The following is a 140,537-nucleotide window of genomic DNA, read 5'->3' on the forward strand; positions in this document are numbered from 1 at the left end:
GGATGACCCAAGGGAACTAAAACAAACAAATGATCTCATTGAGAGGCAGAAGCACGACAGAAAGGTTTGAGCTACATCAATTGGTGTATGTTCCCTCAATGTATCTCACCAATCTGGGTGAGAAGGTCTGTGGGTGCTTGGGGCTGTGAGGAGAAAGAAGCATGCAACAGGTCCACAGTGTCCAGGTTTTGATGCAGTGGGGGGCTTGACTGAGAGCCAGGGGTCTGCTCTGCAAACTGGGCCAATTAAATACCAATTTGATCCTACACTAATGGATGTTGAAAGAGCCACACTCCTGGCATGTGACTCCATTGATATTAATTCATCAAGGATGAGCTTGGCTTGGATGATACCTCAGATGAGAAGTATTTTGTCAAAATACAATATGCTGACAAGTTCCTGATCTTCAGTGGAACTGACAAAGATTCAGATTTAGAACTCATTGGAAAGCTAAAACAATGTTTTGGCATTTATAATGGTATTTGTAAATGTCTTCTTAACACTTGAGTTATGTTATTTTACTCTACAAAGCTACTATTCCACTGATTCATTTTTTCTTTGTTTGTTCTATTTTAAAGTAGAACATTCTCAAGAAATCCAGAACTCAAAGCCAATTAATCTGCTTTGCTCAACCCTGGTACAGCAATGTTTATTTTGAAATTAATCTTTTAACAACCTTTTCAATTACAAAATAATGAAAGAAAGACAATTCTTATCCTGCATTAGTTATTGTATTACAGGTAAGCCCTTTTAAGCAGTAAATTCCTCATGATATTAAAGCTGGATTCTTGGATTTTTACCTGACTTCTCTGCTTTGTTACCAACCTTCTGCTCAGTATAGTACATCAGTTTTCCCTTTGAAGAGAACATCCCCTCTTTAGTGGTATTCTAGTCACAACAGTCAGGTATTTCAGACTGTGAAGGGAAGGTCAAAAATTAAAAAGGAATATAGTTCTACTCATGCCAAGGGGATAGTAACACAGCAATCAAGGCCTCTTTGGAAATGAAATTAGAATAGCACAGAAAGCAATTATTTCAGTGCAGATATGCTCTCAGCTAGGTTTCTCACCTTTCTGTAGTCACACAACTTTTGCTGAAAAATTATACCTGGGACATTTGGACTGTCATTAACCAATAGTTCAGACTCAACATTAAGAAGAAGTGCTACTCTTCAAAGAGATTATCTAAATTGTCCATTTCATTTCTTACAGGCACATGCAACTTTGTCCTGCTTAAAGTTACATCCTCACTACAGCATTAGGCTCAGTTCTTATTGGGTTTTGCTCCACCAGATTTCATCATCCACAGAGATGGTTCAGAAATACTGTGAGTTTTGCTCCAGGACATTCATGGCTCCATGTAGTCAGTCAGCAGGGGATGCAATGTCTTGCTTGTCCAGATACACATCTGCTGCTTCAGGCCTGGAAAATCTGTTCATGCTTCCAGCCAGAAGTCTCCAGAGGATTAAGTAGCCTCCAGCAAAACTCTTCTGCAATAGTGTTGAAATAAAAAATGTTAACATGTCCAAAACACTGATTAAACCCAAATTAATTCTGAAGCAGTTATGGCAGCCCTTCTGTGCATATGAAACTGCTGAACCAGCGACTGTGCAATATCTGTTCAGGGACAAAGTAAAAGCAGAACAAGAAATCCAAGGTCTGCTTGGGGTGTGTTTCAGAGAGCTTGTCTGCTGCTAACTCCTAAGCAGCAAGTCCTTCAGTGCACTCTGCTGCCAGTGTAACCTCTGCCAGCTCAGTGGGACAAGAACAGATCCACTATCAGCACCCAGAGTTGATCATCTTGACATAAATTCAGTTTCAGAGAGGTCTCAGCCCACCTGGGACTCTTACTAGATCTGTTAGGGGCTCATGAAGTCCTTCACCAACACCTTGAGTGAGCACAGGTTGGTTCAGGACAGGAAGTCCTGCAGCACCTACAGCACACCTGAAGAGTGGCAGATTAGAGTGGAGCAGCAGAGTGCTGCTGAAACCCTGTAATCCTCACAACCACAGGTTAGAGACCTTCCTGGCAGCTCTGGTTCCTGGACCACTACTACTACCACCACCCTCTCATTTAGGTCTCCATGTCACATGGGTAATGTGGGGGCTCTGTGGCATTTAGGACATGCTGCATTCAACATTGCACAATTTAAGGCACATTTCCAGGAAATTCAGCAGTGGAATTTTCTTGTTCTTCCTTTCACTACTAATGTACCTGTAGAAGCCCTTCCTGTTGCTCTTCCCGTCATCACCAGCTATCAGCTCAAGCCCAGTTTTGGTTTTCTTAATCCCATCCTGTGTAGTTCTGCACTGCTCCTTGATTGCCTGTCCCTGCTTCCCCCTATTATGTGTTTTCTTTTTATGCATGAGTCAGTAGTTCTCTGTACACCCTGGCCTCATGCACTGCTTTCTTAAGCTCCTGCATGACAGTAGGGATCATGCCCAGTCTTTGAGGAGATGGCCCTTGAAGATCATCCACCCTAAACGTCCCTTTACTCTTCCCAGCAATATCCCATGACAAGCTGCTTGCTAGTTTCCTGAGCAAGCCAAAGTCTGGTGTTCTGAGGGTCATTTTTCTGCTACTCACCTATCTCTGCTTTCTCATAGTCTTAAATTCTACCACTTCTTGATCTCTCCAAGGCTGCCATTGACCATCACAACCCCAACCATTACTTCTTTGTTTGTGAGTAGCAAATCAATCAGAACATTCCCTTCTCAGCATGGCCAGCACCTGTGCCAAGAAATCATCCCTGACCCACTCCAGAAATCTGGATTTCTTGACCTACTGTGTTTCCTGCTCACCAGATTTTAGATCAGGCAGTAAATCTTACAAAAGCTAGAGCATGAGACAGTGAGACTTCTTCCACTAGAGAGAGAAGGCTTCATCTGTTTTGTGTTCTTGGCCAGCTGATCTGTAGCAAATGCTGACCACGATGTTCCCAGTGCTGGCTTCCCTCTGCTCCATAGCAGAATTCCATGTATCTGGGCTGCTCCTCTCTGTGCAGAGCATAACTGCCTTTCACATCTCACCCTCCTCCTTCTAAAATATTCCCCCATCACAGCACTTCAGCTGTCAGAGCTCTGGCAGTGCCTAAGTACAAAGGAGCAATGGGTGGTCAGTACCCTGCCTGTCCAGGTCTGCAATACTGTGAATACTGTGTCTCCCATTCCAATCAATATGGAGATCCAGGCACCGTCTCAATGTGACTTGCTGAAACACCTAAATTAGATGGTGCACCTTCATCTCTTGATTATTACTCTGAAAAATTATAATAATAGCCTTGGGGCAAGGCTTTAATCCACATCCCCACACATCCCATTATAGTTACAAACACGTCATGCATACTCAGTCAGGTTCAGCAGAAAGAAATACTATTCTTTTCCAATGTATTAAAGACAGATGAACAATGGAAGGCCTCTCAAAGATCTAGTTTCCATTTCCTTCACAAAGTCAAGGACTTCCCTGCTTGCCCAGATGCAGTCATGGCTGATGTGCTTTTGTTGGCTTCAGATAGGAGAGAAAAAAGGAAGGAACCAACAGAAGGGAACCCATCTGAGGTCAGACCTCGTCAGGACCAGCAGACTTGGGAATTTATGTCCAGAAGTGAATTGTTTGTGTTTGTTTCTGCTGTATTCAAGGAAAGGGGAAAACACTGTTTATTCTTCTGCAAATAACAAGATCACAGGCAGAAATACACTACATTTACACGAGCATTGCCTTTTCCAAATAGAAAGGCTGTGACAGGCAATGGCATACTTACAGCCTGTTTCTTGAGCCTTAGTATGATCTCTTTCACATAGAAGAATAATTAGTAAAAGAGCACCTTGAAATTCTTCAAATTGCAGTTTGGTTTCTTTCCTTCAAGCTGTAAAAATCTCACTGCAGATATTTACAATTCAGTTTGAGCCACAGAAGGTGCAGCTAATTTGTGTTTTGTCCTTCCAGTGCAGTTTCTTTAAAAAATGAAGGTCTTAGTCCCAGCCAGCACAGGAGCACACATCACCAACATTTGGAAGCAGGAAAATCCAGAAAGGAAATCCAGATTTTAAGGAAATCCAGACTGACAATCTCTCTTCCTGCAGCAAATCACTTGCCTGATCCAGTTTCCAGTTTGACTGCTGCTCTTTCCCGCAGTACACCTGCAGGAAAAAAGCAATACAAGCAAACACACCCATTCCCAGGTGAGGAGCAAGTGAGGTGATGGTGCAGCTGTGTCTGTACAAAGGAGCTGCTAATGGTCCTCCTTGAGTGAGGATGGTTGGTTGGTTGGTTGGTTGGTTGGTTGGTTGGTTGGTGCAGTTCTGTCTTTGAGAGGGTAAGGGAGACAAACCACAGGATAAACAGGAGCAGTAAGAAGCACCTTTGTCAAAGACTGCTTTGTCCATCTGTGTGGGGAACTAAATGCATGAGCTAAACAATATTTCCCCCCCTGGTGGGGAGGAAACACTAGTGGGATCAGGAAACACGGTGGCATCTTTGCTGCAGCACCCAGTGAGTCCCCATTTTTAAGGACAAAAGCCACATTCCTTAACACCTATAGAAGTGTTCATTCACTGGTCTCACTAGAGCTTAGCACCACTAAAATGTCTCTATGATTACAAGCAAAAATGGACAAAAACTGTTATTTGCTGATGAAATGCTGGTTTTAGTCTGCACAGAAGAAAAATGTGCTGTTCAGAGTACCTTGGCATTCCATGTATATCAGGTACTGGCCCCTAACAGGACAAGAAGAACAGTCTGAACCAGACAGACTGGAGACAGGGAACCTGCAGGACATCCAGGTCTTGCCATGCTGGCTCACAAAGAACCTGCTGAGCACAGTGGGTGCTGCCTTCATAGGCTGCTGCTCCAAACCCACCTGCAATACAAGTAAAATGGATGTGAGCTCACTTCACTTTTTTCATACCTCAAGACACCCAAATACTCATGATGGTCATTCAAAATCCAGCTGCCTTCCCTTGCTACACTGCCCCCTTTCTCACAGCTGCTAAGTCTGAAACTCTCAAGGACAGAGTTTCCTTAATTAATCATCAGGCAGAAATTTTTTTCTTTCTTTTCTCTGTCTCTTTTTCCATTTCTGAGTTGCGATGTCTCCTGCCAACGTTCATCTTGGAATGAATTTCTACAACAGAGCCATACAACTTCTGAAAATAGATACTTACGCTGGAGAGCCTGACACACCCTATATGGAGCCTGTGAGTGGCAGAACCATAATCAAAAAAGATTCAAGACACTAGGCCATGCTAGCAGCATTCAATTAGGCTCTGAGCAAAGCAGCCCTAAGAGAAGAAAGTAAATGGGAACTCTGTAAATGCCCCCAGGCTCTTTTCATCACTCAGAGGCATTCCAGTTTGTTCTCTTTAGGGTGACCCTAGCACAGGAGAGTTATTCCAATACAGCTGGTACATTCAGAACTCCTTGAAAAATAAAAATTCTCGGAAGTAGCCAACTGTTGTGATTTCCTGGTATGAAACTGCGTGTAAAACCTATGGGGGAAAGAAGCCAGTAGTCATATGATATGTCTGAGCTCTGCCTATCATTAGCAAGGGTGGGTTTTTCAGGATAAAATTCTCCTGGGCCAAATAACAGGAGAGTGATAAATAAAGCTTGTCAACTGTCCTTTCTGACTCACTCTCTCCTGCTCAAGGGTGACTCACTGTCATGTGTGAAAGGCTGCCAGGTCCTCCTTACATGCTGAAACAAGCATGGGTTCTGTGTTAGACACACATAACCTCAGAAAAAGCAGACACTTGCTGCTGAGAAGGCAGCCCTGGAAAGGACTCTGCTGACTAAAGGACCTGAACTTCAAGGTATTTCTCAACCCTTTCTGAAAAGTTCAAGGTTGTTGTTAGATTACCACAGAAAACTTAGGTGCAAAGCCATGGCTGAGGACTTGGCTGGTGAGTGCAGTGTTTAAACCATGGCTTGCTAGGACCATGAAGGCTTACCAGGTAACTCCTGTGGAGTTCTAGGTGCAGACAGAAGTAACTGAGACCCTGCCTGGTCTAGAGCTGCCTTTTGCCCAAGGAAAATGGCATGAAAAAAGCAGTCCCTTGTTGCTCACTATTTCATGGGGCTGCTCCCTCGAGGAGCCTGTGAACCTGCAGAGGGGCAAACAAAGCACGTTGAACATCATCTCTGAGTGTGAGTACTCACTGAGTGTTCCTGAGCAGCGCCAGCAGCTGCTCACTGCTCCCTCCTCTCTGCACTGACAAGGACCTCGCAGGTAAGTGGCTGTGCACAAAAAGCTTGTTTGCACCCAGGAGCTCTGCTGCCTACGTGAGTGTGTGCTCCACCCTTTGGTCTCCTCCTGTCATCCCGGGCCCACACCGGCCAAGTGCGCAACTCTGTGAAATCTCTGCCCCAGGCACTAATAACAAATCCCAGTTATTAGCACATACCACAGTCTGCATTGCCCTGCAGACAGGTGCCAAAGGACACCTTGCCCTTGTAGCCTTTTGAAGGCTCCATGCACTGTCTGTCGCCGTGCCGTGACAAAGCAAGGCGCCTTTGCAAGGACAAGCCTGCTGGGATGTCAACCCACGGGTCACAGAGAGCCCTGTCCTGCAGCTAGAGGGACACAGCTGCACCCGTCCTTTGGCACACAGAGGATTCCTCATGCAGGAGCTGACAGGTTTCTCCCAGGACTAAGAGGGGAAGATGTTCCATAGCCTTCCTCAGCACCAGGTATTGGCCAAGATCTTTCTGCACCATGGAGGGAAACCGTGCTGCCACAGGGCAGCGATAGCACAGCTGCCTCCTGCGTGTCCCGCCAGGTGTGCACCTTCCAGGAGTCACCCATGCAGCTGGGAAAGACACTCACACGTGCTTTGACCCAGAAAATCTGCAGCTAAAGCCCCTTCTTAAGGTCTCACTGTTGGAGCATTGGATGCTGAGAATTTTAAACTTTCTGTGCTGAAGGGCACAGACCCACAAGAAAATACTATATTTGATCTGAAGCTGTGGAGAAGGCTTCCAAAATTGATTGATAGCACTGGGATTATGGGTGTGTAGTTTGATTGGAAGTGTGTAATACCACTGGGTTGAAGACTTAGAGTTTAAGGTTTTAGAATATAGCAATATTCATGGGGCAAGATGGAGGTTTTAGGGCAGTGGTTGTTCTTCTTTACCTTCTGGTTGTTCTTCTTTACCTTCTGGTTGTTCTTCTTTACCTTCTTTTTCCTTCTTCATGGCTGGTATTTTGTAAATGGATAGAAAAGTCTGCATTGCAGACTTCGAGTGATCAGTTATTGGCTTAAAAGTGAAAATAATTTAGGTGTCATTTCTTAATTGGATAGTTTAGCATTAAAAGACCTTGTAACAAGAGACAGCCATTTTGTAGCTTGTTAGTAGAAAGCTGTAAAACTCACAACTTGTAATATAGATAAGAAGTAATAAACACCTAAGCCTAAATGCGAAATATCATCTTGAGAGCTTCAATCCTGACTCAACAGAGGAAGAAAAAAGAAGCCAAAAACTGGCATCACACCACCATTTTTCAGATCATGTGATCACTAACCTGTCTGCCTGGAGGGAAGGTATAACCTAGAAATGTTAATTTTGAATAGAATCACAGAATGGTTTGGGTTGAAAGGGACCTTAAAGATCATCTAGCTCCAACTCCCCTGCCAAGGACAGGGACACCTTGCACTAGACCAGATTGCTCAGAGAATAAAGAGTGTACCACCATTTATATGATGAAGATGTAGACTCCACACACAATTCAAAATATATCTTTTATATTTATTCTTCTCTGGGAGAAGGTTTCCATCCCCTAAAATTTCTAAGAGGTTATATTTAAATATTTGTGCTGCATACCACAACGGATGTCTAATGAAAAGCTTAAAGAGAAGCTGCAGGCCACAACAGCCTCATCCAATGGTAAAAGAACTCATCTGACACATGGAAAACAAGCCTAGGCCACAATGCTACTTAGGCATTTAATATCACATGTGCCAGTCTAAGTGAGAAGACTAAGTATTAGCTGTGAACCTGCACTCCCAGTGTCTGTCTCAGTCAGGCAGTGCTGGGCCATCCCACAGAAGCAATCCAGTCCCTGGGCTATTGGTTACTCCAGAAGAAGTACATTTCTCATCATAATGGTGCTGCACATTTTCATGCTTTTAAAAACTGAACCACACATTGCAAGGGTAAAATAATTGTATTCTTCTTATCCAGCATTCGTCTATTTTACTGAAAAACTTCCAAACTGGCACTGATGTGTCAAATTTATTTTCTTAGCAATGATGAAATATTACACTTGTGGTTTTCTTCCACTGTTTAATAATCCATTATTTTTCCACTGATTTTTATCCGCTATTACCAAGTCAGGATTTCACCCTAAATTTTCCTTGCTAAAATTTCCATGCTAACATTTTAATATTTGGAGGTACAGATAGTTTTCTACGTGAAATAGTGATAATTAAGGTTAATTCTATCGAGGAAAAAAGGAAATTAAAAAAAAAAGTAAACACAATATAATAGAGATTCTGGAATAGCTTCCTTCAGAAGCAAAATTTCACCAGTTTTTTGGCTCTGCTAAGTCATGTCTCCTGGTTGTTTTGCTAACTCTTTAGAAAAACAGGGTTGGCATTGAAATCAATAATCATATTCATCTGCAGGTGTCAAAGCAGTTGTCAAAATCAACCAGGAACGTAATCTTCTCAAAAATGGCCCGACAAAGGCATAAAGATGAAGGGCCAGGAATTACAGCCTAGATCTCCAGTCACCCAGCCCAGTCTCCTGTGTGTCAAACTCCCCCAGCTCTGACAAATGAGTGGGGCATCTTAAGCTGCAATTTCAAAGTGATTTACTGAGCAGAGTGAAACCATGTCTGGCCCACAGACACCACAGCTGCTCTGACTGCAGCCACCTTCTGCCACTGCTCTCTGGAGCACAGTGCTGCCATTGCTCAGCCTTCTTCTGTGGCTTCTCAGGGGGGCAAACTGAAGTCATCTGTCAAGGCAGAGGAACCACTCGTCCTTGTTCTTGTTCTTCTCCTCCACTGTCCCATGGGGTGTGTGCATCCAGGATTTTAACTTGCCACAGTGAGCTCCAGTGATGCTGCCCTGTTAGAAAAAATCGTGTTCATCTGCTTGACACAATGAAGAAAAGAAAAACAGGAGGATTGGAAAAACAGGGATTGGTTTGTAATGTTTCCTAGGAAAACCAGCAAAGAACCTTGCCTCCTTTAGCAGAGAATGCCTGCTCTGCCCCAGGGGAAAACAAATAACCATGCTTGTACCCTCAGCACCTTGAAAACCCCTTGTGTTCCTGTCTGGAGTGAGCATGCACACAGCAGGGATTGCAGACATCCCAGTGAAGCTCCCTGAGAGTTTGGTTCCTTTGCATACCAATTACATGACTCTGTGTGTAATGCATAAAGCCAGGATGCTCGGGATGCACCTGATGATCCCAGAGCATGCACAGAACAATTACAGGAGCGTGTGCAGCAAATTTCACACTCTCAAGAAATACCAGACTCACTGGTCATGTGCTGGAGACTTGTCCAAAGGTTTTCCATGTGCAGTGCTGTAGCATTCATGAAGGCAATTCTTAATTTCTCATTTCCAGCCAAAAGAGGAGTTAAGTCTTAAAGGGAGCTTTCTATACAGAGCAAAACTGATTTACTGATAACTCAGTAGTCCTGAGTTATTGCATTTAAAAGTACTGCAGTGATACTGCTGTTAACCACAGCTGGATGGGAAATGGAATTCCTCTCCTGTGGCATACCCAGGCTTGAAATATTTTGTGTTTATCATGAATCAGGAGAAAAGGTTCTGTTTCTATTACCATCAAAACTGTATGTTTAAAGTACAGTGTAGTAACAAAATTACTTTTTTGCAATAAAGTATATCAGTAATTTCTGATCAGAACCCCATTAAAAACTAAAAGTGAAGAAGACTGAAGAAGTTGGAATGAATCATGAGCAAGGAAACAAACCCCATTTTGATTTTCAGAAGTTTTGATTCATTTCTGCTTAAGCTTATATTAAGGCATATTTCCTTGCCACAGAAAATTTATGATTTTTAAACAAGCACTACAGTTGGTGGTAGGTGTTTTGCCATCGGATACCCACGAGAACAATCTCTGCAAGCTTCAGGCTCTCTCAAGTCTCTCAGAACCTACTCTCCTGCTTCTCCTGTGCAGACCAAATCCTCAGTCCAGTGGCCCGTCTCCCACTGAGAAAGATTTAGGTTTTATCCTTCCTTATAGCACTACCAAATCCACGCATGGACCAGTGAAGATTTGAAAGCACTGGTTTTTTAAAGGTATGCAGACAGATGAAGCTAGAAACAGAGTGAGCTCAGATGGATTCCACCTTGCTCAACTCTGACCAGTTTGGCATAATCTTGGCTACTCTAACCTAAGATCAAGACTCAATATCCCTCAATAATCAATGGAAAGAGACTGATGGGATGAGTCACTCTGTGGGGGTTCCTATCACACACATCTCTCTCAAGAGGCAACAATTCACCCTCTGGCTGAGCTTCTTTACTCCACAGTGGCTGTTGAGGCAGCTGAAGGCATGGTCTGACTGGACAGAGAGTGTTTAGGCAGCTGCAGGCAGACAAAGTGATCCCCACCCTGAATGACAGCATTATTATCAGAGAAAATATCACTACCAAACACCAGCTCATTGCATCTCGCCTCCAAGTGTCTGCTTGCTGATTTAAAAAAAAAAAACCAAAATCTGGCTTTTCATTCCTATGTAACATTTGTCATCTCTGGCATAAACTGAATCAATTCCCTATGAATCTGATCTCTACCAAGTCTGTTCTTGAAAAGATGGCATCACTGGGACTGCTGGGTATCCTTGGAACTAAACCCACAGTTCCACTCTTTCAAGGAAAAGCTTCCCAGCTTACCAAGTACAAAGTATAATTTGGGCCCAGATATTCTGGACTGATTTTGCTGAAGCCCTGCTACATGGCAGGTCTCACAAATGGCTGCTGGAGCTGTATGTGGCAGGCCAGAGGAGCTTATTGGCACCTAGAAATGTCACCAAGGGCAGTGGAAATGAAAGACTGTAAAATTTCTTACCTACAGAGATGAAACAATGAGGCCAATGATGAGAAGAAATCCGTAGAGCAGACGTCCCAGAGGGACCTCAGGCTGTGGTGGGAACTGTCTGGAGTCCAAGAGCCATCAAGGGACTGAAACTCCCCAGCTTAGGGCTCCAAGGGGAAAAGGTTTGGGCTGAAGGGAAAAAGATGGTATTTTACAGGGACACCTAGGCCCTGGAGGTCAAATTTTATTCTATGCACTCGGCCCTACAAATAAACTACTGGGGGAACCAAAAACAGAAGGGAACATTTAGGTGTATGTGCAAGGGAGGGACACACTCTGGGCTGACACTCAGTCACACTCTCTGTTTATCTTTGTGACTTTTTTGCCTCAAAGAAGCTCCCATCTTTTTGCAATGATGTTTTTCTCCTAAGGCAGCAAACAAGAGCACAAAATTAATAGCAGCAGTCGTCCTTTCAGTTCTCTGAACAGAGCATTGAATATGACTCATGGGGCTATGCCAAGGTGGCATTCCACCAGGGCAATAAAGTTGTTGCTGGTAAATCCTCATTAGCAGCACGCGGAGTCCCACTGTCCAGGAGAAAGACAGGACTTCTGCGTTGCCTCAGAAGAAGAAAATGCAAAATATTGTATGGCTGAGTTAATTAAATCTGACAGAGAACAAAGCTGGTTGTGATGAGCAGACGAGGCTCCCCTGCTATGCTATCTAGACTGAGCTCTCTGCACGGGCCCCTCAAAAGTGGTCAGTGCTGATCTAACCCAGTTCCCACTGAAGTCAATAAAAAACCTCTTCCTGACATCACTGGAAGAGCAGCAAGCAGAGTTATTGGGGGCACAAAGCCAGGACAACGCTGAGACAATAAACTTGAAAACCAGGAAGGAGGTGCCTGATGTATCTCCAAGAAGAAATGTAAAACATGCCCAAGAACAACAAAGGGCCTTTGTTAAAGAAGCAGCAGTTTGCCCAGTGGGCACCAAAGAGATGCTGTTGCCACCCTCTCGAGCCCAAGATGGTCACACAAAGCCAAGTGACCGTCCCTCGTGGAAGTGGCCATTGGGCAGAGGGTGATGCACACATCCCAGTAGCCACTCTTCTCCTGGAGATGGCACAACTCACCCTCATGGGAATGCAGAGACGTTTTCCCTGCTAACCTACAGGTCCTGCCAGCTGCACAGGAAAGCCTGTCTCCACATCAGCTCATCAGCTCCTGATGTGTCCCTTACCTTCCTGATAACATCAAGTGGTCCAGACCTTGATCCCCAGCTACCATTGCCCCAAAAATATCAGTGCAGAGCAGTCCATGAAGATAGCACCTTTCAGTCCTTTAGCTCTGTTTACCATCCCTGGACTTCTATTTACTGATTTTTTGATCAAGAAAACCACCTATCTCCATACCTGGTTCCCATCAGTCACAATCCTGCTGATGTTTCACATATATACAAGGAAAAAGAGGCTTGACTCTGCATGCACAGCATGGCCCTTTGCCAAAGAAAACTCCCAAAACAACTCCAGTGATTTGGGTTCCTTATGGGTCTGGTAAAGAACAGCATTCTGTCTTCAGAGTACCAGAGAAGAGAAACCTAAAGTGACCCCAGGTACTTAAACCTAAATATGAAACCCAGATTCTCCTTTTAACATTATACAGCTCGTGTGGTGTCTGGGAACTAAGATCCTAGGTAAGCAGAGAAATGTAGAAGCCAGGAAGAGAAAACACCACTAATAATTAGAGACAAGGAAGGCCAGGGGTCTTCACCTTTCTTTCTCCCAGTTCTTTCTTCCCTGAGGTGAGGCACTGAGTGAAGTAAAGTTTCCTAAAATAAGTATTGAACTAGAAGGCACCTCCCATGTCTAGGGCACAGTTGCTAATTAGGAAAAATACAAAAAAGGTCAGGAAAACATCCTGGAGCAACAAGCTTCAGGACAGGACTTGTAAGAAATTTGAAGGAGTGAGTAAAAAGCATCATGGCTTCCAGTAACAAAACAATATTTATTCTAGAATTGACACAGCAATATTGATTTCTCAGAGCTGTGAAATGGGATTTGGTGAGTTCATGCATAAAAGAAAGAGAAGCACAGCCCTGTTTGCCCCATTGATGCAGCTTTGGGAACACTCTGTATTGTTCCCATCGTGACAAATGCCCATAAGGAAACTGGCACTACAGAAATGTTGCACAATCCTCATCACTTAAAAGGAGAAAGCCAGACACACCTATTCCTTCCTTAGCATTGGAGGCACAAAAGGACTAATGCTAACACATACAAATAACAGGTCTGCAGGAACTCTCAAATTCCAGTCTGGAATAGTGTCAAGATGGGATTTTATTGCTGCATTTTACAAATCATGTGAATGTTTAAGCTGAAGATGATCTCCACCTGAGCATCCCTTTTTACAATTTCAAGGAGAACACTTCTGTGAAACATCAATAATTTCATGTGAACACATTTGGCAGATCTGGCAGAAAAAGCAATTTACTAACATAGTATAAGGTTTCATTAAAATGTTGCTATGGTGAATTGGAACGAAGAGCATCAGCTTCAACACCACCATGAACCCACAGCTGGGTTATAAGGAAATACAGCAAAACTGGGGCTGATACACCATCAAGATGGTCTCAGCTTTTTAGTCTAAACATTTTTCATGTTAAAAAAATAAGTCATCAAAAGTAACCTTCCCCATAGTTTCCATTTCATCCAAACCCATGTGTGCTCAAAAAATTCCTAACCATCTTATAATTAAGAGTGTTAACCAGTTCTGTCCTTTAGCTCCTGTACTTGGCTGTTCATATAATGGTCTGGGAGGATCCAGATAACATTTAAGGCTGGAATGAGTCAGCCTGGAAAAGATTATGTTTATATAATTGCAGCATGGTATGGGAAGTGCCCTATATTATAACAGGCTCAGCATTAGCCTAACTCTGAAGGCAGCTGTAGTCAGCCACCCTGTATGAGTAACTCAGTGAGCCCTCTCCTCACACAGCACCTGCCTTACATCATGAGGGCTTTAAAACACAGCTCTTTTCCAGCCTGTGTCTTTCCACAGCCTGGACACCAATATCCCAACCCAGCCTCCAGCCCCCACTGGGATGGAAAAACTCGAGAACATGGTTTCACTCTCATGCTGGTGGTTTTCCACCACTAGATCTCTTGCTTGTCTCAATCCCCCTTTTCACCAGGCAACAGGAGTGGCTGAGGAGAGAGCAGAGCTGCCTGTTTTACCCAGCTGCATCCAGCTCTTAAATCCAGGTTATTGCAATAAGTTCCTCCAACTGATTCTGATAAGCACAGACATCAGGGCCACCCAATAAGTAATGAAATGCTGTTGTGACCCTCCCTGTCCAACCAGAGAGGAAGCTGAGTCTGCTCATCAGGATTTGGAAGCAAGAATTTGGCAGAGAAGGCTGCTCCCCCAGTGCCTGGTGAAGAGCTGCTGTGTCAGGATCCAGGGGAAACACTTTTTTATTCTGTGTCCAGCACCTTTTGGTATGGGACACACTATAATGGAAGCCCTGTTGGGCTTTGACTCCATCCTTTCATGGGTTACCTTCTCTTCTTGATTACAAAAAAAACAGGTTCCCCCACCCAGCCAGGAGCAAGGCTGCCTGGAGCAGTGCTGCAGGAAGGCAGGTGCATGTTCGTGACTCCTCTGGGGGACTGGCAGCAGTTTCACACCAGCTGACTGAAAGTTTTCATGAAACTACTCTGAAAGGATCCCAAGGGACTGGAGTGCTGTGTGGGGACTGCTCCTTTGTATTGCCAGGGAAAGGAAACACTGTGTGAGGGCATGCATGGCTGAGGAAAGAGTCCCTAACACTAGTACAGTGTATGATCTCCCTGTCATTACATTTTCCTTCCATTAACCATTTTTTGTGGTGTTTAGTGGCTGGCCAGGGTTAAACCACACCACGCTCATCACCTGTTAAAAATCCCCTTTCTCTTGTCCTCATCATTCCCTTGGCTTCTCTGCCTTTTCAAACACCCTCTCATCCTCTTCTGCCTTCTGGTTCTTTCTTAAATCTCACTATCAGTTTGTCTCCCTTTCAGCCCATGGCTGGGACCATCACTGCTGAAGCCTGGTTGGTCTCCACCACTCTGAAATAGCCATGCACCACCTTCCCCACTTAGAGGGGAGATCCTACCCTTCTAATGCCCAAGCTCAGCCCCCTCTTACATCTCCTCCCTGCACTTGCTGCCCTTCAGGTACATTGTCTCCCTCCCTTGCTAGACTTGTCTTTATGCTATCTCAGACGTGGCAGAAGAGAAAATTTATGCAGGCATAAATGGCAACCAGCAGGCACCCAATGATTTGCTTCCAAGATTAAGTGGAAGAGGCAGGGGTACGATTCAGGGCTGCTCTGATTTTTGCCCTGCTGACTTTCATGTTGAGTCCATTAAAGTTTTCTGCTCCATGCACTTCTGAATACCAGGGCTACATCTCTCCAGTCTGGTATCCAGAGCTCTGCTGCAATCCATTGCGGCCAAATCAGTTGTCAGCAGCTCACCAGAAACACTTGTGGAATTGGTTATCAGATGAGACTATTGCAGGAAGATCAGGACACTTCTCTGTCTCATGATCCCATAGGTCTCTGTGACTCTTTGGCTCACAAGACATTTATTGTCCTGGGCGTTCACTTGTGTCATACAACAGAGACCGTGACCCCTGACAGGGTCCCCAGAAGGGACTGGCTTGCTTTGTACTGAGCATGTGGTGCTGCTGTGAGGATGAGGATACAGCACACCTTGGCAAGGTGGGCCCTGGACACCCCTAACTTCACCAACACATCCTCTCTAAAATATCACAGTCCTTTTTAAAACAAAAAGACGAAATATTTTCAGGGAAGAGGCTCTGGACAATAGGGATGCAGAAAGAGTGACTGTTCCTGAGGAGTTAGTGTGGATTTTAGGCACCCAAACCAAGGTGCTGGCTGACACCAGCATGAAGGGATCCCTCTGGAGCACGGCTCAGATGCTTCCAGAGCAGCTGGGCAGTGCTGCTGGGGCCACAGCGCCCAGACAGTCTTTCCTGCCCCACAGAACACATGAGCTGCAGCCAGGCTGCTGTCTTTGATCCTGCAGAGCTCAGGAGCCCTTCCTGCAGGCGGCACGGCAGCCCTGGGGGCAGGGATCCCCGGGCCGGCTCTGTCAGGCCGCCCCGAGCTGCGGGCCTGGCCCTCCCGAGTCACCACTTACTGCTCTTCAAACAGGCCCGCAGCCTTCGGGACCGCCTCCAAACAGCACCGGCACACGCTGCAAGCCTGTATTTTAAACCAATTCACATCAAACACTGAGGAAATTCCAAAGCAAAGAGCTTTCTGTTTCCTCTGCTTCCCCTGTAATCCGCCCGCCTGTCTGCCAGTTCCTGGGAGTGCTGCTGGCCTAAAAGCTTCAGAGTAGGTTAAATCTGCCCTTCCTTGATGGGCTCCAGCTCTAAAGCTTCCTACCCAACCCTTCCTTAATAAATTGAAACAATTACTCTGGGCTTCTCGAGGATAATTGCTAATAAAAATCAGCAGATTTCCCCCAAAAGACTTAAAAGGGTTGGAAGCAGAACCAGAAACTAAAGGAGAAAGAAAATGCAGGACAGAAATAATAGCCCTTGTTCCATTCATGTCTCATCCACTGCTGGTGAGTTTTTGTTCTTAGAGTCACATATTTCAGAGATGAATCCTCCCAAGCTGTCTCCAGTGGGGAAATGCCTCATGTTCACTGCTTTGGAAAACTGGTTAGTTGTTTTTAATGCTATTTTACAAGATCTTCCTGAAACTAGAAAAAAAACCCAAAAACAAACATGAATTCATGCTTGGATTTCCAAAGAATCAGCAGGGCATCAACAAAGGATGAAGTCACAAGAAGCAGAAGATGTCCAGACTCATCCTGACTTTCTCTGACAGGACCCCCTTCAATACTTTGTTTTCCAAAGACAGTTTAATGCACAGAAGCAATGAATTCTGAAGCCTGGATGGTCGTAGGGCTCCCTTGAGGAATTGTGGATGCTGATACTTCTACAAGTATCAGTGGTTTAGGTTCAAGACAGCTGAGAAGCTATTCAGACCATCAAGTCTGGCTCATTATGGACAAAATTAGACCCTCAGATGAGTTAAGCCTCTCAAATAGGCAGCCCAAAGGCAGGAACCCCCAAACACACCTACGAGGAGCAGGAATGGCCAGCTTTGTTTTCTGTCTTGTTAGGTTATCTCACTGGGCCTGCAAGAAGAGCTGCTGGAGGACTGCACAGCGCTGGATGTGCCTGTCCTAGGCTGATAAATGGCTAGGTGGGTCACCAAGCCCTGTCTCCAAGTAATCTGTCTGTTGGTTTAACTGGGAGCAAATTACAGGCAACACTAAGGAGGAACCTGAAGTGGCATTGGCATGTCTTGCCTCCAGTCTGTCTCTCCTTGTGGCGCATTGCCAGCACTACACAGGGAAGCAAAAGAGCCTCTGAAATTAAATTATATCTTGGAGGAAGGGGGAGGAGTTTTCTCCCTGAGCAGGCCACTAGCAGCAGCCCTGAGCATGGGATTTATGTGGGATAGATACAGGAAAACAAATGACTATGCAATCTTCTTTCACATTTGCCCAAATACATCAGCATATCACAAACCCAAGGATTCTTATCACAAGTGTAACTTTATGTCATTCCAATTCAGTTCTGTAGTTATGAAATCGCTTTCGCAAGCTCTCAGAACTCCACCTTCAGAAACAAAGTCGTTTTCTGGCTTGTCCCCACTACTTTCTAGTGGAAGATCATTCCAGAATTTTACAATGGGGAAGGACAGTCCTTGGCACATTTGATTTGAAATATAGCACATATAAGTTTGTAATTAGACTGTGTGGACAAGAAGAAATCGGAGGTCTTGAATAGTTAAAGAAGATGTAATACCAGAAAGCTCTTCACAGCATGACTAACATCCACCTGCTTCTCCAATTCAACTAAGACACTAAAATAATTAAGGTTGAACTTCAACATTAAATAGAACCTAAAATCGCCTTTTGTAATTTTATTTTCCTTACTGGTATTTATAATTCAATAGATCAATATCCTGAATTCCTGCTTCTGCATGATGAGTGCATATTCTTTAATCTTCTCTTAACACTTCATTCAGATAATCCTAATAAGCAAGCACTTCCCTTCAGGGATGGTAATGAGTCTAAATAAAGCCCTGTTGTAGAGAAGGACAGTACTCAGTGTATGTTTCCCACCAATAGGCAGGACTCACTTTGAGAGCACTGCATGGCACAATGCACTGAAAAGTCTCGTCTGGCAGGGTTTATCCAGTAGCTTATTGCTGATCCCCACTAACCAGAGGTCCCTTGATCCAGGAAACACAACCCCATATTGCAATAGGTCTGAACTCTCTAACAAGTGTTAAACAAAGTGTTTCAGTCTCTTGCTGCATTTGCCACACCAGTCAATGACAGAGTGAGGTCTCCTGACCCATGGCGTGGCCTCCTTGTCCTTTACCAGCCAAGAGCAAGGAAATCTTTTTGTGAACTGCAGCCCAGAGCACCTCAGCTTAGTCTATGGCCTTTGTGCACTGAACTGTGCTGATGGTTTTCTTTATTTGTAAATTGTTCCTTGGGCAATGAAATAAATATCTGTAAATCTATGGATGTAGAACAAATCAATTCCTTAGGGACACCAATCCTCCAACACTCTATCCTTCAATCCAGATAAATCTGCCTGCCTTTATATCAAGGCTTCATGAACTGTGAAGCAGGTAATCATTAAGTGCTTTAAGAGAATGGGGAACCAATTTCAGAAACTATTAGACTCCAGAAAATCACAGAAGTTTGATAAAATCACAGCTTGTAATTCTGCAGTGCTTTCTCCCAAGGCACATAACCCTCTAACACAGCATCTCCTGATCTGTTCCTCTGACATCCCACTTCCACTCTGCAAGGCAGCAAATGTGGTCACACACCCTAACTTGGGAACTGCTTTCCTAGCACTTATTCCTCATGCTGTAACATGTTTCTAGCACCTAAGAGTCATCAGAACCTGCTTTGCAAAGTATTTAGAAATGAAGTCTTAAAGCAATGTCACCCACAGCACAAATTAACTCACAGCAGACTCAGTTGTGACTATTTGCTGCTCTGTTTTGCAGGCAGAAATACCTGGATGCTAATGTTAATCCTGAGAAAGGGCATTAAGGGGTGACCATTTGGTCCAGGGGGCTCACACAGATTTAACATCAGTGGTAGTAGAAATTATTTATTCAAATCACCTTGTGGACCCAGATTATTTGCTGGCCCCATTGCAGCAGGACCGGACCCTGCCACCACCCTGAGCAGGAGATTTTGGTGATGCTGTGGCACATGGACAACAGAGCTCACCACTCAGGGAAGGGCTGAGACAAAGAAGGGTTCAAACTCTGACAGAAAATCTGCCTCTCCCCAGGCAGAGGAGCCTATGCCCTGGAGAGCACAGAGGACAGGGAGATGGGAGACGTAAAATATGAGAACGAGGGGTTTTTTTAGTATCCCATATATCCAATATAGCAAGCAGCTCCTGCTCACAAGCAGAATCCCACTGCTTCTTACCCAAAAGACTGATCTATGGTTCCAGATTTGCTGAGGCAAGCTCTGTGTACTTATACCCCTAATGTACTCACAAAATCAAGGATCTGCATTCCTTTTCCAGGTAATTCCAGGGCAATTTTTCCCAGGTGAAAAGGTAGGTAGAAGAGCAGGGCCATGAGGAACTCATCTAGTTTCTCATTCCTAAGTAGAAGGTGGAATGGTCACTGTGAAGTTTCCAGATCTGCAGATAGAGACACCACCAGACCATTATGAGAAAGAACAAAGTCTCTGCTCAAGGGCTGCATTATACCAAATATTAGCAAAATGGCTGAGCCCTACTGGTAGCAAGCACTCCACCCCACACTAAGACTTTGAAGATTTTTAGAGAACTACTGACATGCTGAAGAGTGGATTGAACTGGGTATTACCAGAGCAATTTCCAAGAAACATATTTATTTTTTGCACTTCACTTTCCTTTAGGTAACAGGATAGAAAGCTTCCAAGCAGGTGATAGAATTATTTCTTTGCACGTGTTCAAGACAACATGAATTCAGTATTGTTTTCCACTGAACCGCACAGCTGAGAGATTTTAAACCTTTGATATTTCCCATTCTGCTTCTCAATCAGAAAAGCAGTCCCTCCACATCCAGCTACACACAAAATTATTGAAAGAAACTCTACATGACATACCTTATACCAGCTACAAAAGGTAATGTGATGTGAGTCATTCACTTCTTTCAAAAGCAGAGCAGCATCTGAAAACATACAGAGGAGAAAAACAGTATTTCCTTAAAAAATTGCTAGTGTCAGCAGAAACAGCTTTCTAAGTTGTAGAGGCAATGCCTTGCTGATGTGAAATACCTGCAGTTACTCACATTTTACATCATCCCACGTCACATATTCATGTTGTGCTCACTTGGACAGCCTATGCAATTTTCCTCCTTTGTCAGCCAGCCTTCTGTCAGGGAGCATGGCACTGCAATCCTCTTGGAAGATGCTGGTGGTTGACCAATATATAACATTCAAGGACACAGTGCTCATTCCAGTCTGGGAATATTGTCTGCCTGGCCCATGTTCTCTTCATTGCACTCAGTTTCAGAGGGACAAGCAGTGAAATGTGCTTGGCAGGTATCCTGAACTAACTTTCAGCTGTTAGAGCTACAAATCAGGCTGGGGATGTTGAGAGAAACAGGACATTTCACCTCTAAGGTTGCATCTGAAGTTGCTCTTTTAGTTGCTAATATAATAAGTTGCAACTGTATTATATAGATCAAAGAGGTTTTAAGTAATGGATGAAAGTCAGCTATACCATGTTGGGAATTTATAAAATTAATAACAATAATAATAATTTAATCTTTGAAGTGCCTTACACAGGTGAATTAATTACCTCACAATACTCTTTGGAGTAGATGAGAATTATTACCTCATTGTGAGCGATCTGGAAACAGCAACAAAGATGCTGAATGACTTTACCAAAGTCAGACCAGGCTGAGCCTGAGCTAGCATTCAACACCAGGCATGTCTGGCTCTGTTTTTGTGTTCAGACCACTCATCCACCCTGTTGAAATGACAACTGGCTTCCTGCTTCATGTGCTTTGTTCAGACATGATCCTCAGACAATGGGTGAAAATATTCCCACCCAGATGATCTTGTTTCTTTTTGAGCTAGGCTAGTCCAATTGAAATACCTCTTTAATGTCTTAACATGCATTTCCTGAAAGAGAGCATTTTTTCCTTCCTTGAGGTTTTCTTCAGCTGCTAGATTGGAGCTGAAATACAGAGTATGAGCATGCAGCAGTATGATTTTAAATTACTAGCAGCAGTACGAAGAGGTCAACATCCCAGAACATTAAGTTTTTGAACATTAAGATTAAGATTTTGACCTCTAGCTGACACTAAGAAAATATTTGGGTTGTGGTGAGGCCATTGTGAGATGTTGCTTTCAAGAATACAGAAGCAAAGAACAAAGAGGCTTCTGGGGGCTCTCTTGCTCTGCCCCCTGCCCCACATGCCCTGTGACACATAAACCCTTCCAGAACTGTCTCAAGTGGCTTTAGGAAGATTTCAGATGCAAACTGTCCCATTCCAGAGCTCTTCCTTGGGATCACTGAGGGAAGCTCAGGCAGAGGTCACCACAGAGCCCACACCTCTCCCTGGAGAGCTGCTGGCAGAGTCAGCAGCGTTCCCAACCCCAGTGGAGAAGGTGGCTGAAGCTGCTGAGTGAGACACAGCCCATGAAAGGTGTCTGCTGTGGCTGTGTGACCAGCACAGAGGGGAGCAGCCTGGCTCCAGCCAGACAAAAGCTTGGAAAATGCCCAGCAGGGCAGGAGGCAGCAGCATGGGTGACCCACTGCTGCCACGCTCCACTGGCTGAGAAAAGAGCAGGGGGGGATAGTTTGGGTGCTTTTAGGTTTTGGGGGTTTTTTTCCTGCTAATGGTTTAAAAGGCCTGATAATGCCCTAATCCATATCTGCCACAGACATTCAAAGCAGAGTTAGGTGCAGTTTTTCTCCTGCAGAGTTGTGGTTTCCCTAAAGGTCTGCAGTCCCCCAGTGCCCACCATTGCAGAGTCACACACGCACAGGGAACGTCACTCCATGGGCCTCCACCTGGGGACACCTGGGGTGGCATTTGGCCCTCACATCCAGCACGGCTTCCCCAGGGCGTGGGACACGTTTCTGACCCACAACACACAATTTTATCTGTCCCCCTGTAGTTCAGCTTGAAAGATGTATGGAGTAAATATGTATTTCTCCTTTACCCCATTAACATGATGCAAGAATTTGTCCTGCAGTTGATCTTGGGTAAAAAAAATACTAGACTGAATTCACTTGGAACTGCTGTATTTATCAAGGCCTAAAGCTGCATAATTTGAAACCAAGCATCATTATTTTACCTTCCAGTTTCAAGGGTGTTGGTATCAGCTTTTCAGTACCACACACCTCAAGTCAGTCTTACCCTCTGCAAGAGTGCATGTCATAAATCTGTGCTCAAGTTCTCAGACCAACCAAGTATTTATAATGCAAATTCTCTGCATATTGGGCACTTTCCATCAGTCTTAAGCCTGCTTTTCCCCCAGATAGTGTTCATGTGTGAGTTATTCCAACAGAAGTTCCCAAAGGTTGCCAGTGTAAGAAAGAAAAATGTGTGTTTGTTCTTTTTCTGTCTTTCGGGTTAGGAATAAGTAATGGGAAATTTGCTAAAGGAATCAGTTCCTTGATTGCCAGTGAATCTGAAAAGACTGAGAAATCGAATTAAACCAGACATTAAATAGCACATTGCTTTTGGGGTTTTTAATAATATTTATGTAATTGTAGAATCTAAGTATCAGAAGAAAAGAAACCTTTGCTAAAAGATGGCATATATTATGCATGCTCCTGATATTTTGAGAAATTTAAATAAACACCAGATAGACTGCTCAGGGAACACTGGACAAAACTACTAGTAACAGCATTTTACAGCATATGTACATTTTTAAGAATTCCAAACAAAAATATCCCCTGGAAATAAATGAGGTTTATTACTACTTTCTTAATTAACAAGAGAGACTTGCAAACCCTTAACTATTATTTGCAGGTCACTTTTAAAGCAAAATGAGTCTTATTGTTGAAATCCCTCTGCCTACAAATTTAAACCAAGTGAAACTTTAAGCTTTCCTGTGACTTTTTGCCAGGTACTGTTCAGCCAGGCAGCCACAAGGCTCTCAGAGATTCTTACTCAATCTAATTTGGTAGCAGAGGCTGGATATGGGACAACAGAATAATTTCAAGTCAGCAGCCCACAGCCCATGCAGTGGTTAGACCACAGAGATGAATATGAGGAAATCATGGCTCTAATCCTTTGACAAAAAGTGGTTATTTCAGCTTGCCTCTTCTAGTCTTCAGTTGCAGCTTTCTAATAGTGTTTTGCCACTCTCGGATGAAAAGGCCCACGCAAATGCTGTACCTTTATGTTACACACAAGGGATTATGAGCCATGAAAGAAAAATAGGAAAGGTGGTAATCCAGCATAGCAAGACCTACCAGCACACCACAGGAAGGAGAAAATTCCACCCTGTGTCTTCAAAATGCATCCCAGCTGCTCCTCACTAATGCAAATGGCTGAATGACTGTCCCAGCCCTGTGCTGGGGCAGCAGGACAGGTCCTGCCCTCCCGTGGGGGCTCCTGTGGCCCCTGGGTCTGCTGCAGAGGCAAACATGAACAGCAGCAGCAGGATGGGGAGGCTCACAGATGGCTCAGTGCTGCCAGGACACCGACAGGAGTGAAGGGGTGACACTGCTTATGGCAGTGACCATCTGCTGTCCCCTAGGAGCTGCAGATCCCAGCATGTACCCTCCTCCCCTGCAGCCTGCTCTGGGCACCAGGACTCATGGCCAATGCACTCTGCTCCTCCCAGCTCTGCCAAGCAGCTTCCCTGGGCAGCATTTTAGTCCAAACAGGGAAATGAGTTTTTTCCATTTGATAACATCTCCACAGCCACTTATTTATGCTCATTGTGGCATTGATGGTCAGGGGCTGCAGAAATTTTCCTGGTTTTCCCAGGACTGGCAGCAGTCAGGGCAGCCGGTCCTTCTGTTATGGGCAGTGACAGCACTCTGAATGTTAAACACACTTTAGCTTTCGCCTTTACAAGATTTCAAACTATATCAGGTCACAAATATGTGGCACAACCTAGGTCCTTATGTGAGCAGTCAGCTCAAGATTTGGAAGCTGCACCTGGAAATAATTCCCATATACTAAGGCAGGTCACTTTAGGGCATGATTTTGAGGTTTAGAATCTTTGGGATATCGTGAAACATTTGGTTTTTCAAGCAAAGAATCTCTCACACATCATTCACAGTGGGTCAGTGTTGTATATAACTGGTATTGCTTAGTTCACACCCAAAATTGGTACAAGTTATGCTGACAAAAGCACTTTTTGCCAATAGAAATCAAGTCTCCATCAAGGGTTCACATTACAGCTAAACCAGCCTAAGAGCCAGTTGTTAATGGAGAAGCATTCTTGATCCCATCAAAATTTTCCCATCGTTTACCTGTGTGATGATTCTTTATCTTTGACCCCACAGCAAAAGTAGTCATCCAGCAAAAATAAATGAGAAGCTTTCTGTTGAGTTAGCATTTTATATCAGTTCATGGTGGAGTCAGACAAGGGCCAGTGGAGATACAGGTAAATACAAGGGGACAAGGGAAGGATCACACCTTGCAACAGACCAGGTCAGCTACAACCTAAGAAAATGTTGCTGCACTACTGTATACTTTGAAAGGATGAAAATACCTGATCTAAGACTTCTAGACAGGTCAGGTCAGTAAGACACAAGGAACATTTTCTGTGCTTCCACCTCTTAAAAATGGCATCAATCAATTTTGCAGTAGTTGCTAACTAGGGAAGATAGTCCTGAAAGGACTGGTGTTCATGACCACGTGGAAGAACAAATGGACTACACAATGTGGGGAAAGAAAATTTCCATAAAGCAACCTGTCCCTAACTTCCCTTACTTCCAAAGCCTTTCAAACACTGCATCTTTTCTCTTCTGGGTACTATTTACAGGCATAGCCATGCAAACAGAATCAGCCCATGGATAGGTAAGCAAGGATCTCAAAACAGCCTGAAAATTCCTCTCTGGCTCTGCTCTCTGCAGCCATCTCGTTCCCTTTTTTTATACAATTGCATTGTGTATGTTGTGTTTCCAGTTGCTATTGCCGGCTGCCAAGTGCATGTCTATGACTTGGCAGCCAAGTTACATATTTAAGAGGATGAGAGAAGCAGGTTTGGGAACAGCCTCAGATCTCATCCGTGGCAGGCAGGCAGCACTGTAGAAACAGGCTCGGGGAAAAAGAGAATGTATGGAACTGATGGCTCCTTGGCTCATTTTTAGAGAGCAGGGTGTCATCAGCCTCAGGAGACCACTGGCCCATCTTGACTCCAGTAAAAGTTGTGTTAAAAGAATTGGCAAAAGTAAGGGATGTGTTGCAGAGACCCAGGTTTGAAGTGCAGGTGACGGGGAAGAGAAACCTTCCTCTGTAATGGAAATCTGCTTTGAACACTCCATGAAAAGCATAACACTAAGCTCTCTGAAAAAACTTGACATTTTCAGTGGAAGATGCCATAATAGACACATGGCTTTTGGCTTTTGCTGATTTACCACCTTCTTCCTTGTGGGAATTATACACATCTGAGGGATAAAAAATAAACAGATAATGTGAAGCAATCTAGATGTGATGGTGATGAGTTCCACAGGCAGCAACCTAAGCAACAATTCTCCTTCAGAGCTGGGGCTGAACAACACACAGTAAATAAGGTGTATGTTGAATCAGAAACTACTACCTTCTTAAAGCTTACACTGCCCATTGTGTGCACTGACTGAGGCAGGTGCCCTGCAGAAGAAAAAAAAATTTAAAAACCTGTTAGTGCATAATTAAAAACTGGGTTATGAGGCAGAAGCACAAAGAAAGCAAGCAACAAGCTTGCTCCAATTGTCATAATTCTGAACAACTGACCTTGAACCCTTAATAGGCTTCTTTTAGTGTTGTTTCTTGTGGTGTTTGTGTGTCCATGAGCATCCCAGTAGCTGAGAACACTCAACAGTATGTATATGTACCCATTCTTTAGGTATATCTAATGTTTAATTTGGATATCACACCCAGAAAGTAAACAAATGCATAAACTCAACAAAAATATCACTGACTCACCATCCAGTCATCCACCTCTTCTCTGCCTCTTTATTCTTGCTGTGTCAAGCCTCTGTCTCCCATACCCACTGTATTAATTTCCTCCACTTTTCCCAGGGGCTGTTAAATGTCAGCCCTGGTTTCTCTGGGAATACTAGACTCCGTGTGTGCATTACTGTTTGTATTGGACACACAAGCACAGATTTCAATTTCACAGTAGCTAATACTGTCCATGACTACACCATTTACCTGCCAAGTGCTCTGCCTACTCATTAAAAACAGGATCATGCTGTGTGAATGGAATAAATACTGTCCCTTGGGCAAAATACCATGACCATTGGTGCAGGTTTTCACTTCAGTTTTGTGCCACATGGAAGCTCCTAATTCCCTGTTTTCGGCAATTTGAGCAGTGCATTCCTTGGATAACCCAAAGCAGTTTTGTAGCTGCAGTGTAACTTCTGGAGAGGAACCAGAAGTTCCTCACATCCAGCAGCAGCCATGCCCCAGAACCAGAGCCCTCACAGCCACATCCACAGCTCCAGCCTGGCTGAAGTGCTGACAGGCAAAGGCAGAAGCAGGTCCTGAATCTACACCAAAGGTCTGAGGGAACTCAGGAGGCAGCGACTGCCTGGCACCACTTACAGTCTGATTTTGGAAAGCCAGAAAAACCAGCTGCACATTCTTCTAGTGAGCTCCTCGTGCCATTACTCCCCCTGCATGGTTTTATCAGATGAGGTTATTGAACAGGAGCAGTTGTCAGCCCTTTTCACACAGCCTTGCGCCCCCAACAATCAACCTTTTGTTATTAAAGTGCCCCTGACAGAAAGGAAGGAGTATTAAAAGGTACCTCAAACTCAAAAGGTATTTTCAAAACTTTGATTTTGATTCTGTATTCTGAGGTGTTCAGAAATCTACAGACCTTACAAAAAAATTTCATAGCCTAATTTCTAGTTCTTCTTAGATATAATAACCATCTCCCTGCTACAGAAATAGGGGGGGGAAAAGGTAAAAACTTAATATAGAAATGCTATAGGCAAGATCTTTCTATTTAATTCTATGAGCTCCGAAGGAAATTTGAAGGAAATTATGGCAGACAATCTGGCACTTAGTTTTTCATGGATTACAGACACTTTTTACATTACCAAAATTTTAAAATTAGTTATCTTCCACCTGTAGTGCTGGGGGTAGGACTAAGGACTAGCTACCATCAAATGTCTTTAACCAGGCTGTGTTGGAACATTTGCAAACACAAATGCAAATGAATGAGGTCTTCAGCAGGGAAATAAGGAGTCTTCCAATTGAGCAATGTGGTTTTGAAAGAAATATGTGTACATTTTTAGATACAGCCTGGCAAAAGAAATTCTGCTTTCATCCATGACATGTGATTTTTGCTAGACTGTCAGTGCAACTGTGCAGCAGCTCTTACAAGGATTGACAGAAAGTATTTAATGATGCTTGGCAATGAATATAGAAAGGCAACCAAGACCTTCTAAACCCATAGAGGTTTCTATAGAGTGCTGCCAAAGTACACTGCCACTTATGGAAGTAGTTTTGTCTCTTTAATCCTAGTCAAGATAGATTTTTAACTGCTGACCTGAAAATTATTTGGAACAGTGGCATTTTTAACTGCTCCAGCAGGTAAGATACAGGTGCTGTCAACTGCTGCCTAAGCATGGGCAAGAACAACCTCACACTGCTCAGTCCGGGATGCAACAGAAATCTGTCAACTTTTCAGAGGCCAACACACAAAAAACAATTCCTGAATGGTGGGAGAGAATATTTCAGCAGTGGAAAAGGGACAAAAAATTCCTGTACTCTTGATTTTCTTTAAGATTACAAAAAAAATGTGCTGGCTCTTAGAGGGAAATTTCTCCCCTCTCTGAAATTCCTGTCTGGTGCTGTTATTGGGATGACAAGGTGAGCCAGCTTGTCTCTGTCTCCACCCTCCTGATGCAGGAGAGAGTAAAGGCAAATGGGTCATGCAAGGGTGGATCAGGGGGTTTTAATAGTGCCGTTTCATATGTGGAAGTGAAATATGTTGTTGCATCTGGAAATGCTGGCCTGCCCAACTCTATAATCACCAGGCTGCTGCAAGCAGGATCTGTTCCAGAGGCAGGTCTGTGCTATAGGCTTCTGCCTGCATAAATACGTGGAAGAGAGCGGCGGAGAGATGTGATACCTGACCCACATAGGTGTGCTAAAGAGGCTTTACTAGCATAACTTGTTTCGCTCTGGGGTAGGGAGGGGTGGTAACTTTCCTGTGATGAACAGCTACAGAACGTAATTTTGCTGCTGTAAGAGCATCCACATGCTTTGCTGCTTTAACACCCCAGGACTCCCCAGTGCCAAGGTGCAGCGCACCTGACGGAGCAGAGATTAGACCACCACTTCCTAAGGGACACAGAAAGGGAAACTCATGCCAGGCACAGGGCCAAGGAGGAGAAATGAGGAACACCTTTGAGATAAGTCGAGTTCAAAATGCTGTTACCCTGCACTGCACTGACAAGACTGAAAAAAGGAACTTTAAGTATGCGTGCTGGGTGTAAGCCCGTATTTTTTAATGTGATGCTTCACATGTAATGTAAGTGCCAAGACTGAAATGTGAATTTCCTGAATATTTTTTCTCTTTCTTCCTGTTCCTCATACATATCTGCAGGAGTGGCTCACAATGGGGAAGACAAAATTTATGGTGCACTACTGAGATCCTTCATCTCCTACCTTGGCTGCACCCCACAGAGCCCCAAACCTTCAAGGAGAACCCAAATGACAGGCAACTCCTAAGAGAAATGCTCCCCAGCCTGCAGGGCTCCACGCAGTGCCTCCCGAGAGATAAAAGGCAGGCTGCCGGGATGTATTCATTCCTGCCTTGAAGATGGTATCACAAGGGATGAGCAGGGCTGCAGCCTGCCTGTGTGCACAGCTTCAAACACACAAACACATCTTCAAACGCAGGCGGCCGGGCCGGGCTGACTCACCCGGCCGGCTGGGTGGACACAGCCTGTCCAAGCACGTCCCAGCTGCCCTCACACAGCTCCCTTGTCCTCAGCTCCCTCCCAGGGCTCTCACAATGTATTTTAGTAATGCTTTCAACTTGGGTCTTTTTTTGGCTCTTTCCCCTGCAAAGTTACAGTGGGGGATTGCAGGGCGACCTGCGCCGAACGCAAGGAGGCACGGCTTGGCTTGAGGGGTTTAATTTGGGTGATTAAATTCTCCAGCATTAATGCCATGGGTGTTCCTCTATTTGAAATAACGCCATCCAAACTCAATCAGAAAAATATATGGAGCCATCAAAAGTTAATACAGGAGTTGCACAAGCATTAGGAAGTTACAAGCACTTTACGTTCTCCCTAATGGGCTTTGTCTTTCTTGCACAGCTTTGCTGGAGCGTGGCAAGGTTCAGAAAGCCAGCCCAGGATTTTGACAGGAGCAGCTGGCTTTCCTGTGAGTCAGGACCATGCACAGGATGAGAGACGCTGAGAGCAAAAGCAATGAAACTGCAGATTTTAGACAAGATTACTTTCCTGGCTTTGCCAAATTAATTTCAAATGTGCAACTGCTCCCCAGAAGGACATGGACACACCAAATGCACCTAATTGCAAATGAGGAGCAGCATTTGGGAAACTGACTTTATTTCTTTAAGAAATAAGGGAAGGGAGGGGGAATAGAGACCCACCGGAGTCAGGGGGAAGTTTCCACTAACAGGATCAGAGTTCACTCTACAGTCAGTACAACATACTGAAAATCAACATGAAGTTTTTCTCTCTTTTATAAACTAAGTGAATGAATGCAAAGAATCTAGCTCTGAGCTCTTCAAGTTTTCTGCTTCTTGCATTCTAGGGGCTTGTTCACATATTTGAAAGGCTACTTTGTACCTCAAGACTATAAATCTTTTCCCAAGCATGTAAGTCAGCACAAGTTTCCAATCCTTTACCTACCCCACACACAGCATGAGGTGTGGGGATGTAAAAGGAGTGGGGTGGAAAAAACACCTCTTTTGTAGGAAAAAAAATTACAACTCCCAGTGTTAACCTCTTGTTGTCCTCAGCCACTTTCACCATCAGATGGAGACCCCACATCCCTGGTCTCTTTACCCTGACAGCCCCACAGCTGGGACAAGCACAGAGCAGCAGTGGCTGAGGTGAGAGGAAGGACAGAAAACAGCACAGGCGTGGGACAAACTGTCTGCTGTGTGCATTTAGCTACATTAGCTCTGCAAGACACTTAAATAACAAAAAATTGTGTTTAATAACTGGGAAGCGACGCTGAGGAATGCAAACCAAGGGCTGAAAAGTAAAGGAAACTATGTGGCAAGGGCAATTACCAGTTGGTTAATAGAAAAAAAAATAGTTCAACCTGCATTTACAATGGAAATGGGTGCTACCTATTCCCTACTGTCATCCCATAGTAGTGGGATTTTGGTTAAGAAGAGTTTATCTGACAAAGTATTACAGTTTACAGCAACAGCTTTCATTTGCAGATAATCTAGTGTCATTCATAAACATATTACCTATTCATTCCTAGGGGTAAAATAAAATTAAAAATCACAGTACCTTCTCATTCCCAGGGGCCCTTTCTGTGTTACAGCCTGGAAATCAAGAGGCAGTGTACCTGGAAACAGGCAGGAAAGTGCTGTGTAGCTGAACACCAAGAGCCTGACTGCTGCCTTTGGAGAGGTCACTGAAACCCTCAGCAGGTCCTGAAGTTGCTGCAATCGACTTCTCCAATCTCACTGCGATGGCACTGACATTTACCTGCAAACTGCTCCATAAACCTGAAGTGGTTTTGAGTAATTTGCAACATTGGCTATCAAACAAGCTTTTTACAAGCCTCACATTCCCCCCTGTGATGACTGCAATCATTTTCTGCATCCAGCAAAGAGAAAGCTTTCCAGGGCACTCACTGACTGTGGCTGAGAGAAATGCATGTAGTAAACCAGACTGTTACATCTCTGCTGGTTATTAAATACTGAACAACTTTATTGTTGCTTCCCTTCTTCACACAAAAAACTTTTTACAGACTTTTTAAAAAAATATACATCACTTATAATCTTAAGGAATCAGTCCTAAAAGTTGTCTGCAGTGGGGAGAGCTGGCAGGGCAGCACCCACCACGGTTCCCAAGACACCAACGCTGCTGACATCCAAACAAGCAACAAACCAAAACACGGCAGCCGATTCCCTTCAGCTGCCCACTGCTCTGCAGTTTTTTCCCTTAAAGGACAAGCCAGTCCGAAATGTGCGTGCCATCAGGCTGCTGCAGGAGAGCTCATTAACTCCCAGTGCCTGCACTCCCAACGCTGCCTGCCAGCTTTTTTGCTTTCTTATACAAATGAAAAGCTCTGCAGACAGTTTGCAGCAAAGCCAGACGAGTTTAACTACTACAGATTTTGCCTATTCTATTAAGTTCAGCATTCCAGCTCCTTACTCAGCACTCCCAGCTCTACTTTTGATTGTCTAAAGAGAAGAAAAAACACACAGTAAAGTACTGAAAGCTCAGCGTGCACACAAACAACCCAAGAATAACTCAGCACACTTTAGAGCTGCCCACAAGCCGGTCTCTATTTTACCGAGCCCACCACCTGCCAAGCAGGACTATTTCTGTTGTCCCCGTTTCCCCGCTGTTCTCTCCCAGCCACACGCACACGATGCATTCCCAAAACTGCAGCCCCAGACACCGGTTGCGGTTAAGAGCAGGTCCTGCCCCACAACAGCACCGGCACACAATTCCAGGGAATTTTTCCCTGCTGTGAAAATCCCAGGAGCCACGCTCCCACTGCCCCTGCCAGGCGACTGGGGGGGTGGAACACCAGGACACCCCCTCCCCAGCACCCACTCCATGCTGAGCTCCCCTCAGGAAGGCCCCACGCTCTCTCCCATTGCCTCTCTAGGGACATCAGCCACCCCTCCAGAGCCCAACACCCCCCTGCTCCACGGCTGCCACCACCCAGAGGCACAGACACCACCACAAAGGTATTCCTCACCCCCCCAACCCACTACTGCCCTTTCACGGGGAGGAGAAAGAAGATAGATTTATGCTTTTAAAACATTTTATTTATTACCAAAATTTCCAGAAGCCAAATTTGGCAATTTTTTTTTTTCATTTTCTGTAAAGGTTTTCATGCATAACTTGAAACTTTGTCAACTGCAACAGTCAAGTGGTTACTTTAGAAGAAACAGAGACAAACATCCAGAATACAAACAGCTGTATCTGAATTAACAACATTTGTCTATTACTAACCTTATAAAGCAGGACGTGCCTTCCCTCTTATCAAAACCAAGCTGACAGATCTGCCTTTATACACACCCAACAGAATAAACTCTGTTATCGGCAAGGACGTTTTCCTTAAACGTTAGAAAAAAAAAAACAAAGCAAAGAATGGAGTGACTGTCCATAAACCAGTCTGTATTTCAGTCCTCTTTAATCTACTTCTTCAATGGTGGGGCCACCAGAGCCACCAGCCCCAGCCCCTCCATCTCCCCGGTACAATTTTGTGACGATCGGGTTGCAGAGTTTCTCCAGCTCTTTCTGCTTGTGCTCATACTCTTCCTTCTCAGCCATCTGGTTGCGGTCGAGCCAAGACACCACCTCCTTGCACTTGTCGAGCACTTTCTGCTTGTCCTGGTCACTGATCTTTCCCTTCAGTTTATCGTCCTCCACTGTCTGCTTCATGTTGTAAGTGTAGGACTCGAGGGAGTTCTTAGCTGCCACCCGATCCCGGTTAGCTTCATCCTCTGCTTTGTACTTCTCTGCTTCTTGCACCATTCGGTCAATGTCGTCCTTGCTGAGGCGACCCTTGTCGTTGGTGATGGTGATCTTGTTCTCCTTACCCGTGCTCTTGTCCACGGCACTGACGTTCAGGATACCGTTGGCATCGATGTCAAAAGTGACCTCGATCTGGGGGACTCCCCTGGGTGCTGGGGGGATGCCTGTGAGGTCAAACTTGCCCAGCAAGTTGTTATCCCTTGTCATAGCCCTCTCACCCTCGTACACCTGGACCAGCACGCTGCTCTGGTTGTCCGAGTAGGTGGTGAAGGTCTGAGTTTGTTTGGTGGGGATGGTGGTGTTGCGCTTGATGAGAGCAGTCATCACTCCTCCAGCCGTCTCGATGCCCAGGGACAGAGGGGTGACATCCAACAGCAGCAGATCCTGCACGTTCTCAGACTTGTCTCCCATGAGGATAGCTGCTTGTACAGCAGCTCCGTAAGCCACAGCCTCATCGGGGTTGATGCTCTTGTTGAGCTCTTTGCCATTGAAGAAATCCTGTAGCAGCTTCTGGATCTTGGGGATGCGGGTAGAGCCACCCACCAGCACGATCTCCTGGATCTGGCCCTTGTCGAGCTTGGCATCACGCAGAGCCTTCTCCACCGGCTCCAGGGTGCCCCGGAAAAGGTCAGCATTGAGCTCCTCAAAACGGGCACGGGTAATGGAGGTGTAGAAGTCAATGCCCTCAAAGAGAGAGTCAATCTCAATGCTGGCCTGCGTGGAGGAGCTGAGGGTGCGCTTTGCCCTCTCACAAGCCGTGCGCAGCCGCCTCACCGCTCGCTTGTTGCCAGCAATGTCACGCTTGTGCTTGCGCTTGAATTCTTCCACAAAGTGGTTCACCATGCGGTTGTCAAAGTCCTCCCCACCCAAATGGGTGTCACCAGCCGTGGACTTTACCTCAAAAATCCCATCCTCGATGGTAAGGATGGAGACATCGAAAGTGCCCCCTCCCAGGTCAAAGATGAGCACGTTCTTCTCTCCAGCCCGGGTTCCTTTCTTGTCCAGGCCGTAAGCGATAGCGGCTGCAGTGGGCTCGTTGATGATACGCATCACGTTGAGGCCTGTGATGGTGCCGGCATCCTTGGTGGCCTGGCGCTGGGAGTCATTGAAGTACGCGGGCACTGTGATGACAGCATTCTGCACCTTGCACCCCAGATAGGCCTCGGCAATCTCCTTCATCTTGGTGAGCACCATGGAGCTGATCTCCTCCGGGAAGAAGGTCTTCATCTCCCCCTTGTACTCCACCTGCACCTTGGGCTTGCCTCCCTCGTTCACCACACGGAAAGGCCAATGCTTCATGTCTGACTGCACCGTGGGGTCATCATACTTGCGGCCGATGAGGCGCTTGGCATCAAAGATGGTGTTGGTGGGGTTCATTGCTACCTGGTTCTTGGCAGCATCCCCGATGAGCCGCTCCGTATCGGTGAACGCCACATAGCTGGGTGTGGTGCGGTTACCCTGATCATTGGCGATGATCTCCACCTTGCCGTGCTGGAAGACACCCACGCAGGAGTACGTGGTGCCCAGGTCGATGCCGATCGCCGGCCCCTTGGCAGACATGGTGTCGGCTGTTTGTGGTGCTGTTCGCCCGTGTCCACCCCGCCCGCTCCAGCTGCCGCCGCGGCGCGATATGCCCAGCTCGCGCCGCCGCCGCCCGTTTTATACCCGCCGCCGCCGCTTCTGGAAGCTGCCAGAACCCTGACGGCCAATCCGGACGCGCCTCCAACAGTCGTTTGGCCAATCGCCCCCGCGAGCCGCCGGGGAGTACCCGCCCCCAAAGCTCTGGCCAATCAGAACCGCGAGCGCCTACCCGCCAGCCCGCCCCACGAGGGCCGCGATTCTTCCGGGTTTTTCTCGTGCGCCACAGCGCTCAGCCAATCCGCGCCCGTGCTGTCCACTCGCCCCGCCCCCGCCGCGAACCTCAGCTAGAAAGTTCCAGCTGACATGACGTTATGCCGGGGATTGACAGCAGCGCTGTCCAATGGCAGGCCGGGGCGGGCCGGCGGGGTGGGGCTGTGCGGTCGCTACGGGACGGTCGCGCGCTCCGCCCGCGCGGACCCGCGGGGTGTGTGTGTGAGGGGGCGGGGGGGGGTTGTGGGTTCGCGGCCGCCCGCGCCGTGCGGTGTTTGTAATTCCTGAGCGCTCAGCCCGGCACTGGGGAATTTGCCCTTATTTGGTCGCAGGGCGGTAGAAATTTCGCCCTCCCTCCCTCCGTGACACAGACACACACCTCCCTTCAGCGTCCTGTCAGGGCGGAACGGCCGCCACCCGACCCCCGCGCTGTCATGGCGGAGCGCCTCCCCTCACGGCTCCGCGCCCTCCCGCTGAGGGAAAGTGCCTGAGGGAAAGTCCCGCCGAGCCCGTGCTTAGCCTTATTTCGCCCGAACTTGGCCGGCTGACAGCACCCCCGCCCCGTGTCTGTGCCGGGACCCAAACTCGGGGATGGCACCGGGTTCTCGTCCTGTCCCCCCTCAGAACTGAGGGAATGGCACCGCGCTGTGCCCTCGAGCTCAGGCAGTGGCACCGCGGGGGCTCCGGGGCCCTGTTGCTGCCTGTCCCTGCGTGGTGACCGTTCTTGAACCGCCTCCACATTCTTGTCTGTTGTGCTAATGTGAGATGTCGTCACGCCTACGTTTAGCAAAAGCTATGGAGCTATTAACTCGGAGGGAGGAAAGTGCTTTGATGAAAATATATTAAACATTAAAATCCGCTGTGGTTTCTCCAAATTATGCCTCTGTACTCTGAGACAAACACTTCAAAATATTTCAGTTCTAGTAAGGAGAGCAAAACACCATCCTGAGAAATTTTTTTATACAGTCATAGTAAGTAGCTCCTTTTCAGCTCCTTTAAAAGTGCTGCTAAAAGTTTGCTACCCACAGACATCAGGAGTTGTGTGAGAGAAGGATTAACGTCACTGTATATTTAAATCCTCTTTCATTAGTTTTGTCCCCAGCCTTCAGCAGTTTGCTGTACCCGGCCTCATAGAAAACATGTTACAGCTTTTCCCAGAGTGATTTGTATTCACACAATTATTATAGGCACTGTAACTCCTGCTCAAAAACATCCTTGTTTCCATTAGTGTATTTTTCAAAGCCTTTTTTACAAGACATGAGAGCTCCACCTCTTCTGTGCATTATGTGTGTAGTTTTGTGATGGAAGAGCCTGGATTTCTGTCCATACATATTCTACGTGCTTAAATAACTATTAGTCTTCCATGGATCCTGGTCTGTTTTGGTTTGGGTTTTTTGGTTGGTTGGGTTTTGGGGTTTTTTTGGGGGGGTTTTTTTGTGTGTTTTTTTTGTTTTTTTCACAGGGGTTCTGACCTTGGAGCAATCCAAAAGAAGTCACTGGAAAATGGGAACCGTCAGCTGTCTCTGCCTACAGGAGCTGCTCTGTATATCCTGTGTGCATATTTCTTTGATGGGAAGGGTGTCGGTTTCTCTTGTAGTTAGACCAGTGGCTGATTCATCACTGAACCATCTCTTCCTGTAATTCACTGCCACTTCATTCAGTTGATTGTATTATGTGGGACAGGGAGAAGTGCCAGAGCAATACAAGAGAGGTGGATAATAAATTCTGTTTCAGCTGAAAAGTTGATGTTGTTTATTATTTGTATCCTTCTGAGGACTGCCCCTTAGGAACACTAATAATGCACAAGAAACCTGTTTTAATAGCTGCAGTAAAAACTCAGACTCTCTTATTCCAGAGTAAAAAGAAGACTCCTGCCTCAAAAACATATTTATAGAAACACTAGATGGAGAGAACAAGTGGAGTAGGAAATAACACAATATTGATTAAGACAATAAACAGTCTTTGCAGCAAAATTAATCTGATGTCTCATTTAACTATAGCTGTAATCGAACAAGATTTATCCAATTTAGAAATTTCATTTATTTGGCCCAAAGCTTTTAACTATATGTTTTATCAGCCCAGGCACAAAAGACATACAACTGCTCCAGACAAAACTTGTTTGGCCCAATAATTAGTGTGGCCCTGATATGGTTGTGCTGGTAACCTGCTAAAGAGGTGTTTGCATTGACTGGATTACTGCTCACCCTGAGAGTACTCTCTCAGTCCTGTTTATTTCATCATTTGAGCTGTTTTGCTGTAGTAAATCTGGAGAAAAGATCTTGGAGGAACACATGAGCACACCATTTTAATGCTGCTGGTGTAAAGAGACATCCTAAGGATAAATCCCAAGGTCTCTGGACTGAGGCTGTTTAGCCTGTTGCAGAAGTATTTCTTTTCCAGCTGGGCACACAGGTGCTGTTTTCTTCTGTACAATGGCATGTCTAGGTCCCAGCTGCTTTTTAACTTTCATTCCTATTCAGTCAGAAGTTCACAGGATGTTCTTGCCATCACCTCTTACTGATGTCCTTAGAGAAAGTCCAGTCTAACGAGAGGGAGCAACCTCCAAAACCTCATTAGACGTATTCTCTCTTCTCAGCAGAGCTATTACCAACCTGCTTTTTGTCAGCAGTTTGGGAACCAACTCATCCATGTAGTCATCCTCCCATATGGGAAGAGCCACATGATTCCCTTTTATGTTGCTTCATATGCAATCATGGCACAGGTGAGCCAAACCAACTGGTTCAGAAATTAAAGAGTGAGCTTTATGGGGAGGACTTCAGCACAAGTCTGATTTTCCCTTTAACAAAACATTTGCTGTTATTCCCTCATCCTATGTAAGCCATATTTTCACAGCAACTTCCAGAGCAGCAATTTGGCACCTCTGGCAGTGGCAGGGCTCTTTCTGATCCATTTATTTGTGTTTAGGATTGATTATGTACCCATGTTTCCTGTTCAGCAGTGTTATGTAATACGCTGTAGGCTATTCTCCATTACACCACCCAGCCAGAAATGAAGATGATATTTACATTTCTTCAGTGAAGCAAGAACTCAGTATCTGGAGCAGAACTGAGAAGCCAACCCTTATCTTTATCATGATAAAAGGAAGATTTTTTTTTTTTCCCCACGTGTTTTATAAGGCAATGGAGTATAAAAATAGGACTGAACCCAAGTTACAGTTCAATCAGACATCAGCCACTTGGATCATTAAGATAGAGTTGAAATGCAATGAATGATTTTTTCAGGTTTGGCTGTCAGAAGACCTTAGACTTTAAATTCTGGTATCCATTTCCCTAATACCCATTTCCCTTGTAAAACTATCCTAAAAATTGCATAGATCAGATTGTATAGGTGAGAATGGATTATTTCACAATACAGCAATCAGCTCAGAAAAGTGTAAGCAACTGCTATTCTAAGATCTAGTAATACTTTGTCACAATTCCTTTTCACCACTGAAATTCTTCATCTTGTTTATATTTGTAAACGTACATCTGGTACTTGGAATTCAGACAAAAACTACCAGCATATAAAATGACAAGATTCTTCTAACAAGGTGTTGCATTAAAAATCATAGTGTATGTGGGGGGAACTGTGTAACTTCTTTGTATTTATATACCTCCAGGTTTTGTGCACAGCTGCTCCTTGGTAATTTAAAGGTCAGCCACAAGACATCATCTTACTTATATAAGTGATCCTTTGTTTTTGTGAATAACAAATAAAGTTCTGCAAATTTGTATAACGTGTTTTTTGGCAAATTACACAAATGCGTGATCAGTACTATGGAAATAGTCAGAACAGCAGAATATAGGGCACTGTAATTTCATACTGCCAAACCAGGAGTTCAAAACTCGTGAGTCAGAGCTCCTGAAATTATAAACCTAGTGGCTTTCTTCACCTTCTGGTTTTTTCATTTTTACCATATGTTCAGATTACACTTTTAGGATTTTCCATGTAATCTTCAGGTCTATTTTTTTTTAATAAATAAAATAGCTCATTACACCATCTCACAACTGAAATCAGGCTGCCTCAGATTGATTAGACTCAATAAAATCATGGAAGTTGTCAACACTGATTAAGCTAATGCTTGATGCTTCAAGGAGTAATTATTTTATAATTAAGTGGGTTTTAAGCACATTTATTTACATAGACTTCTGACAGTTTGCTAAGGCATGATTAAAAGCTGAAGTTAGTATCACTAGTGCTAACCAGATAAACTGGTGTGCTGTGCATTTTAGGCAGGGAGTTCTTTATTCCTTTAACTGCAGCCTCCTTTCCTTGCAGCCACTACCAGCTCTACTGAGTCCTGACTTTAAAGCAAAACTTTGTCCAGCAAACACAGAATCAGATCAGAAAAGGACCTCATCAGGTCATTTAGTCCCATTTTGTGTTTAACCAAGATTTCCTTTCTTGCAAGTTAAGGCAATTATTTTTATTCATATTGACTCTGGATATGAGAAACAGTTGTGCCATTTTTCTTTGCAACCCGATTTTTATATGAAAATCATTGTGTTTTCCCTCCACCATCTCTTCTGTAAAATGATTTAAAATTACCCAACCTGTACTCAGAAGCAAAGTCTTCTTGGTTTCCAGACATTCACTGCTTTCTCCTGGATTCTCTGCCTGCACCTTGTATCTTAGTTTTCAAGTGCTATGCTCAAAACTAGAGATGTTACCAGCTCTTGCCTTGGTGGTTCTGAAGAAGCAGATGACACTCCAGTTTCTACATTTCAGTTTTTACCTCTATTTGCAACAATATGATGTTGCACATTAATTCTCAGAATATGATCCAAAATAATGCATCAATTCTTCTCAATTGAAAATGAAAGGGTAGATTTTGTTTAGATATGAGGAAGAAATCCTTTACTGTGAGGATGAGTGAGACCCTGGCACAGGTTTCCCAGAGCAGCTGTGGCTGCCCCATCCCTTTCAAGGCCAGGTTGGATGGGGATTTGAGCTACCTGGCCTGGTGAAAGATGTCCCTGCTCACGGCAGGGCACTGGAATGAGATGGTCCCTTCCAACCCAAACCATCCTAGGATTCTATGAAATTAAGCAGCTGTTCCTTTACTTGCATAGCTAATGGTTCCAGCTTGCACTTGTTGCTATTAAATATCTTTTCAGATCCCATCTGCACCTTGCCAGGATTATTCTGAATTCTAATCTTATCTGTCAATGTTCCTGAACTCTGCTTGGTCTTGTTTGAAGATATTAAAAGGGTACTCTATACAGTCCAGGGGATAAATAAATGAAAACAGAGAATTTTATCTAGAACTGCTTTGATGGGGTTAAACAATATCCTGCAATTATTGGCAGTAACTGTAAAGCTGGAAAATTATGCTAAGTCTTAAACTAGATAAATGGTGTACTGTAAACACAGGCAAAGACCAATACTTCTTACTCAGAGATCAGTATGTGATTAATCTCTCAGATTTACTGATATGCTTAGTGTGAACAATTTTTAAAATAATTGAATGGTAGCATGATATGAATTCCTCTTGTTTTCTAATTTCTATGATTATTTGATAATTATTCATCTCTGTTTTCCCTCTTGTCATTAGCAGGTGAATTGGAAAAACACAGGAGCCGATGAAGCAGGTGGTACCTTCACCCTGTTGCCAGGACTGTTACCAACTCAGGTATAAGATGGAATTAAATCAGAATAATAAGCAGATTTGTAAGAGTATTTTATTAAAGATAATGTTGCAAAGCACAGAATAAGCTTTAAAGATGATGATAACTAACCTGGAATGTCTTTACTGATACTCTACATAGACTGGAAGTAATTGCTAAGTTACAGAACAGTCACAGCCTGTTCTAGATGTCCTACACTTTGTATACTGTTGAAGGCAATGCTATAAATGTATTCCCTTCTCTCCTCTGCTTTGTGGTGGTCCTGCTCTTAAAGTCCTTCATGTTTTCTATAGAAAGGACATCCCATTTGCTCTTAGGTATCTTGTGCCTCCTCCCTGCAGAGTCCCCAGTGGTATCTGGCTTTGCCCAGATATTCACCATCCTCCCCTTTACTCCATACAGCCCCCAGGACTGAGGTGTCAGCATCCCAGTGCTGCACTGGGGGCTTTTAAAATACCTACATTAATGTTTGAGGTGTTATGTGTTAATAGAGCTGATACCTTCAACATCTAGATGCTGAAACATTGGGGGCTACGTAATTAAGCAACCACATTCAAAGATATCTGAACATCTTTTCTTGCATTTGTATAGTAACTTTATAAACTCAGAAAGAGTAAAGCAAGCACAGACACATGCCCTATACAAGCTGCAATACAGACAATATTGTACACACTTTGTAACAACAGTAATGAAAATGATGCCAATTATAAATAAAACTATAGACAGACTCTTCTTGAGATAACAGTTATAGTGAACCATGAAACATCCTTTTATAATAATGAGTAGAATTAGTAAAATATGTAACTACAGCAGAATATAATCAGCATGTTTAGTCTGCTCACATGTCTTAATTTGATCCACTGTTGTCTGAGGGAAGCAAAAGAAATTGATATTTTTATAATTCATGCTTCCTAATTTGGAACATTTACTGCCTTATTAGTTTTTTAGTTAGAGCTTTTCCCTTCCCCCCATTAATTTAGCTGGAGACATTACTATTCCTAAAATGTTCAAATATGAACATGAATGTCTGATTCTCTTCTTCCAGCCAGCTTTTGCAAGGCTTAGCTCCAGAACAAGAAGCACCCCGTTCCCTGTGAAGATTATTTTACATTTACTCATCTCCTTGTTGGTAAAAAATTGTCACAATTCTTTTTAAAAGAACAGAGCACCATTTCTTTACTCTCCACATACAAGCACTGTGCTCCATGGAAGGTCCTCTTCAGCTTGCAAATGATGATCATGGCAGCAGGGGGAAATCATGTAGCTGGATCTCTCTCACCATCCTGTCCTTTCTCAGGGACCCTCTGTCCTCAGTTTTTAAGATTTTTTTTTCACCTCTTACTCTTTTTTTTTTTAACACTTGATAGTTTAGCATTGTGCATGAGTATACACTTGTAATGTTTGAACTAAAAAATCTACAGTTTTTAACAACAACTCTAAGAAGCCGCATTTCAGAAAAGGAGCACTCCAGCATGTGGATAGAAATTTTGCAAATTCATTTCATTGCAGCCCTTAACACCTGGCATCTGCCTCTTTTGGCTGTCTGCTCCATGAAAGACTTCAAATTTGTTTCTTACAGCTGCAAGTAATAGTCACAAGGAAGTGAGATTTATGATACATAGAAGAGTCCAAAACAACTTTTACTGCATGTTCTAATTTGACTGCTTTGGTGCCTTTTGCGACTGCTGCAGTATGTCAAAAAAGCAAAGGTGGTGCCAATTCAGATCTGGCACACGAGGTTCTGAGTTTTTATGAAATCTTTTGCCGATCAGTTCTTCCTCATGTCTTCTCCAAATCTGGTTCTCTCAGTTGTTCAGAAGCTTAGAAGTCCCTATTTCACTACTGCCATGCAGAAAAGAAATGCAAGAAAAATATTAAAAGTCAGAAGCCCGCACTGCAGTACTGTATTTGCTAGCATGATGTGGTCCCTCCCACCTCACCATGTGTGGTTTTGCTCTAAATACCCATCCTTCAGTTATATTCAGAGCACCCACCACAGTCAGGAACTCTTTTAAAAAGCCATACATTTCCTTCAACCCCTACCCCACCAGAACACAACCTTAAACAATGTTGTCATCTTGTTTCAGAAACTTTTTCTTCTTTTTCCTTTGCCTTCTGTTTTCAAAACAGCTACAGATTTGCTGAAGAAAAGCTTCACTTCCCAAACCTCCCAGAAGTAAGTTTTCATACTGTATGTGTTACTTTCCAGCAGTGGTTTATGGCTTGGCTTAGTGGATGCTCAAAAAATTGCACAAGTATGATTTCCCCTCAGCCACTCACAGCTTGGAACACCCCCACTCTGGAATACTTCTTACTGCTTCATATTTGACCGTATTTTTGGTTGTGGTTTTTTTTATCTTGCCTAAGTCAGAGGTAACTGTTATGTATTTACTTGACACACACACCCTCATACACACCCCAAATTCTTATTTTAGGTTAAATGCAGATAAATTACATAAATATTTACAATTTCTGGAAGTCTCTTTCAACCACACTAGTTCATGACAAATATGAGCACCATTCTGTCCAAGAGGAACAATCAAGAAACTGGAAATGCATGGTTGTAACTTTTGAGAACAATCCTCAGGGTTGTTGGGTTGTTTTTTTTTTTTTTTGCACACTGACTTCTTTCTCTGGATATGTGAATCACATAGCACAAAGTATATGATTGTGACACTTCTGGATAACTTACACTTGGCTGTTTCTATGAGACTGTGGCAGTGCTGGCCCAAGTGGTTGTGTCTACACTGCAGAGGCTGCACATGAAGCCAGGTTTAGCAGCTCTTTGCATTACTTACCTGCCAAAGCATCCTCGAGGCCAGCTCAGGGCTGAATTTCCTGGCACACCTTGGAGAGGAAAGCCTCGAGTGATGCTCCACACCTCGGTGTGCACCGTGGCCAGGCCCTCACTCACTGCATGTGCCAGCCCAGGCGTGTCTGGTATTTTATCTGCCCTCGGTGCCATGTCACATACTTAAGGTGGGCAAAAAGGCCAGCTGGGACAAAAGGTTTTTGTTTTGTGCCATGAGGGCAAAGTGAACAGGGGAAACATGTCTTGGGCAAACTGCTACCTTCAAAGTACTGCTGGTTCTAGCAGCAAGGCCATATGTCTGCCTACCACATCCTTAAAATCTTGAAGGGGAATTCACTGGACCAGAGCTGTTATTGCAAAGTAACTCTTACACGACTAGCTCAGAAGTCAGGAAGTACCTTTCTTTTTTTTTTGTAAACTAGCAAAGGAGGAGAAAAAGGTGTTCTAACTACAGTATGCATGTGAGCACTGTTTTTCCCCAGGTGACATCAGTGTTTGCCATTGCTGTTCATTACCATTACCATGCTGGCCTGCACTTTGCAGTCCAAAATCTCTGTCATTTCCAAATCGCGGACAACTCTCACGCACGACTGAGCTTCATTCCACCACCTCCCTGAAATACATGGTGTGGGACCACCTCTGAGTGCGGGAAGGTGGGCTGCCCGTGCCTGTTAAATCACATTTTTCCGATGAGACAGCAGGAACTCTGCTAACCAGGGCCAGCTGCGGTGGGGTGGGTGCAGCACACACGGAGGGAGCTGCCGGCACTGCCGAGAGCCTGCAGCCCACAGGAAGGGAGATCAGAGATAAAACGCTGTGCCCTCCTCGCAGCTAAAATCGCCCAGCTGCCCTAAGCACAGAACTGGCTGGGGATGCACAGCCGCGGGGGGATCTGCTTCGCCCTCCTCCCAGCATTCCAGCCCTGGGAACAGGGACAGGCGCGCTCCCTGCAAGCCACGAGATGGCGCTGGGAGCCCCATCCCCGCATCCCGAGACTCTGCAGAATTCCAGCCCTTCCCGAGCTTACAGAGGATGCGGCTCCTTCCACTTCATCAAAGTCAGAGGAAGTCTGTGATTAGCTGGATGTTTACAAATAAAAGGAGGATCTGGAGACAGATCAAAGATGGCTCTCCAGATTTGGCTCGATACCAGGTTCCTGCGCTAACAGCATCTGCATGGGTTCCACTCTCATGTTCAGTGGCTGAACTTGGTCTATCTCATCATGCATTAATAATGCTTTTTCAAGGCTTAGTGCATTTATTAGAAGTCTGAAGATTCAGCCAGCTAAGGACCTGAAGAAACAAAACAACAACACGCCTCAGCTAAGAAGATCTTCCAGGCTCCATCTAAGAGAAGCACCCACTGGGTTCTTCCTCACCCCGCTTCCTGCAATGTAAAGGGAACCAAGAAGCAAAGATAAGCACTGCTCCAAAATCCAAAGGATGTAGTACTTCAGACTTAGTAAACAGGAGCAGTAGCTCCTCTAGCATTCTCTAACAATCTAAGTAGCTTGGATGGTCCAATCACACCATATATATATGCTTTTCACTGAGGAGACTGTAGTTCATCCAGGATCTCAGTGACCTTGTCACAGCCCAAAGGACCAGGGAGAGAAGTAGATGGGAGACAAAAGATGTGGCATGTGAAATACACTGAGTTAATGTATATCTGTTCTAAGTAACATCTTTGTTTTGACTCTGTGTAACAAACCAACACAGCTTGTGAGGTCTGTAAGACCACAGACTATTCCTTCTCTCATAGCAGTGCTCTGTTTGAAGTTGGTATTTCTATTTGGGGTCTAAGCCACACTGAACTTGATCAAATAAACATTCTCCAAAGGAAACTGCCTTTGAACTATTTAACTCTTTGCACAACAAACTAAAGCTGAAAGAACCGTGACAATTACTGTAAAATTTCTTGTGTCTTGACTTTCCCTGTTTTTAAGTTCCTGTACATCAGGACCTCTGTCTTTTCTGGCAGAACTGACCGTGTCAGCAATGGCCAGTAAAATCTAAGTGAAACACAATCCATCTGAAAGCAGACTAGGTGTGGCTAACCCTCAGACTTCCAGGCACGCAGAGTATTAAGTGTCATATTTTACAGCATATGTAAGTGTACACAACTTCTATTTAATTCACCTGATAACAATGTAGCTCAGACATCTGAGCTCTCTCCTGGGCTGTGGGACATATTAAGACAATTTCTTCATCAGTTCCAAGAGATCCTACCCTATACTTCTTCTTCCTAAACTATTACTGTATCTGTCCTTTTCCCAAAGGAGGGATACTTTAGATTTTGTCTCTTAAAATGTTTCTGATTTGTTCTAAGTAATTCAATAACCAATGGCTAGAAACCAGAACCTCAGTAACTTGGAAGCTGGGACTCTACCAGTAGGTACCAGTAGGAAACCCACAGGCAGGGCAGAAACCAGAGCACCATCTTTAGCATCCTAAATAAAAGCCCTAACAACAACTTGTGTAAGAGGAGTGTAACCGATACCAGAAGTCTGGTGTATCTGCTGCCAAAACCAAAAGCAATTTATGGTATTCAGCAAACTCTATTTTTAGCCAGCTTATCTGCATTTCCACAAACTTTCATGGTCTTTGGGGCTTTTTGCCATGGAGAGAAGGACAATATGTTATTTTTCTCTTTAATTTTCTGGGGAGTCAGAAGCAGAAGTCCCTCTGGTGACCACCCGCAATGTAGTGGGATGGTTACCTAAAAAGGAGAGAACAGGTATTACTGAGTGGTGTAGGTTCGACTGAACATGTGAGAACTATTAAAGAAAGCAACTTCTTAGCCCTAATCACTGCTTTAAAACAGGAAGAAAGCAAATCTTCCTTTTCAAAAAACAGAGGGCAAATAAAAGAGCCAAAAGGATGCATTTCTAAAATAGCCAGGGAGAGGTCATCAGGGGAGATGGGGAAAGAGAGAGGGGGAAAGACTGATTTTTGCATCTTTTGTGTTGGCAACGCAGCTGCTGCAGAGACCTTGGCAATTGCTGACACTGGTGGCACTTTGCCTGACAAGACAAATTGAGAAACTAAGGATTTACAACAGACCTGATTTCCAGTGAATTTCCTACAATCTACACAGCTTCTAGGATTTAGAGGCCTATAAGGGATGCACTCATTCCCTGTCAGGAGTCTGGGGATGTCTACAGAACTATAAGACATATTTATCTGAAGTCACATCTTATTTGCAAACAAAAAAAAGTACACCCCAAAATCTCACTGATGCAAATCACATGTGAGTTTGAGTGAAAACAATAAATGCAGCAGAACTTTGTCAGAGAGGGAAGTTCTTGAACCATTTCTTTTTTTTTTCCTCCCACCGGAAATTCTACATGCAGCATTGTTTTTGTGGTTGTAGCTGCAGGAAGATTTACTATGTTTTTTTGTATGCCAGGAGGCACAGGAAAGGATTAAACCTTTTCATTTTCTTGCAAAAGAATCAAAGATCCTGACCACGTCTGAACCTCAAGGTTTCTGGGGTGAGGTGTGCCATACTGGCCACACAAAAGAGACAGTCAAAGCCTGGCCTTGGCCCATCTGAGGATTTCTCATCTCACAGTTCTGTTATGTTCCCTTTAGTATATTAATATGAAACTTTAGAAATGTGTTTCCAACCACTCTTGCTCAGGGAATCTGCGTGAATTACTGAAAACCGTTTCTCTAAAAGCACAATGAACAACATTGTTTTCTCATGTCTTAAATTAATAAAAAAATCCCCACCCTTCAAGATATTTGAGAGTAAAAATAACCCAAATAAAGATCTGATAGCTTTTCTCCTATGAAGCTGGCACTGGCCATTCAAGTACATGAAAAGGAACATGGGCTGTTTGTTTCAGGGCTGAATATTTATAGTCATGATGAAGTGATTCCTGAGTCATGAGCACTACTGCCCTGTTACAAATTAAGATTTGTCTTTCTGCATTAAAAAAATAAAATCACAATTAATTCCAGAATTGTGGAAGTGACTGTAAAAGTAGCAAAAGACACTTGATTTATAAAATGTGTCCTGATTTCTGGCATCTTTCCCCTACAAAATCTCAGCCTACTCACACGTCTCAAGAATACACCGCAGAGCAATATTTTAGGAGGTTTTTTTGAAGTTGGAAGAAAATACAGAAAAGTGGTTTATAGCTGAGGACTACAGAAATGTCAGCCTTTGAAAACATGTTCCTAATTTCTAGCCTTCAGCAGACTTTATAAAGTCAAATTAGTCATGCTTCATCTTGTAGGTCTTTAAATCTGCGGCAAGCATCAAACCAGCTGAGAATTAGGGAAGTCAGAAGATTTGATTTTTAACCCTCTGAGATTGAGAAGCCCTTAAAACTCAGAAGCACACAGGGATAGTAACAGATACTGCCAGCATCAGCTTCACTTACACATGGAATTACCCTGAGCTTTCAGCATTAGACCAATATGAGATGACTGTCTCCCTTTACTGAGAAATGCAGTGAGGGGCACAGGAGCTCCACAGCTGCATCTGGGCCCACAGCTGGAGGGCAGGAAGGCCACAGGAAGGTGGGAGCCATTCCTGGTGTTTGGCCAGACAAGGGGCCCAGCTCATTCCTGGCCTCGGGCCAGGCCAACCACACAAACCCAGTGGTGCAGAGCACTACCCAGTCTGCTTCAAGAAACACTAAGAAAGCTCCAGAGCATATTTGTGGGATGAGCTGAATGCAGGAAGGTTTCCAGTTCTCACGAAGAGGGCAGATAGCAGAGATGTGTCTCATTCGTAAGAGGTTGGACTGCCTTTTTCCTTATCAGGAAATAGGAGATGACTGTAAGAGTTCAGCTTCCCTGAGGATGCTTGGGGGAGACAGAGACCAAGTTAAATTTGGGACATGCTCTGGGTTCTGGTACAGCTCGCTGAAGCAAAGGAGCCCCCTCCCAGCACTCACTCCTCCTCTCGTGCCACCCCTTCTATTGTGCTTGCACAAGATCTGACACAGAGATGGAGAGGGAAGCGCAGCAGGGAACTGATCCAGCCAAAAACCAGCCCCACAGGGAATAGAAAAAAGCCTGCTGTTTGATTCAGTGCATTGTGCAGCTCCATAGGTATGTGCTCTTTGACAATGGAGAGGGTGGCACACAGGGGAGAGGAGAGCTGAAACTAATGGGGAGAAGTAAAGGGCTGCCAGGGCTCAAGGTGGCACAGCCTCCAGGAGCAAATTCATGTCCTCACCAATAGCTCCGAGACTCCTGATGGTTTAGCACTAGAGTATTCAAATACAATCGTGTAGTCAAACTGTTCACTTTTATAACAATGTATTTTTAATACATTCTCCAGGGCAATATATTTTCTGTCTACAGCTTTGAATAAAAAATTCGCTGAATTATATGTTTTATACCAACTGAAAGTATTACATAGAGAAATCCCCTAATTAAAGCATAAATTCTTAGAATTCCATGATACTCTATTTATTGAAATCAAGATTTCTCCACAGACCTGTTGGCTACAAATATCATTATACACAAATGTAAATACTCTTTGAACTAACAAGTCAGAAGGAAACATTTACAAGTATATATATATATCAACATTTTAAACATCTCCTCTGAAACTGAATAAGAAGCTCAATAGCTTTTGTGATATTTTAAAGCTCACACCGGGTCTTCATGAATTCCCTCTTTTTAACTTTCAGTAAATCTTGAAAGCTAAGAGCTAGGCTGGCCACTTATAAATTCTCAGGATTGCAGCCCATAGCACTGCCAAAATGGGAAAAACAAGAGAACACAGAGAGGTCCTCCAAAAATAAGAACAGCAAATCACTTAAAAATATAACTTATGGCATCCAGCAAATCTTTTTCTTTCTGGCTACGCCTTGTGCAATTGCTTACACCTCCAGTTTTAAAGATCCTTAAGTGTTTTCACATGCTAGTATTCACTAAGGAGATGGAAAGGAACAATGTTATGGCAACAGAAAAGCACAAATTAGAGGAAAAGAACTCTTAAATAAAGTATTTTTGCTTCCCCTTCATGATCTTTCAAGTAACAGCAAAACTTCTAGGATAACTGCTGTTGATTTTTTTTTTTCATGTCTGTTCCGTCTCCACATTAAATCATTTTTATATGGTAGGAGCACTGAAACACCATCATTTCACTCTCCTGCAGATGTTGTCCCATTCTGGGGAGAACATTCAGGAGTGGCCAGCCCCAGGCTGCCTCAGCACCCAGACCTTCTCCCCTTTCACAGCAGCCAAATTCCTCCTGTCACTCCCGGCCTTTTCTCTAACAGTCCCATACTGTTCCCCTGCACGCTTTTACATGTCATCTCAAATACTCATCTATTTAAATACCCATCTACTTGCAAGCCTGGCTGACTTGTTTACATTCTCCTATACTCCCCTTGATCACTTCTCAGGCTACTTCAGTCATTCTGGGTTTTTTCTGCCTACATGTACATAGATCCACTTTTAAGCTTCCCTGCAGTGCAATTCATGCACTTTGTGAGCCTTAACATGGACTTTCATATATGTGAACTCCAAGGCACTGGGTTTTGTTTCCCTAGAACAGGAAAAAACATCAATTCAAGTTCAGTTGGAAAGGTTTAACAAACTTTACTTTGAAAGGCTACTACAACAACACAGCTTATAATTGAAAAACAGAGGTATTCAGGGTGTTTATAAAGTTAGATAGTACACATAAATACCATCATTCCCAGTTTCTCCATTTAACTTCTGCAGCTGACAGGTCTACTTGCACTAGGAAGTCACATTTTTTTAAGAAAAATTCTTGGGTCAAGTTCAGACCAATAGGCTGTAAACAAGGGCTCCTGATCCTGAGCAGGAGGCTCTATAAATCAGCCTCAGCCCTTCACCGAATTCAGGAGTGATCCCTTACATGGCAGAGGTCACCTCCTGCCTTTCAGCCAGGTCTTTAATCGGGGCTGTGCTGTGTCCCCGCAGCGCAGCGGGGCCGGCCGTGCTTGGTACGCACCCGGCCTTGGTGAGCTCATGGCTCAGGCCCACAGCTCCCCAGCCAAGCTGAGTCATCCTTGGTCTCACAGCCGGCACATTTCATCCACTCCTCCAGCCACCCCTCCGTGCCACCTTTGGGGTTTGCTTCCCACTGCACCGCTCTAACCCTGCCTGCCTGCCTTTGCCACTCCCTCCCACTCAGGATCTCTTCTCCCATTCTGTCTTCCCACTCCTCCAGTGGCACGAGACCCTCCTGCCAGCTCCCCCAGTGCACTCCAGTTCTCCTTCACTTCCCTTGACTGCTTTTCCCAATCCAGCTGAAACTGTGAGGGATAACCTGCATGTCAGAGAATCACTGTGTGCAGCGTATGAAGCCCCCAGCTCTGGAGTGCTGGAGTATTCATGTATTCACGCCTGTGCTCTTTTGGCTCCAGTGCTGTTGAGGACTCAGTTGACTTCAGCATCGTACAAGAAAACAAAGGACTGAGCAGCTAAAGCAAAACACTAAAAGCCCACTAAACTGTGCCCAAAGCAGCTGGTGCCTCAGAGCAGCTGCTGGCTCAGGACCAAGGGCTGGTGGGGGAGCCTTCTCCATCACTGCAGAAATGCACACGTCTGCCAACCAAGAGAAATCCTAATGCACATTTGAAACTGAATAAATGCAAGGCAACTCACACTACGTTTAATAGTTGCAGATTCTAAATTGTATATTCACTCCTCTGAATAGTCTGAAATTAAAACTCGATAGTCTTCATCATCCCCAAGAAACTAGGAATGAAACTCAACTCTGACAGAAACAAGCAGATGAAATCCCTGGACTAGACTGTCAACTCTTGGCTCCTATTCTCAACCCCACCACTGGCACATGAGGTGATAGAACATTTCAGCTGGAAGGGACCTGCAATGATCATCTAATCCAGCTGCCTTAATTGCTGATCTAAATTACTTTCCTCCCTCCGTAGCTCAGTGGAAAATAGTATTACTGCCCTCTTTGATAAAGTGAGATCTGCTGGGAGAAAGTGCAACTAGGTTTTATTTTTTAATTGTTTTCTCCACAATTACGTATCAGGATCCTTTTCTCCAAAATTATGTATTAGGATCCTTTCTTCCACCCCATCACAAATCACACTTAACAAACATTTAGACAGCTGGTGCCTAAGAGTCAAAGCCAGTTGCTCTCTCAAAGGCCAAAGTGCCTCACTGAATTGGTGTCAGCTGGTACTTAGTAGGATTTTTAAATTCAATTAAATTAAGAGACAAGCTGCACAGATTAGGGCTCTGCTAGAATCAGAAAGAAATCTTAAAAGGCATAAAATATCTTTACATTTATTAAGCAAACTTTGCAGTCTGGTTATATTCATGTTGAAAAACAGAACATAGATAAAGTATCATGAAAACAAGAAGCAAAAAAAACCTCAAGGTCCCAAGCAATGGGACTATCTCCACACTCACCCTGCTTTTAACTTTCCAACACAAGCAGCAAGACACAGTTCACAGCTAGGCTGAAAATGCAGTGTTCAGTGCACACGGCCATACTGCATTCCTAGCAACCCACCACAGCCACTCCTTCTTTGTACGTTAGGATAAGCAGCTTAAACATACCCACAGAGGTACAGACAGTGAAAGAAAGGCCAACATCAGCAGAACAGCTCTGCTAGGACTTCCCGTCTGGAAAATGCTGGAAAATGCTGGAACCCCTCGGTTATCCCAAGTCATTAATTCCCTTCCCCCTTGTGCACAGCAGCCCGAGCCTGCGAGGGTTAACTGAGCCTATGTGCTCTCACCCCTGGGAAGCACCTTCCAACAAAGCCAAGAAGCAGGGGACCAGCACAGCCAGCTCTGCCCCTGCAGCAGAGCCAGAGCCCAAAGGATTATTTCTTGGCATTGTTGGTTTGTGTTTGGGTTTTTTTTTTTTCATTTTGAAAATTAATTTGGGGATTACGAACAATTATGCTCTTGCACATTAATCGCTGGAATCTAAAATTTTCACATGAAGAAACAACACATGGAAATATTAAAGCACTCATCTTACGGACATGGATCCGAGAACTGTTTAATAGCAGTCAGTGAAGGGGTAACATTGTGCTTTTAATCTACAGTTTAAAAATAATGATTTGTATATCTACGTAGTAAAACAATAAAATTAAGAACAGAAACTGGTATTAGGAAACAGTGAAAATGTAATAATTAAACACATGATGCTTTTCAAAGCTTTATACTTAATGAGCCTAAACAGACACCTATGGTTAGGAGGGTCTTAAAAAAATAATAAAAAAGAGACTTATTTTCAATTTTTTTTTCCTTTTCAAATTTTTTTACTATACTTATGCTTTGCTTTGGTGTTCTCTCTGCTGCCAACTTAATGCTTTAACAGTATGTTTATGCTTATGTTCTTTTCAAATGCTTGGCATTATAGTGAGATCTCATATCTTTCCTCAAATTAAATTTTGCTCCACATACTCCACATGTATACAGATGAACATCCCTGTGCTGCTCCAGTTGCTCATTATTTGGGAATATCTGAAAGCAGACCTGGCATATAGTCTCTCCAGCTGATAAGTGAGATATCATATGCCGTACATGGTCATGTTTTCGGAAGTTTCCTTGATCACAAATGGAACAGACATACCTGGCCATGCCTTTGTGCATATCATTGTGGAGCCGCAACTGGCGCTCTCTTAAGAACTGCTTCCCACATGTCTGACAAACAAACTGTTTTTCCTTGGTATGAACGGTATAGTGTTCCCGCAAGTGGCAACGCTGATAAAATCCTTTCCCGCAAAGGTTGCAGAAATGCTTACGCCTGTGATCCCTCTCGTTCTCTTCCAACATGGAGTTCTTGAACAGATCTTGCTCCAGGCAGTTTGACATATGTTCAACCACTAGGTTTTCAGTATCAAAACGCTGGCCGCAATTAGGGCATCGGAAAGGACAGGCAGAATGCTTGTATAACTGGTTTTTCTGAAGGCTGTTCATTTGGAAGTGACTGTCCCTGAAGTCCTCTAGCATCTCTGCAAACATCATGTCCCTTATTTCTGACTGCTCCTCGGGGTTTTCTTCCAAGTCCATTTTCTCCTCAGAATTTCTGATCCCGTTCATGGTCAGATCCTGGGGTTCTCCACAGGTCTGTGCATGATCCTGTAGCTGCTTGCCTTTGACCAGTATTTGACCACACTTGCCACAAGCACATATATTTTCTATGTGTTTGGATAAATAATGAGAGGACAGATCTTCCTCAGTGATTGTTAGCCCACAAAGTTCACATGGAGCATTCTCCACATCTTCCTGCACTGAAGAAGCTTTGCTGTTAAGGTGCCGTGGACTTTTCAAACACTTTCTTTCATCCTCATCCATGGATAAACGAGGCTTTAGAGTCTTACGAGCATTTCTCTTCTCTCTCATCTCTTCCTCAACGTAGTATCTGTAAAGCGGCTCTTCCTGTTCATCATCTAGGTCGTCATTGTCAGAAGACTCATTGCAGTCTTTATCTGCCACCTTGATAATATTAAAATCCTTCAGCTCATCCGTAGGATTGTCCTCTGGCTCCACCTTGATGATAATCCTCTTCCTCTCAGAGGCTCTACTTCCTTCTTCACCTGATGTCTCAGAGGCAACAGTGCTGCTTTTTCTGCTCGTGATGTTTGACACGGGAGACGACGAATCGTCCGCAGCATGGTTCGAGTCCCCCTTGTACTTTTCTGTTTGTGTGGAGATCATTTTAGAAGTAGAGTTCTTTTCACTAAAGTCTATTTTCTCAGCACTGTAGTACCTAGCACTTTGGTAGGAATGCCTGTTGGTGCATGTTAACACGTGCTCATCCAGTAGCTTTTCACAGCTAAAACTAAACCCGCAGCTGTCGCAGGTGAAGCTCCTTCCAAACCGGCGCGAGTGCGACACGCGCTCTTTCGTGTGAGAGAATTTGGACGTGGTGGTTTTTTTGCAGACATCAAACAGTTGCTCGGGGAAGCTGTTGAGGTGCAAAGGTTCTTCCTCAGGCTCTTTGTTATGGGATGTATTTACCGTTGAACTTGGTGGCTCCATGCCCCACCTGTTTGCTTCGCTGCCATTTCTAGCAAGTGCGTCTTCATACATTCTCACACCAAATATCATTTTATTAGTCTGCGTGCTAGAAGCAGGAGATGAACACTTTAAACTATTTGAGTCTGTGTCCTGTATATCTTCTAGACACTCAGGTACATTATATAGCTGTAAATAGTTCATGGCCACTTTAAATTGCTCGAAATTGGCAGGGGCTGTCATAATTTTTCCTAAATACATGAACTGTAAAATAAGATCAAAGCATTCAGCGCTAATCTTCATGTTGCTTAGATTCAGCTGGGCTGTAGTGTTTTGATGGTTCATAAAAAACATCCTAAAATAGGCGCTGCAGGCAGCAAGGACTGCTTTATGTGCTTGAAAATAAATATCATCGATAGCGATGCAGCAGTCGCACAGAAAGCCCCACTCTCTTTGCTTGTTTAGCTGCTGAAGGACATAGTTGCTATGGCTGGTTTTTGCCATCTTGTACTTCGATTACAGCCCTGCATAAAGAAAAAGGTATTTGTTAAATCACGAGCACAAAACCCAAAGCCTACTTAAACGTAGGAAGGAACTGCCATCTCTTTTCTCTCTAGATCTTCCCATTCTGCCAGTCTGCAGTACAGTTTCCTGTCTGGAGATCTCTGCTGGTAACTACTTACGAATATTGATGCCAGTGAAAGCATCCATAATTCCATGTGCTTACCACTAGACTTACAAGACTAGTAAACTAATAAACATAACCAGCACACATGTCAATCAGAGCTGCTAGAATATAAATTAGCAAATATATCTCCAAGTCCTACAGCCAAGGTTTTCAGATATGAATTCTGAATGCAGAACTTCAAAAACTTCACAGGGTAGACTTCTGTAAGATGGCCCCAGGACAACACCTATACAAGGTAAGCTGGCTGTCAGAAACCACTCTTCAGTCTCAACTTGCCTTTTTACCTGTCAGTCCAACGGGCACATGATGCAACACACACTGGAAACCAGGCCAGGCTCAAACTGGTCTTTCCCTCCCCATTAAAGGAAATTAAGATACAACAGAGCACCCACACAAGCTACTCCACACATTTTGCTCTTTGTGGCAGCTGAGGGACTATCTCAACCTTCTCTGCAAGGCGTCCTGCAAACCAGGAACTGCAAACTCAAACGCCTTCTCAGAAGCAGAGGGCAGCCCGGCTGCGGTGGCACGTCCCACGTTCGAGCCCAGAGCTGCAGATGGTGACCAGGCGAGCTGCGTGACAGCCACAGGGACTGCAGAGGCAGGAAGTGGTGCACGCCGTGCCTCCAACTGCTCTCTAAACCACTCGTTCAGAGAGCTGAAATGTAACCAAAACACGTAGATGGGAAAGCGGACAAAGAAAAACTCAGCAATGGAGAACTGAGAGAGCCGGCAAACCAGAGGTGGAGCCGCGGTGAAATGAAGCCCCGGCTAAGACTGGACAGAAAGGTCTGCCAGTGCTGAGGGCTGCTCTATGTGAAAGGACTAACTCGCCCTCAGGGGAAAAGAGGAATAAAATGTCATGGTTTATGTTAACAAAAATATCCAGAAGAAATGCAGTGTATACAGGAGCTGTGTGTTTGATTAAAGACAAACTTCACCAAGTGTGGCCAGTGCCTAGTCACGACTCACTTTGGAAAACCTTTACTGATACACAAAAGCTATTCTAACTGCACAGGCTGAGGGGGTCAGGAACCAGAAGAGGGTACAGAGAACACCCTAACTGAAATGAAAAACGTGAAGCAGTAATGAGGATTCTTAACATTTTGAAAGGTTATTGCAAACAATACAAATAACTGTATGAGGTTTGTGCAAATAAAGTCCAGGCTAGCAAATAATATATACTAAAGGGCATTTTATGACTCAATGAAATGCATGGATTGATTTGCTACCACTCTTTCAACTGCCCAAAATTTAAACACAACACACACACAAATGCTCCATTTTTCTTCTCCTTTTCCTAACAGCTTATATCTCCTAGGGGGAAAAATGGTAGAGAAATTAAATTCCACAATTAGTGTTGAATTCACAAGTCATAGGCGTTGCCTGGGTTGTTAAGCAGCAAACCTAGAATTAAGTCCCCCTTCTTCATTCCACAAAGGACTGCCACAGCAGAAAGGCTCCCAAGTTCTCGAGAAAAGAACATGCTCACCCCACCCAGCAATACTCTCTACTGCCAACTCACACAGCAGTTCCTATGGATCACCCCCAGAACAAGATCTTGTCTGGCAACAGGAACCTTGAGATTTGGGTTGAACTACACTGACAACGAGCATCTGAATGGCAGCTGCTCCTCTCCTCTCAACCCCACCCTCCACACCCAGAACTTCAGGGTAGCACCCAGCCATAATTCTCAGATTGGTTTGGCCAGTGATGTCCACTGCAGAAATGCAACTCGTTGAATTGAATTAATTTCTCTTTTTTTACTAACTTGTAAGGCAGTGGCTTTGAAAGTATGAGAACCTCTGAAGCAACTCCACATCTTTTCAACAGAAACTGATTATTGTCTGTGTCACTGGGTGATTTCAGAGTTTCTGTGAAGAAAGCAAAGCTCTTGACATCAGTAATAATAAAAGTGCACTTCATATTCTTCCAAGTGGTAACGTGTTTTGCATTTGAGGCAATTCATTAGATGCTTAAATGTTACTCAATCTATTGTATTAAGAATGGCAGCTGCATAATGATAAAGAATTAACTTCCACATTCTAAAAGTGAAAACCAATGAGAAAATGAGATGATGCTGTCTAAGGCACCACTGGCCTCTTGGTGTGAGCCGCCAACACGACAAGAAAAGGCTCAGGACAGCTCATGTTAACTTCCCCATCCTCATAAAGTGGCATGTTCAAAACGTTTTATTAAATTGTGGTTTTTCTACACTAGATATACTCCACTGTGTCCTCCAATAGAAAAACAGCAATACAAACAGCAAGCCTGTACAAAAGAGGTGGTCACAAACTATCTACATGCACCTGCAGATGGTGTCGTTTCCAGATGGTGGGAACGAGTGACAGCACACAAACTCACCTTTTTCAAATCGTCTTCTTTGAAAATGGTAAAAGCTATTTCTCCTTTTGACAGATGAAGTCCTGCAAAGCTTTCAGCATGTGGATCCTGACGTGCAACAATGACCCACTGGCAATGCCACCACGCAGGGAAAAAAGGGTGGAGCATGAGGCTGCTCGGGCAGGGTGGCAAGGTTTCGGATTTGACATGTACTTGGTCTCTACCACAGCAGTACTACATGTAGGTATTAAAACAGAGTGCATGAGGTTATTTATGTTAATGACAGCCCTAGCATCCTCCCTCTAGATGTTGTATTAACCTGCTGGATGTAACTTCCCACCACAAGAGCCTGTGTCGGGCTATTTAAAACTTCGACACATTTCAACCAGCAACAGAAAAACTTTCCTTCTGAAACCTTGGACTGATTACTTTTTTTCCCTCCTCCACAGAAAGCCTCAGCCAAAACGGTTCCAAAAATGAGGCTAAGAAAAAGATTTCATGTATGCAGATTATTATTTTTTCATTTAGAAATTAAAAGTTTCTCTTCCAAAGTCTTTGAGGAGACACTTTATGTGGGAGAAAGCATTATATCTTAGATATGTTGTCACAATATAAAAATCTGCCTGAATTTGGCCAAACTATATGCTTCAAGAGGAGAAGATAGAAATTATCAGTTTATTCACACTTAAGACTTTTGTTAGTTATTGAAACTTCAGATTACAGCCTCGCTAAGCACATTTCATCTTCTTGCAGCTGCTTAGTAAACAGAGGCCTGCCTGAGACATCCTCAGTGAAATCCCCTTTTGCACAGAGCTCTGCCATGGTTTTAAACTACAAAAGGGTTGATTCAGATAGAGGGAAGAAATTTTTTATTATGAGGGTGTTAAAGACACTGGCAGAGGTTGCCCAGAGAGGTGGTGGCTGCCCCAAACCTGGAAACACTCAAGGCCAGGCTGGATTGGGCTCTGAGCATCCTGATTTTGTTGATATCCCTGCTCACTGCAGGGGGGGTTGGACTAGATGGCATTTAAAGATCCCTTCCAATCCAAACCATTCCATGATCCCATGTGCCACCTCCACAATGTCACAGCTGATAGCAAAGCCTCCACAGCACAACTCACCACGGGGTCTCAGCTTCCCTTGTGGTAGCTGATGGAGAAGATGCCCAGCTCTGGCTGAGGGAGAGCCAGAGCCAGGAGGGGATGTAGGGAAAACACAGGGAGATTGGGAAATGTGAGGAGGATGTGATGGAAACCCGCTGGAAATCTGGAGAGAAGAAAAGGGCAGGCAGGGAGCACAGTGCTGAGCCAAGAGAAGGGCACTGGGATTAGGAAGCAGCAGTGGGAATTAAAAGTGGATGCAATGAGGGTCGAAACAGTGGAGGGAAGAAGCCACGTGGGCAAGGGGCTGGGAAGAGCCAGGCTGCAGGGCCAAGGGCAGAAGGGGTAAAAACCACAGACAGGCTCTTCCTGGGGGATGGGTGGAAAACAATTGCAGCATTGATGCCTTCAGAGCAGGAATTGCACCCCAAATTCCCAGTCTTGCCATTAACAAGCACGACAGGCTTGCTGACAAACACCTTCCCAACAAGGGCAAGCTCCCAGAAAATGGTATTTTATCATTACTTTGTTACTTTAATTGTAAAAATGGCAGCAATCTGCATTTATCAGTTGTGGGTGGATCAGTACTGCAAACTATTTTTGAAGTTTGCTTTAGGAAAAAAAAAGGTTATTAGAATGAAAACTGGTCTTTTTACAGAAAATTCAAGGTATACACATATATATGTATATAGCAAAGTATGTTCTTCCATCCCTCTTACCAACATTTCTGTTACTCAGCACATCCTCTGGATCTGTCCAGGCCTGGATCTGAGCAGTACAAGACAAGATCCCTGCTCATTTGGCCAAGCACTTGGAGGATGTGAAGTGAATGAGAAGTGGGGGACAAACAGGAGGATCTCACAGCAATGACCACTGCTTGGAGAACATTATCCCACTGCTGTCAATGCCAGGACAAGTAATTTCAACCTTTCCGTTTTGGTTTTTTTAATTAGCCTGGCTTGCATTTTTTGGATGTCCAATTTATTCACACAGGTAAACACCACTGGTGGCAACTGAGGCCAGTGGGAGCTATCCTCTGTATGTATTAAACAGCAAATATCTTGGAAAAGTAAAGCTCCATACAGGTGAGTTTGTCAATCCAAAGCTTTTAATTATTTCTGATCCTCTTTTTCAAAGACAGGAGAATCACCAGCCACTTGCCCAGTGGACTAGCACACTTTGTGCAGCATCCAAATCCTGGAGGCACCAACCTCACAAGTCCACAAGGAAGCCAAGTGACTCCATCTTCAGCAGTGATTGATTTGTCTGGTAAATGCAGCAAAGGCCATGTTGTAAGCAACCCTGAATGATGCAGAAGTGTTCTGAAAAAATGTACTAGAAAAGCATCTGATATGAAAATAAAAACTGAAGGTATTTGACTTGGGTATTTTCACTCTGATTTTCAAGCTCCAAGTCTCCATATGCATTTTATTTCCCTAGTAAATATTTATTTCCACACAGCCAAACTCTGATTCAAGCTACTTGTCTGCCACCAGTCTTTTCTTTTGAAGCACCACTTAGATACTACTCAGATGTGACCATGAACAAGGTTAAATTGCACTACTACACTAACCAATTATGTTGTTTTTAAGTCTGCTAACAAGAAAAAATAGCTATTTACTACAGCTCCACGCCATCATTTCCTCACACTCGAAAGTTTTCTGAGATGTTTTAAAACAAAAGAAGTTTAAAAAGTCCTCAAGCAAAGAAGTAGTGAAGTTCTTTTGCTAACTTCTCTGTCTTTAAAACAGACATACCACAAGGTTCAGAATTCAGGAGCCTTTCGGCTCCTAAAATTAGTAGGTGGTTTTCAAAACCCAGCATTTCCACTGCTGAGCAGGCAAAAACACAGCACTTACATGCTTAGTTACTGGCTCCTTTTCTTTGGAAACGAAGAACAGGCTGGACCAAAGTGTAATAAATGAGTGGAGAATTTGGTGCTATTAGAAAATGAGACTGGAAAACCTCAAGCAAACAACGCCCAGCTACCCAAAAAACAAGCACACGAGGATCAGAAAGCAAATCTCCCATCGCCGTCTGTCTCCATACCCCACCCTGGTGTGGGTTCCCAAGAACTCTTCCCCCTAATTTTGCCACTGTGGGTCAGATCTACCAAAAAGCCTGGATTCCTAAATGACAGCATTGACATGCTGCAGAAAATCCTATAGAACATGCATAAATGCTCCACACAACACCCAAGAAGTTTTTGTGTTCTGCTACTGCACTGACCACAGAGCTGTCGACAGGCTACACCTTTTACCTGGATATACTCAATAGGAAGCCACAGAGATTGCTCTGGGTGCCTCAGTTTACACAAACACTGAAAAAACAGCAAAGAACTTGGGGCCAGGTGACAACCATCCACCTCAACAGCGAGTATGCATCAGTTTGCATTTTAAGCATAGCCTTGATCATAAATTAAAACAGCTATGGGAATTCCATGTACTGCCAGGGAAAATGTAATTAAGCTCCATTATTCAGGCTAAAGGTATAATTTATCCTCCTCCCCCAGCCCTTCCAATCGCCTGCCTTTCAGGCATGTCAGCTGGGAAGATGATTCCAGTGAGGCAGATACTCATCTTCAGACACATCCCGATGGCCGAATCAACTCATTTTAAACAGACTCCTGAGCAATGTACAGGAACAAGTTTCATGGCATTTGGGCTAGATTTGAACCAGGGGAAGGGAAGATGCTCCAAAGCCTCCAGCATGAGCTGTCAGAGCTCCTGGATGCCCCGTTCTCCTCTGCTCAGCCAGCAGTTCTCTGCTGATTCAGCATCCATGCCCACAAATGAGAAACAGACGTCAAATTTTAGTAAGTTATGCTTCTCAACTGCTAGCTGAAAATTAGTTAAGATACACTACATGGTCTTAGGTCAGAACACTCCTCGAAAGACAAGGAATACAGCTTGACAGAAAAAAATAAGAAAACTGAGTTTGTGCTAAAGCCCCATTTCAACTTCAAACAACTTCAGATCTAAGGAGCAGAAGTCCTAGAGAGACCTTATGCAGTCCTTTAAAGTAACTTGCTAGCCACAAAGGTTGACTCTAGAAAGTCACAGTTATCTTTTATCTGGCACCTTTACAGTTGTCAGGCAACACGGTAATGATATGTTTAAAAGAAACAATTAGTGGGGAAAAAAACTATGACACCCAATTTATGCTTTGCAGCAGAAAGATGAGCCTTTTCATCTCAGCTCTCTTGAGTTACACCAACTTTCAACTTCTGGAGGCATCTTGGTGGTTTAACCACGTCTTGAGACCCTCAAATGAAGTCACAGGTGCCTCCCAGGAAAGGATCCTTGGCTAAATACAGGTTGCACTTCAGTGTAACAAGTTGCTGGATGCACATGAATGAAGCACAGTAACTTGTGGCACACAGATCAGACTACAGGTTTTTTTGACTCTTCCTGGTCTTAAATATTTCACATTTTACTTTCAGCATACTAAAAATAAAAACAAGGCTACTAGGGTCTCCATCCAATTAAACAGGTCTAATGGGGAGGGGAGAAAATGCAACAGCCAGTGAATTCTGGAGTTTTGCAATGACACTGTGCGCACAAATTAAAAATTACCAGACCAATCTGAGGATATAAACGGTCCTCATGCAAATTATGTCAGCTGTTGTGCCCACACACTGTGTCCACAGCAGAACTCTTTGGGTGAGGGTGTTTACCATACCCCTCCATTCCCTTGGGAATGGTGTTTAGCATTCCCAAGCAAAGGCAGGGCTGAATAACTCAACTGCTGGAGAACCACTGCCCAAACTGAAAAATGAACACATGGCTTCTCACTCGACATGTGTGTAGGTCCAGAACAGCTCTAGTAAGAGGCCCAGCTGTAACAACTAAGAGAAAGGACACCAGGCTTTTATCAGGAAACTTTCACTATCTCAGTTCTGAGCAGCTATTCTATTTCCATCCAGCAGGTAAATAGCTATTGCGGCTTTGTCCATCCTGGATTTTCAGGGCTCTCCACTGTCAGCAAGAACAGAAATCTGTGAAAGAAGCAGCCACTGACATTCAAGTAAGAAAGCATCTAAAACCCCAAATCCCTGGCTGGCATGAGCACTCTCAATGTAATCGCTGCTAATTCCTGTGCCAGTGACAACAGTGGTTGAGTCTGATGAAGACTTGTGCAAGCAGAGCTGAAGCATCTGTTAACTCTGTGATCTTATTCCACACAAAACTTTCTGGCTACTATGAAGAAGTGGCTTCCATTACTTCTCTGAGCTTCCCACACAGCACCAACCCCACATCTTCATTACCTGCATCCCACCCCCTCAGTGGGTGCTGGTTCCCTGCTACCTCAAACATCAGCAGAGCGCAGCTAATACTACTTGTTACTCCTTAGGTTTTCTGGCCAGTCATCCAAAAATCTCTCCACAATCTTGTCAACTCGCTTTGCTGCTGCTGCTGCCTAAGAAAAATCTCTGCAACCGCTCGCGTTTGGCCGGTTTTCCCCACGGCCATATGGTCCCCACGCCTCTCCTGCCTCTCCTCCGCTCGCCATGAAAGCTTAACTTGTAATTCGGCAAAAACGAGAAGCCCGCATCCCCCTGCTCACGGCTGCTCTGTGGGTTTTTCCAAGAGCTGTAATGAGGAATGTTAAACAAACACCTTTAATTAAAGGAATGTTTGTTTAGTGTAATTAAATGCCTAAGGAACACCGCACTGTTGCAACCCCGGATAGTTTTGCAGTGCGTGCTGTACTTTGCGATACTCGAGTGCGAGGGAAATAATGCAAGTGACAACCTGGCAGTAAACACCCAAATATTAAGCAGCGTCCAAGCCATGCTACCCGTTTAGCAACGCCTACGTGTCAGGAGGAACCGGCACTCCTGTATCAGCTGAAACAGGGGGTTAACTTGAGAAACTGAGTCACAAAAAATCCTGAAAAATAGAGAGAAAAAAAAAACCCAGCCCCAAACTCACAGCGTTTTCAGTCCCATTTCCTCTACTCTCTTCAACTACCTTTCTATGCGAGCAGAAAAGAGGAGTCCTTTGAAGAACGAGACTTTCGACACCGCTCCCACAGCGGCACAGGGCTTGTTTTTTATGTGACAAAAGTATTCCCCTTCCTTTCCAGCCGCCTCCACGGCCAACCAGCGCACTGGCAGCCCCGAGTGAAACCCAAGTCTCCCGCCTGGCAGGGTGGAGCATTCCCTCCGGGCTGCAGCTCCGCTCCGTTTTTCGCTAAACTACCGCAACTCACTCGAAGTTTTGGGGCGTTTATTTTGCGAAGACAAAAGGAAGAGAAGCGGCGGGACCCACGGCGGGGGCCGGGGCCGGGCGCGATAGCGGCACTCGAGATGTTTACCGCGACTTCGAGCCCCGGAGCCACGCGGGCGGCGCGGTGCCCTTCCCTTCCCTTCCCTTCCCCGCCTCTCGCCCCCTGCACCTCCCTAGGCCGCTTCTCGCTCTCCAGCGCGGCATCCCCCGACCCCCGCCCCGCAGGTGGAGCGCGCCCGCCGCGACCCCCGGAGAGAAGGAGGGAGGGCAGGAGGGAGGCAAAGAGCGAGCCGGAGCCGGAGCCGCCGCCGCGGCGCCGCCGCTCAGCCCCCGCGCAGTCCCCGCGGCGCCGCTCCGCTCCGCGCCGTGCCCTGCCCGGCCGCCGGGCGCAAGGTCACCGCTCCGGCCGCCGGCCAGGGACCGGCCGCGGCTGGAAAGCCCCTACCTGGCAGCGCCGCCGCCACTATGGCGGGCCGCGCCGGGCCACGCCGCCGCTCGGCACTTCCCACCTCCCGCCGCCGGCGGAGCTGCGGCCGCTTCCCGCCTCCTCCTGCCCGGGTCCCGGCGGCGGCCCCCGGGCCCCGCTTACCGCGGCTCGGGGAGAGGCGGCGGCCGTCGACGGGGAGCCGTGTCCGCGCCGCTCCCGCCGCTGCTGCTGCTGCCGCTGCCGCCGCGGCTGCAACAAAGGACTTCCGCCCCGCCGCGCTGCCGCTGCCGCAGCGCCGGCTCCGCCGCGACCGCACGGAGCCGGACCCCTCCCCTCGGCGGCCGCGGCTCCCGGCGCCGCCGCTGCCAGCGCTGCTGCGCCGCCGCCAATGCCGGGGCCCGGCGGGCGGCTCCCTGCCGCGCTCCGCTCTCCTCCCATGCCGCCGGGGACGCGGCGCGGCGCGGGCTGGCGCTGCCGGAGCCCCCTCAGCCCGGCTCCTCCCCGTCCTCCGGCGGAGCCCCCCGGACCCGCGGCGGGGCAGCGCTCGGTGGCGGCGGCAGCCCACCGGGACTGTCCCGCCTCGCTGCTCCCCCGGCCCCCCGCAGTCCGCCCCTTCCCGCGCACCCGGGCTCGCCGCAGGGAACGGGGGTCTCCGCTTTGCCCCAGAAGCAGCCGGTGCTAACCGGGAGGCTCCGGTCACCCGTGCGGGTGTCCGGCGATGGAGTGTTGCACCCGCAGCCCCACGGCCCCCGCGTGGGACAGTTCAACTGCGAGAAAACCCCTGCGAGCTGCGTGGGGAAGTATTTCCTTCTCGCTGCAATTTCACACGTTAATACCTCCGCCCTCCCTCCTGGAGCCTCACGGTGATGCGGGAGCACAGCGCTGGCAGCCACCGCCACGCTCTGTCACAGATCCCGAGAACAGCGCTTTTTTTCATCCTTCCAGGAGCTGTTCCAGGCCCTCTTCCCACCAGTGTCTGGACCTCTCCTGTGTGACAGCATCCAGCTTCTCCGGAACTATCCCATGTGAGTAAGTGGGATTTCCGGCCCCCCTGCTATCTGCCGCAGATCTGAGAGAAAACATAAGCCAGGTCAGGCTTTCCTCCAGGTCTTACCACTTGACTTTTCCACCCCTAAAGTGACATTTGTCCTTCAGCACAAGCACTGTAAGTGTTTAATCCGCACAGCTCCATCATTCAGTTTCTGGAGATACCATTGTTTTTATGTTGCTGCAACTGAGATCCCTCTAAGTATCTGACAAGCCAAAGGGGCAAACTTAATCATAGCAAAACTAAGAGATTTTATTACAAATTTGAAAATGGCAAAAGTAACAAAAAAGGCAACAAAATAAAATGCCACAATGTTAAAATGTACCAGCATCCATCTCTGCTTCAGTGACCCTGAAGGTTTTCCTGAGGCATCCCTCCTCTGGACAAACCCCACTAACACAATCCCGATTTCCAAATGGAGGATCAGCCCTTCCTTCTGGGTCTGTCTGGGGGTTTTCTAACCACCACAGAATAAAAGCAGAGCTTTCAAAATATGTCTTTCAGAATGTGCCTAAAAAAAATTCCCTGTTTCCCCTCTCATTCTTCTTCAGCCTTGCCTCTGGGATATATAGCAGTGCCAAGGGAAAAAACCCTCTGTGGCTGTAAGACACCAGCTCCCACAGAAGATGGAGGGACCCCCCACATTACAGCTGCTTTGTAGGTTTTCCTGTTTCATAGGAAGTTAAATAAACGGCCTCCATAAGCAAACAGAGTCGTGGTTTTCAAATCACACCGAAAGGTTGCTTTTCTTACGGTTCAAGAGTCTTTTTCTCCCTGCCTCTTTACACAGCCCAGGGCAGCACAAGCCAAGAGCGCCCATGAGGGGCTTGTGCAGCCTCTTGCTCTGTCCCATGTGCGTCACACCGGGAGCTCCTGCCACCTCCGGTAAGGTGGGGCACCAGGCAGTGCCCCTTTCTCACCACCCCCGCTCTCTTACTGCCTTCCCACCACACTTACATTTGCAATTTACTTTTTTAAAAATTATTATTTTCTGACCGCAGAGGAGGAGGGAGTAGAAACACGCATGGACAGAGCTGTGATTACGTCCTGATGTCTTTCTGACCCACCAGCATAGGCTGTGTCACTTTGTATTGGCTGTGAGTGATATCATCGCCTGTGTTTTACAGCAAAACACCAAATTTCATTCCTCACCACCGCTTTCATCAGTTTGGCTCTGGTTTCTCTGAAGCTCTTCAAAGTCCTCTTTGGACCGGAGTCAACCTAAATAACATGTAAATAATTAATCATTTAAATAAATAACATGCCATCTGCAAATAGCGACTCGCTCCATACACAGGTTAATAAATATGTTAAATAACCCAAAGCAGAGTACAAAACCTTGAGCCACCTACTGCCAACCTCTTTTGGGGAAGAAAAGTGGCTACTAATATTTATAGGAGCAGCAGGATTATAGCTCCATGGTCTCTCAGTTCTGCTGCTGCACAAACACAGGAGGGAAAGACAGTCCCTGAGTCCTGTGAGCCTTATATTTAAAATAGAAGAAATAAAGCATAAAGCTGTGCTGGTCAGTGGGATAAGCAGCAAACACATGGATGAATATACTTTGGAGCCTATGGTCTGTCATCTCTCAGCACATCTTCATCATCCACCCAGGCTCAGTCTGCCTGGAAACAGCTCCATAAGCTGATGGATTCTGGTGGCCAGGAGCATTGTTTGCCTTTAATATTCAAGAATTGCAGTTACGGGGAAGCAAAAAGAAAATGGACTACAAACTATCAAATGCTGAGAGGGAACCAAGAGGGATGATCCGAGGCACTGAGTATCTTCTGCAGAGGCCCTGAGTCAGCAGAGATGCCATGGAGGCGGTGGGTGTGATAGATCTTGGAAACTGCACCAAAATCATGACAAAAGCACACAAATGGTGATTTTCATTGCCTTTTCCAGCTGGAAAAACAACGCGTGAACATCAAATTAACCTGGTGGCAGCAGGACGCTGTATGGACCGGACTGAGGGCCAGAGCGGAGGGGTGGGGAGCGCAGGGGCCGCGCTCGCCTTTCCCGGGAGAAGCCCATCCCTGCCCGGGAGAGGCTGCCGGTGGCCAGGCAATCGCGGTCAAGGGTGGGAGTGCCGCCTGTGCCTCCTCCTGTGCCTGGCACCTCAGCCGGCACAGCTGCTCTCGCCCAAAATAACCCTGGTTTAACAGCAGCGAGCGAGCGGAGGAGGAGGCCTGGCAGGGAAACGCCGCTCCTCAGGACTGGCCGCGGTTAAAGCAGCACAGAGGCCGCAGGCATTGCTGAGGGAGCCGGATCGTATCTTCTCATCCATTCCCGCCCAAACCGGGAAATCTCCTTTACTTCTTTTTTTTCTTTTTTTTTCTTTTTTTTTTTTTTTTTTTTCTGTAAACAAAAAACCAAAGCAATCCAGCAAACACCCCCCCGGCCGCGCACGCTTTATGCCGAGAGCTGAGGCGCTCAGCGGACCGCACTCCGCCACTGGGCGATCAAGAAGCCGAGCCCCCCCGAGCCCAGACTGATTCCTTTGGCAACGCACGGCAAAACACGCACCCTCCCAAAAAAAAAAAAAAAAAAAAAAAAAAAACAACCCAAAATACCACACGCTCCTTCCCTCCCTGGCACAGGAGCCGCGGGCGAGCAGCGCGGGCGGCGCAGGGGCCGCGCCGGCGCTCCCCGGGAGAAGCCCATCCCTGCCCATCCCTGCCCGGCCCGGCGGGGCCCAGCCCGCCCGGCAGGAAGCGCGGGGGGGCAGCGCCCACCCCATCCGCCGGGCGGGCAGCGGGGGCGGGCGGCGGCGGCGCTTCCGCGCGGGTAAGCGGCTGCGCGGGCGCGGGCGAGCCGCGGGGCCGCCGGGGAGGGAGGGAGGGAGGGAAGGAAGGAAGGAGGGAAGGCGCTGGTCCCGCGCCCGCCGCCTCCCGATGGGCATCGTCTCTCTCTCTTTCTCTCTTTTTCTCTCTCTCTCCCCCACACAACAATTTTCTGCGGAAACAATGGCAAATATCAGCGCTTATTTGCGCAGGGGCCGCTGGCGGGGCGGGGCGCGGCCCGCACAAAGCGGGCTTTGTTGGGCGCACAGGGCTGCTCTGTGCCGCGGCCGCCGGGCTCGGCCCCCGCCGCGGCTCCGCGGCAGCGGGCAGCGCCGCCAGATCGCGGGGAGAGCGCCTGCCGGGCTTAAAGTTAGCGCTGGCACCCCACGGAGCGTGGTTAATCCGCGGGAGAAGCATCTCTGAGTGTAGCTGGCAGATGGGAAAGTCCCCGAGAGGTCTTGAGCTCCTTGGTGGTGGGTTTGAGCGCCAGCGGCTCAAAGGAGAAGCTGTTAAATTGGGGTGCAGGGACTGTCTGGAGGAGGGAAGAGGCTCCATGCCAGGCATCCATCTCGTTTCGGTGGTGAGAAGTCAACACTGGAACCTTTGGGAGCCCTCCGATTTCTCAATGGGATGAACATCTTGTTCCCTTGCTCCCAGGCACAGCATGGATACCACCGGCCACAGCGTCCTCCTCCTCCAGCAGCTGAACATGCAGCGGGAGTTTGGCTTTCTGTGTGACTGCACAGTTGCCATTGGAGATGTTTACTTCAAAGCCCACAGAGCGGTGCTCGCTGCTTTTTCAAACTATTTTAAGATGATATTTATTCATCAGACGAGGTAAGAACACACAGCTCTCCTCCTATCCTTTTGCCACTCTCAGCATCCTGCTTTTTCTTCTTTCTAAAGGTATAAAAGTCTAAGAGAGCATAAATGGGGATGTTAGGTGGTCTGAGATTATTTTCCTAACCCAGCACAAGCCTTGGCTCTCTAAACAATCCCAGTCCAGAAAGCACTGCCCTTTAAAACCACTTTCTTAGTCAGCATATGGCAACATCAGACCCTGCATTTTGGCGATGAGACATTTGTGTGACCAGATAAATAAAGCATGTAAATACCACCATCTTCCTGCAGTGAGAGCCTTGCAGATTTTTAATCCAGGGATATCCTGGTACTCCTGCCCATGTGAAATATGTCCAGTACTTTGCCTTAGGTTGTTGTCAAACTTGCTGGGTGAGACTGTCATTTCTGGCAGGATCCACAGGCTTGAAACAATCAAGAAGCTGTGGCCTTATCACAGTTCTGTGCTTCAGACTCTTGGAGATAAGGGCTGAGACTGAGATCATCAATTCATTTCAAGCTGTTGTTCACATGCTTCACCTGGCCAGGTCAGGAGTGGTTCTGCAGGTATAACAAGAGCAGTGCCAAGGTCTGGCCTCTGACCCGGGGCTGACTGCTTGTGATGGATTAAACCTTCTTCATTCCCCTTCCTTTCTGAGGGTCGTGGCCTGCAGAACCTCTGCAAGATAATCTTTAGGATCAGCTGCATTGCCCCTTGGCTGGAAGTGAGATGAGTTAACTGCCCTTCCCTGTGGATGTTGTTTGCTGACACTTAAGTGCAATACTCATAAAGATTACACAGTCCTGGCAGCTGAACTTGTTGCTCAGATAGATGGAGTGGCACACACTGGTGATGCACAGCTTGCATGGCATCGCTGCAGTGCTGTGTGGCTGCAGCTGGCTGTGCACGGGAGGGATGGGGTGGCCAGGGCTGGTCACCAGCCTCAGCCGCAGTTGTGCACGTGGTCTTCAGAATCACGGGGATAAACGCAGACTCAGGCACTTGGCTTTGCAAACAAAGCTTCTGCACTTCTGCAGGGCTTGGCAGGGAGTGCTGCTTGTAAAAGTGCTCTCACAGCAAATGGGCAGGTAATGGATCGGGATTTGGATCCCTCTGTGTACTTAATCATCTGTTTTATTTCAGCGAGTGCATAAAAATTCAGCCTACAGACATCCAGCCCGACATATTTAGTTACTTGTTACATATAATGTACACTGGGAAGGGGCCAAAGCAGACCGTCAGCCAGAGCCGGCTGGAGGAGGGCATCCGCTTTCTGCACGCCGACCACCTCTCCCACATCGCCATCGAGATGAACCAGGCCTTCTCCCCAGAGCCGGTCCAGTCCTCCAACCTGTACGGGATCCAGATCTCCACGGCGCACAAGCTGGCGAAGGAGCGCCTGGGAGCGAAGGAGAGCCTGCCCAAGGCGGGCGGCAGGGCCGCGGCCCAGGGCGATCACCCCCAGCTGCAGCTGTCCCTGGCCATCGGCCTGGACGACGTCCCCCTGGAGCAGCAGGCCGCTCGCCCCGCGGCCCAGCCCGCCGCGCTGGCCAAGCCGGCGGAGGAGCGCCCCAAGCTCTCGGTTTCCATCAAGCAGGAGAGGTGCGACTCGGAGCCCGTGGTGTCCCAGAGCTGCACCCCTCCTTCTCCGGGGGTAGCGAGCCCCGTCCTCGCCAAGGGCGGCCTCAAGGTGCACTTGTGCCACTACTGCGGGGAGCGCTTCGACTCGCGCGACGGGCTGCGGCAGCACCTGCACACCCACGTCTCGGGCTCGCTGCCCTTCGGCGTCCCGGCCTCCATCCTGGAGAGCAGCGACCTGGGCGAGGTGCAGCCTCTGGCTGAGGACAGGGAGCCGGGGGACGGCCATCGCCTCGGGGCCTTCCTCCTCAAGGAGGATGAGCATCAGCTGGAGCACCCGAGCTGCAGCGACCTGGAGCCTCTGCAGATCGGGCAGCTCTCCCTCATCTCCAAGGACCACGAACCGGTGGAGTTGAACTGTAACTTTTCTTTCTCAAGGAAGAGGAAGATCAGCTGCACCGTCTGCGGCCGCGCGTTTTTCCGGAAGAGCCAGCTGCTGGAGCACATGTACACGCACAGAGGGAAGCAGCACAGGTACGGCCGCTGCCAGCAGCTGGAGAGCCCCGCCACCCCCAGGTTTCACCCTTACTGTGACAGCGAGAGTGTGGGTAAGAGCTCCAGCTTGTCCCAAGACCACTTAGATGAATGTATTCTGGAGTCAGATCTCATCCAAGAAAGCGTCGATACGATCCTGGTAGAGTAATTCTCCCCCTTCAGATGCTGAAACTGGATGTTTTGGCATTCTCCACCTAGGGAGTGGCTGCTCTGTGCAGCTGATTTTCTTGAGCCACCATTCCCCTCACCACTGAGATAACCGTGAAGGACTGTGTACTTTGACTTGTGTCCTTGCTTTTTTTACTTCTCTAACTTTTAAACTCGAGTTAATTCCCATCTAAGTCCTTCTTGGAAGCCTCCGTGTAACTCAGTTATGTTTTTCCTGAATGTGAACTTATTCCTACTCTGCTGTACTGGAGTAAAGGCTGTATTGCTGGGTGTGAGGTTTAAACATTGTCTAGTGCTCTGTGTGGTGCCTAGGACTGTTTGTATCCCGTAGAATTGCTCTTCTGAAACCAGATGGATGGAAGTGTAGAGGGAAATACTTATTGTGTTTCCCAAACAGTTTGTTTTTAATGAAAATAAATATCTCAAGGAGATGAATCCTGAAGTTCATGTTGTTCATGTAACTGCAGTTAATAAATCTCTACATAAATATTTGCAGGAGCCATAAGGCTGCTCTTTTCAAGGGAATTGGCAGTGTTGATGTAGGGGTGGCAACCTTCATTTTGACAAGCCCTGGAGTCCTCATCTGTCTTCTAAATTTACTTTTAAACTCTAGGGATTTGCATGTGTTTTTCCTCCTTCCTACTCCTCCCTCATTCACCACTACTGCATAAGCAAGGACAGATTTTGATGCCCCTCTAGGACCATGTTTCATTTTTGGACTGTCTTCTCTACAGGAGGGAAGAAAGCTGCAAAATTTTCTCTTCTTTGAGAGGACACATACCCTACTTAAGTCTTTACAGGATTAGATGCCACACACGTGGCATTTTTCTGAGTGAAGATGATTTCTGACTTTATAAACAGCTTGGAGTAAACACATTTTTTAATATTACAATCTGTATATTTGCTCAGAGCAAATACACAGCGTGTTATTTTTTTCTCTGTTTGCAGAGCCAGTGTGAGATGATAACATGCAAGTTCTTTGCCTATCATATAGTCATGGAATGGTTTGGGCTGGAAGGAATATTAATGATCTAGTTGCAATCCCCTTACCACAGGCAGGGCCACCTTCCATTAGGTTGCTCAAAGCCCCATCCAGCTTTTCATTTATCATTACTTGTTATCTGAAGGGTAATATCCAAGGAGGGGTTAAAATTATACACACGCCTCTTGAATTCATAGTTTGTCCCTCTCTAGTTTTCATCCCAGGCTTCCCACCAGATGGGCTGCAGCCACCCCTCAGAGATGCTGCTACTCAGAAGGCCCTGAGGAGACACACCAAATTCTTAGAGAGCAGAGATCGCTTCTGCAGCTCGGAGCAAAAGCCTCGTGAGCTGCTCCCGTAATCTCTTTACCCAGTTTTTGAGAAGCTGGAAGCTTCCTGCCAGTCCTGGTGCAGCCGAGTCATTCCCTTTGGAAAGGGGGAGCCTGAGCAATGGTGTGAGAACAGTTTGCTGCCAGAACGCCTGCTCCAAAGCTCTTTGTAGTCGGGGCTCTTGAGCTGTCTTTGATATTGTCCTGGAGCAAGAGCTGCAATTAAATCACTGCCATATTAAAAGACCATCTGAGGTCTTTGTAGGGGCGGTTGCTGCTTCTCCTGCGCAGGGAGCTGCTCACTCCAGGGGCAGGATTGGCCACTGAGAGCTGCCAAATTGTGTTTCAAGACAAAGGGGCAGAGCAACCAGTCCCCGAGCCTGCCGAGATGATGTTGCAAAATGCAGGCTGTGGTTTGGAGCGTGCTTCCCTGCAAGCCCCAGTGCTGCTTTTGCTGCTTGTGCCCATTAAAGCTGCTCTGGTGTGAACACAGTTGAACTCTGTTTAAAAAGCCGTTCCTTAAAACAAGCAAACAAACAGAACCCAGCCAACACCTAGGCCTGTGAATGCTGCATCTGAGCACGGAGCCATTCACACAGAGCATTCCTAGAAGAAAGCCGCCTGCTTCTCTCCCAGCCTAATAGCATCAGCTAAATCGCATCCAGCACAGGCTGCTCATAACTGGGCAAATGCCCTCCGGCTTCCACTGACCTCCATTTCTACATGATGGGTAAAAAAAAGAGAAAAAAGAAGAGGTATTTTATGGTCATTCCTTATTTGTCTGTGACACTTTACCGAGTGGGCTGGCTTCTCTGGGTGCTGCTTGCTTCCCTCGGCTTCCTACATTTAATTTAAAAACAGAGAGAAGCGTTTGCTGGGGTGGCTAGAGCTGTGAAATGAGCTGTAGAGGGACTGAATATCAGCTATTCAGCCAGTAGGTAAGCACCTCAGATTGTCAAATAGGTGCCTAACTTGCCTGAAGTAATTGGTGTGGAAAGTCAAAGGGCTCTTGCTGTCTCTGCAGAGGTAGCAGGGTGGTGGAAATAGAGGTCAGTGCTGGGGACAGCAGCAGGGACAGCAAGCAGCAGTGCCCAAGGCATCTCTGGGACACCCTGCTCATCCTCAGGTGCGTGGGCTGGACTGTTTTGCTCTCTTCCTGCCCATTAAATAGGGAGCTTTTGTAAAAGCCATGATCTTGGGTAAAAGAGCCAAACATCCCCCAGCTGTGTGTGCTGTAGGAGTGACTCCACGGCACTGCCTGCAAACACACCAGCAAAGCTGAAATGAGACACAAACCAGGGCTGTGTTCCCGGGCATCCTTGAAAAGATACAACTGTAGAGGATTGTTTTCTGTTATCCTCACACCCCCTTTTAAAGGTGTACTTTGGTTAACCTTTGTGGGACTGAACATCTGTGACATCAAATGTCTGCCAAAGGCTTTTTTTTTTTTCCCATCATTTGCAATACAAGAAATGCATTTTCAGCAGTTTTCTACTGCAAGTGTTAAAGCACTGTTATAATTAAAGCAGCAGGAAAAGCTGGAGACAGAAGTCATCAGCTCCGAGTTATGTTAACATAAAAACATCATTCTCTCCAAGTCTTATGAATAGAAAATAATTTTACAGGGCAGTTACATTTGCTAAGCAAGGGCAGCAGCTGCTCCTGGATAAATCATGAGAAGTTTTATTACTGTATGTGGAAGACACTTGAATTACTGAGTGCTTAACCTTTATGCCGGTGCATGCTTGGAAATCTGCCTGACTTGCACAGCTGGGTTTGACAAATACTCATTTCTTGTTGGGATTTGATTTTTTTTTTTTTAATAACCTAAAAAATGTTGTCACAGTCTGCAGAATAATGATACTAGTGATTCCTTCCAGATATCTGTGATTGGTTAATAGATATACATGGTCTTAGGCAAAGAAAGCCCTGGGGTGGGAATACTTCAAGGCTGGAAGTCCCAAAGCTCCAGGGGATCCTTGGAGATTGGCCATGTGCTCTGGAGATGTCCCATCATTAGGGGTACTGAGCTGGTGAACTATAATCATTGAAGTGCCTTCTCTCTGGGCTCTACAGCTCATATTTTATGTAAAGATGGGAAGATTTGGGCTCAGATCCCCCCTGCCAAAGCCCCTGAGCATGAGCAGTCTCTTCAGCCAGCTCAAGTGAACCTCTGAAATACCACTAAGTGCAGCAGTGGCTGTCATCATGTATCTGGGTGCTGGCCCCAAAATACTGACTGTGCATTGGCTGGCTCAACCACCAGAGCATGAGAAACCATTTCAAGATAGGTAATTTGAAATATTTCAAAATATTTTTAGTGCCCTGATGCTGCTGGATCCAACAGGGTGTGTGTTTCTCAGGGTGCATTAAAGTTTTTGGGCAAAAGTGTGTTTATCTCCCCTTGCAGTGTGGGGTCTGGAGAATGTTGGTTTTGTGCACACTGAGAAGGTTGAACAGGGAAATGAAATTTGCTGTTGGGATGTAAACCTGAAGCAGTGAGCATTACAGTTAAAAATAAGGCCATGAAATACTGTTATCATGACATTTCATTTCTTCACCGTAATGCTGACACTGAATAGTTTTCTGGTATTTTGGAAGCAGAAAGTATTTGTCCTGTGTAAGTGAAGCCTTCAGAAGTGCAGTGAAAAGCGACCTCAGCATATGCAATTCAGCATCATTGGATAGGACTATGGGCTAACAGCGGCCAAACTTCATGGCTTATGGAAGGCCTCCCTCAGCAATCAGCCAACAGGTCATGCCATACCTCTGCCATCATCTTCAGATTCCCTGTTCAATAAAACTCAGTCTCTTCCCTTCTCGTCCAGGGTTGCCAAAACAACTGCAACAGAGTGGGCTTCCCAGCAGTGCAGCACTAAGAAAATGCATTCTGAGCAATAAGAAATCATGAAGAAAATGGTAATGAGGATGGATGTGCCCTAGATTACATCCTGGTTAAATATTTGCAACCAGAGCTGTGTCAGGACTGAGCTCCCTGAGATGCAATCGCGGCATCTATGGGATTTGCATGTTTCATTAAGAAAAAGTAATGACACAACTTCAAAAGCAGCCTAGGAGAGGAAATGTTCTCCACCAACTATTCTAAAACAGAGGCTGCACACCCAGAACAAAGGCAGGGCAAAGCTCTCAGCCTTCTCTGGGTTTCACCTGAGTGGAGGTGGCTCTGGGAAGTTTGGAGGGTTCCTTCTGGGAACTTGGGGGTACCTCCTGGGATGCACAGGGCAGTGCAGCAATGTTTAGTCTGTGTGAATCCTCCTGTTACTGTAGAAAAACACTGTCTGAAGCCCCCTGTCCCTCCTGGCAGCCCCTGGGAGCTGCAAACCACTGGGTTTAGGACATAAAGCCAGGACAGGAAACCAGGACATAAAGCCAGCTCTAGGCGCCGGGGCAGGGAAACCGGGGCGGCGAGCCGTCCGGGGGTGATGGATGCAGCAGAAGAACCTCGTGGCGGGCAGACAGCGGTGTCACCCACCCAGGGCGGGCCCGGCGGTGGGCGAGCAGCCCCGCCGAGCTCCGGGTGCCCCGCGTCACCTCGGCCCGCAGCCCCGCCGGGAGGGACCCGCTCCCGCAGCCCCGGAGCCGGCAGGGCGGGCGGCCCAGGCTGGCATTGGGGCCGAGCATCCCGCAGCGGGCTGTTCTCCCCGTTCGCCTACTCACGGCGCCTTCCTGCTGCGCCCAGCCCGCCCCTGCTGCCCGCGGGCTGCCAGCCTCCCGGAGCCCGGCCTCCGCTGCCCTGCTCCGGCTGGGAAATGGAGTGCAAGCCGCCTTTCGGGCTGTGTGGAGCCGAGGCCGTGGCGCTGCGTGCGCTGCGGTGCAGCCGGGGGTGCAGCGCATCCCAGCTCCCGGGGGATCGGGGCTCCGGAGGAGCCGCACTCCTTCGCTTCCCACCCCGCTGCCAGCTCAGCAGGCTCCCGTCACGCCGAGCTGTCAGGCGCGGCCTCGGGCGTTCATTAAAATGTGAGAGCAAATGTGACACGAGTGGCGGGCGCTGGGGCGCGGAGATGACATCCATCCCTCTCCAGATGGAAATCTTCTCCCAGGGACAAGGGCAAAGCGATGCTCGGCGTGTCCGTGCACCGGTAAGGAGCTGGCGCTGGAGAGCACCTCCCGAAAGGAGAGCACCTTGTCACCTCTTCCAGATTAAAGAGGTTTGGAAGGCAGCTCTAACTTGAGCACTGACAGGGTGACTGCCAGCTCGAGCTGCAGATGATACTTTCATCTTAACAATCTGAATTGCAAAGCATATTTTCTTACCGTCTCCCTCCCTTTTGTAGCCAGCCTGTTTGTCAGTTTTTATATAACGAAACCTACTTTAAAATGCGGGGTTTGGGTATTTTTTGCTGAAATCCACTTTTTGGCTAAGTGGACTTTATCCCCACAGCAGAAAAATCCCATCATTTGGCACAGAACTGCACTCTTCACAATTATCTGCAAAAAGAAAGACATATGAAAGCTGTGCCTCCTAAAAAATGTTAACCTGTATTGTAGCTTAAATAACGGTACAAGAAATAACATCCTCTGATTAGCTGGTTCTTTAAAGTCACATTTAATGTTAAAATTTTGTCCGTTTGCAAATGAAAAGTATTTCATTCTTTTAGTACTACCCAACAAGAGCTGACAAGAACCATTTCTCTGGGAAATAAAACTGCAGAGGTAAAATCATATTAAAGCAATTATTTAAATCAATCTGTTTCCTTGGAGCAGTTCATTTTGAGTTACTCATGTTGAAAGGTTCTATCTATAACACGGGAAACATCAGGGCTTCAGTGCCTGTAACACATGGGTCTGGCTTCCATCCATCCATCCATCCATCCATCCATCCATCCATCCATCCATCCATCCATCCATCCATCCATCCAAAGTGCAAACCAAGATTCCCACACATTTTGTGAATTTACTCAATTTCTTACATACATTTAAAAAAAACCCAAAAACCAAACAACCCAAATCCCACACAAAACAACAACAAAACTCCCCACAACCTTTTATACATGTTGCATACGAGAATGTCCATGACTGATGCAGGGATTGCGCCTTGGATTCAAACACCACACTCCTGGCTGCTGCAGAGTCAGTCCTTTGAAGCCTGTGGAGCTGCCATGACCTTCAGCAGCTGGAGATCTGCCCCAGTGCATTTCTAATCCATTTCTGGTGTCCCAGGGCAGGAAAGAAAATGCAATATTTGTATGTGCCATCACTGTCTACTGGCAGTTTCCACAAGGAACTTTTCAATGGATACACTTGTTTTCTGCTGGGCTCAGTGTTGACTTAACAGAAAAGCTTTTTATCCCCCTGGAAGCCTTTCTGGGTATGAGTTATGCTATTTAAACACCCTTTTCTTTGCTGCTAATATAAAAAAGCTGTGGGAGATGAAAATATTCAAAATGACACAGCAAAGCAGGGATAGGGAGCTTGTTTGATACAGAGCTGAATTGTCCCCACTGAGGAGAGCACTGGAAACACCTGGGACAAAAGCAGCAGCACAGGCTGTGGGGTGAGCAGAAGAACCACTTCCATAATTCAGAGGGCAGCAAGCAATGAATTTCTGGGTAAGGAGCCAGACAGCTCAGCAGCAAGCCTAATAGAGCCATAAAAAGGATTGGATATCAGGAAAAAATTCTTCCCTGAGAGGAGTGTCCAGCGTTGGGACAGGCTGCCCAGGGCAGTGGTGGAGTCGCCATCCCTGGAGGGATTTAAAAAATATGTAGATGTGGCACTTGGGGACACAGTTTAGTGGTGGCCTTGGCAGTGCTTGGAGACCTTAGAGGTCTTTTACAACCTGAATGATCCTGTGATTCTATGGTAAATCCAGATTATTTTAGCTGTTGGTGAGGATGATGGTCCTAAAGTCAGGCCACCCTTTGGTGCTCTGTCACAGCCACACCCTCACAGGTTCCCAGCACTCTTTACAACAGTAAATTTATCATTCCTTCTACGAAAGAATAAATGTTTTATTAATGCTCTACTCTCTAATCATAAGGAAGGAGTAGACAGTCTTAATTAAGTCATTAGCAGTTGTTATGAACCTATATTTTGTTCTGTAAACCTGAAAGAATAGATAGTATTAATACTATTTAAAATTTGTAACTCCTTTCCCCTGTATTTTGTGTATGTTTTAAACTGTCTCAAGAAATTATATGAAGGATGCTATTTAAAAAACCCCAAAAAACAATTAGAGTGTGGGACTGATTTCATCTGCCCCAGAAAGTGCCAAAACATCAAATGTGCTGCTCCCCCTCCCAAAATCCAGCTCCAAGCTGAACACTGTCAGCACCACCCTTGTCAGCCTGCAGAGCCTCAGACATTTCCTCAGGGTGTCTAATAGGGAATTTAACCATGGGGCAGCAGGATGGCTTTTCTCAGCTGCCAGAGATTTGTGATCCCTCACAAATTCCTTACAGCAGTCCCTGGGCAGCCAGGACTCTGTAGCAGAAATGTCTGACCAGCAACCAAAAGGAAATGTCACAGAAAGGGCAGAGGAGGAGCAAACCTCCAAAGAATCTGGATCTGCCACCAACATTAAGATTTCTCTCTGCTCACTGTATGGCTGCCTGGAAAAGCTGGACACAACGGAGCACCACTGTGAGTTAATCCTTTCACATATAAAATCTCTCCATAGCTGCCCACTCAATCACAAGGCGAGAAAACAACAGGTACATTCAGCTTTAATGAAATAATCATCAGTTCTATGTACAGCTATAACTGAGGGAAAACCAGATACAAGAGAGGATGCAAACCCAACCCCTGACATGGAGCAAGTCACAGGGCAGGGCTGGCCTGGGCATTTCTGCCATTCTCCTCCTTTTTTGAAGATGTGTTTCACCTAAAAGGCAATACTGAAATAACACCAAATCCTCCCAAAACAGCTCAGCAGGCTGACAGAGGATGACAGCCTGGCCCCGTGGGATAATTTTGTGTTTATTTACTAAAGCTTGGGCATCCTCCTCTGCAGCTGACTGCAGTGGGATCCCACAGCAATGCTGGTGCCCTTTGCTCAGCACCAGCCTGCCACAGTGCCCAGTGTAACCCCAGAAGCCTCTCCCAGCATCAGGATGGCTCTCCCGGGGTGCTGTGGCAGCTCCAAAGGTACATCTAAAAGTCCTTTAAAAGTCCCTTTTCCAAAAGTATGGCAAAATACCTGGAAGGACCAGTATGAAGTACAAAGCCATTAAAATTGTACACACTGAATTATCAATAGCTGATAACTTAATAAACAAATTCACAGGAAAAAAAAAAAGACTTTTTTTTTTTTCTTTACCACCCTCTGGGGTTTTTTAAGTTTTACTTGCACAGAGATGAGCTGTGGCTCTCGCTGCTCGCAGTCCTCTCGTGACATCAAGATGTTTTATCAAGGTTTAAAACATCTTTTTGTGCACCAGGTACGAGGGACAGGTACAGCCCTTGTATTTTAGCAGGAATCCAAAGTCTGTGCTGGGAAGGGAAATCTCATCTCATGGTTGGTGAGCAATTGCCAAGCACAGCTGCTATTTCTATGCCGGCTGAGCGACACGCAGGAGAATTTTCTCAGAGGAACACTCTGCCTTGCCCACAGCTGGACACAAATCCCAGCCACGCAGATGCAGTCCCGGGTCACTAAAAGGCCCCTTTCTCCCGGAGTGCTGCCAGCTGGAGGTGATGCTCACACACACACACTCTGCTCGGTGCAAACCCCTCGGGCAGGGCAGCTCAAGGAGCCGGGGATGCTCCGAGCGAACCACAGCGATGCCGGCAGCCTCCCGAGCCGCGCCGACTGCTCACGCATGCAGCTCACTGCTATTTATATCACATGCCATGTATAAAAAAATATGCTACATCTGAGGAGAGCTTCAGCACGACACCGGCGTGGGGACGGAGGGATGGAGGGAGGGAGGAGAGGGGCTGCCTGCGGCAGGGCTGCTCCCGCCCAGCCCACGCCCGGGATGCCGCAGGGAATTTTTCCCGTGGAGTTCAGTGGTGCGGGAAAGGCTCCCCCAGCAGACGAGGCGTTCGCGCAGCCCGGGGTCAGCGGGGCCAGGCTGATGCTGAGCTTGAGCTTTGGCGTGTCTGGAGATGCACAGGCTGCTCCCGACACGGGGAGAGGAAGGAGAGAGCTCGCTGGAAGCCGCCGGCTTCGTGCCACAGCAGAGACGGCGGCGAGGGCCGGCTCACAGCACAGAACGCAGCCTGGCACCGATGTTTTCTTGTTAATATTGCAGACACTTGGCTCTTCCTCATCGGCAATAAAGCCTCCAGCTGTTTCAGCGTGCCCCAGTCCAGCCCAGCAGCAGGTCGGGCACTCGCTGCCTCTCAGGGCCATTCTTCCAACACATGGTATGTACAGATCTACAGCATGAACAGCGGGGAAACAGGGCGTGGGTGACAGCAGAAACGTGGCCTTGACATAAATGTGAAAATACAGTCACTGTAACACCTTAATTTTTCCGCAGCTGTGGTCAGTGGCGCTGTCTGAAGCCCCAGGGGACACGCTGCACCCAGCGGGGTCTGCCCACGTCCCGGGATCTGTTTCACATGGACACAACTGAACGGGCATGCAGAATTAACTACAGAATTCACCGGGAGCTCTCCCAGCTCTCCACACACCCCGCAGGCCAAATGGAGCTTGAAATCACTCTCTCTGCCCTCTCTCTCTGGGGCAAGGCTGCCATCACAGGAAGCTGTTGTGCCTGTTCTGTTCCAGGGCCATTTCGTTGACCAGCTGCTCTATGGATGACTGAATGGCCGCCTTCACGAGGGAGGAGGCGGTTTCCATGAGGAGCAGCTCGTACTGCTCCCCAGCTCTGTGCCCCTGGTCACCCGGACCTTTCTCCTCTGCCTGGGGACCACCACCAGCCTCAGGGCCCTCTTTTTGGCCAACGTCAGCGTTCCTGTTTGATTTTTTATTCCCTTTTTGCTTTTTTTGGTGCAAAACTGGGGACGGCTCATAGGCCTGGTCAGAGTCAGTGTTGTCAGAGTCCTCAGCTTCGGTGATGGTGATGACGATGCTGACACCAGCACCTGCACTTGCTTCTAGTATCTGATGGCTGGAGCATTCCTGCACACTTGCTGCCTCTTGCACACTTGCTGCATCCTCCACACTTGCTGCATCCTGCACACTTGCTGCATCCTTCACGCTTGCTGCATCCTGGGCACTTGCTGTCTCCTGCACACTCACTGCTTCCTGCACATTTGCTGCATCCTCCACACTTGCTGCATCTGCCACACTCACTGCATCCTCCACACTCGCTGCATCCTCCACACTTCCTGCAGCCTGCACACTCACTGCCTCTTGCACACTTGCTGCATCCTCCACGCTTGCTGCATCCTGGGCACTTGCTGTCTCCTGCACACTCGCTGTCTCCTGCACACTCACTGCTTCCTGCACACTTGTGGCATCCTGCATGCTTGCTGTATCTTGCACACTCACTACATCCTTAACACTTGCTGCATCCTGCACAGTCACTGCCTCCTGCACACTCGCTGCATCCTGCACACTTGCTACCGCCTGCACACTTGCTGCATCCTTCATGCTTGCTGCATCCTGGGCACTTGCTGCATCCTGCACACTTGTGGCATCCTGCAAGCTTGCTGTATCTTTCAGACTCACTGCATCCTTCACACTCACTGCCTCCTGTGCACTCTCTGCATCCTGCACACTCGCTGCATCCTTCATGCTTGTTGCATCCTGCACATTCGCGGTGTCCTTCACACTCTCTGCATCCTGCACACTCATAGCATCCTGCACACTCATGGCATCCTGCACATTTTCTGCCTCTTGCACACTCACTGCATCCTGCACACTCACTGCATCCTGCACACTTGCTGCATCCTGTACATTCACTGCATCCTGCACACTCGCTGCATCCTGCACATTTGCTGCCTCTTGCACACTCACTGCATCCTTCACACTCACTTCATCTTTCACACTCTCTGCATCCTGCACACTCTCTGCATCCTTCACACTCACTGCATCCTTCACACTCACTGCATCCTGCACACTCTCTGCATCCTTCACACTCATTGCCTCCTGCACACTCGCTGCATCACCTCCAGATGCCAGCTCACTAAAATCAGTTACAGACTCCTCGGCTTTGGACTCCTTAGAAAGATTTATGCTCTTTTCCAATTCATCCCTTTCAGGCATCTCTTTGCAGATATGAGGCATTTCCTGCCACTCTGTGATTTCAGGGGCATTGTCAGGTTGATCTTTAGAAGCAGCTTCGGGAGCAATGTCCCTGCCCTCCACATCATCAGTGGTTTGGGGCAGACTCCCTTCCTGCAGTTTGTCCTGGGCTGTTTCATCAAATGTCTCTGAACTGGTTATCTCCAACTGAACAGTGCACTCCGAATGTTCTGCATCACGTGTGGGCTCTGTTGAGGGCTCACTCTTCCCAACAGAGGTGTCACTTTCCTTTTCTGTATGGCTGTCCTCTTTCACTGTATCCTGGTCCTCTTTCACTGTATCCTGGTCCTCCTTCATTCTATGCTGCTCCTGCTTGGCCGTATCCTGCTCCAGCTGTGCAGAGACTGGGCTCAGGGATTCAGATTTGTCTGTCGGGGCCAAATCCTCTGGCTCTTCACTAGCCTTATTCACAACACCCATCACTTCATTTGCTTGAACGCTGCCCTCTGACTCCTCCACTGCTTCTGAGGGGCTGGGCTTTTTCTTACCTCTGGAGAACCTCACGCAGGGCATCTTCACCCCAGAGCTCGCCCGTTTCTTTGGCAGGTCTTGTGCACAGCTCTCCTCAGCATCCACCTCCAGCTGCACTTGGGAATCAGAGGGCACCTTCTTCCGTGAGGAGGACTTCTGCCTTCTCTGAGGCCTGGCAAGGTTTTTGATGGCTGCCCAGGTTCCTTTGGAGGATCGTGGTGGATTGGAAGCTTTGGCCTCCTCTTGGTCAGCGCTGACACATTGGCTTTTCTCCTCTGAGGCTCCTTCACACGCATCCTTCACAGTCAGCCCCTTCTTACAGGACTTCTTCCGCTTCTTAAAACAGAGCATGGAGGGTTTTTTTGCTTCTTCCTCTGGGGGGGAACATGTGGCCCCTGTGCTGGGAGTCTCTGCCTCTCTTGGGTTCTCCATTTCAATTTCCTTAGCTGCCTTCACCATATTCTCCTCTCTTTTGTTGGTGTTGTGCTGGTGATTTTCCTGATCAATGCTTCAGACACAAGAACTGCAGAGACGCTCAAAGTGCATTTTTTTCCTCAAATAGATTTCCAAATAATGTTAGTTGCTTTGTAACGAGCGTACGTGGCAGTGAGAAGTTCTGCTGGAGCTGTTGCATCCACTTTATAACTCCCACTTTGCCTTATCACTCACTTTATCACCTCTCCAAGGAATCCCGGGTAGATGTGCAGTTGAACAGGCTTCTCCTTGGCTTTGCTGGCCTCAGTCACTCTCATCTCTGGAGCAACCCACTTCCAGTTGTGCTCGGTCTAACTGCACAATGGCCAGTCTGACATACCTTTCTTTTCCCCCAAAGGATGACAAATCAAGCCAAGAATTAACAATTTTTATTCACGCCACGGACCTGGAGGGAACTTGCACTTTGTGAGCTCTCTGCAATTCCACATTGCCCAGGGAGCTTGATCGAAGCACCAGTGGAAGCAGCGGCTGTTTTCTGCCCCCCAGTGACAAGGTCAGATGCTGCTTTGCCTTGGCTTTGGTTTCTGCTTCAGTTCCCCTCGCGTGTTACATGAAATTTGCTGCAAAGCATGACCGAGGCTTTCATCTTTTTATCTGGAACACAATAAATGAGTGATAAGACCCGTAGAGAAATTTTTAAAAGCTACTAAAAAGTTTTTTCTCCCTAAACATTTCATTTTGGGAGGCAGACCAGGGCTGGATGCACTACAGCAGGTTTTTCTCACTAATTAGCATCAATATCCAAAGGCAAAATAAGGCCACAAGATGTCAACCCAGTGATGTTCCATCACAGAAAGTACTATTTTGCTATTTTATGAGGTAAAAAGGGACTTTTTTTTATATAACTGCCCATATTATGGTGAATACTTATTACACAGGCACACACATATTTCCTTCTCCTACGGTTTGCTAAATCCTTTCCCCACTGCTCCATATGCACTTATAGTTCCAGCTAGGGAAATTACACCCTGAGACAGCAGATATTTTTATCTTTAATGCACCATATGACAATATGCAAAAACAGAGAATACAAAAAGGAGGCTTGAGGAATACAAAAGCGAAATCACATGGCAAGAAGGGAGCTTATTTATACTACGTGCATGCCTCCCATGGCAACCTCAATTAACACCGTGTGTGCTCATCAAAGACATGATGTTGTAAGATGTGTGTCAACCTGTCAACCTTAGAAAAAAAAAGAAAAAAAAAAAAGGCTCTACCTCGAAATATCATCAGAACCTTTTGGATAGAACGATGCAAAAAGGTGTTACCACAAACAGACCAACTTCTGCAGGACGGGCTCGGGGGCTCCGGGCAGGGCTTTACACGGCATTCCGTGCTCTGCTTTTCAGGAGCACGGTGATTAAAAAAGGGGGTTCCGGGGCACGCTTCCCCCGCAGCACATCTGGCTTTTTTAAAAAAAAATAATTATTATTTTAATGAGGTTATTTTAAGGAGAAAGCGAACGGAGCTGTCAGAGCCGTGTGAGCGCTCACCCGCAGCCGCCGGTGCCCGGAGCGCATCCCGCATCCCGCATCCCGCATCCCGCCGCCCCCGCCAAGTTTCGGGGGCGTCCGCGGGTGCGCAGCGGGACCCGCCGGGCCCCGGGGAGCCCCCACGGCCGGACCCCTCCGCGGCCGTGCGCGGCTCCGGGGCAGCGACCCCGCTGCTGCCGCTGCCGCCCCCGCGGGTCCCCCCGAGGCGGAGCCGCCCCCGCGCCCTCCTCACCTGCGGCCGGCCCGGCCCCGCTCCGCTCCGCTCCGCTCCGCGCGGCTGCGCTGCCGCCGCCGCCTCCGCCGCAGCCGCGCCCCCCGGGCCGGCGGGGAGGGCGCTGCCGGCAGCCCCCCGCCCCCCGGCCCGCCCCCCGCCCCGGCCCGCACCTGCTCGCCGCCGCCTCCGTGCTCCGCGGGGAGAGCGTGGCTCGCTGCTCGGCGTGCCTGTGTCCCGGCGGGGCAGCAAGCTCCCGTCCCCTCCCGGGCTGTGCACAGAGCCGAAAGCCGCCAGCTTCAGCTCGAGGTGAAGGTCCTGGTTCGTAGTCGGGATGCCAGCTGTGAGGGAGCCCCGAGCGCACCCCGGGGAGGAGGGAGCGCTGGGGGTTCCTGGCTTTCCGGGAAGGGAGGGCGCCCTGCTCTTGGCAGCTGTTTTTTGTGGCCCGCCTGAAACCTTCACGGCTTTCAGCACTCGCTGATGGAGGTGCTGCAGGAGCTACACCTTTGGAGGTGGAGATGAGGACAGCCAGCTCTTGGCTTCAAACTAATCCGTGCCCAAAACACCAGAGAAAAGTGCCTCTTTCATCGGAGCCTTTCTTCTCTCCAAAGCAGCTGAGATCTGACTTTAAAAAAATCACAGTCTCCAGCTGTGATGATTGATGGGAGAGCCTCCAGAAAAAGGACTTCCCAGTGCAGCTGATGAACTACAGGAAACTGCAGCTGAGATGCCCGAACGTCCCCATTCATCTCCACGGGGAGCTGACGCCCACAAAGGCTTTACAGACATTAACTGCTTCACAGCATGTTTGCACACGAGAAACTGAGCAAAGCAGCACTCTGAACTTGCAAGTGGCTTCCAGTGTAGGCCAGGCTTAGAAAAAACACACATGGCCTCCCCCCTCCTCAGCTTCTTCATGGGAAAAAAGGTACAAAATGGATTAGTTGGGCTGAAACGCCAGCCAGGAGGGCAGAAAAAGTGCATTGAGCATCACAAGGAATTGCCTTTTTAAAAGCTCCCCTCTGAGATGTGTTTGCTCGCATTCACTCAGGATAATAAACTTCATTTGGAAACAGCTTCTCTCCTGAGGTGGGTGGTGGGTTCTAATTATGATCCACTGCTTTATTAAAGCCAAGTGAGGCCCTTCAGTGCAAGGAGCTTTTCCCTCGTTGCAGCTGGAGGCAGGAGGGAGGGAAGAAGACAATGAGGATGGCTAATGTGAGGCTGGGGAATGTGGTGGTGTGATGGAGGCAAGCTGCCATGAATCCCCTTGGGAGCACTTGGCATGGAATCCAATTATTCCTGACGCTCCAGGGGCAGATGGCAGCACCAGTGGCTGTGGTGAAAGGGAAATAAAAGGTAAGCAAAGGATCAGGTCAGAAGTTGGGTAAGCTGGACAGAAGATCCTGGCCCAGCTGGATCCTGTTTTCTTTCTGTGGTGCTGCTGATGTGCAACAAGTCAACCAAGCAACACCTTCTCCTCTTTCCTGCCCCCAGCACTACCTAAAACCATAAATCTGAGTTATTTCTTACAGGATGTGATGCAGTGCTCTCACAACAGCACAGCACGGGGGACGGATGGCCATAACACCAGCTAAGGACCAGGCCCACAAATAGCCCACAGAGAAGAAATTTGCACTTAATTAGTTTTTTCTCTAAGCAACAGGAGGAGAAGAAAACCACTGAGTACTTAGCTAGGAGAAATTAAGTGTCCTCTGTGTCCTATTTGATAGGACGAGACCCAGCTGGGACCCTTAGCTACAAAGGAGAGTATTAAAAAAATAACCTATTTATGTATCCATCCTGCAAGAGAAAAGAGAGGTTAGAAGTGCAGGTTAGAAAACATTCCCCATTGATCTCTGGAGATGCTTGGGGCTATTTTTTTGGCCCTTGTGCTTTGTTGTTGTGCAGCAAACCCTTGAACAGCTCGTGCCTGAACTGGCGCTGTGCCTCACTGCAGGAGGGGGACCAGCAACCCCTTGAACCATCTCTCTCAAGCACATGGCTATGATCTCATGCTAAACTAAAAGGAGGCTAATCTTAGCATAAATTTGCACTTATCCCATCTTTCATAAGCATGAAATGAAGGTGGAACACGGAGCACTTGCAGGAAAGCAGTGTAGCAGGGAAGATTAAATGTAGGAACTGACAGCAGACTTGGCAGCATCCGCTCTGGCACGCTGCTCCCAGGGAAGGCTGGGCCCAGGAGCTGCAGGTGAAGGGGCACCCTCAGCCAGGCTGGGCAGCAGTGGGGGAACCCCTCCTGACCCCCTGCAAGGGCACCGAGTCTGCTCTCCTGCCTGCCAGGAAATCCTTGGCTGGATAACATCAAAAGGAACATTTTAGGAGGCTGTGAATGCATCTCAAATGCTCTCATAACCATTTTAAGTGTTCTGCCTGCTTGTGTCACAACCAGGTAACTTTTATGTAATTATTCTCCCCTCCTGAATAACTGAAGAAATAGAGATCTTTCTTTCCATATATACACATATTCACACACAGTATCTGTGTACTACAAATGCTCCCCTACGTTGGTGCACACCTACATCCTGATCCTCCCAGTTCTCACCAAATTTGGAATGTTTTTAGATTCAATTCTGATACAAGCAGATGGGCCTCATGACTTTTAATTCATATATTCTGCAGTCAGATGCAAGTATCTCACATTCACAGAATAATTTCACAGAATAATTCAGGTAGTTTATTTCCTACAGACAACATACATCATCTAGGGAAGGAAACCAGATTAAAACACACACCCCCTGGTGCATTGCAGGCTACTTATTACTGCAATAATCACTCCTACTTGTCAATACAATGATTGCTGTTGTGTGTAGTTAATCACAGAAATAAATTCTAATTCAGTAATCTCAGTGCATACATTAAAACCCAAAAAGCACTTGAAGTATTTGCCAGTTTATTTGTATTAGTTAAAAAATTGGCAGCAATGCTATCTCCATGTTACAAAATGATTTTTGGCTGCTAACAAAACCTGTTACAAATCACTTGATCACTGTTCACATTGTCTCTACTGATCAGAAAGGTACATTCAGAAACAAGGCCTGTCAGTGGTGTAACTGCACTTATGGCTGAGCAGGAAATGGTTCAAAGGACACATTTGGTAGAAGCCACAGATGTGGGCCAGAGACCCAGTGCCTCCAGATCTGCTACCCAGAGCTTTCCTTCCATTGTCAGAAGAACACAGCAGTCGCAGCTGGGCTCGGGCTGATGTGGCTCAGGTGCCTGCAGGGGTTAAGTCCCAGCAGAAAGCAGGGTGAGCACTTGTGGAGAGCACTGGGCAGCGAAGGGGATCCTCCCTGCTCCTCTGGAATGACACTGGAGCAGTGCCAGGGCACAGCAGGTTCTCCCGAGGTGTGAGAAGAGGGACAGAGGATTCCGCTTGGCACAGGGGAAACTGCAGCCAGCAAGACTTCTAAAGATAACAGATGCTGCAAAACCCCAGTGGTTAAGACAATTAAAGTCCCAAGACTGTTTCAAACAGCTCCAGCTTTAGGATTTTTAATTATTAAAATCATGTCACTGAATCAAAAGAGGTCGTTAAACCCAAGCTTCTGTATTCTGCTTCAGCTACAATCATGAAGTGGGAGGTCTGTAGAGGAAGTTTGCTTCATATGCTCAGTGTCAACTAGCTTGGAAAACAGCAGTTTAAAAATTATTACAGATTAAAAGTTACTGGTTGATTCTTCAGCACTCCTCCTTCCACTCACTTCTTGCACTATATTCTCACTGATCTCTTGTTCTGACTTAATAAAAAAAATCAGAGCACAGTTCCATTTACATGACTCATCAGGTGTTCTTCTGGGAGCTAAAAACCAAAATAAAATTTAATTACTATTATATAGTACTGCAGGCAACTTTCAGGCTGAATTATAATAAAATGTCATTTGGAAACATATGGCATAATATAGGATTCGCTTAACTCCATTATCTCAAGATCTTTGGAAAAATAAAGCCCAAATACTGAAGGCCTTCAAGAAGGCACCAACCTTTGGTTAAACATTCCTTTCAGAAGAGCCCATTTACTTCTCCTGACACTGGGTCCAGGTCTATGTCATAGAAGCAGGGTCTTGTAGGAAGTCCTGGCATAGTGCTCATCTGGACAACAAGAGACAGAATGTTAAAGTGGCAGTGGCAGCATTTTGGGCACAAGATCCAACACTGAAGACTTGGATGGCAATAGCTGCCTGCACACCAACAGACCAGAGAATGATGGTCATGGACTGTTTTGAAGCACCCCATGAGAACCAGAAACTCCTGGCCCAGTAGACAGATATGAAGTTTTTGCTTTTTATGAGGATTTTCTGCAGCTGCAAGTAACTGAGCCCAAGATTTGACAAAATACTTGGCTATGCAGCTGACCAGTTCACTGTTGGAGGAGTGTTCATGGACTTTGCTGTGATGAGACAACTACTTCTGAAGTTTTCAGAGTACTAAAATGAAGATATAAATTTTAATACAACTTTGCCAGCTGTAAAGGCGCAGTTGATTACAATTCTTTGAGAATCTGGAACTAGACATGTTAAATAATTAGGAATAATTACTGGAACACACTCAGAAGGGCTGCTCAGAGGCAGAACTGAAGCTCACAGAGCAGCTGCCAGCACTACTGCCTCAGGCCAGTCCTCTGCACTTGTTCCACTGCTGAGTACCCAGTTTCAGGGATGCAGAACAAGGCTGGCAGGAACTACACCTGGCCTGATTTATCCTTGCAGCTGACAGCATTTCCCCTCCCCTAAGGCAGCATTTAGCCCAGCAGCACACACAGGCTGAACACAGACTCCACAAGGGTCCGTGACCATGTTTGGTACTTTGTGTCAGTGGTCATTAAGTGCTTTTATAAAAAGGAAGAACTTGAAAGGTCTCATTTTCTATCTGCATCACCCTGCCTCAGCTTTCACAGTCAGTATTGTTATGCCTGTCTCCATTAGATTAAACATCTCTTTGGCAACCTGGTATTTTCTCCCTGAGCAAGTATTTTGCACGCTAATCAAATTACCTCCCCATCTTCCTTTTGATGATAAGCTAAGCAGCAAGAAGGCAAAGCTCTTGTTGGTGAGGTCTTTTCTGCAGTTCTCAAAACTGTTCAGGGAGCTTTTGGAGTCCCAGCCCATTTTCCTTAGCCATTTGTAAGTGCTAACACCAGTCCCACATGCACTGTACCACTGCAAGTCTTTCATGGATTATGCAAAGGTAAAAATCACTGAAGTCCCCTTTTTGTAATGAATTCTGGGGCTGCATTGGCTTTTTATGAGAGCCACTGCTTTCCCAGACAGAGAAGGGGAGGGGTCACAGGCAGGACCCCCATTCTTTGTCTTTCTGCTCAGCTGTATAAATATTTTGCTCTCAAGAACATCTCAAGAAAGTATTAACAGGTTCCAAGTGCCCAGAGGGGTTTTCCTGTTCTCAGCTCCCAATCTCTGGCCACGAAGAGCAAGAAACTTCCTATTTATTTATGTACCATTGGAGAATCATGGAGCTTTGCAGATCTCCACCTCCAGATTCAGAGGGCCACAGCAGGAGCTCAGAGAGTGGCATTCAATAGAGTAGGAGGTGCTGCAAATGTGCCTGACTTTGCCATTTCTTGCACTTACTATTTTGAAATGAACAGTCAATTTTTCCTCCTTTCCTACCAGAGGGCAGCCCACAGTGGCTACTCTGCTATCTATTACTTCAAGGCAGTCTGCTTAAACCCCAAATTTCCATGCAATGCAGAATAATTTCCATCCAGGCCAATAATTTTCTGTACAATTGTCTACAATGCTTCATGCAGTTATTTTCAGAGCTGAAGGAATGAATTTTTTCTCATTTATCCTCCTCCCCTTTAATACCACGTGTGCTCAGAAAGAACACAGGGCAATTTACACTATTTACTTACAAGAAAAACTTAGACCACCTGGGTATAATCAAATCCCTTGCAAGATTTCAAATAAAACTAATACCTTCCAAACACGTATTTGTTGCTCTTGTGCCATTTAGGATCTAAAAAAATAGAGCTGAATAACTGAGAGCTGTTTTCAATTCAGCAGCAGCACCAGAAAAGAAACCAAATCAATCTGAGTCCAATGATTTATTACATTTAAATCTAGATAACCTTTGAAATTGTATTTCCTTTAAAATCTCACAGTATTTCATGGAGGCACAACAGTTTCAACTTTAAGCCAGAAAGGAAAATTCCAAAACTCAGAAGCTGAGAAAAAAATAAAAGCGTGATGTGCCTTTGTGATTAACTTCAGGTAACAAGAGTAGGCACACACCAGTGATTAATTTCACCTAACATTCATCCTAAAAGCTTCTGCATAGAGCTACATATTTGTTGCATTTTCAGCTCACAGTTCAATGGCTGCTGCCTAAAATTTATTCTGAGGCTAACACATCCCCTGCTGAATGGGTTTAAAATAGTGATCTGATTCAAAATGCCTCAGATTATTTCTCCAAAGGACATCCATTCCCTGGGTTTTAGACACCACAGAAGAGTGATCACATCCCAGCCAGAAGACTTATTGTTAACTCTGGCAGAATTAACACCATGATTTGCTACACAGCCAAGAAAACATTAGGAAATGGGTACAGGAGCAGAAAGGAAAAAGTCCAACTCCATAGAAACTGAAGACATGAGAAAAACAGCCAAAATGTTAGTTTTAATGTCTGAAAACATCTCTCTCTTGTTTACTCATTAATGCAGTGTACCCTTTCCTTCTCCAATGCTTATGGAATAAATAATAAAATAAATCATTGTTTGGACTAAATCTTGGCTTGCAAAAAATGCCATTTATAACAGGAACAGGCATGCTATCTTTCATTTTATCCCAAAACACACATTAGTCTTTAGAACATGGATGAGCCACACTTCAATCAGGATGTGATTACCTTATTTATGCTGGATAATCTGGAAACCTTAACTATCTTTTTTAAAAAACAAGAATTAAAAGACAAAGGTAGCCAATATTTGGCTCTAGCTAGCATTTGAAGAAAGAGAGGATCCAACTCTTAAATCAGCAAACTTCATCACTGAGTCATGCACCCCAATGCTTCTGAAACTTTATTATTACAAACATGTTGCCATGAAGACCTCAGAAAAAGGTTCAGGGCTAGTAAACATGAAAAAGAGCTGCTTGCACCAACTGCCTCATGCCCTAAGGTAATCTAACTAGTTACTCAACACTTGCCCAGAAGACATTCCCCAGGTAAGATTTCCAGAGGATCCTTTCATCCTAGCGCTGCTTCTACGGATGCAAACCTGAATGTGGGTTCATTTTGCAGATAGCTCCTCTTTCTGCCAGGCAATTCATAACAAAGCTGTTCCAGGATCCTGTTTCCATTGTTGCTACGCTCTCCCCTCTCAGCTGACATTATGCCAATCATATCAAAGAACAGAAACTAAAAACTCAAGGGCGCAGTGAAATGAGTTGTTGGAATTGTTGCAGGCTGAACAGCAAACAGATGGTCAGCAAAACCATGAGAACCAAAGAGGAGGGGAGCCTGATAAATGATTGATAGCAGAGCTCAGCTTTGCTTTGGAGGGGTCTCATCCAGAGACATCTGCTCTGTAAGCTTAGGAGGGGTTGCCTTGCTCTGCCCTGATCCACAGCTGTACACAGAGGTCACCTGCAAAGTGCTTCACCAGGAATGGAAAGTCACAACAGCAACCAGGTGGGCCAAGGATTTCTCCCTCTACCAGCCTGCTGTTCCTACAACTCACAAACTACAGAGCTCACCCTTTTCTCAAAATTGAGGAAAAGAGAGATGTGGGCCCTGAGAAATACAGCAGGGGCTTGCTAATTATTCAAATGTCAAATGGTCTATTTCAGCCTCCCTCTTTCCCCTGAGAAAAACCATCTGATACACTGGACTGTTAAAACACCAATTGTAAATGACAAGGACTCTCCTGATTGAAGACACTGAACAGTAAGTGACTCCTGGAATGCACATGAGGTTGTTTTCCTCACCCCACAGCCACCACATACCGTTCCCACCAGTGGGTACAAGAACCCAGCCCCAACGCTGGCCCGAATGTCTCGGATTGGCAGAACAAAACCTGTAGGTGCTCCTTTTTGTTCAGGGTCATGAGACAATGACAAGTGAGTTTTAGCCATGCAGATTGGCAGGTTTCCAAATCCCTGGGAAAAGAGAAAGAAAATGAATGACATAAGTGGAAAAACCAGTAATTTTTCCAGTATAAAAGCTAATTGCTCTATTGTGCCACTCTCTGTAGACATCAGGCATTTTATTCCCCAACAAGTGTTTCATCCACAGCCTGTCAGATCCACTGATCATTCTACATCCCCACTCCTTCTCTATCAAATTCTCTCCCCACCCCCCATTAAGTACTAAAGAAAGAACCACCATGTCCCTTGGCACAGCTAGCTGAGGAAGAGATTAATGTCACGGAAGTGCTGGATATACAACCTTGACAGCCAACTTACTTCCTACTCTCTTCCCAAAATGTTGAACAGCTCAGAGTTAAAGTTTTGCTCAGATGAAGTCAATTAATTAGAAGTGTTTGATCAATACAATTGCAGGTTGTGAGGAAGTGGCAATTGCATGCCTTTGGGATTTTGATGGACATGTAAAGAAATATATAAGAAGCACAAAAGTGAGAAGCTCTATATGCCAGTAGTAAATGGACTGCAAAAGGAAAATTGGTTACAGCACCCTGCAGCCAATGAATTGCCAGTCCTCACACTGCTTTCCTCTTCAAAGACCTTCAATAATACAGAAGCAGATAAATTCACAACAATGTCACACTAGAGAAAAGCAAAAGCAACACAGCAACCAGAAAACACTGAATTCAACAACCAGATGACAGGTTCAAAACTTAAAAAACTTTCCACATTAAGTCTTGTATAACTCACAGAACTCTTTCCCCAAAATAATTGTGACTGAGAAAAATCCACATGGAATCAAAAACTGATTAGTAGAACTTGATCTCAATGGAACACAATGGAAAAATAATCAGAGACTATTTAAAACCAGCATAATGAGTTGTAATTCCCTAATTCTCTAAATGCTGAAAGACTGGAGAGTATAGTAGGGAAAGATCACTAAATCCTCCTACCCCTTCTCCCCAAAACTATTACAGATGGGTAGCAGGAGGTACTGGGCCACATGAGTGAGTTCTGTCTTCTTCACTAGAAGACAAAGCCAGTTTCTCTTTTCCCACATCCTTTTCTTCCTCTGCCATAGCAGCACTTAATGATTTCTGGATAAGGACACCATTTGAGTGAGGATTCCCTTCAAACACAGCTTGAACACCCCCATTAGTATGATAATTTTGAATGAAAAGCACCACTGCTACCAGGTGATGTGGAAAACTCACCTGCTTGGTGTACAGGGCAACTTTCTCCTGTGCTTCTGGAAGCAGCTCAATGTCTCTTGCCCCATAGACCTGCTGGGCAATAAGCCTGATCTTGTCTACAATAGGTAGCTAGAAAAACAAAAAAGGCAGGCAAGTCAGCATGGCCAATCACAAAGACCTGCAGCATGTTGTGAAGTGCTCTTCTATAGACATAAGGCTTAATTCCATCTGCTATAGAACAAAATACAGAGTAATTTGAGTTTTCAAAACATGTTTCAATATTTCAACGGGTAGCCAAAACAGTAAGAACTGACTAACTAGGTCTGTGAAACTGGTGGAATCAATGTTTCAATTCTAACATCATGTTTCTTCTCAGTTTCTCGAGCAGCCTTTTAGCCCTGCACAAATTAGTGAAACCAACTGATATAAACAAAGCATCTCTGTAACAGTGCAAGTTCCTACCTCCACGTTATAGAGGAACCTGAAGTTGTTAGGTGCCTGGGATGCTCTCTGAACAGCTCGGGCCAGGGCCAGGGCTCCTTTCCCTCCCTCTGCCCAGTGAGTGCACTCCACAGCATCGAACGCTCCTGCCTCCTTTGCATGTTGTACTACAAGGGCCAGCTCAGCCTTTGTGTCTGTCCTGCAAGGAGAAAGTTTGCATGTTTGTACCAGAATGCACACACAGGAAATGCACGTTCATTCTTGACAAGATCCAAAACGTGTCCAAAGAAATCACAGCTACCAGAAAGCTGCTCAGGGGTTATCCACCACAGCCTCCTCCTTGGCTGGCATCAGCTTTAACAGCACAGCTCAAAGGACTTCTGCTTCACAAAAAGACCACACAGTGGTTGTTTGCTGTGCAGTACAACACGCAGAGCCCAATTCATGCATTTTCCAACAACGCAGAACTATGGCCTTCCAGTATCTGAAGGGAGCCTACAACAGAGCTGGAGAAGAACTTCTTACAAGAGCACGTAGTGACAGGAACAAGGGGAATGGTTTCAAACTGACAGAGTAGGTTTAGATTGGATACCAGGAAAAAATTCTTTACTGTGAGGGTGCTGAGGCACTGAAACAGATTGCCCAAGTACTGAAAGTGTTCAAGGCCAGGCTGGATGGGGCTCTGAGCAGCCTTGTCTCGTGAAAGGTATCCTTACTCATGGCAGAGGAGTGGAAATGGATGATCTTTAAGGTTCTTTCCAACCCAGGCCATCCTCTGTTTTATGACTCTATGGAAATGCTGCCAACAACACACTGACAGTACCGAGAACAGGAGTTTGTGTTAAACACAGTATGAGAAGTGCCACGATGTTACACCTGCACCACCCCCAGCCCAGCTCACTCACTTGAAAGCATTGACAGCCACGACCACCGGGACACCGAACATCCGCGCGTTCTGGATTTGCTTGTTGAGGTTGCTGCAGCCTTTTGCCACCAGCTGAAGATTCTGCACAGAAGCAGCAAACAGGAAGCAATTTTATCAGGGGCAGGGAAACTTTTTTTCCAAACCCACTAAATCAGAAGCTAACGGTAAAAATATCAAAATGGGAATGAAACCACAAAGGCAAATCCCCAGTGCTGCTTTTGGAACAGTCCACACCACTGCAAGCTCTTGGACAGGAGACAGGAAAAAGAGTGACTGTTTCTAATGATCACTGGTTTCAGCTCCCAAGTCAAGGTAAGAGAAACCATTTTTTATCACCTTCTTTTAATGCTTAAAAAGTTAATGCCTGTTTTCATTAACTCCCCACAGAAAAGCCTCAGTTTCCTCTCTGACACATTTCTCTTCATATATTAACTATCACCAGCAGTGAATTTCATGAAATCCATTTGAAGTCTGCGGCAACAGCTTTCAGTTTACATATATTTACATTTTGCAGCATCAGAGACTATTCCTGGAAATTCAGACATTTCATCCCTTCCCATGCAAAGGATAATATATACAGAAGCTCCATGTGTGAAAGAGCTGCAGTAATGTAGAGAGCCTGATCAATTATCCAAAGGGTACACAACCATTCAAGGCATAAGGATGGAAGGTGAGACTTTAGTTCACTTTCCTCGCTTGCAAACGAGGGGGGAATAAAAACAAAATCTGCTGCTAAGAACAGAGTAATTGGAGAGGCACTCTGGATATTTTCAGAGACAACATTTCAGCTAAGCAATTACTCCACACTGAGAGGGTTGGGGAAACAGAGTAGATACTACTATGAAAAATTGAGCACACAGACAACTGCATGAGTTAAGTAGTAAAAAAAGGCCCTGAACAGTGGCTAGGTCAAGGACAATAAATGTTTGAAAGAGCAGAGCCAAATTAACACAATTTAATAAAAAAAAGAACAATACATCTTGTATGAAGAAGCCTTTCTGTGGCAGCTAAATAAGAGATACACCAGTAATCCAGGCATGCAGTGCATGACACCATCATATCATGACCACAGTTAGCTTGTCCAGTGTCACAACAGCTTAAAGATTACCTCTTCTGTGTATTCCTTTGGCAAAGGTACCCCAGCAGTGACCTGTGGAAAAAGGGAAAGAAATGGAGTCCCATAAGACTTTTATCTATGACAGCAATCCCCACCTGATTCTTTTTAAACAGTATCAAGATATAACACTCTACTCCATGCGGATCCTTTTCATTTCTAAGAAAAAAATAAAAGGAATTAAAAGAGACTGCATGATAAAATACATGACTCACTCTGGAAGTGTTACAAGAGGCCCAGCATGCAGGCACTTCACTAGGGCAATAAAACAAGCAGGTATGAACCCGTAACACACTACAATGAAACTGCTGACAAACAGGGAAATATCAACTCCTTTTACAACTCTGAATTTCAAGACAACTTCAAGCTGATCAAGTGCTACAAGGCTTTAAGTGACTGGAACAGAACAACAGGAACAGCCCCTCAGACTTACTGAAAAGCTTCTCCAGTACTTACTGCAGGTCCTCCCCCATGCATTTTCAGAGCTCGGACAGTAGCAACCAACACCACCACATGAGGCCGGAGTCCAGAATAGCGGCACTTAATGTTGAAGAATTTCTCCATGCCTATGTCTGCACCAAATCCTGCTTCTGTAACTAGAGTAGGAAAAAAAAAAAAGTTTGTGAAAGATTTCTGGGTGGAGAAATCATACTCTGATTATATAAATCAGAAACTTCTTCCAACAAAAAAAAAATTATAAAAGCCCAAAGACAGTCCTGATAAAAAAGGCAAATCCCTCCAAATCAAAAAGCAAACAAAAACACCTCACACTCCAGACACTTACCAACAAAGCCATCTTTACCCACAAGCTTCAATGCTATTTTGTCTGCCAGCACAGAGGAATTCCCATGTGCAATGTTGGCAAAAGGTCCAGCATGAACAAACACTGGTGTTCCCTAGAACAAGGGGGATGCAGGAGAGAGAGAGAAAGAGGAAATCAGAAAGTGCAATTTTGCAAATATGCAGCATGTCAGGAGCTAAGTACTGTGGTCTCTGAAAGTAAAGAAAAACACTTTTAGAAGACAGATCTTAAAGCCTTCTGATCAGACATTTGTTATCAGCAATAAGGACTACAGGGCAAACAGGATTATTATAATCTCCACAAGTGGAGGTATAAATCCGCTTAGGAAAAGGATGGCTAAATCCCAGCAACTCTTTGTCATTCTCCTCCATCCACACCATTTAAATTCCCAAAACACTTCTTGACATTAAAGACAACAGACCAAAGACACAGCAAATTTTAGTGCATTTGCTCAGGGTCATCCCACATGCCAGTGGCAGACCCAGAAGGAACCCAGCCCTCTCCCCTAGCCCTGAGCACAGAACCACAGTAAAGCCCCAACTCTGAGCTGAGCAGAGCCACACTGATTGTGATGAATTAACTAAATCAGTTGCTCTAAGTGTCTTCTCAGAGCCAAGAACCAAATAACCTGTGCTCACCTCTAGTGTCTGCATGAGGTTTGGTTTAACAGTATCTTTCATCAAGACAGCCAGAGCTCCAGTCACTCCCTAAAAGAAAGAAGGACAATCAGTTTCCAGATGTACCAAGACCGTGAGATGGTTCCTGTGCAGTGTAAAGGCTCTGATTTTGTCCTCAAGGGATTTTGGTACAGAACCAGAAGTTGGTCAACATAGAACTAACTCCAGTCAGGGCAAAGCAGAAAAATGACCTTTACATTCCCGTAAGAACTGTGATTTCTGGTGGGAGCAGCCTCTTAGTTGTGACCTTGCTGGGCCATCACTTTATAGCAAAGGCATAAGAACAATTAATTCATGTTTCAATGCTATGGCAAGGTTAGCAGGTAAGGGCAGCAAGGGAGTAACCTCTCAGTAAGCATGGTTTACTGCAGCCCATTCAGCAGCAGAAAACAATATTCTTAGATTTTGTAGGTCCATTTATCCTGGATTTTTCTTCCTTCTTTTCAGCAACTTGGTCTACATACTGACCTTAAAATGTCACAACAACCTGCTATATCCTGCTCAAGTCTCTTGTGCAGAAATAACTTTTAAAGTGAACCTCTGTGCAGATGAGAACAACCAGGCTGACATGAAAGGCAAACACCAGAGCCCACATTTCCTCCCAGGTGCAGCCACGTACCCTGCTGAATTCTGCTTCCTGTGCAACAAAAGCTTATGACTTCATCCCATGTGCTTTGGGAAAAGAAGATGTGGGTTTGGTCATTTTTTGTGACTGACAGTCCAGTGGAAACCAAACCAGCTGTTATTCAGCACTTGAAAAAGTAATGAAAATTGCTGTCATGTCCTGAGCCAAATGTTCACAGCAGTTATGAAAACCTTGACCCACAATCTCTTTTTCTTCCCTTTCAATTTCAACTGAATTGCAGCACTCAAAGATATGAAAGCCTATGTCTTTCTAAGACATTCACTGCTTTGTTTCATTAGTTTCAATCTTGCCACGTGAAAGCTCATTTAACATTTAATGGATAAGATTTAAACTTCACTCATCTCCACAATAATGGAAACTGCAGAGCAAGATTTCCATGGCGACATTTCAGACCCGTGTCACTCAGCGCACTTCGACACATCCCATCTCTAAAAACCTCTAGTCAGTTTTTGATTCCAAGTTCCTTCCCAGATTTTCTTTGCACTTCCTGGTAGCACACTCATGACATTGGTTGCACCACAGCAGCAGGACCCAGCCTGGTCTCTGCAATCACATTTCTGCCTGCGTGAGGAGTGGGTAACATCTCCTAATAACATGAGCCACTGGCTGTCATCAAGTGCAAACATAACAGACAAGAGAATCTGTTGGATGTCTGATACCATCCTCCATTCTGCAATTGGAATGGACAGAATTAAATATAATTAGATTTTTTAAAAAGTAAAAAAAAAAATATTTGAGATTAAAGAACTTCTATCACCTGGACTACATAAAAGTCAAAGAAACTCCCAAGCCAAGCATCATCTGCCTACATGGCTGATGGGCAGTAAGAAACACTCCTGTTTTCCAGAAAAAAGGGCTTAACTCAGTTACTTAAGTTAAACTGGCAGCATGCTAGGTGTAGGAATTAAAATCTCAAAGCTGCCTACAGAACTTTGGCACACGCTCTCTCTCATCCCCAACAAATGTCTCACATAGGGATTTACAGATAAATTGTTCCAGCCAGGCACTTTTCCTGCAAGGCCAGAGTCAGGCCATCAATCTACTGTTTCTTAGCCTTATGCTGGGAGGAAGTAAAACAAATAAACAACACTTCCACATCCTCCCAGAACATAAGGAAACAACCTGCAGTAAGACAGCAAGAGCTGGGTAAGCCTTAATGCCCTTTCCCACCTAGCTGGAAACACAGGTCAGGAAGAAGTGCCTGGGACACAGGGCATTGCCCTGGCACCATGCTCAAGCGCCATTTGGGAAAATGCTATTTGAGGCATTCCACAGACCTGCCAAGAACTAACAATATTGGAGGGAGAGCTGCAAAACAGTGCTGCAGCTTGCAACTGCTGCTTTACACACTGGTAACAGGCATCACCAGCACTAAGACATTCAGCATTTCATGAAGGGAAATTAAACATTTGTGTCCCTCATCCAAGGCTGCCTTACAGAGAACACAGACTTTTTGCAAATGCCTTGGCTTTTATAGCATTCACAGACTCTCAGAAGAAGATATTTCATTGTCTGTAATTGAATTTGCAAATGCTTTGCTCCTGCTCAATGTTTTCCTCACTCCAGGGAGCCTAAGAAACAGGATGGCCAGCAGGATGCATTTTGAGTTCTTCTGATCCATAAACATGCTTTTTATGCAGAAGCCACCATCTACTTCCCCTGTAACTCCTGTGGTGCCAGTTGCAACTTGACACACACCACATCCCACAGGACCCTCATCCCTGCCCACACATACCCTCTCTAAATAAGGTGTGAAGGTGCCACACTGAAGGAAAATAACCTTCATTAACTGTAGGAGCCAGGATTTTATCTTTACTCTTCTATATGCTAATTTTATTTTTTTTCCATACAACTGCCTCTCTGCTTTTTAATCCAAGGACTTTCAGAAATAATAGGAAAAAGCATTTAATAGCAATGACTCTTACAAGGTCATCTGCTGTAACTGGTTGTCCTTTTTTGCTGGAAGCTACCACCATTCTGCCAAATCTCTTTTTCATATCATCCAACCCATCAGCCAGGGCCAGGACTGCCATGATTTCACTGCTCACCGTGATGTCAAACTGAGCCTGCAAGAGATGAATGAAGGACATGAACTCATTAAGATTCCCTCCCAGCAATTCTTGCCTCTGTTCAATTCTTGAAACAAGGCAAATCATCACCATTGTAATAAAGAAAAGAACGAAAAAATACAGACACAGAATATGCAAGAAATCCAAAGCATTTCTCTCAGAACACTTCATTTCATTTGGCCATTTTGAACTGAATTTTTCCCCTGCAAAATTAAACAAAACCTACTCATTCTGTTGCTATTACATGTCTCTCCTGGCACGAACATTAGTGATTCATTTAAGAACACGTAACACTAACAAATTATATTTTTGAAGACTGAGCTTACTAACTCATCTGGTAATTGCTAAACAATACAGTAAAAGACAAAAAGCCCACCAGCAGAAAAAAAGAGATTCTATAGGAAATGTAGGGTAAAATTAATCTGACATAATGCAGACACTTCCATCTTAGGGGAGCTAAGCACCCTAAGGACATTTGAAGTCAAAAGAAAGAGGCTTTTCTGAGCACAATTAATTTGAAGTATAAATTTGACAGTTACTTAAGGGATGAGGGGAGTCACAGCCCAATTGCCTCTTTTACTCTATTGATTAGACAATGAATCTAGACAAGCTCAGATTCTGCGTCTAGTTTTGGCCAGATAAACCCCATCCAAAAAACCTGCAGTAGTGAAGACAAAGCACTGTTGTGACCAGCTTTACAAAGGGCACTCGTGTACCACTGTTATGCCACAGACATCCCACTTTGGGAAGCAAATATTCAGGAGACAACAGGGAAGGAGGGAAGAAACAATTTAAAATTAAACACAGCACTGGTAGCAAATTTAACTGCTCAGTTGAGAAGACTTTCTGCTTTCTCTTTAACAAGATAATGGTCAAAGATGAAAATAGCTGGAGTTACAGAAACTTCCTTCAGGAACATCTTTTTCAAAGTACTTTCTAAAACATGTGAGGAAAGGGAACAATTACCGTCCGTGTGAAGCCTTTCTCTGTTGCAGACTGTCCAATAGTGATTTTCCTAAGGAATCTGTCATTCGTATCCAGTACTGCAAGGAATGCAGAGAGGTAAGATGTCACATTGCCAAGTCATAAATGCACATCTTGGCCCTGTGACAAACACCCAGCCAGGTCACCAATAAAGAGAAGATGGCAGTTTGAGAAACCATCCTCTCCTAAGGAACGGCAAGTGCTTTACAACGTGATTCTTACACAAAAACTGCAATGAAATTAAGATACCCAGAGATACACCAGGGCCTGCACTGCATTCAGAGGGAGTCTGCATCCCTTTGTGTGCATTAACCACCAGACCAAAGCTTCTCTGAAAAGCAGAACTGATAATATTATTCCAATTGATTTTTCACCATCATTAACCAATATGAATCCAGGAAATTACTGCAGTCAAAAAGAAATAAAATTAACACTTTATAAGTAAAGTGATAAAGTGGTCAGATACTATCATTCAGTGAGAATTGTTTCATACAGCTCCATTAAGTCAAATTACCTTGGAAACAAAAACTATGAAACACTGGCTTAAATTTGCTGTTTCCTTCTATATGCTTGAAATATTCCAAGTGTTTTATGAAGTATTTCCCATGAGGCAGACTACTTTAGTCTCATTACAGGTTATGAAGCAACTTCTGGAGAATACATTTCGTACTGTATTTTAAAAGAAAGATGAAAAAGCAATACACTTGGAGCCTAACTCAGAAAAAAAGTCCACTTTGAAAATTCTTTTGATAGTGAAATATTAAATCTGCCAGACCAGAGAATGATTCTACTTTCAACTATCCTTAAAAACCTCTAAAAAAATCTGGTCTTCATTTGCTGTCAGTCCCCGACAGAGCAAGTGGGCAGATTAAAACTGAATTTAATTCCAGAGCAGAACCCTCTCCTTACTCACAGAGCAGTAAGGTAAAAAGGCTGCTGGCTACAATTGCCAAATTCAACTCTCAGTGACTGACAAATCCAGAAACACAAACTGTCACCCATTAGCAAACTCTTAATGTTTGTGAATTCAGAGCAGATTCAAAGCCCCTGTGTCAGACCCCTCAGATATGGGATCCTAGCTGCAGGCAACTATCCCACCAAACTTAAGGAGGGAGGACCCAGCTCTGCCCTTTCCCATTTTCCCAGGAAACACAGTTTCAGCTGTAACTGCAAATGTCTCTTTTGACAAGTTTTCTTTCATTTAATGTCTCTAGTACCTCTCTGCCATGTTATGGTGCCCGGGTCAATGTCCAGTCTCACAAATGCATTTACTTCTTCTTTTGTCAAAGCCATAGGATCAGTTTTGTTAATGCCCAGTTTCTGTGGGAAGACAAATAAATATAAATATTCACAGAAATGAACCTTTTACTGCAGCATTGAGGTTTTGGCAGCAGCATCTGCATATTCAGAAATAAGGAGGGGCTGCCTTTTTGCGTCCCTTTCTTCCAAACCCCACAACAACATAAGATGATCCATATCCACATATACTGGACAGAGCTTGCTACTGCCCAGCTTGGAAAGGGCAAGGCAGACAATAGAGCTCATCAGGGCAGGTTGTCACCAAGCTTTGTGCAAGGCACCTCCAGAAAGATAAGAGACAGCTCTGCACTTCCTTCCATGCCTTGCTCTCATCATTAGCCTCACATGCTTACATCCATTTCTCATTAGTTTGCCTGGGGTCACTGCACACAGCCACACGCATTTAAAGCCACTGCTTTCAGCATGCTGGTTAAAGCTGCACAAAGGAGGAATTAAACAATTCAGTCACAAGGCTGTCAGCATCCCAGAAAGCTGATCTTGAACACACTGAGAGGATGGGCAGCTTGCCAAGTTGCTTAATTGAGAGAAGAATTATCTCAAGAAGCCTGATAGAAGCACAGGCTTAGGCATGAGGGAAATGATACAGTTGATTTATGAACGAGTGAGGTTTTTTTAATTAACCAGACAGTCAAGTCATATTTTTCTCCTAAAGAACAGCAGGGAAGAAGAAAGTCTGTTCTTTTCCTCTTCAAGCATATCATTTAGAAAAGGAAATAAACAACAACAATGACAGAGATACCATCTTTCTGGAGTATTAGCATTCTGTTCACATCTTGACATTTAATAACCAGAAGAGTGGTTAGGATAGAGTTCCCTCAGCAGTCCAGCAGGAACACCAAGCAGTATAACATCATTTCTTGCTCAGCAATGGAAGCAAACCACACATTCTCTAATGGTTTAAGACATTACAGCAAATTAATATATCAGAGTTTTACCTTCCCAAGTAGTCTGACTATTGCTCCTGACTTCCAAATGGGCAACTGATCCAGCCTGAACACTCTACAAAACAGGCTTGTACCTTGAAGGAGCTCAACAGGGCTCAGTCTGTCCTCCCAGCTGCAAGGTTCAAGCCCAGTGCAAAACTGTCCATCTGCTAATCCTCATTTTTGCAGAAGCCAATGTGAACTTGCACATGCCCTTAAGTTTTGAGGATCAGAGGAGCTGTGGGCTGCTCAGGGACTGCCATTCAATGAAAGGGCTACTTATCTAACCAGGATTTTTTTTTTTTCAGAGGAGAAATTTGCAATGTAGGGAACAGGTGTTTTTTTTCATTTTTCTTTGTTTTCTCAATCTGGGTAAGACAAAGAAAATTCTGTATGTTCTCTTTTTGCTGAATTTTATGAATTGGGTTTTTTTGGTGCTGCATTATCCACACAGCTGTCACATGGGAACCACTCATCTCTAGCTGTAACTGTGTGGTAGGTACAGAGACTGATTCTGGTCTTTTCTTAAACTGCATTAAGGACACAGAACTGACACCACTAATAAAGGACACTAACCTCTACTTCTTCCCATAGTGTTAATCACAGAGTATTTGACACAGTTATAGCAATGATTCTTCCCCTTGGGGCTGCACCTGTTTTCTGTGCTGTATGAAGGGTTACACACTTCAGCACACTTTGGGTAAAAAACAAATGCCAGCAGAATGACCCAAGGGGCAACACAGGGGTTTCTGTAACGTAGCTCTGCCTACCTAAAGGATAAGTCAATGGAACAGAACCAGAAACCAATGAGAAAGCAGCGAGCTCACCTGTAGCCTTCGGATCTGAATGTCTGAGAACTTCCTGACACCATTGACAGATGGCACCAAACGGCTGTAGAGAGCCTTGCAAAATGAAACAAGCAGTTAATCAGCACTGCTGGCACATCCAGAACAGCCTGGCCAAAGTGGGCTGGGACCAAACACAAGGTAAGGAAGGACTGTACCTGGTCAGACTGAGTCAGCTCGTGGAACATGCGCGCGTCAATGGCAGCAGCGACCAGGTTGTTGGCTGCAGTGATGGCATGGATGTCACCAGTGAGGTGAAGGTTAAACTAGAGGACACAAAACATATCAGTTACCTCATCCTGCTGCAATTTTCATTTATTCCAACTCACCGTAGACAGATGGAAAGAGGAGTATTAATAGTAATGTTAAAGTGGGTGAGGGTGGAGGGGGAGAGATTGCTCAGTGCAGTATGTAGAAGAGAGGAAAGAATTTCTCTAAAACATAAAAATGCCTCCCCCACATTCATGTCATTTTACGAACTTCTAAAACAAAGCTCCCAAATAAAAAGTTGTTTGTTTTTTTCTTTTCTCCTCCACCAGAACAGTTCTCACAAGCTGCTTTGGCACTTAAAAGACCCGACTTCAACACACTCTGTATTCTGCATTATTCCTCCTTCACCTTCCTAGTGACCCCCTCATTTGCACAGCAGGTTTCACACATACATCAGCTGAAGTGGCTGCTGCTCCCACAAGGGAGTCTGAGCTAAACTGGAACTAGCAACCTTGTGCAGCACTAGCAGTGGAGCTCTGTGGTTGCAGAGAGCTCTGCTTAAGGTAACCACCCAAACACAATCACAGGCAGAGCTTGTAGACCACGTACTACACAGTGACACTGCTAGTAGTTTTCTTAGTTCCATCTCATTAAAACATAGTTTGAGTGGGTTTGCCTACGTGAGTTATCTGGCTGCACTGCACTATCTTGTAGCTGTGAAGCTGATGAAGGATCTAGATTGGGTATGAGAGAAAATTTCTTTGTGAAAAGGGTTGTCAAGCACAGGAACAGGCTCCCCAGGGAAGTGGTGGGGTCACCATCCCTGGAGGTATTTCAGAAACATGCAGTGGCACTTGGGGACACACTTTAGTGGTGGGCTTGGCAGTGCTGGAGGAATGGTTGGACTTGGTCATCTTAAAGGTCTTTTCCAACCTAAATGATCCTATGATTATGGCAGGTGAGTAAATAGTGTGGTTAAAACAATCCCCTTCCTCTCTAGCAAAGCAGCAAAGAAAGAAGATGAAAAGGGGATATTAGAAAAGGTGATATGACAGAATACCTTACAACACCATTTTATTGAAGCCTTGTTACTGTCGTCTCAAAACCCACAAAGCTAAAAAGAATGCAGCTAGTCACACACCAATTATAAATCCTAATTAGTAAATGCTAATTGTTGTCTCATTCTGCATACATGCAACAAGAAGCAATTATTATTATCTTTGTTTTGCAGTATGAACATAAGTTTTTTACTTGTTATTTTTTCATAGGATGAAAACTGCATGCAAAATTATTAAATGATGTATCAAGATCATTATTTTAACTAGTGACTCCAGATACTTTAAATTTTACCAGACGTGCATTGACTAAAACACCCCCACAAAACTATGTGTATTTGTACCACGTGGGTCATACTTAAAGAAAGTAATTCCAGCTAGTTTGGTTTCTAGTGTGCCTGTTTCCCACTGCAGCACACAGTCAGGTATTTTGGCTTGTCTTACTAACACTCCCAAAGAGGAGGAGGTTATTTTTCCTGTCACATCTATTCTTCACACATGCTCTTGGCACGTGACTGAATCAATGTTCTGCCTCCTGAACATCTTTATCTTTTATGGACTTGCTGCATCAATTAGAACAAACAGCCCTTTTGATCGTTTCTACTTTTCTTCCTGAAATTGTCCTGTGTCAATCTACAATGCATGAGACAAAGGCAGAGTTCTAGAGGCAATTACTCTGAGAGCTGAGAGAGGCACGAGAGCACATGCTACACGTGCTTTTTAATTCCCTGCCTCCAAACACAGAATTTTACTTGCTGCCAAGTCACACCAGAAATATGCTCCAGTGCCAGCCCCCCACAGGCTGAGGTCTTGGCATTGCTGATTCCCAAATTCCCTTTTCCCAATTCCTGTTAGTAATCTAAAACACAAGTACACCAAAATAGCTCACGGAAAGAGTCGGTGGCCACCACAGCCGACAGAACTATGCAATATTCTTCCAAAATGCATTAAGCCATTATCATCTTCATTTCAGCACTGGGAAAATGAGGCACAGCATGTACTTTGCTCCAGGGTACACAGCAATTCAAGGCAGAGAAGGGGAGGGAAGAGAAGAACTGGGAATTCCTAGCCCTATGAAGTTCCCTAACCATAAAGGTACACTTCTGAAACAACACAAGGATGGTTGCTTGCTAAAAAAAACCAAGCTTTGCTGAAACCAAGCACCCAGTTCTTTCAAGTGCTACACTAGGTCATAAACTCATATATTTTCTAAGTTATCTGACTGCAGTATCTCTTCAGGGTCTGTGAGCTGTGAGGGCAATGAGTCTTTATATAAAGAATTACCTCTTCCATTGGGACAACTTGACAATAGCCACCACCTGCAGCTCCACCTGCAGAGAGACAACAGTCAGACCACACCAATCCAGGTGTCTCCAGCCCAGAGTGCTATTACATCTGTTTGCTTAATGGCTCCAAGAGGGCAGCTACCACTGAGCAGCTGAGTTTAAGTCCCAACACAGTACCTTGAAGACAAAACTGAAGAACTTACCCAAAGCTCTTTTTTCTTAAAATAAATGCACTTGTAACTAGAAATAATGTGAAACTACAGTGCAGAAGAATAGTATTTCTGAATTCCATCTTTGTCCATTTAGGCTAACTGCAAGCAACAAAACAATCATACCTTTTATGCCAAAAGTTGGCCCCTGAGAAGGCTGCCGAACACAGGCAAAGACATTCTGGTGAAGGTGTGCCCCTAAGGCTTGGACAAGGCCAACAGTGGTGGTGCTCTTCCCCTCTCCCAGGGGAGTGGGAGTTATTCTGCAGCCACAAAGCAGAAAAGACACAATTACACCTTTGCAGTGGGTGAGAATCAAATCCCAGGGATAAAACAGTCACCCAGTGATTGCAGTTAATGAGAATTCAAATTCTGAACTGGCTCATACTTCAGCTAATCTTCATCAATTCAAAACTGGAAAGAGATTGGCAAATCACATAACTGCTGACAACCTTCCTCTGAAACAATTTGCTGGTTCCTACTGAAGGCAGGCTACTAGACCTGGAGAAGTTTGGCTAGGAACCAGTCTATCCTTCATAACCCTGACCAAAACAATTCATCTGCTGGAGAGAAATGTTAAGTTTAAATGTTTGCCACAAGTGATCCATCTACTCCCCAAACGACTACATTTTCACAGTGTGATTAACTAAAACCCTGAGCACCTCAACCAGTCACCCCACCAAAAGACAATTCAACAACAAGTCATGCTAATAAAATTTCTTTTCATCTTGTAAGTGATGTCTCAGTTCAGGAAGCACCTACCCAGTAACAACGACGTATTTGCCATCTGGCTGGTTCTGCAGACGTTTCAGCACTGAGAGCTGAACCTTGGCTTTAGTTTGGCCATAGAGCTCCACCTCATCAGGGAAAAGACCAACTTCTTTTGCAACTTGATCAATGGGCTTGGGCATGCAGGACTTGGAGATTTCAATATCACTTAAAGAAAAAGAGCAAGATGAGTTTATAAGTCAGACTTCTACAAATTCCCTGCTTCTGTAGGGAATAAACTACAAACACCTAATCTATATTTTACAAGTCAATCTTTAAATCCCCCTAGTTAAATGAATCAATCCCACAAGTATCAGGTACATCACAACAGACACAGAGTTGCCTTTTTAAAAATAAAAAAAGGGCAAACCCAAAACAAACAACAACCCCTCTCCTCAACCTCCCCATTCTCCCAAATGCCTTTTGTAGGCAATGTGTTATTATCCCATATGGTATTTTGCATATCTTCAGCTGCTCCTTGGGGACTTGACACCAGCAACTCCTATTTGAAGATGCTAGGGTTTTGACATGGCAGACTGAAAATTTTTCAAGATACAAGTTTTTCACTATTTCCTGAATCAGCCACCATCTAGCTGGCCTGAAGTGTGTGAAAGTCCAAGAAGACTACACTTAAGGAGACATCACAGCAACACTGCAGCTTAGCTCTGCTTCCTCAGGAAGACCTTAGAATGCCTTGATTTGAAAGCATTACCTTGGAACAGGCACCTTTAGGGTAAGCTGGTTGTATTGAATGGTCCATTTTCCAGGCTGGAACTTCTCCAGAAAACGCTGTGCACTCTCCACAGTGCTCTGAAACAAGCAAGTGAATGCATTAAGGCAACCATCATTGCATGAACTGCATTGTTCAACAAAGAGACCAGAAAGGTTTGCCCTTTCCATCTGTCTCAGTCTGAGATTAAACCAAAGTGCATTTATTAAAGCATCTGCTAATAATCCAAAATGAGATTCTGCTTGCTTTTTTCTTCAAAAGAAAAGAATCCCACCACATCTATCTCTCTACTGATCTGACAGTGAGCTGGATTTTTTTGGGTGTTCTGTGCCAGCAGGGCTTCTTAAGCAAAGCATGGAAATAGAGAGAGATGGTTTACACTGTTACTCTCCTTTTTATCCAATCATCCTAAGGATAGTTTCAGAACTAGGACAGGACAGACCCATTTTTTATGGTTTTGAGCAACCACGCTCAAAAACCCCTAAAAAACCTCCCAAAACTGACCAACCAGAAACCTCTGTTCTAACATTTCCTTGAAGTCCATCTTCTTCCTCAGTTAACTGAATCCAAATTGTCTGGACTAGAAGCTGGAAATCCTAACTAGGTTTTTCAAGAGCAAGAAGGGAGCACCAGCTGCTTTGGCAGTGTGCTGATGGTCAGCAGCAACACCCCCCAAAGTAAACACAGAGGAGATGACCACAGTCTGCTCAGTACCTGCATTAACATGGCCACAGTCATAGGTCCAACACCACCAGGAACTGGGGTGATGAAAGAAGCTTTTTCCTTTGCTGAATTGTATGCCACATCTCCCACAACTCTTTTCCCACTGGCCTTTGTGCTGTCTGGGGATTTGAAGAGAAAAGTAGGTTACAAATCACATTTCAGCACAGCAGAGGAGACAGCACTGACTGAAGCAGAAGTCTTTAATTCTGCTGGAGCAAACAAAATATAAGCTGAGTACCCAGGAAGCTGCAAAGAAAGATAAAACAGCTAAGACAACATCACAAGATGAAGCTGCTATCATCATACTTCACTTGCAGAGTGTCAACAGCTCATGCAACACATCCTCCCATTAAGCACCATTTATCCTCAGCCAGACAGATCTCCCTTTCCTGGAGGATGCAAGTCTTTTCTCAGTGGCTCATTGCCCACGGGGCAGTTTGAATGAGATATAAACCAACAGACATGAAGAGGTGAGAGATTAAACATGGCTGACTTGTTCCAAACCCCCAGATTTACATTTACTCTGTTCCATTTTGGAGGGCATCTGGGCCTTAGTATTGAATACAATCACCTGCTTTTACAGAAACTGAAGGCAGGAAGTGCTGAGCTTTTCAGTTATCACTGCTAGTTTAATGATGGACCAGTAAATATGGCAGTTAGCAGAGATCAGTTTTGTCAAAACAAACTTCACAGGTGCCTTAAGAAAGATTATCCTACTGAAGCTTTCTCTCAGGCAATGTATTTTGCTATATCCTGCTGCACTATATGACCTGACAATTCAGAAACAGACACGACAATTCAGAAACAGACACAGTCCTTTTTTCCAGTGGTGACCATTAAACTCACTCATAAAGAGAGGAAGAGACAAAGTGAATTAGTGAACTAGCACAGTTATCTAAGGGAGTCACTGATTACAGCACACAAAACCAGAAAATTTAAGTTGCTCCTGGAATGGCAGATCCTCACTTCAGATAAAGGACTCTAGGGAGATTTCAACCAGTGTGAAAATCTGAAAATAGATTCTAATGTTGTTATATTGAAATATTATATTGCATACAATAAGTGTGTATTTGAACAGAACACAATTACTAACTTTCATATACATCTGGTGAGGGGGAGGGAGTGGAAGAGAAACCAAACTCCCCAACAGTAGATTATGTTAAAACCAAAGAGAACAAAAGCCAACGTTATTTTTTAGCTGCATTGTTACTGACAATTAGCAGCTTGGATGCTTTCCTGTGTGTTTTAAGCAACACTGCTTCTCCCTGAAGCTCAAAGCCTGAACAACATCACAGCTGGTAAGCAGTGTTTCTGCAGCCACTGTCAGTTTGCTGCCTCAACTGCAGACCAGCCTGGCCTTCCCCCCTAGAGACCAATTTAATTAAGGCTGCAAACAGTAAATAATGTAATTTTATTTTCTTCCAAGGATGCCAAGCAGGCTCATCAGCCATCCTAGCCAGGAAGGCTCTCCCAAGAATGAGGAAAACAAGCTGGCACTCCAAACTGCCTCATCTGTTCCACAGACACAGAGATGAGCACATGCCAAACAATCCCCCAGTCCCTGCTTCTGCACCTCACACCAGGCACTGCTGAGCACAGCCTAGGAGCTATTCAATTACCTGCACAATATTCTTTTGAAAGAAAGCTCACACACAATACTTGCCATCTCTCCCCATAATTTCACCTTTTCAATATTCATCATCCCACTCTTAAAAAATACAAACTAGTTCCAGGGAGTATCAGTGACACTATAACCATGCTGCAAAAAAGCTGCTCTCAGATTCCACTCTCATGGCTGCTTGTTAGCAAGGGCTGCAAAATCCCACAGCAGGCAACTTGGAGCAGAGGTGCTTCCTCCATCAGGACTCAGAGAGGGACATTCCAGGGATTGTCCTCTCTGGGAATATCCTCCACCTGCACTGCTTTCCCTTTCTGTAGCAAAGCAATTTCTAGAGGCCTGGAATAAGGCATCCAGAGTATTTGCTGGACCAGCCCTCTAACTGCAGCCATGGGGAAAGACAAATACAACCCAGTTTGGAAAGTAAGAGGCACTTGTCTGCTCTAGCAGAGATTTCAGGAGATTGTTTTTACCTCTCTGTCTACCTGGAGGAAATTCTGTTAATTGCAGTACACCAAGCCAGATGTGGCTGAAGTGTCTCTTCCAGCCTCCAAACCAGCACCCTTGGAGCATTCAGGCCATACTCCATTCAAAAGCACAACAGCTGCATTTGTATGGTGCCACATGGCTATAACTTGTCCTAACTCCAGCTTGGCAAGACAGCATGAGCTAATGTCCTGATATATCAAATCAGTTTGGGATCTGCCTTCTTTGCAACATACCATAGGGGAAAAAAGTCAGGAAAATTCAGCAGCTTCAAAAAACCACAGGAAAAAAAAAAGAACCTATAACATCCATCATTTAGAAATGTGACAGTTTCCATGATATTCTATCAAGTCTCAATTATCAAATCTCAAAGCCATTAAGTGTTCTCCACGTGACACTGACTGGGCTGGGTGCACAAGAAGCTCAGATGTCAGTGCACTGCTCAAGGCAGTGCAATTGCAAAGGAACAGGGATGTGTCCTCAGAGATGCAGTGCACATAAAGCCTGAAAAAAGGTCATACCATCATATATCAGAAACACAATGGGGGCTTGATTTGCAACGTGTCAGCTGGGGAGACTCCAACCCATTCTGCTTCATGCACATCAGCAGTGACCTTGTGGGTTTTGGCAAATGGCCTGAGTTTGGGTTGTTTGGAAAAAAAAACCATCAAGCAACAAACAGCAACAGCAGATGACTTTTTAGTTTAATTAGATAGAGGACTAATGTTTTTAAAAGCAGCCTAATGTCAACTTTGAGTAACAAGACCACTCAACAGAAATTTCTTTACATTCTGTTAAATAATGGCAACAAAATGACTGATTAATTATGAAAACTACCTTTTAAAAGCCTTGTGGGTGTAGCACAGTAAGAGTGACTAATTTTCCATATCATTCAATATCTGTAATTTGGATTTAAAATGAGATGAAAACAGAAATTGCCAGACTGTCTGTAGCATCTTTATAAGGAAGGAGCAGCTAAGTGAAACCCTACCCTAAAATCCATTATGTTAAAGCACTTTATTCTATGCCTGAACCATTGTCACCAATACTCTTGCACAATCTGCTTTGTTTCAAGACAACAGCCATTCAAGCCTAAGAAGTTAATGCTGTGATTCAACAAATCCACAGCTACTTGAAGAGACTGCTTGTCATTTCTGTACTTCAAAGGCAACTGCTTCAACAGATCCAAGCACGAAGTAATGACAGCAAAGCCCTGTGCTCCAAAGTGACAACAGTGACAAGACTTCAGATGTAGCTGGGGCAAATTAAATGGATATTCTGTTGCAATATTTCGTAGGCCTCCTCCTTCCTCTTTAATCATCAGCCTCGTTGAAGGCTGAATCAAAACTGCCACCGATCTGCTTTAGGAGAGCACTTCAGACCAGTGGTTTCTTTACTTTGGCATTGTCAGAGGTTGTCATCACTACTTAAGACAGAAGAAGTCCATGTGGACCAGAGACACCAAGGAAATAGTATTCATGAACTTAGCAACTGCATTTATACACAAACAAACACATCCCCACTTGTTATACACTGCCCACGCACCTGGCACATGGTTAATTCCACAGTCTATGACGATTGCACCAGGCTTGATCCATTCACCTTTTACCATTTCAGCTCTACCAGCTGCAACCACCAGGATGTCAGCTTTGCCAACCTATAAAAAAATTAAAAACAACAAACAAATGTGTATCACACTGGCAGGGGGAAAATGCAGAGCTGCTTTTGCAGCAAGTTAAATCAGCTTGAGCTGCAATGAAACTGTGCTCACCCATTGCCACTGGAGGCATGGAAGGGCACTCTCAGCATTTAAAGGTAGCTGCCAGTTCCTTGGCAAGGACAGATTCCTGCAGCTAGAAATAATGGCCTATTTTCACACTCCTACCCTGAATTATTGCTAGTCAACACTTCACAACCTCCTCTGAACTCCTCCATGATTCCCAAGTGGATCATACAGGCTACATTTAGATAAAATTAAAGCCTTCTGAATATTCTTCTCTTCCTTCAAATATCCCTGCACATTTAGTGCTAGAAATATATCCAGCATTCATCAGACAGCAAGAACTCATCTTGCTCAGCCAAGAACAACCCCTGCACAGAACTAAGCAGCACTTCACTTGTGACAGCACTGTCTTGTGCTTTTCATGTCCAGGACTGCATAACACACAACTCCAGGGGAAGCTGACTGTTAAAGACTCAGACTAAAGCTCGTTGTCAGTTCCTGCACTGCTTCATTCACATTTGCTTAGGAAGCTGCTATCCCTTGGATTTTTTTTCCTTTAATCTTCAAGGGAGATAAACTATTTTTAAGATATCATTAAGTATGAGCACTTCAATTTTTAATCAACCTAATGATGGTCTTACTGAACAGCAACTTAATGGCGTGAAGCATTGCAGTGTTTCTGATCTACTTTGTGAGTTATATTCAAACACTCCTACTCCCTTTTTCAGCTTTAATACTTGCCTACAGAGCCTGGCAGTGCTGATGGCGCTACGAAATCCAAGTAGGTGGCAGCACAGCAAAACACTATTTCTGTCACTCTCACTGCTGAAGAGGAAAATGGTACCAACTCCCTGTCATAGAAAATGGACTGAAAAAAATAAACCAACTGAGATATCATTTGGCCTAACATTTCCCAGCCATTAGAGCAGAAGACCACCTGGTCTCTTGGGTAAAAAAAAAAAAAAATCAAAACAACAAAAACATATGCTGTTTTGCCAACCCTTACATGGAGATTAGGAAGGGATGATTCAATTCTCAGCACTTGCTCAAAGACAACAAAAATAATAATTTTATTGTTATAATTAAACCCCTTTAATTAAATGCCAAAAATAATCAAGATCCTATTCCAGCAGAAATATTTACACAACCATGCAATGAGCAGAACTGGGAAACCAAGTCAGATGAAAGACACCCCAGACCTAATGACTCACAGCAGCACCACACCGAGCAGCAGTGGCCTGGAACAGGTAACTACAGGCTGCCCTTACCTCCTCAGCCAGGGTGGAAGTCTTGGAGTGGCAGGTGGTGACTGTTGCGTTGTTCCAGAGCAGCAGGTCGTGCATGGGAGCACCCACGATCTTACTGCGACCGATCACCACGGCTCTTTTCCCTGCCACCTGGACACCTGCACCACAGAGAGCCAGCAGAGAGCAAAAGAGAGGTCACTGTGCAGCCTGGTACACACGAACTCAAACTGCTCTGGAGTCTTGGTCAGTTTAACTCTGGCCCTGGTACTTCAGAGTAGTGCTCTTCTTTGTTGTGTGTGGTAGGGAACTGCAGTTGGGAGGGAGGAAGGAAAGACCATTTTAACCTAGTTCTTTTATTACCTCAGGCAGCAGAGATGAAATGTGGTATCTCAGCAAAAGTTGTGAAGCAGAGCCTCACAACGTGTGTGATTTCTATGCTTATTGAAGACTACTGCACTCATGAATAATGTATGGGAACTTCCTTACCTGTCTGCCTGATAAGTTCCATGCATCCCTTTGGCGTACACGGAATGAAGCAGTCTCCAAGGTCCCCTCTGGAGAGTTTCCCAGCATTGATGCTACTTAAGCTGTATTTAGAAAGAATAAAGGCCAAGTAAGATACCCAGCCTCACTGTTCAAGAGAAAATAAAGAAAAAACCTTTCTTTCTGGAGTAGCTCTCATGCTCTCCAGGGGTGAAGCCAGTTTACCCATCCACGTCCTTCTCAGGTGCAACAGCATTGGTTATTTTTTCAGTGTTGATGGGATTATTGGAGTCAAGTGGCAGCTGCACTATAAAGCCATGAACAGCTGGGTCTGCATTCAAAGAGGCAATGCACTTGAGCACCTACAACAGCAAACACCAAAAAACTAATGGCTGATGAACTGAAATATGATTGATGCAAAGGAAAAAACATAATCTTATCTGGATTAAAAGATATAAACTTTATGTTTAGTTTTTCCACCAATAAGTATAAACCAATTACATTCTTTATTTTTAAAAAACAGCTCCTAAAGTATCTAAATTTTCAATTGTTGTGTTTTAGTTTTCTTAAAAAAACCCAAACACCTCAGCAGGTTCCAATTATTTTTTCATTAGCTAGTATCAATAGTCAAGTACTCCTTTTTTATACAATGACAGGGTAAAAATATCTTCAGCACAACATTGAAGTTATGTATTTTTTCATCACTGGCTGTATTACTTACATCAGCTTCTGTTGCTGTGTTTGGCAATTTTATGTGATTGGCACTGATCCCAATCTGCAAATGAGAATAACAACAAATTATCTGATTTCTGAATTGACATCCAATTGATCTGGCTAATCTCTCTATCCAGCTAAATCACAGCTGCATTCTGTCACATTTCCCAAGACTATCTCCTGTTCCTGAGGCTCCAAGTCCTATGGCTTAGAAATAGCATCAAAGATAGATTAGTGCTTTGCCTACTGAGTCTGTCCTTTAACTGTCCTATTCACCTTTTGACATGAACAACATCAGCTTTGCTTGACAGCACACTGCCTTAAAATACCAGCAGAAATGCCAGGGAAAAATGCACTCATCTGTGTTCCTGCCCTGTTGTAGCATGTAACGCTCCACCTGTGACAAGCACAAAACAACTGCAGGTACAAGACAGGCAGGGAAGATAAGAACAAGGCCATGGGTCAGGAAAGACACAGCATTTCAGACAAATGTAATCTGTGATGATCACACAAGGAGTGGCACCAAGCCACACTGCTGTGACCAGAGCACCCCACTTGGCTCTCAGGTTACACACCTACACTACATTCTTGTAACTGAGAACTCAGGCCAACACTGCTTTCTCCAATACTGGAAAAACTCAGACAAAACTATGGACTTGCATGTGGTTTTTCATATTCAGATCTGAACAACTGTAGGAGGGTAAAAAGTAGTCCTGAAAGTCCAGGATTACCTCAGCAGCAGCCTTCAGCTTCATGTTAATGTAGAGGTTTGAATCATCCCGATTTCCAACCTAAGGATGGAAAGACAGTTGGATTACAGCACAGAACAGAGACCCAGACACAGGCTGAGATGGGTTTAACCCTCACCTTCCTTGGATTACTGTAAAACACACTGATAGAGGACATAAACAGCTGGAGCTAACAGGAATGTTCTTTCAAGTACAAGGCAGTTAAAGACAAGTTGTCTGATCTCCTGCACAAACTATTTGCACCTATTGAAAAACCTTAAAAACACAGTGGTCTCCAAAGCAGAAAATATTGCCTGCCATCTGATCTGAGAAATTAAATCCTTAGCTAATTAACATTATCAGCAGGTGCTGATAACATTCAATTATCTGATTAAGGCTTTCAGAAATGCTGGGCCTCTTTGATAGCCAGGAATCTTAATTTTATGCACATGTGTGCTTTGATGGAGACATTTCTTCCACTGCTGTTTTGAACCTTGAGAATTTTCTTGCCAAACAAAAACCAAAACAAGGACAAAGTGGTGCACAAAGAAAAAGCAGCAAGTGGAACAAATGCCTGCAGTTTTTGGCAGTACTGGGTGCTCACAGTACAACTGCATTTCAGGAGACCATTTGCCTCATCCAGTAGGTTTTGTTCAAGGTAATATTCCTTCTAACCTTAAGAAAATTGGGGTCAAATAAGGAAAAGCTGATAAGCAAGCTCTTGAAATTCTGTTTCCTGATACTTGGGAGCCATCCCTGGCTCTCACATAGACTACAAGCTGTAGGGGTGACCTGATACCCAGAACACATTGGTTCTTCCTCCCTAGGTACAGATAAAGGAACTGTCTCCCCTGTAAAGTCTGCTGGATTTAGGAAAAGGTTTGCTTCATACAGGGCAGAGAAACAGGAGATGTCAGCAAACGTTTTATGAATAAGAAATTACTGACTACAGGACAAAAAAAATAAAGATGAACTGACTTATTCTTTGAGCTCAGAGGACACCAGATGCCTACCAAGAAAGAACAGAGCACATAATGTATGGTGTGCTACAAATAAGAAACAGTTCATTGTCCTGACTTCACTGAAAAACAGACAGCTGCAAATATCAGTATTAGGAGATGAACTCCAAGCCCAGATTGTTTGACAGCTTACAAAAGTGTCAGACAGCCAAAGAGCAAACAGGTTGTAAAGGACTCTGAGACAATCCAGGACTGAATACAAGGCCCACCAGGAAAACAATCCAATAGTGCCACAAAACAGCAATTTTTCAACACAGTTTATGAGGTCAACAGTTCAGGAGCTTTTTTCAAAGCACTACTAAATTTTTAGACTGTCATTCCTTCCTTCTAAGCATCTGCAGACAAAGCTTCTGTAGAGACAATCTACTTAAAGTTAATGGAAAGGAAAACCAGGAAAAAAACTCAAAACACAAGCACAAATTTGTTCCTGGCATCAAAGAGGAGCACAGCCTTTGTGTGCTATGGTGGTTTTAGCATTGAAATCTACAGACAGGCACCAAAGGCTCTGCAGGAGCCCAAAATACTGAATAAGGACAAAAGTCACTTCTCTAAGCAGCCACTTACATTCCCTCAGTCCTTTGTGGACACACAGGTCCTTCCTGTAGCATGACACTTGCTACTGCTAGTCACCTTCTGACCTAAGAACAGTCTCCATTTTTTTATAGCTGCAAAGGAAAAAAATGATGCCAAACACCGGTCAAACCCCTGTACTTGTCATGTGCTTTTTGCCTCTGCAAGGCTTTCTGTGTCGACTCTAACACTTGTTCACTTCTGAGGAATATCCAATTCAGCAACAGACCAGATCACTTAATAAACATCCCATTTGGAGGATTTCTGGTACAAACACATCTCTGAAAGCTGCCAAACTTCAGGGCTCACTCAAGTGCAGAAATTTCAAATGGAGTCTACAAGCACTGCTTGCTCTTAATACACAAACAGCTTAATTTCACAAAGACAACACTCAAACAGGGAACAGGGTCTGAAGAAAGAAATAAAACAACTTAAACCCCCCCCAAAAATGCTGGGCTCTGATACTTGGCAAAAAGACAGGATTGTGTCACCATCTCACAGAGAACACTGTTCCTTATAAAATGCTACCAACTAGGAGGCAGCTTGGATGCAGCTCATCAGCCCTTACCACTGCAAAGCAACTCTTACTTTCTGTAGGTGTCATTAAAGAAAACAATACCTGCAAAATGGCAAGTCCTGGTCTGAAGCCTGGAAACTTCTCAGTCATCTCAATAACTTGCTGCTTTAGTCTCTCTCTCACTTGTCTGAAAAGGGGAAAAAATGAATACAAATACGAGGTAGAAGTTAATCACAGGGCTGAATTCTGATACAATCAGGAGTTGTAAAGTAACAGATGGGCAGACTGGCAAACATGTACTTATGCACTGAGTACACAGCTCCCAGCAATCTCCAAATAAGATTGATGTCCACAAATCACTGAGACATTCTGGAACCAGATTCATTCAAATTTATTTAAATAACTTTATTTTTTTGAAGTCTACATTGTGCTTCTTCACGGTCTCATAGAATACAAGAATAAAAAAGAAAGGTTCAAAATTTGGCATGGAAACTCTTGGTATTTCAAACTCCTTTCTCAAAAGGAAATCCTCTTTCCACCTATGCTGTACTAAAATTACCTGAATCCCAGAGGCACCGGATGTCACTGTCAAACAAGCTGTCCTGGTAAAGGATTATGAATCTACAATGGTAAAATTCTGGGAAATAACTAAACAAGCAGGAGGTACCCAAAGATAATGCAGGGAAGAGAATGGGAGGTGGACACAGGTGAGCAAAAGTCACCAAACCCTGGTACACAGCTCAGGTCAACTCTTCAGTAAAAGCAGGCTTAAGGATACAGTTGTAAAAAAACCACAACTTTGAAAGAGAGCACTGATAGGTTGTTCTAGTTCAGATGCCAACTCACACCCAGTTTACCTTGGAACATTTTAATAACAAGTACCCAGCACTGAAATTAGCCACAGACAGCTCAAAAGTCGCTGTTATCACCTCTCCCCAGCCTTGCACTCCCCTCCAATTTCTCAACCACTCTCTGGCCCCACAGGCAAGATCCTTCACCAGGGAAGGTGGAGGCCCAGCTGCTCCATCTCCTCACCAGAGGCAGTCAGGATTCTGAAAGAACTGACCCATTCTGTCCACCTCACGGGCTCATGGCACTGGAAGGAGCCTGTGGCACTGCACTGCAAACGTAAGAGACACTCAGAAGCAAAAGCCAGGTAAGCAAAACCTGACAGGACACGAGAGGCTTGACAAGTCTATCCATGTGAACTTCATCCTGTGTCCCATCCCCATTCTCTGAGATGAGAAGGTGCTACCACCACACTCAGCAAATCTACCCTGCACCAAACAGCCTTTTGTTTAAAACACAGGTCTCATGCTCATTTAGCCTCAGATCAATATCACCAGGTCTGCTACTTCCCAAGTGGGACTAGACTTCCCAGACTGAAGCAGGTGCTGTTGGTGCCAGGCCACTAAAAATGTGAATGGCAAGGGTACAGGGAGAGGGTTATGTAGCTGATGCCAGCTGGGAGGCTGTGATTCCTGCACAGAAGAAAACTCCAGGAAAACAAATAGCCAGTGAGCCAACTCTACCCCACAACTGTGAGCTCCAAATAAGACCTGGCAGAGGCAGGAAAACAGGGAAATGGGAGCAGCACACAGCTCTCTCACCCCAGCAGCACTGATCCCAGGGGACAGTGCAGCTGGCCCAGCTAGAAGCAGCCCCAAGGCTGTTTAAAGGCTCATCTCAGAGGGAGTCACAGCCTCCAGCTACATCCCAAATCGTGCATCTCTCCTGCTGCATCCTGAGTCACGTGGCCAGGGCTCAGCTGCACCCGAGGAGTGGGTTCAGAGTATTTAAAGGTGCTTGCATCTGGCCAAGTGGTTCAAAGTCTCAGTGGAAGAGCCTCTTTTCAGCCTCATTTAAGAAACAGTAGTTCTGAGCCTTCTTTTGGCTGTCACCTCTGTAGGACTCGTGACATCAGGACCTGCTGATGAGCTCAGAAAACAATCTCACAGCAAACCTTATCCAGCAATTCTTTGTGCTTAAGTGACAAAAATTCATCTGCTGGGTAGCAAAATCCCCAGCTGCCTCTCCTTACACTCCAGCTGCAGGCCCCTAGGGAGGCACCTGAGCTGGCTCATGAGCAGCCTCTAACAACAACACAACAATCTCAAGGAGCATCAGAAACCCCCTGCACGTAGCCAGTGAGTGGGGGCTGTGGGCAACTCTCCAAGGGAACTATTTCTGAGATCTCTGGTGTTCCAGTAAGGAAAGGGCAGCACTGGTTTGTGGCCAGCACACAAAAAGAAATGAAACAAACATGAAATATTAGAAAGGGTTTAGGTATTACTTTTATTGCAGTCTTCTCAGCTGAAGAGAAATGAGCCCACCCAACTTCCTCTGTGAAGCAGGGCTGTGGTGTGCTTGCACCCCCAGCAGCCACAACTATTCACACATTACACTGCTGTCATTTTCTGTAATTAGGCACTAGGGCACCTCCCCTCCCTCCCGAAAAAAGGCAACACACACAAACATACAAACGTGGTGCTGTCAGTGTTTAGGAGCCTTGAATCAAGAAATCCCTTGTTAGACAGCCACCTAGCGTTGGGTACCACTGCTCTCCAGTGCTCACAAAAACCACATGGGCAAAGGTTTAAGAGAAAACTCAAGAAAAGAAGACGAAATCATTGATTTTCTCCATGGACTTACAAAAGCCATAAAAATAATTTTTGCAAACCAGCAGCTATTTAGTCATACAGTCTACAAACTACTGTTGTGGACCTTCCCAAAGATAAAAGTTCATATTGATAAATCAACACTACTTTTTACTAGCTGTATGAAAATTCTTTTAAGTTTTCAAACAGAAAATTTGCAATTCTATGTGTCTGCTTCCCCAAAAGCCTTCTCACTGACTCTAAGCCTCCTCCTGTGCCCACGTGCCCTTCAACAAACAAATTCATGCAGCAAACAAAAGTCCAGGGTCCACACGGGTTAAGGACACACAGGGTTCTAAGCATACAATGCAACAGCCAGCTCCAAAGATTAAAGAACTTGTTAGCATTTCTTTCTGTAGACTGCAACAGTGAGCTGAATTTAAATTTATTAAGTGAGTTTCCCAGAAATTCAGACAAAGGACAAATCACACTCCTTTAGCCCTGCTGGAAATGTAGAGAACATGGCTCTCATGTCAGCAGAACCCCACATTCTCCTGTGGGATTACAGACACAGTGCTCAGCTGGTGAGGACACACAGCACCATCCTGAAGATGACACCAGGCTGTGTTTCTGTCCCTTCTGTGACTAACAGGGTCAAGGGTCTGTGCAAAGAGTGCCAAACACAGGACCTGGAAACACCTCCTCAGAGGCAGTGATGCTCCAGAAGAAGCCTGTCCCCAAAGGGGAGGGTCTGGCTTTACTGCCTGGATCACAGATTCCCCAAGGGTTTCATAAACATGCAGCAGAAATGCTCCTGCTGCAGCCCTGCAGAAACAGCTGCATGAGGCTGATGGTCCTCCCCAGGTCCTGCACCATCCTGGTCAGAGCTGCTGTCCCTGCAGCCATTCCTCCTTACAGCCTGCAGCACTGCCACTGCTCACCTCCTATTGCTCCCAAGCCCAACCCATAATGTGGAAAAATAAGCTTTCCCATCTCCAAACTATGGCACCACATCCAAGCTCAGGACAACTGCATTGTCTTAAAATGCTGTGAGGGGACTGCAGAGAACATCACAGAACATCCCACTTGCACCCAAAGGAGGCACAGAGGAGTCTCTCCTGAGGGAAGTCACAGCTTGGCTCAATGAGTGGCACTGGGATAGGAAATACCTGGGAAAAACCATCTGAACACTGCAATTCAACAGATGGCTCCAGATGCAGGAAGACATCATTTAGAGCTGGAATGAGTTCATGTCTCCCACCCTCTTGTCTCATGCTCCACCACTGCATGCTCCTGGCACACTGTCATTATCTCCTACGAAAAATGCCTGCTACTTTCTACAACTTCCACACTCACAAGTTTTTTTAACCACCTTTTTGGCTGTGTCAGCACAAATACATGCATGAACTCTCCTCAGACCAGATAAACACATGAAGACATTTCTGCTTTCTTAGATGCTTTTTCATCATGTCCAGAATTTCAGTCCAAGATGGGTCTGAGAGACAGGCAGCAATTGAGGCACTTTGCAAATGTGGAGGACTGACAACAGAACAACAGAATTTAACACAAAACTGAGCCTGTAAAACTTGGGAAAGTTTGCCCCAAACACGAGTTATGATATCACCTTCCCATGCTGCAACATGCATGCAGGCCTGCTTCCCAAAATGGATACTGCATATAATACCCTACTATCAGGTGATTTAATCAGAGGAAAACACAATAGCAATAGGTAAGGACTCAATCTACCTCTGGACTGAGTGGCTGCAAGCACTCCAGACAATATTCTAGGCCCTATCTACAAGGGTTTGCCTTCTGAAGGAACAATATTGAGATTTTACTCATTCCACAAAGGGGGACACAGCAGTGCCCAGATGTTCTTTGCCTTCCCTGTAAGCTGGTGCTGATGGGCACAGATCACAGGTCTGTGGCCCTGCTGTCCACCAGACAATGTTTTCTCCTCTCTTATCAACAATTTAGAGCAGGGTCCCATTTTTTTAAACTGTGTCTGCACAGCACCAAACACAAGGGGTTCTTGCTTGTATTTGGGGCCACCAATGGCACTGGAGTTCACTTTAACTCAGCCCATCCACAGTGTGGGACCCTTCAGTGCAAACCTGAAACATCGTGGGTAGGATCTAGTAAAAGAAAGCTCAGGGATCAGGGAATTTTTTCCACTTCAGACTAGGTTTACCTGGAGTTACAATAGGAACTCAAAAAATAAATTTAAGGCCCAGACTGAAAAGGCTGAGGAGTTGTTTACTGCACTGTTACCTCCAGTGGTAAGTCCAGCCTGATCATCACTTCAGTGAGCACTCTAAACCCAAAGCACTACCTGGCCCACCCCTAGGAGCTGGGAGGGGTGCTAAGTCTTCCCCGCCATCACAACTCATCAGCCACTCTTCCAGAGCAGAAATGTTGGTCCACTGCTGGTCCTACCAACCAATTCCGGCCAAGCCAGAGGTTTCCACATCTGGGCTCTTTCAGATGGCAAAGCCTGAACTCGCAGCTCACTGCAAGGCACATAAACTGTAAAGAAGAGTCATTACCATGTTTTGCTCTAATTATCTCTTTAGACACAGAAACAGAGATTGATTTTTTCTTCTGGGAATACCAGCAATAAAAGGTGGAGAATACTGTCTTTTTATTACCTTCAACCCACCATATCCTGCACACTTAAAGCACTGCTATTCTTCCTCCCAGGAGTCATTTGTTTACTGTGCTGTTATACAATAACTCACTTTCGTAACTCATTTGCCAATGAGGCAAATTTAACTTGTAGCAAAATCTAAGGCAGAATTACTGAACAGCCACTCAGAGGAGTAGAGGAAAGCCATCCCGAGGTAACCAGCCAACTCAGATTGATGCAGAACCCATCCAATATTTAATGTATTTCACAGATTGTGCAAGCTTCTTGTTTGTACTGACAGGAGCAGACTAGATGCATTTTGATGTTGATGCATTAACACCAAAATCCTAGAGAAAGCAATGCCTGCTGTGTTCTCCTTCCCATGCCCAGCCTAAACACATTTTCCATCCTCACAGGTAATACTCATAGCCACTGAAAGTGTAAATTTTCCTTTCTATCTCTTCTGAGCCTTCCAAAGGTGTGAACTAGCTTTATCACTTCATCAAGTTTTCCTTATTTATAGAGGCATGGAAACTCTCAAAGTATTTATTCTCTTGACATGTTTCACAAGACTAAGAATGCCACTATCTACCTGATTATTGTATAAATAGCTGGCATGATTGTGAATTAGGTATTTTTTCATCTGTTTTGAGGAAGGGGTGCTTGGTGGCTGGAGGAAGAAGTTCACAATACTTATGAGCTTTGATTTAAAACACACAGAAAGCCAGCATTACATAGCTGAACACTTGTTTGATTCAACTCATTTGTCAATATTTGACTGACTCACAAATAAACATTTTTTCTTGATTAAAGGGTAAAGTAACAAAATCCACCCCCTACAAGACAGCAACTGAAAACGTTTTGCAGTTGATGTAAAGTCAGGGACTTTCCCTTTCTACAACAGGCACTTCAGTTGAAAATTCCTAGAAAAACCACATGCCTATCACTTCTGCAGCTGCCACACTCTTGGCCTGGAGGTGCACTTTTCCAGGGGTCTGGAAGAAAGGGACAGCTGTCTCCAGGGGGGACAGCCCAATTCCTCATGACTCCTTCAAGAACTCCACCACAAAAAGGCAGAATTACCTAAGGCCCATAGGGAGCAGGTGATGCTTGTGCTATATTGAACATAAATACAGCACAAATAAAGGAACTGAAGGACAGCTGAACAACTGCAATTATTTTTCCATTTTATGGTGTCTTCAGGTCAAGATTTGATGACTCTGGAAGACAGACTTCAGCCAAACACCTTAAGAGATGTGCTGGAAGTTAATCAAACCCTTCTCCTGCATGTGCCTGTTAAAAGCTCATGCCTCTTCCCAGGTATTTGCACATCATGAATGTCCTCTGGGAATTGGTACTTTATAGCTGCTGCTATAGTACAGAAAACAAAGAAAAATAAAAAATTTCACCCCTGTATCTTTAAAATTAAGTAAGCAATGCCACACCAAGGAAGCTAGAAGTTTTAATGTGAATTATCATTGTACCCAAACTAGCATCTTTCCAGGACCTATTGCACTTCAGGGGGACTTGCTATGACAAGAAAGAAACCCAGAACAGGCAAATCATGAAGTCCCACCAGCAGCCAGCACAAGCATTACAGAGTGCTGGCCCCAACACTGCCAAATGCATCAGGTGGAATGAAGCATGTAAGATTGAGAGACTGCAACACACAGGTGGTACTGCCTCCAAAATTACCAGGTAAAACATGCAAGCAGCCTTTCCTCACGGATATTCAAATTCAAGGCACATTAGGCCTACTTTTCAGTTCTGCTCCACTGTTGTTTAGATGTAGCTGTATCATACACAGCAATACCTAAGAGGAGGACTAACTGCTTTGCTGAGATTACTTTATACCTTTTCAAATGTAACCTTTCTATCCGAATTCCCTGATTACATCCACAGGAGATACCCAATGAATCCACCTAATCAAACCCTGTTTCCACAGGATACAACAGAACCACTACACTGCATTTCCCCCAGGATTAGGGAAATTTATTTGGCTTTCTTACCAAATGTGTATGTTGAATGGCAGCAGGAAAAACAAGCAAAGATTGTTTTTTTAAAAGACACAATGCAGGCTCACCTATACCCACGGCTTGCCAGCTAAGTAAATGCTGAAAAGTATGAGAACACTTTTTCCTTCAGAGTTTCCCAAATCTTTTAAATAGCTTTGGCAGGACACCTGTGACCATTGAGCTATGTGTTATCCAACATGTGGGTTAACTTATTTTGCTTTAAAGAGGAACAATCAATGCTTGCAGAGTATGAAAACAGATCCCGAACCGAAAGCACGTGTTCCCAACTCCTGCCCACATGGCATCCCACCAACCCAGTCTGCACTGAGGTCAGCCCGTGGCTTCACACCTTCCTTGGGCTCGCACCTCATGGATGCTGAGCAGCACCAGGGGCGTTCTGGGGCTGCCAAAGAGACCCCCCCAGACGCACCGCTGCTTTCTGGGGAGCACTGACAGCACTCTGCACTCTCCTTGAGACCTTTAATACCGTACTTTGCCTAATGACTCCCACTTTACAGCCAGGAAGAAGAGAGCTTTGGCTGCAACGTGGTGAAAAAGCTTTAGGGTGTCTCCAAACCTTCTTCGTCCACAGAGCGAGAATAAAAGCCCCCCGAGCCCCATCCCGCTGCCAGCACAGCCGGGGGCTTGCCGGGGCACCCCTCAGCTCCCCGAAGGGCAGAAGCCCCGCGGCTCCCGCACTTTCCCGCGGCCGAGCGCTGCGGGCAGGACGGGCCCCGCTACGTACCCGGAGACAATCTTGCCGCTGAGGATCTCGGCGGGGGCCATGGCGAGGGCCGGAGGGCGGGCGAGCAGCGAGCCTGCAGAGGCGAGCACGGCGGGACTCCAGAGCAGTCTGCGGGACGCGCTGTCCCCGCGGCCGCCTCACTCCCGCCCCACGTTGCCCCGAAATTCGCGCGGCCTCGACCTCTGCCCCGCCGCGCAAGCGCTGCCCCCGTCCCGCCCCTCGCGGCTCCCTCAGCGCGGGCGCTCCATGTCCTGCCCCTCGCGGCTCCCTCAGCGAGGGCGCTCCATCCCCTGCCCCCCGCGGCTCCCTCAGCGAGGGCGCTCCATGCCCTGCTCCCCGCGGCTCCCTCAGCGCGGGCGGCGGGGCTGGGGCCGCTCCATGTCCCGCCCTCAGCCCGGCGGGGGTTGAGCGCCGCGGCGAAATGGCCGCCACAGCGGCCTCGGAGCCGCCTCTGAGGCAGCGCTCCCGAGCGCGCCCGGCCCCTGCTCCGCGCAGAGCGGGGCCGGCCGGAGGGAGCAGTTTCAGCTGAGGCTGGGCTGTGCGCAGCGAATAAATAGGAAAATCCCACTTGGGTGTAAGAATAATCTGTGTTTCTTCTGTGTTGCTTGTAACAGGTCATGCCAAGAGAAGAAGTTAAGAGCAGAATCACAGATTCACAGAACGGTTTGGGTTGGAAGGGACTTAAAAGATCTTCTAGTTTCAGCCCCCAGCCATGGGCACCTTCCACTATCCCAGGATGCTCCAAGCCCTGCCCAGCCTGGCTTTGAGCCCTGCCAGGGATGGGGCAGCCACAGCTGCTCTGGGCCTCACCACCCTCACAGTAAAGAATTTCCTCCCAAATATCTAAATCTACCCACTTTTTGGTTTGAAGACATTCCCCCTTGTCATATTGCTACATGCCCCTGTAAAGCATCCCTCATTTGTGTAAAAATAAATAAATTTAGTTGTCAGGATTTCGACACATTTGTCCAGCGCAGAGTTGACAAATCAGTGGCTGACCAGAAAGAAGGCAATGAAAAGGAGGTTTAGATTGTGGCCTAAATTCCTAAAAGTTTCCAAGAGTGAGAAACAGGTTCCTAACAGTGGCCTCCAAGGGAGGTATTTGCACTGAATAATCCCATTAGAACTGGTGAGGGTGGTATTTTCCCATCAGATCCATGCAGTTGTCCACTTGCACTGTCATTTGCATGACCAATGCTTCTCCTTACTCTGCAGACCAGTGCACACATTTTAGGACCTTTCTTAGAGAGCTGGTTGTCCGTGGTTTTCTCACACATATGGCAAATGAGTGATTAGCATCCAGCCAGAGCTGGGGATGGAAGAAGCAGTTGAATGTCACTGAGACAGGCAAGATAATGCTGTGACCCAGGGAACTGTTAAGGAACTCATCAGTGTTCCCTGCTGATGTCTAGCACACGGTTAGAGAACAGGCCCACGACTCAAGAAAGTGGTGATAAAGAAAGTGGATTGGTGCTGGGCTGGCCCCACAGTGTTAGATTGCTGTTACATTCCTGTGCCTCCAGTAAATCAGTGCTCTTTGTGTTTTGGGACCTAGCAACACCTGCCACATGTTGGCAGTACAGCAAAGAAATGGGATAATTTCTCTGCAAATCATCAAGCTATGGAGAATCAGGGCTGACTGCTAGAACAGCAGTGTTCCCGCTGAGAATTCGAGGCTTAAAAAAGGCCTGTGTGAAGTGTTTTCACACAGACTTTTGCTTTACATAGAATGTTTAGGTTTGGAGAAACAAAATATCTGTTCCAAAGAGTTTGCTGAGAAAACTTTCAATCCTGCTGCCCCATAATGCACCCAGCTCACAAAGGGATTTGGGGAGCTCTCGGATTTTGAGATGAGAGAAATGCAGGTCTTGCAGCTTCCACCTAGGGCACAGAGCTGTGAGGACAGAAATAGAAAAGTTCTTCTGTTTCAGAAGGTCAGAGGCTTTAAGGTTGCTTCTTTGGCATTCTAGGAGGTGAATATAAACCATGCATCGTTCGAAACTCAACTGAGGATAAATTACCTTTGTGTTTCATTTAATAGACTAAAAAGTGACATTTTTTCTTTTTTTTTTCTTTTTTTTTTTTTTTTTTGGTTGAGGGTAGAGATTGCTGCCTTGGGTAATTAAATTACTTAAGTTAACAAAATATTGTAATTGTAGCATAAAAGGTCAGAAATGTCTCTTTAGCAGTGACTTGGAAAAGAGAGAAAACATTGTAGTTTGAGGCTTTTGTATGTTAAATCAGAAAACCCATAGAAATAAATGCAAAAAACTCTAAGAAACTTATTTTCCCTCTTCATTATGTATTCCCTGTATTTCCTGAAATGCAGCAGCAGGCAGTTGCAGTATTATACAATCAAAAATAAGATTATGCAATTGGTCAAGAGGAGTGATTTTTCTAGGCTGCTTAAAATTCTGTGCCTTAGTTGTTTCTTCTGTTGCCTTTATCTGAGGCTTGAACAAACTCTTGGAGGGCAAAGTGACCCAGTGTTAAGGAAAAAAAACCCCACAAAACATGAACTCCTTCAGCTAAGGACTGGATAAACTCACAAAAACAACTTTTGTTAAAAATAGACCTAACACCCAGGATTACAGTGTAATAATATCAGGCAGGGAAAGAAAAAAAAAAAAAAAAGAAAGACTTTTTGTTCAAAATATTCAAGTGACCTTACTTGTAGAGTGAGCAGAAGACACTGTTGCCATCAGGAGCTGGAGATTCCTACCCAGAGATGCTAATTTGTAAAATTTACATGTGTGTGAGCAATAAACCTCTCTTCTTGCTTTTCTTAATGCCCCAGCTTTTGAATAATACATATGCCATTATGACAGATAAAACTTTGAATATTACCCAAATTTATTGCAGGAAAGGAAGTAAGAATACTTCCAAACAACTTCTTCTATTACTTCTTTAGTTTTGATCCAGATTCTAATTTTCAGGAAGGGACAGACTCATGAATTCTAAATATACATATGCCAGAAAAATCAGAATAACCTTCTTTTGTCAGAGCAGGAAGTCCTTTTGTATTTCTAACTTGTCTGATGTGGCAGTCAAGCTGGGATTTTTCCCCAGAAGTTGTGCACATCATATCTCTAAGTAAGAACATATTCTTTAACATTTATTCTTAATTTTCATCCTGAGATCAAAACGCTGGAAAAGGAGGGGGAAAGAAACAGAAAAGGGATTATATGATGAGAAATGGCTGAACAGACCTTTCTGCCCAGCTCAGAGCCACATCCAGCCCTGAAATGCAGTAAGAAAAGTTAAAGTTCCTATTCTCGTATAGGAACTCTCAGAGGAACACAGTGCAAAGAAGACAAACGTGAAAATGTTTACAAAGTTGACAGCAAAAATCAATGTTTTATGCATTCAGTATCAAAGCAGGCTTACTACTTAATGGTTGTTGGGATAGGGATAAGAAGAGTTACATTGGGATAGGGATAAGAACAGTTACTTTGGGATAGGGATAAGAACAGTTACTTTGGGATAAGCTGAAGCCTCAGTGTAAGAGTTCTCTCTGCTCTGAGCGTTGCTCCAGCACAGTCGTTCTCCCTCCCTCACCTCCCTGCCAGGATCCCTGGATTTGATTTGGCAATTCCCACAGTGTGACTGTTTACCTTTGCATCCACCCCCTCTTACCCAACATGTCAAAAGTTATGAAGCTTGCTCTTTAAAAAAACCCTGAGGGCTGCAAAATACATGCCAGAAAGACTTTCAATGTTATTGGTGAGCTAACAGATGTGCCTCTGATGACACAGGGCCCCAGAACCTGTTATTTGTCGTAAGAAATTGATCTCAAACCATCAAAGTGAGGAAGAACTTTAAGCTTTGCTTTACCCGTTAGGTAGGATGGCTAGGATAGGACATTGTCTCTATTAAAGAGGTGGAAAAGACAAGTTAGAATAATTTTATAAACTTTGGTCAGAAAAGGGATTTTGAGAAAACCTGTTTTCAGGAGCACACCAGAAAAACAGTATTAGACTTTGATATTCAAATGTTTATGGGGAACTTTTTGTGCTGAAAGATGCCCCACTGAACAATGAATGACATTTCCCAAGAATGTACCTTTACCATGGTGAGGGACACAACTTTTTCCCAGGGTAACAGTGACACATTTAATCTCATCCTATTGGTCCACTCTCCCTTTGATCAGAGTATGACTGAACTTTGACGTAAGGCTTGAGATTGATCTCAGTGTATGCTCTTTGGAACAGCCCTTACAGCTAAGCTGTGTTAATGAAATAGTAGGTGGCCTGAGCTATGATTTGTTCCATCACAAAGTGTTTCCCAAGTGTAGTTGTCTCCTACTCTGTGTAGCCATATCATGAGTTCCATCACTGAAATAAGAAGCTGGTGACACAGCCAGCTGTTGGACAGTCATGATGGAAGTTGTTCTCCTGGGTTAGGATGGCATTTCCTCTCTGGCTTCCTTGTGGTTCCTGGTCTGATGGCTGAACCAGCAGAACAGATACTTTGAGTGCTCTTTGTCCATTTCAGTGCAAAGGCAGACAAATTAACCCAATCACTTCCACGCACAGACAACACTCCAACAAACTGGTTTTTTGTAAAACCTGTGAAGGGTACTTTCCTTGTAGGTATTTTTGGCACGAAGGTAAAACTGGTTGTGCCCCACAAGGTTGCAGTAATGAGCATCAAAAGCTTTCCTGACCCCTGTCTCCCATTTGCTGATCATTTGCCTGTCATGCAGGGGTTTTGTACTGACCATTGTTTATCTGTCACTCTAAAGACAGCAGTAACAGTTCAGATTATCTCTGATTTTCCACTTGTGTTACTGACACAAATTTGTATGTGTTTGGTGAATTTTCCATTGGCTGTTTTTCTTGTTCTTCCCGCTCGCTTCCTTTAACTACATCATCTCACCTTCACACAGAAATCCAACAGTTCCCATTGACCTCCTAGGGATCCTGCCTAAGGTCTTGGTAACTGTTTGAAGAATTTTGTGTCACACTTGATTCTGCTGAGAACAGTGCCACAGTGCTTGATAAATGTGGGCCCTAGGTTATCCCAGCTCTTTGATGGTAAGAGAGAATTCAGATCAAAGAGACCATTTTCTAAGTAGCTCACTCTCTCACATAGTAACCATTCCTAATACTCCTACAGCATGCTGGGGCACTCCGTGCAGTAAACGAAAGCCCAATTCCTGTCCCAACCTGCCTGTGAGTCGTGTATTACCACATTTTTCAGATAAGGTAGCTGAGAAAGAAGGGAATATTGATTGCCTAAAGCAGAATACAAACTGAAGCAGTGGAGCTGTGATTAACTACCTTGACATTTCCACCTCCTAATTCTCTTTGGCTAAAAATTTTTAATTAACAGCATGTGGCTATAGAGGACTTCCCCCTTCTTTTTCCAATGAGCTGAGTGATTTGTCTGGTAGTTATACCAAGAATTGCTCCATTAATAAATGGGGCAGAGCCTGGTGAGGCACATTGTTCAGAGACACATTGCTGATGTTTGCCCTGAAGTTGTGGAGTGTGTCCCTTCCCTCCTGCTCAGCTGCATCAGGGAAGACAAGCAGTGATTCCAGTGATTTAATCTCACAAGTCTGCAGAGCTCTAGTGCCTGTTCTGCACATCTCTGGGAGAAAGATTTCACAAAAGAACAGCAAGGCTTGCTCATGTCTGCTACTGTGAGCTGTCTCTGAGCTTCCTGCTTCATAAACCAGCTGGAGATCTCATTAGAAAGTCTGTGTCATGAAATGATCCATCCTTTGCTCCTGTCTCCAAGACCTTTACATAATCCAGCAAGGCAGTGGTAATATTTGTCCTATGTCAGCCATAGCTGGCAAGAAGCACAATAAGGACCTTTCTGGTCCTCTCTGTTGTTTTGAAGCTTTAGATTTTGACATCTGTAGCCTGAGCACCCTGATGCAGATGCTTGTTTATGTAGTAATTCTGCTCTGGAGCCCCAGTGTTATGCAGATAAAAATGTGATGAGCCTGTGCTCCAAACTGTTCCTGAGACAGAGACAGTGGCTGGTGCTGCCTGGGCCACAGGAAAATTCAGAGCCTGTAGACTTGCAGTGGAATGGAAATACAGTGAGCTCAGCAGGGAGAAGTCTGCTTGGCCTGTGATTCCTCTTTGTGGCCTAGAAGCCAGGAGAAGAAAATGAATAATCCTTCCAAGAGGAGCTGTGCCAAGCTGGGATGTTGCTGGTGTCCTTTGTGTCCGCCAGAGCAGCATAGGACTGGCAGACAGATTCTATGAAGGAGAATTGGCCAATTTGTCCACTTGCCATTGGCTAAATGACATCTCTTGAAAGCCCTGGGAGGTGGGGAATGGAGGAGTCTGGTGAGCTGCTGGTGTCCTGCCAAACTGCACTGCAGGGTACATGTGGCAGAGCCTGTGCTGGGCATCTGGATGAGCTCAGGCTTTCTTTCTAACTGTCCCAAATATCACCATGACATAAACATGTACTTCTGAGCTTGGCTGGAAACCAGGCAGCAAGATGAATTTGGGCTTAAAGCTGAACAGACTGGCTTAGAGTGAGTGAACAGCATTACACAGGTGTAGTGGGTGACCCTGTCTGGGTGCCAGACACCACCAAATCCTCTCTCACTCCCCTCCACACCTGGACAGGGGAGAGAAATGTACAATAATGAAGGTTCATGAGTTAAGGACAGAGAGAGATACTATCACGGGCAAACTGGACTCCAGTTAGAGATATTAATTGAATTTATTGCTGACAAAATCACAGTAGGATAATGAGATGTAGTGTAAGACCTTAAAGACACCTTCCCCCCTCCTTTTTTTTTGTTCCCAGCTCTAACTCAGCCCCACCAGTGGTGCAGACAGATGGGACTGGGGGTTATGGTCAGTCCATCACATGTTTCTGCCACTGCTCAGGGAGAGGAGTCCTTCCCCTGCTGCAGCATGGAGTCCCTCTCACAGGAGACAGTTCTCCATGAATTTCTCCAACCTGAGGTCATCCCATGGGCAACACTTCTCTCCAGACTGCTCCAGAGTGGTCAGTCCTTCAAGGACGGGCTGCTCCAGCATGGGTCCCCCATAGTCACAAGTCCTGCCAGGACACCTGCTCCACCTGGGCTCCTCTCTCCATGGGTCTGCAGGTTCCTGCCAGGACCCTGCTCCAGCACAGGCCTCCCATGGGGTCACAGCCTCCTCTCAGACATGCCCTTCCTGTGGTTTGGGTCTCCTCCAGGGGCTGCAGGGCCACAGCTGTCTCACCATGGTCTGCACCACAGGCTTCAGGGAAATCCCAGCTCTGGTCCCTGGAGCAGCTCCTGCCCCTCCTTCTCCACTGACCTTGGTGTCTGTAGAGCTGTTCCTGTCACATATTCTCATCCTGCTCTTCTCTGGCTGCAGTTACATCTGCACAACAACTTATTTCTTCTTAAATATGTTATCACAGAGGTGTTATCACCATTCCTAATTGGCCCAGCCTTGGCCAGCAGCCCATCCATCTTGGAGCTGCCAGGGATTGCTGGACAGCCACCCCTGTAGCACCCCTGCCACCAAAACCAGACCATTCAAACATAATACAGCAGGTCCTTACCAAACTTCACAGCCCAGGGTCCCTTGTGCTGATCACTGCAGTCCTCTGGGTGAATGGAAGATGTGAGGACAATTTGCTCTACAACTGCCAGCTTTGGCATTGTGCTCTGTTTAATCTAAAATTTAAGGTGTTTGAAGCCTTGTTAGCAGGAGTACTTTCCAGGTTTTTATGGAAACAGTTCTTGCAGGTGCCTATTGCATGTTCTTGATCACTCAGAGTACTCTGGGCTGGAAGGGGAAATGTATGAACATGAGCCAGTGTCCTGTTTCTACAGTGCTCCCTATAGCCATACTATTGGAAAAGTCTGAAGGGGACTGTCTTCATATGTGAAGAAATTAGAAGATGTGGGCATAGTTCAAGTGTCCATGCCTCCCTGTTACTTTCTAAGGAAGACAGGAGCTTTTAGCACTTATGCTAAAAGAATGAAGTTGAACTCTGGAGCTTTTAGCACTTCTTATGTGGAGTTGGCTGCTACACATTAGGAATTTGATTGTATGAGTGGTCCCTTCAGAAATTATCTATTCACCATTTTGGAACATATGAGACATTAGTGTCATAATATCTTTATAAAAATGGTTCCTGGCCTTATTTTAGCAATGTCTTCCTTCTTTTCAATCCTGACCTCTGGATCCAGCTGACCTCTCTGCTGTAGTGCCAGCTGAGGTTGGAAGGGACCTCTTAAGAACTGCTGGTCAAACTTACTCAAGCAGGGTGAGCAAGATCAGTCTGCCCAGAACTTTGAAGATGGCCAAGGATGCAGAGCCCATAACTTCTGTGGGCAACCTATTCCAGAGTCCAGCCACCCTCACGTCCCCTTTACTGTTGTTGCTTTTCTCCTTTTGTCTCAGCTGTTGTCTCCTTCAACCACTTATGCTGGACTGTGCTCTCTGCTCTGGCCATCTCTAACACTTGCAGCTCTCCCTCCTCAGGCCCAGCTCATGCCAGGAAGCTCTGAGCCAAACCAGGGGGTAATCCCACCACAGGGCAATATTCCTAGGAAGCTTTTCTTCTTGGTACAATTTGAATGTGTGTGAATGAGCAGGTAATTAGCACACGAAAAGGACAACATAACCTCCTATCAGTTGCTCTTTGTAAAACTTCATACTTTTTCAGCACTGTATTTTAAGAAGTGCAGAATGTTATTTTGTTTTCTTTTGTGGTGTTTGTTACAGCAAAAGTTGCTATCATCATGAAGGAAAGAGGCTAAAATTCAAGTCAGCCTGATTGCTTTTTAATCTAGAGTTTACTGAAGATTTTGTACACCCACATTAAGTGCCCAGTGAGAGCTAATGATTGTGATGGGAGGAAGAGGGATTTTCCTGAAGATACAGGCAGAAAACACTGCTCATGACAATGCTGAAGTAAAAAAAAATATGTCCGATTCCCTAGAATTAGCAGATCTCAAATACTTTCTTTTGGCAGATTAAGAAATGAATAAAAAGAGTTGAGTGATGCAAAGAGTACCCACACCAAACCCCATCCTTGGGCCAGCCATTCAAGCTTTGATATGATAACAGGCTAAAAAGTCCCTTGTTTGGTTTTGGGTGTCACTCTGCTATGGCAGGATCCTAGGACAGTGCTGTTCCTGCTGTGGTGCTGTGATGGAACAGGCTGTGACATCCCAGCCCACTGAAGTGTGTGAGAGCCTTGCCATTTGTCCTGTGACTGTCAGTGACTTCTGTTATCACAGGTGATGCAACATCTGTGGTACAATGATACAAACGTCACAATGTAGGTGCTTGACCCAGTGGAAAAAAAAAGCAAACAAACAGTAACAGTAGCTGCCAGCCAAGGCAAATAAAACTTGGAGGAAGGTAAGTTGCTTAGGATTTTTTTAAACTTTTACAAAGTGTTCTTCATGCACACAGAATTTCTATTCTTGTTAAATAGCTCTGAAGAAGAATTAGTCATCTTTTCTTAAATAGTGAGAAACATTTTGATTATACCACAAGTTCAAAGTAAATGCTCCTCACACAGCAAGAGTGGGAATTAGTGCTTCTTTCCTGGAGAAATATGAATTTCACAGAGAACTTCTTTAACTTTACTTTGTGAGGTCTAGATGGGATGACATGTCAGCTGTGTCCATAGGCTATTCCCTGTGGGCTGAGCCCTCTGAAAGTCGAGAGGCCAGCTGAAAGCAATCACTTCAAATGTGGTTTTAGACTTTCTGAATATGCCCCTGACTGCACAGGTATGGCAGATACTGCATTTGGTAATGGTGAGGGTCAGCACAAGCTGAAAATATGCACAGATGAGAAGGGACATTTTAAGCTGTGTAACAAATGTCACAAGCTCACTCTCTCTGTGCTTTTACACAAAACACCAAGAGCTGTGTTTAAACAGTCCTGAAGGACTCTCTTGCTAAAAGGCAGTGCTGTCTTTTCCAGTTGTGTGGGAGTGATGGATATAAACTGAACCTTTCCCCACCCTCTCATGACAAGTGGCAGTGACAGCACTTGCTGAACACATTCAGGCAGTGGCAGTATTCCCAGTGAAGCACATGCTCCCCTGAGCTTCAGGAGTGGAACTGGCTGGGCCAGACAGCATTTTGCCCAAGGCCTTTCCATGCTCCCAATTCTACTTGGAGGGAGCCAGTTATTTATAGAAAACAGTGTGAGTTCCCCTCTATCAGTCTCTTCCTTGCAAACCATTGCTCTTCAAGAAATATTTTGGCAGTGCCATGTCCTGCAAATGGTAATATTGTCAGGATTCTCTCTTGGAAGAGCCCAGATATCCTATGGCTTATTTGGAGAGTCCTCTACACCATTAGAAAAAAAAAAAAAGGTAAGCGTTAGACTGAATTCAACAGCCTGTGAATTAAGCACAACCTGCCATTCAAGCCTGAATTATGAACATTTATAGTTTCCATTAACTTGAACAAGAACTTTGTGGATCTAACTGTTTATTTTGCTATTTGCCCTAGTACCAAAACTGTTTGTGGAATTAATCTGGTAAAATCAAAACTGTTGAAAGGCAAAGCAGTTTCTCAATGTCTGGTGTGAGATCTTTAGACTGAGAATTGAAAATAGAGTGGTTTTCTTGCCAGGTGCTTTGGTTTTCTCCTCAGAACCTCTCCTATAGCTGTAAGAAGAAAATAGGTTACACATTTTCTATCAGAATATTTCAGTACTGCGTTTACACTCCAACATGTAATAAACATGCTGCACTGTACACTGAGTGACCGCATGGCCCTTGCATGCCAGAACAGGAGAGACTGGACCCGAGGTAGATGCTCAGAGTTGTGCAGCTGAAGCTGTTACTCAGATGTTCGACACACAGGGGAGCTCTGGTAACAGAGAAGAGAAACTTGCCCTGCATCATCTGCGGACACTGAACGGCAAAGGATGGTGTAAGGCTGCTCCCAGCGTTAGTCTGGTCCTACGGCTTTATTTGCAAAACCTAAGTGTATTTATCTCATTTGCTAATAAAGAGCTCTTTTTGTGCAGGCAGCTAAAGCCTCTGCAGCTGGTGAGATAATCGCCTGTGGCTGTGTGCTATGGAGCTCCTGCCTGTCTGGCTGAAGACAAAGGATTTCTTTTTGTCTTTCTCATCTTTTAGGTTTCAGCCCCACTTCTACTGTCTATGAATTAGTTCAGTCCCTATGACTCCTTGGTTTGTGCTAAGTCTGAAAAACAGGGTACATACTTTATCAAGGTCCTGTTATAAAATGATCGTGTATGTATTGCCCCGTTGTTTTTCACAAGGGAAACAAATTAGTATAATTTAATTTTTTCTTTTCTGTTTTCCTATGGGCAGAATAAAAGCAGAAGGAAATTTAAAAATTGCGTAAATTTTTGGGCATTGCAAAATAATTGTCAGGAGCAGCAAGGGCTGGTTTCTCCATAAGGGAAGGTGAGCCAGGAGCAGAGGGTGATTCCAGCCTGGTAAGTGTCCTCACTGGTGGCTGAACTTAGACTCATGGAATGGTTTGGGTTGGAAGAGACCTTAAAGACAATCTTGTTCCAAACCCCTCCCATGGGCAGGGACACTTTTCTCTAGACCAGGTTGTTCAAAGCCCCATCCAACCTTTGAATCCAGGGATAGGGATCCACATCTTCCCTGGGCAACCTGTTCCAATGTTTCACCACCCTCTGAGTAAAGAATTCCTTCCTAACATTTAATGTAAGTCTCTTCTCATTTAGTTTAAAACCATTGCCCCTTATCCTATCACTATCTGCCTGTGTAAAAGGTCACTCTTATTTTTATTACCCCCTTTGGGTACTGGAATGTGCTCTGAGTTCACCCTGGAGTCTTCTCTTCTCCAGGCTGGACAATCCCAGCTCTCTCAGCCTGTTTTTGGAAGAAGAATGCCTTATGTCTTCGTGTCCTGTCTGAATGTGGTGGACAGAGATGGACGATGATAACAAAGTTCATCAACAGCTCCAGACCAGGCAAGTAATGACCCAAATCCAGGGTCCAAACTCAGATCCAGAGCAAATGAAGACAGGGTTGTAGGCAAGGCTGGTACATGGGCCCAAAGTCCATCCAGGATACAGGGACAGAGACAGGCTGGGGACAAGCTAAAATGTGCATTTTTGGGTTCCATCCACCTATGGCACAGGTCCATGCCAGCCCAGGACACTGGGCCTGAGACTGGACTGGGGACATGTGTGAGTATAACTCAGCTTGGGCAGGGGCTGCAGCCCCTGATGGGGCTGGTCAGGATTTTCAGGTGTGGGGCAGGGCCAGCAGCCTGCCCTTCCCTCAGAGCTGCCATGGGTGCCCAGCACAGTGTGTGGTGAACAGCCTGGCTGGCAGCTGAGAGCACACTGCCTTCAGAGAGAGATCTATGAAATAAATATTGATGTGCTGCATTGTGGATTACAGATCCTTCAGAGACTTGGTGAAATGGCGGGGGAAAAAAAAAATCATCATTTGGGTCTTCTGTAAGATTAGTTTTAGTCATGATAGTGAACAATTATTATTATTAATCATGGCTCTTCTGAATTTTTGTCATTGGGCTTTTAAAGCACTGCAATCTGCATTGCAGGCTTTCCCTAGCAGCAGCCTGAATGCCAGAAATTGTTTCCTCATTTGCACCCGAATAGTAACTTGCTTAATACTTCTCATTTGCTTTTCACCCAAAGAGCACAATTCATGAGAAACAAACTCCCGTGCTCTTTGAAGGAGTAGGACTTAGTTCTTTTACAGAACTAACTGCACACTTCCTGCAGCATCTGGAGAGGTTTGAGCAGGATATTAAACAGTTTACCTCCAGGTATAGCAGACAATTTGTTGTGAACTTACACAGTTCCTGTTATCTTTTATATTATTGTACCTCAGTTAGCCCAGTAGCACTCTTTCCTCTGACTGTCCAGCTTGTTTAAGGAAGGTACTGCTCACTGTAAAGGTCTCACCAAAAGTTTTTATCTGTGGAAGACATTTCTAGAGTCTGCAATCAAAAAGATGTGATGGTTTCTTGTTTAGCTGTCTTCATCACATCAAGGAGGTCTCTGACATTTTCCTGAGAGTTTCACAGTTCTCATATTTTGTCAAGTGGAACTGTGTGATTGGGCAGGTAGCAGTAGGGAGATAATGGTGTCCACATGAAAATCTGGTTAGTTCTTCTGGCAAATAAGACTTTTACCTATGAATTAGGTTGCTTGTGTCCTCCCTGTTTTAGATATCTTGCATTTCCAGTTACATACCTCTTATTTCTGATACTAAGCCATGATTACTTGCTTCTGTTATATGGATTGCACCTGCCCACTTAGTAATTCAGATGCTTAATTTCACCTTATG

General features: G+C 45.3%; 5 protein-coding genes and 1 long non-coding RNA gene across 18 annotated transcripts; 1 reads left to right on the forward strand and 5 right to left on the reverse strand.

Moving 5' to 3' along the window:
• Positions 1-527: 527 nt before the first annotated feature.
• LOC135302453 (uncharacterized) lies at positions 528-28,549 on the reverse strand. 3 transcript variants are annotated; one of them, XR_010364056.1, is made up of 7 exons: positions 20,422-28,549; positions 20,237-20,301; positions 19,639-19,787; positions 11,044-11,199; positions 6,402-9,068; positions 5,949-6,101; positions 528-4,858 (listed from the first exon to the last, which is right to left on the reverse strand). It is a non-coding gene; the product is annotated as an uncharacterized LOC135302453 (long non-coding RNA). The 3 variants fall into 3 exon arrangements; XR_010364057.1 differs by lacking the exon at positions 11,044-11,199; XR_010364058.1 differs by lacking the exon at positions 5,949-6,101.
• A 3,692-nt stretch (positions 28,550-32,241) lies between these two features.
• Positions 32,242-34,770, reverse strand: HSPA2 (heat shock protein family A (Hsp70) member 2). The gene has a single exon (XM_064422892.1). The coding sequence runs from the start codon at positions 34,533-34,535 to the stop codon at positions 32,631-32,633; it is 1,905 nt and encodes a 634-aa protein (XP_064278962.1). The 5' UTR covers positions 34,536-34,770; the 3' UTR covers positions 32,242-32,630.
• Positions 34,771-40,493: 5,723 nt separating this feature from the next.
• Positions 40,494-67,542, reverse strand: ZBTB1 (zinc finger and BTB domain containing 1). Of its 8 annotated transcripts, XM_064422890.1 has the most exons (3): positions 64,163-64,536; positions 52,824-54,735; positions 40,494-42,295 (listed from the first exon to the last, which is right to left on the reverse strand). In XM_064422890.1, exons 2-3 carry the CDS (start codon positions 54,713-54,715, stop codon positions 42,259-42,261), a joined length of 1,929 nt encoding a protein of 642 aa, XP_064278960.1. In that variant the 5' UTR covers positions 54,716-54,735; positions 64,163-64,536; the 3' UTR covers positions 40,494-42,258. The 8 variants fall into 8 exon arrangements, with proteins under 8 accessions (XP_064278960.1, XP_064278955.1, XP_064278954.1 ...); XM_064422885.1 differs by lacking the exons at positions 40,494-42,295; positions 64,163-64,536 and adding an exon at positions 66,201-67,542 and having other exon boundaries at positions 46,567-54,735; XM_064422884.1 differs by lacking the exons at positions 40,494-42,295; positions 64,163-64,536 and adding an exon at positions 64,837-64,969 and having other exon boundaries at positions 46,567-54,735.
• Positions 67,543-67,681: 139 nt separating this feature from the next.
• ZBTB25 (zinc finger and BTB domain containing 25) lies at positions 67,682-71,462 on the forward strand. Of its 3 annotated transcripts, none has more exons than XM_064422893.1 (3): positions 67,682-67,835; positions 68,489-68,668; positions 69,813-71,462. In XM_064422893.1, exons 2-3 carry the CDS (start codon positions 68,496-68,498, stop codon positions 70,948-70,950), a joined length of 1,311 nt encoding a protein of 436 aa, XP_064278963.1. In that variant the 5' UTR covers positions 67,682-67,835; positions 68,489-68,495; the 3' UTR covers positions 70,951-71,462. The 3 variants fall into 3 exon arrangements, with proteins under 3 accessions (XP_064278963.1, XP_064278964.1, XP_064278965.1); XM_064422894.1 differs by lacking the exon at positions 67,682-67,835 and adding an exon at positions 67,899-68,411; XM_064422895.1 differs by lacking the exon at positions 67,682-67,835 and adding an exon at positions 67,905-68,017.
• Positions 71,463-76,829: 5,367 nt separating this feature from the next.
• On the reverse strand, positions 76,830-85,748 carry AKAP5 (A-kinase anchoring protein 5). 2 transcript variants are annotated; one of them, XM_064422882.1, is made up of 2 exons: positions 85,305-85,748; positions 76,830-84,021 (listed from the first exon to the last, which is right to left on the reverse strand). In XM_064422882.1, exon 2 carries the CDS (start codon positions 83,389-83,391, stop codon positions 80,947-80,949), a length of 2,445 nt encoding a protein of 814 aa, XP_064278952.1. In that variant the 5' UTR covers positions 83,392-84,021; positions 85,305-85,748; the 3' UTR covers positions 76,830-80,946. The 2 variants fall into 2 exon arrangements, with proteins under 2 accessions (XP_064278952.1, XP_064278950.1); XM_064422880.1 differs by lacking the exon at positions 85,305-85,748 and adding an exon at positions 85,153-85,280.
• Positions 85,749-88,031: 2,283 nt separating this feature from the next.
• Positions 88,032-127,619, reverse strand: MTHFD1 (methylenetetrahydrofolate dehydrogenase, cyclohydrolase and formyltetrahydrofolate synthetase 1). The gene is made up of 28 exons (XM_064422879.1): positions 127,263-127,619; positions 119,382-119,466; positions 117,177-117,236; positions 116,453-116,506; positions 115,957-116,093; positions 115,735-115,835; positions 115,270-115,406; positions 113,824-113,935; positions 110,166-110,293; positions 109,434-109,531; positions 108,716-108,889; positions 108,080-108,216; positions 107,743-107,789; positions 105,352-105,459; positions 105,176-105,250; positions 103,323-103,425; positions 102,088-102,164; positions 100,978-101,118; positions 98,368-98,436; positions 97,712-97,823; positions 97,384-97,523; positions 96,922-96,963; positions 95,794-95,894; positions 94,910-95,087; positions 94,469-94,576; positions 93,117-93,269; positions 89,139-89,247; positions 88,032-88,957 (listed from the first exon to the last, which is right to left on the reverse strand). Exons 1-27 carry the CDS (start codon positions 127,301-127,303, stop codon positions 89,158-89,160), a joined length of 2,808 nt encoding a protein of 935 aa, XP_064278949.1. The 5' UTR covers positions 127,304-127,619; the 3' UTR covers positions 88,032-88,957; positions 89,139-89,157.
• Positions 127,620-140,537: the final 12,918 nt, after the last annotated feature.

This window comes from Passer domesticus, chromosome 6 (assembly GCF_036417665.1).
Source record: "Passer domesticus isolate bPasDom1 chromosome 6, bPasDom1.hap1, whole genome shotgun sequence".
Taxonomy (NCBI): Eukaryota; Metazoa; Chordata; class Aves; order Passeriformes; family Passeridae; genus Passer; species Passer domesticus.

Bases quoted from the DNA above. Each gene is read 5' to 3' on its own strand.
- HSPA2 (XM_064422892.1), bottom strand. From the start codon at position 34,535: ATGTCTGCCAAGGGGCCGGCGATCGGCATCGACCTGGGCACCACGTAC.
- ZBTB1 (XM_064422885.1), bottom strand. From the start codon at position 54,715: ATGGCAAAAACCAGCCATAGCAACTATGTCCTTCAGCAGCTAAACAAG.
- ZBTB25 (XM_064422893.1), top strand. From the start codon at position 68,496: ATGGATACCACCGGCCACAGCGTCCTCCTCCTCCAGCAGCTGAACATG. The intron at 68,669-69,812 runs GTAAGAACACAC...GTTTTATTTCAG, and splicing joins ATATTTATTCATCAGACGAG to CGAGTGCATAAAAATTCAGC.
- AKAP5 (XM_064422882.1), bottom strand. From the start codon at position 83,391: ATGGTGAAGGCAGCTAAGGAAATTGAAATGGAGAACCCAAGAGAGGCA.
- MTHFD1 (XM_064422879.1), bottom strand. From the start codon at position 127,303: ATGGCCCCCGCCGAGATCCTCAGCGGCAAGATTGTCTCCGG. The intron at 110,294-113,823 runs GTGCGTGGGCAG...TCAAATCCCCAG, and splicing joins TGGAATTAACCATGTGCCAG to ACAGCACAAAGGCCAGTGGG. The intron at 89,248-93,116 runs GTATGTGGTGGC...CTTGTTGTCCAG, and splicing joins TGTACCCACTGGTGGGAACG to ATGAGCACTATGCCAGGACT.